We start from the raw sequence: 144,179 nt of genomic DNA on the forward strand, positions 1-144,179 counted from the left end.
TACTTTGAAAAACAGCAATAGGTATAAATAATTTGCTCTTTTTATAAGCAAATATTTCCCTTTAGTTGGAACTTCAGTAGTCTGGTTTGCATCAGGCAGAGGAGGAGTGAAAGCATCTACTTTTCAAATCATGCTTTCATTTTTCTTGCAGTATGTGCTTCAGCTTTCCATCTCATCCAAAAGGCTGTGGATTGAATCCAGGACTAGTTGGGATTAAATAAGCAGCTGGTGGAACTTCAGCCTCTAGAAGCAGGGTGAGAGGGTGGCATGCTTTGAGCTGGGCCACGAAAATGGGAACAGTTCCGCTGTTACACCTGCTGCTGCAGCAGTAGCAGCCCTGTTCTCTCAGGTTGGTGAGTGAAGGGTTGACTCAGCTGCCCTCAACCACCCCTTCCAGCTGAAAGGCATCTCCATAGCTGGCATGGGGCTTCTGTCACTCCTCTCACTGTGCACTGGAACTGTAGAAATGAAAACAAGCAGGCAGTGACCCACACAGCACTCTGCACTTTTTCCGGTCGGTTTGTAAAGCAAAAGGCCCAAAAAAGGCTCATTGCCATGTTTTTCCTTCCCTTCCTGAGTGTGTGTTTATTATGTCTGCAGGTGAGGCAGCGCTGATGCTGCTGTGTGGATCTTTTTTCGGTCTATTCATGCATTTTCTGTTTGGGAGGGTTGCTGTCCTTTGCTTCAGGTTTTCTCCTGATGCCGAGAGGTACAGTCTGAAGTCAGTTTCTTGGAAGAGTTTTGGAGACTCAGCACAAACTGCCCATAAAAAACCAAGCGCTTTTAAGGGGAAGGGACAAGGCAAGATACGTGCATTTTTCACGTCTTGCTGTGTCATAATTCGTAGAATGTGGCTTCCATGGCTTGTAATGCTTTTGGATGTGATTCCAAAGGCTACATAACATATAGTAAATTCTTGTAGCAGTTCGGCCTGTTAATACTATAGTGTTATACTGTATCAGCATGGAAGAGATCGCTATAACACCACAGTACTGAGAAAGGGCAAAGAAGGAATCCCTACCTAACTAGACATAGTCCCTAAAGGAATCTCCCTTTAATGTTAAGAATATCACAGATTTTAACTTTTTTTTTTTTTTCACTGTTATGTATTTATGCATGTGGTTTCCTCAGCAATTTTCGTCTGAAAATGCTTTGTGGGAATACAAGCAGACAAGTGGTCTCACTGGGCCCTGCAGTGTTGCCCAATAGTAGCTGAGGTGAGTCTGGCTCCTGTCAAACCAATAAATGAAATCCAAAATGAATGAGCATGTGACTGAGGGTGAGAGCATTAAAATGCGTAGAAAGAAGAGTAAATGGAATAAAGGGGTATTAAGTACCACTTTTGCACTAGTGAAACAAAAATTTCCATGTACTAACTGGTTCTTTAAACAATTTTCCTCTATACTTAAATGTCAGATTGTCATTGTTTAATTATAGTCTGTAGTGCAGACTGGAGGTGAAAGGAAGACTGATTGTATTTGGACTGAAGAGGAACAGAGGATTGAACAGAGAAATAATAAAGGCAAAAAGTTTATTTAATTTGTGCTTGATCTGGCTTCATTGCAGTCATAATTAAGTCTGCAGTCTGTTCAGAAAATAACTTACCTGAACAGAAAGGTTTAGGGTCAGTTATCTGTTTTGCAGACATTTTTCTGTCTCTGCTTTATTTCTGTTGCATTCAGTGGGACTAAGGTAAATAAATTCTCGGCTGTGATGACTTGTGGAGATTTCTGGCTGTATTTTTATTCCTTATGGAGAATGAAGGAAGAGAATTTCTCCTGTAAGAGGACTGTAAAACTCTTAAATATTATAATGAGGAAGAGCACATAAAAACTTCAAATGTACCCATATTGCTTTCTGGTGACATTGTAGATGTACACACATTAGGTACTAAGCTCTCAGCTTCTCACAATTTCATCAAAATATGGAATCAAATACATTATAAACATGGTAGGTTTGAGAAAAAGAAAGGTGGCAACTTAGTGTCAGACTAACAATACAAACTCCAAAAAAAAAAAGAAGAAAAAAAGGGCTCCAGAAATTGTGAGGTTCATTTTACAACTCGGCACACAGTTGTAAAGGTGCATTACCTGCCTTTGTCAGATGGGAAGCATCAGTTATGATGCACCAGCTACATCAAATGATGAATCATACCTGAAGCATGTTGTTTGATGTATTTCCCATTCCCCTAACACAGATTTATTTGAAATTCTGTTTTAAGATGCATGTTGGGATGTCTTACACTATTTTTTTAACCACATTTCAATGAATATTTGAAACTATAAACACTTAAAATGGAGAAAACCCATGCAAATGCTGACACATGTTTTTTCCCCATGGCAAGGCAGAAGATCTCAAATATACAAGAGAAAAAGAGTGCAAAAAAAGCCTCCCAAACCAGGGAACAAAGTTCACAACACTGTTTCTGAGATCAAGATATCCAGTAAAGCTTGCTGCAGATTTTATCACCTTGTTCTTGTACAGTTCCATTTATTTAAAACTTAATTTTCTAAGAGATGAAGTAGTTACCTAAGTAATTTGTTAAATACACAGTAACTCAAACCACAGAAGTTAAGTCAGATGATCTCTCAGGGATTTCTCTTAAGTACCATTTCCTCTGCTGCATGTCAAAGAAAGAAAATAAACAGGGAAAGCTAAAATTTTAAAGAAACAAAAAAAGCACAAAAGCATTTGAACTGAACTGCCTGTAACATCTGGAATGGTTTTGAAACTAAAATCCCATTTAATCCTATAAAACCCACCTCTGTGGAAGTAATGGGACTTGGTAAGTTTTAGCAAGAAGAAAAAAAATATGAAGAATCTTGCTTTTTATTTTACTTAGAGGACTGTTTCATAAGTGGAAATTGCTGAGGTCAGGCTGGAACAGTCTGACAGCCTGCAACTGGGGCTAAGAGGAAGTGGGGAAAATGTTGGCTGAATATCAAGAAAAGCATGAAGTGCCATTCTGATGTCAATTAGGCTGTGATCAATGACTTGCCATAGCAAAGTATTGCCTCCTGGAAAATGGACACCCTTTTGGTTAGGATGTTTGAAGTCTCAACTCCCACAGTACCAAAGCACGCTCAGTAGAAACCTTAGAATGAGTAGGAATAAGGATTCAGCTGGGAAAATAATGAGTTGTACCAGTTATATATATGTTAAAGTAATGTAGCAGCAACGTGCTCAAAGACACTGAAGGCAGCAGAAGCTGAAAGGGAAGGAGATTCTTACATCTCCACCACAGCTTACAAGAAAATTAGGAGACAAGGAGAGAGAGAGTCCAAAAATGATGCTGTGCTGCACTTGGTTCTGTGGGAGTGTATCTGTCTGTAACACCCCTCTGCAGTTCATGGTCTCTACGGTAGAAAGTCGTCCTGCCAAGTGACATAAAATGAAAATTGTGTGAGGTGCTAGTCTTCTTTTTTTTTGTCTTAATAGTTTATGTATGAACATTGCACGTTTGACTTCTGCCTGTGGGGGGCCAGGGGGTTGACATTGGCAAGATGCCAGGTACCCATGGAAACCACTCTATTTATCCCATTCTCATCTGGACAGGGGAGAGAAAATTTAACTAAAGGCTTGTGTGCTGAAATAAGGGCAGGGAGGGATCACTCACCTGTTACCAGGACAGGCAAAACAGGCTAGATTTGGGGAAACAAGTTGAATTTATTACAAGTAAAATCTAGAGTAAGATAATGAAAAAATAAAAATCTTGAAACACCTTCCCCCCACCCTTCTCTTCCTTAACTTAACTTCTCGACTTAACTTTACCCTTGATTTTCTCTCCCTCCTCCCTCTGAGTGGTTCAGGGTAGCGGGGAATGGGTTCTGTTCATCACACATGGTTTCTGCCCCTCCTTCTTCCTTACAGTCTTCCCTTGCACCAGTGTGGGGTCCTTCCCAGGGGAGGCAATCCTCACTTCTCCAACATGAGTCCTTCCCATAGGCTGCTCCACATGTTGCTCCAGCATGGGTGCCTTCTAGGGGGTACTGTCCTTCAGGAACAGACTGCTCCAACGTGGGTCCCCCGTGGGGTCACAAGTCCTGCCAGGAAACCTGTTCCAACATGGGTTTCCTCTCTTAATGGGACCACAGGTCCTACCAGGAGCCTGCTGCAGCGTGGGCTTCCCACAGAGTCACAGTCTCCTTCAGGTGCATCCACCTTCTCCAGCATGGAGTCCTCCATGGGCTGCAGGGACACAGCTGCCTCACCACGGGCTGCACTGTGGGCTGCAGGAGAATCTCTGCTCCACGACCTTCCTTGCCCTTCCTTCTTCACTAACCCTGATGTCTGCAGGGCTGTTGCTCTCCTGCGTCCTCACTCCTCTCTTCTCTGGCTGTGATTGCTGCTGCACGGAGTTCTTCTCCCTTTCTTAAGTACGTTATCCCAGAGGCAGTGCCAGCATCACTGATGGGCTTGACCATGGCCAGTGACGGGTCTGTCTTGGAGCTGGCTGGCAGTGGCTCTGTTGGACACAGCTGAAGCTTCTGGTATCTTTTCACAGAGGCCACCCCTGCAGCCCCTCCTCTACCAAAACCATGCCATGCAATACCAATACACTGTGCCCCTCGGGAGCTCTGTACAGAGCCAGTTTCCACAGATGTTGTCAAGTACTGGCTGTGCACACCATATTGGCACAGGCTATTTAATCCCAGATGGATTCTGAATGTACTACCCCTGGAAGAATAACAGCTAAGAATCATTTGCAGGGGCTCTGCTGATGCTTCCACCAAGTTAAATGTGAGGAAACTGAATCGCACTTCCATCAGTGGGATTCCATTGTTTTCACTCCACATGTTTCAGGTTCATTTTTCAGGAATGGGAAAGGGTTTCTTGCAAGTATGAAGTTCTGGTTCTGCTTTCCTATGTAATTTTGGTCCCCAGTAAACTCTGACTTGGGTACAATAGTCAGAACAGACTTAGACTGTGTACGGAAAAATGTCTTTTTTCTCTATCTTTTCTGTCCCTTGGCCACTATCTGTCTTAATCTTCTTCCCTCAAGACTTGTTATTTTCTTGCTGTCTGAGAACCAAAATTCTCCTTTTTGTCAATATGCAGGGACCGATGCTAACCATGTACCAAATATCTCAGATTATTCTTTTTGAGTGATTGATGTTTTTTTCCACTCCTACTGAACTCTGAGAAGAGTTAACAGCAGCCTATGCCATGCCAGATATCTATATGTGGAACTTGCAGATCACTGTGGATATCCTGAGTCCATTAAAACCAGAAAGGCAAGTGCTTCTTGTTGCCTTATCTTTACCCATCAATCTCACAACAAGGAAGCAGAAAGGTGCTGTATGGAAACACCATTTTAAAACCCCTGTTTGTGTAGCCCTCACCCACACCATTACTTCTGCAACAGCAGGAGAGGACTTTCAGTAAGGAGTGTCTTACTTAGAGCATGACTTTATGTGAAAATTCCAGCAGTGGCATAGAATTTGAACTGGGCAGCATTTGAGCAAATACATGCTCTCACTTATATAAACAACTCGACTGAATCCACTGCTTGAAAGCTTGCAGAGCTGGCAGTGTGCTTTATAAGGACAGTTTGCCAAGGAAATAAGGAACTTGGGAGCAAATCTTTCCTGCCTTGTGTGCAGAAGCAATATCATGGAATTCATCTCTGCTCATAGACCAAGAAGAATTTGGCATAATCTTCAAAGTGTGCCAAGCTCCTGTTTGCACTGGGTGCCTTTGGATACGTGGTTACCTAAAAGCAATACAGAAATCAGTAGAAAGAATGTGTAACCACTCATTTAATTTCTGAAGCCATTTGAAATCTTTACCCTGGAAAATATTTGTATAGATCTTCGCCATGGTGACTGATTTCTTTTCAAAGAAAATAGCTCTGTGGCTCATGTCTTGTGTGTTTTGTCTCTGCTGACAATGAGGCTGTTACCTAAGAAGTGTACCTAGTGCAGTTAAATATATACATATGTGTGTGTGTGTGTGTGTGTGATGGTAACAGTCCAAAAAGATTTAGTCACAGAACCAGCTGTAGAGAGCATCAAACCTTCAGACCTTCAAACCTGCACTTGCACATGACATTTTGGTGAGGAGTAACAAAATTGCCAAAGAAACTTCATAAAGCTTCACATTACTGAATGCTTGCACAGCTGTGCAGTTGTGGACATGCTGCTGCAAAAAGCCAAATTAGATGGTGCATCAAGTGTTTTCACTTCCTTCATTTTTTATGCTCATCTTCATGCCTTTACATATGGTATATTAGTGCTTTAACAGGTCCTAAGGAGTAATTGGAACGATATGTTTGATTTTTTGAACTGCACGTTGACACAATAAAGTGTTCTAGTTTTCTGTCCATCTGTGTACCTGAACATCCTCAGATAACCTTAGATGAACAGAAGCACATCAAACACAAACACCAACACACAGCTGCTTTATGGCTTTCATCTGTGCTCTTGGCTCCTTTACTGTGTGTAATAATGTGTCCTTTCAGGAAAGAGACAAGCTAGAGATGCAAGTGGAGAATTGATCCTTGGCATTCTAGTCAAAAACCTGACTCCGTATTTTAGAATTGCCTTCTCAGAGCTCCAAATGGCAGACAGTATTCTGGCCTATTTCCAGCTGACCTTAAGGAGCCTAATGAATGGAATCAGGTGAGGGGCAAGCAAGTCAGTCTCTGGGGCCCTGCTTGGGGAGGTGCATGGAATGGGATCAAGGAGAGCTAGCTGTACTCACACTCACCCACAGCTGCTGTTACTGGCCCTTAGGAGTATGTTGTGCAGGACTTGGTAGTGCTGCACTTTTTAGTGTCCTAACCTTCTTGCACAGCGATCCCCAGCCCCCAGACCAGTCACAATTTCAACATCTCAAACAGTGCTACTGCCTTGATAGCCTCTCCCATAATCTAGCAGGCAGGACTGGATCCTCCCAGCATCATCGAGCACCCTGGTCAGTAGGTGACCCCTGGCCCTGTTAGACAGGGGTGTTGGCAGTGACCAGCCCCAGGCATGGCCATTCTCAGTGTCTGAGCACCAACAGAGGGAGGGAGGTACTGGGAAAAGCATGGCAGGTGACAGGGGGTTTGTGGGAGGCAGACATCGACCCGACATGCAGAGCTGGGTAAGACAAAATTGCAGAGGATTTCTGGAAAGATCAAAACGCTTCTCAACAGTGGCCTCCGAAGACCTGGAAATCCACAGAAATTTTGTAATTCCTTTCAGCTTCCTGCTTGGAGTTTCCTCACCAGTTAAGCCAGGTGAGCGGCAGCAAGCTGAGGAACAGCTAGGAAAAGCTGATGTTACTGACCACAGAAACTCTTCCTTATTTTCTCTCCTTTAGCCGAAGAATTTAAAGTGATCCATCAGCTGTACACCCATACAGCCTTCTCTCATCGAAAATCTGTCAGCAGCAGGTATTGCCCATAGCTGGACCATTTCCAAGCCACAGTTCAGATTTGTCCCTTTTGTTGCATTAGGTGTAGATAAGCATTAGTTTTACTGTTTTAAGTTGCAAATGCTGTGTAACTGTGCAGATTATGTTTGCATTTTGATTCCAGTATAAAGGCTGAGGACTCAGTGCAATCCTAGAATCCTGAAGATTTCTTCATTATTCCTTCTTGATAGGACCAGTAGTCCAGAGTATAAACTTCTTTTTTTTTTTTTTTTTTTTTTTAAATTTTCAGGATTTGGAGGCAAACTGTCAAAGGGGTTGAATGTGTGATGTTTGAATGTCAATACCAATAAATTAAGCAAAAGAAAGAAAGTGTGTGTCTGTTACTCTTCATGGTTGTCACAGTAGCAAAACTAGTTAGATTAGGTACTTCAAAGGAGGATTTTTTTATCTTTTATCCAAGTCTCAGCTTGATAGGCCAGGTGTTGAGGGTAGAGCTATAGTTATTAAATGGACAAAGAAAATAGCAAGAACTTGAGAGTAAGGTATCACAAATGATAGTAATTTCATTACTCAGTAATACTTGGCTGGTTTTTTATAGTCTCCAAAAAGATTAGTTTGGTGTTCCAGGCCAAACCTTGCAAAGCCAAGAGCTGCTGTATAAATGAATAGTAATTACAGCTATTTAGAATTTTAAACAGTAGTAAAAGCAAATGGGGGGGGGGGGGGAATGCCTTAAAACACAAGGAAGAGATTATAAATTTGTTTAAGATGTAGTGCAGCAAAGGTAGAAATGGTGCAGGATACAACAAAAACTTGACCTATCTGCTCAGCCTAACACCACAAAGTTTTATTTTATGGCATGTATGTATCTATCATATCATAACAGAGACAAATAAACTGAGATAGAGGTATGGAATAGGAATGGGAACTAAGGAGACATTTTCACAAAGAAAAAAGCTGTAGACAGTCAGAAAGTGACCAAGGGCACCTTCAAGAGGAGAAAACCATGACGTGATGGTAGCAGCCTAGCAGTGTGGAGGGTGAGATGAAGCAGAGGCTGAATTCCTCGGAGGGAGCTGGCTCCCACTTGACTAGGAGGTCAGAACACCAGCCCTGAGCTACACATAATGAAGAGGATTGACAGGGTCAGGTTTACAGCCAAGTTGCACATTTTTAACATCTGCTTTATGCAATAGCAGTGGGGAGCCAAAGGGAAAGAAGTTTTAGTAATCATGGAAGTAGATTGTGGGAATTTATACTGACAGTTTGGTCACCAGAACAGCAGAAAGAGAGCAAGTCTTAAAATTTTCTGTAGGAAAAAAATATTTTGTGTGTTGTTGTTTTCCTCGTATTCTGATTATAGCAATGGGTAGTGTTTAGGATAAAATATCCCTGGCCTAGCTAGGATAGAAATACAGCACTGGTTGTGATATAGGACTGTTTTGAATAGAAAACAGGAAATTAATATCTGATTGAGATCTGTTTCTTATCACCCTTGTCCTACTTTGAAGTTCCTATGTACAAAGCATTATCCCCGCAAGCACAAAATTGTTGTCATAGTAATAACTTCCCACTCTTCCTCCCTTCATGAAATTAGCTGTTGATTCCTTTACATAAACCGTCTGCAAAAAACATCTGAGGTTGAGGCAGGAGTGAGGTACCCGTGTTAGGGTCTGGAGGGTCCATCTGTGTGGTAACACAGAGGCACCAGGGAGTGTAATGAAAGCTGCCCACGCTGCCTGGTTCAGAGCAAAGGAGAGGTCAGATGCCAGTGAGCTGCCAGATGTCTGGCTAAGTGAGGGGATGAATGTTGGCTGTGTGTCCGCAGCGCATTAATGGCCCGTGCACAAGTGGCAGCTGAGGGTAAAAAATAGACACTGTCAGCAGAAAGGACTAGAGGAGGTTACAGTTCCCAAAGGCAGAGAAAGCTAGCCAGGGAGCCACGCAGTGTGACACCACAGTTGCATTTCAGAATAACTACATCTCTCTCTTTTTTCTTCTGCATTGAGCTGTAGGAACAGGAGCACGGTAAAACTGAGCAGCGCCGGGAGCAGGTTTGCATCCGCAGCACACAAGCAGCAGAGTGTGCACTTAGTACAGTGGCTGTACAGAGTAACCAGAGATTGCACTGCTATTCACCTGAGTACCCTGCATAAGGTCGGGATAAAGGGGTGGGGTGAGAGCTGGTCCGTGGGACAAGTGAATAAGAGTGATCAGCAGCTATGGACTTGACCACATGAAAGAGGACACTGGAATAGAATGTACAACACGAACAGCCAAAGAAGCAGAACAGCACCTGCTCACAGCTGGCCACAAGCAGACCTGTGAAAGGGGACTAGGAGAAAGGAAAAGGTGTGGTGGCATTGCAGAGCTTCCTTAGGGGGAAGTTTCTCATCCTTAGTGGAATCAAGAGCTTGGCCCTCCGGGGCACAGGGGTAAGTCTATCTGTTTAAAACCCTTCCCTTCAGCATGCACTCCAGGACCTGCTCATGCACCTGGACAGCCTTCTCTGTGTGGAGACATATCTGCAGAGGCAGTTCTCATTTCTCACCTTTAAACTAATTTGTGCCTGAAGAGGAAGCTGTATAAAATGACATGGGGTTTTTTTTCCTGGTTTGGTGAGAAGAAAACACCTCCCTTTTCCTCTTCACCTGTCCTTCCCATGACATGTCCACAGATCTAAGACCGGGACAAAAGGCCTGGAGGAAAGGCAAGGGTCTGGGAACTGGGGTAATGTTGTGGAGGTCAAGTCCTTTTTTCACATTGTGTATCTGATGTGGATGTAACAATACTGTCAGGGGAGAAAGGTCCTGCTCATACTTCTCATGGGTCTTCAGCCCTTGAGGTCACATCCTTGTTATTCTTGTACAAATAACTATACCTTGTCTTATTCGTCTTGCAATGCCCAGTTTTAGAACCCTGCCCCCTTACATGAGGGGGCTGGTACCTTTGTATGTGATTTGCATGTTTGTGTATGCACTCACCAACACATCTCACGCATAAAATGTCTTGATAACAGCAGTATTGTCATCTTGTCATACATTAGGCTTGATAAGGTTACTTCCAAGTGGTTTTTTGCAGTGAAACAGTAGTATTTTTAGGCCGGAATAGGGAATCTGGGAGCTGAAGAATACATCTGCAGGGACCAAAAACTGTTCCAATTTTTCTGCTTCCTACAGCAGTATTTTTTGTTAGAAATCGCTCATTAAAGTTGATCCAGTGAGATATGGTGCAATGCTGCAATTCCCTGATGAATTACATACAGCATCACTGTGGTACTACAAATTAAATATTTCACATCAAAAATACTTTCTGAGCAATAATCATTTGGCAGACATGCACTATCCATGACAGAGCTGGGGAGAATTTGCTGGTGCCCACAACAGGATAGCAAAGATTATACAAAAAAATTGCTGTAAGTTTATACATCAACTTAATTGTTGTTGTGTGTACTGTTTGATGCTGTATGCTTCTGCAACATAGATAAAAGGAAAAAACACAGCCTGTTTGCCTTCAACTTGTCCTAAAATAAGCTCTGAAAATTATCATTATGTTATTAATAAAATGCTTAGAGTATGGTACATGCTCTGTGTGTTCTTGCATATTTATGTATATGTAATTCTTGGATGTCTTGAGCTATCAGGTGAGACTTAGATCAGAGGCTCTGACACTCTGTAGCTGCCCCTGTGAGTGTGGAGCTCAGCTCAGGGTCTGAACTGTGTCTCTGTGGGTTTCTTGCTCCACAGCACAAGCTAGACCTTACCTGAGCTGTGTAGGGCCAGTGCCCTTGTAGGGGTGCAAGGATAGACCCAAAGGGTTCCTGCTGCTACATGCAGGTTTCTCAGGTAAGTGTGGTGGCTGTGTTTGAAGTTGGCTTAGCAGGTGCTGACACTGTCAGGCTGTGTTTGGTGAAGCTGCCTTTTGACAAACGTGTAACGCTGATGGAAGTTACACGAGGGACGAGTGAAGACAAACCCTGGTGGTTCTGGTGGAGCAGGACATGTTCAAGACACTTTCTTAGCATAGCATCATTGCTGGGTGAAAGCTGCTCTGTGACAGAGTTGCCACTGAGAAGGGTGACTATGCCTTGCTCCCAGGTACATGTTCTCTTTCATATCAAAATTAGGAATTGCTTGACAAGTCAGGTAAGTTTGTTGATCTGGTTGAAAACAATGCCTTTGAGCCAGCAGTTTGCCCAGGTGGCCAAGAAGGCCAATGGATCCTGGCCTGGATCAGGAACAGTGTGGCCAACAGGAGCAGGGAAGTGATTCTTCCCCTGGACTCAGCACTGGTGAGGCCACCCCTGGAGTGCTGTGTCCAGCTCTGGGCCCCTCAGTTCAGGAAGGACATGGAGGGGCTGGAGCAGGTCCAGAGAAGAGCAACAAGGCTGGGGAAGGAACTGGAGCACAAGTGCTGTGAGGAGAGGCTGAGGGAGCTGGGGTTACTCAGCCTGGAGAAGAGGAGGCTCAGGGGAGACCTCCTCACTCTCTGCAACTCCCTGACAGGAGGGGGGAGCCGGGGGGGGTTTGGTCTCTTCTCCCAGGAACCAGAAGTAAGACAAGAGGGCATGTCTTAAACTCTGCCAGGGGAGGTTTAGGTTAGACATTAGAAAAAAATTTTTTACAGAGAGAGTGATCAGCCATTGGAATGGGCTGCCCAGGGAGGGAGTCGATTCTCCATCTCTGGACATGTTTCAGATGAGACTGGATGTGGCATCAGTGCCATGGGCTGGGAACCACAGCGGGGTTGGATCAAGGGTTGGACTTGATGATCTCAGAGGTCTTTTCCAACCCAGCTGATTCTGTGACTCTGTGATTCTTCAAGGAAGAAACACTGGCCTTCAGCAAGACAGAGGGTTGATATGTCCCGCGGCTGAAAGACCCCTACAAACATGTGAACACACGGCAAGCCTGAGCAGCTGGATGTCACAGAGGAGGGCAATTGCTTCTTTTAACAGCAGCATGGCCTAAGGTCAGCTCAGGGTGACACTGAAAACATACCCTCACTCAAGATCAGCACAGTGCTGCTCCTGTCTGTCGGGGGATGACAGAGTGCCTGGAAAAAAACAGCTGCTGACCTGTTTCACGATGAATCTCTGTTTTGGGTTGTAAACGTCATAAGGAGCCACAGACAATTTACACCTCTGTGTTTCCTTGGTGGATGCAATTCTCATAAATTGAATCTCTCTTTTTTGTTTTTGGTTTTGGCTTGGGGTTTTGGGGTTTTCTTTTTTTTTTTGGTTGTGAGGCTTTGGAGAGTTTTTTGTTTGCTTGGTTTGGGGGTTTTGGGGTTTTGTTTGTTTGTTTGTTCCAGTTGCAAGCTGGCTACAAGTCCAATAAGGCATTAGCAGGAAAAGTTAAATCTTCATTTTTGAGGGAAAATAAATGAACATTAGTTCTACCCTCTCCAGCAGCCCTTGCAGCCTACACTTCTATTTAAAATTATCTGAGCATATATTTCATGGCTTTCTAAAACCTGTAGTCAGAATAGTTGTCAGAAATTAACTGATTTGTAATCAGTGTTGCCAGGAAGGCATCCTTGATGCAAAGTAAGTATGTGGGCAGTGTAATGAAATAGGCCTATTAAAGGAAGTAACAACAGCCTCCATATATAGAAGCTGGTGGTAATAAATGCTAATAAAGTACCTCTTCTGGGCACCATTCTCCACTTTCCCCAAACCCTCCATATGTTTCTCAACTCCAGAAAATATTCAAATTGGGAGCCAAATAGTATATATTCCAAAAATTATGTTCATTTTCAAGATACACCAAAAAAAAAAAAAAAAAAGAGCCTGAGAATTTTAATAGATTAAATCCCCGGGGCTTGGAAAGTATTGCCTTTCTCATTCTACAAGTGAAGAAAGAGAGGCAGGGAGGTTAAGTGGTTTATTGAAAGTCTTAGATAAAGTTGGTGGCAGAGCTGAGAGTGTACTTCAGGAAGACTAAATCTCATGACCTTGATCTAACTGACTCTAGCTTTGGAAGGCATCTCATTATCCACAGTTGCTTTTTTTTTTTTTTTTTTGCATAATAGCAATACTGAATTTCAATTACAAGAAAGAAGAGCTATAAAAAGTGGTAAGTTATGAAAATAAGGCTAAAATCACTAATAAAACAGAGGAGGATGTTTACTGCTGAGAAAAGTACAATGTTCAGTAAGCTGGGATCATGAACACTACTAGTTCTGGCTTCTGCAAACAGACTTTGTTAAATTAACAAGTGGCACAAAGGATCCTCTGCTTCATTTCCAGATATGGGCTTAGTTTCCCCAGGGCTGTCTTCCATGCATTCATGTTTAAATCATATAAACCATGACTTCCCAAAAATAAAAAATAGCTTTGTTAAACTTAGACTGTTAATAAACTACATCAGATTACATGAGGCAGGAAAAGTATTTCTTTGCATAATAAAAGTTTCTGGCTAGTAACAAGACATTTTAAGACTTAAAACATGTACAAAATTCTGAGCCTCCTTTTATGTTCACCAGTTCAACTCTGAATAGAATGAACACCGCTTGTTTCCAAACTTAACTTCTTCCTCATGCTGAAGCTTTTAACAGTAATAAAACCCTAAACTCTACATCTGAATTCTTCTATCAGACAGAGAAGTGAAACAACTTAGAGCAGCATCAGCATTTCATATTTTCTTCTCCACGCACGGCAGGACTTCAGTCTACATGCAACTTTGTGAACAGCCTTGCTGAAGGCAAACTTAACTGTTCTCCTGCAAGGGGACAAAGAAGAAGAACACACCTTTTTAGCTTGTGAGGCAAAGTGCCATTCCAGCATTATCCACAGGTCATGTGTTAGGTGAAATTGCAGCTCTGGAAGCAGGCTGCCAGGTCGTGTAGGTAGTGTTTGACTGCTGGGCTACTTGCACTCGCCTTCAGAACAGGCATTTGGTGAATGCAAGCAGCACAGGGTAGAGCACCGTGACAGGCAGTGTCAGACACGAGTAGCTTTGCGTTTTCAGACACGCTAAATGAATGAGACAACTTGTCTGTATGAAGTTTGACATGGATGTGTGAAGGACCAAGGCCTTAGTAACGTATTAGACTCATTGCAATAACATTTTCATGTAAAAAATGAAAAGGAAAGCTAAATTCTGTAGAAGTCTCCTGAGATCCAAACAGGCAAAGTACTATACAGTCTTCCGGATTTTGTTTGCAGGTCTGAATCACAGAGGACTGCTTGCAGTGCATTTTGTCTGTTCACCAAAATGTGTGTTTCAAAAAAGTCAGGGAATTTGTGTTTTATTCCCTTTCCGTGGCTAACAGAGCAGAGGACCCTTTGCATCATCAAAGGATGGGTGTTCATTCAGCTTAGCCCAGTCAAAAGCACAAGCCAAGGAGATTATTCCCATGCTGAAGAGGATGCTGAAGAAGGAGCCCTTCTTCCATGGGTACTTTCATTCATCCCTGTCAGTAGCTCTCTTTCTTTCACTTCTGTGTTGCTGCAGGAGGTCTATAACTGTTCATGATTGTAAACTCACTTCACCACTGACAGCAGAGCCAAGTGACAACTGGAAAAGACGTACAGGAGAAGCAGCAGCTAAGAACACAGCTTTCTATAGCACTTGCTGCCAGCCTGACTGGAAATTATAGAGTTATGCACAACATCTTCTGCAGGAGTTATTTTATCTGGGATAGCAGAAGCATGAAATGAGAAAAAGTCAGCTTGCAGGATTAACAGCCTTGCAGTTATTAGCATATTGTGGCCATATAAAGACAGCAATAGCTGAAATTGCTTCAGTTGTTTTTTCTCCAGATAGCAGCATTGGCAATGACTCAAAAATACAGTAAAAATCGCAGCAGAACCACTGATGCAAAAGGGAATAAAGAAGAACAATGGGGATGTTTTTTGATGAACCACTTGCTCTGCTACAGGCAGTTTTCAGAGGTTAATTTTATGATTAGTTTACACACAGTTATTTGCAAATCTACTCTTGCTAGTACATGCCACTGACTAAGTTTGAAAGGCACTTCTCCATTCTTTATGCCCTCACAGAGTTTATGGTTATTGGAGCCTCATGGAACTGGTTCCTTCTCTCTGTCAAACATGCATGCATGCACGAGTATTTGATCTCAATATTTATTAATTCTCTGTAGAGAATATAAGTACAACAGTCAAACAGTCCTTGTATGGCCAGGGTCTGACAGTCTCATTTTTTGGGACAATATTGAAGTGAAATATTCTGTGCACAGCTGTTCGATTTACATCTTTTTTTGTACATCAGTGAATTCAGGTGGCCTAAGTTAACTTTTAGGGCCCTTCTATATTTTGAGATCTCTGTGTCACAGTAGGTTTATCTGAAACTTAAAGAAGTGTATATGAATGCGATTTTCTTTTTTTGTATTGCCAAAGGAGGACCCAGCTCTACCTGTCTTTTTCAAATCTGAAAATAGAAAATAGATAAATATCCTATCTGCAGAATGGGACTGCAGTGATGTCCTGAGCATGGGCTGGGAAGCCAATGGCCCCGAGTTCTGAGCCAAGCTGGAAGTTGCTTTCAAACTCTGATGACAAAGTTACATATGTAAATCCATACTTCAGCAGTATAATAGAGTACACATTGTGTCAGGGCTGTTTAGGAAAGACAAAAAGCCCAGCACACTCCAGCCAAGTTCTGTCTATTGGTTGCTACAGTCTGCTGTGTGATGTGCTTACTGTAAACCTGGAATAGTTCAGAAAGACAGTTGCTACATGGGTAAGTAGCATGATGCAGCAGCAGCAGCGCAGTAGAGCAAGGCATTCAATTCAGAGGACCCAATGTTTACACTACAGACATTGCAGAGGTCTTGGAAGACAAACGTAGGTGTGAATTAATTGGAAATTCCTGAATCCACAGTACTTGAAAGGAAAAATTATTATAAGGAAAAGAGACAATTAGGGGAAAAAAATCAAAATAAAGCAAAACACCGTGCACACTTGTGCACACACACACACCCCCCACAAAAATCCTACCCAATGAAAAGAAAAAACTTGCCAGAAAATATGTTTGTGGCACAATTTTATTCAATTTTTTTTTTCTTTTTTATTACAGTTCTGCATGAAATGCAAAGGCATTTTTTTCAGCATCAAGTTGGGTTGAAATGAACCATCTTGATAGAAACCTGGGCAGAAAGATCTGCCTTTTTTGGGTAGCCTGGAACTGTCAGGCTGGTACCAAGGTGTGCTGGCTTTGGCTGGGGTAGAGTTCATTTTCTTCGCAGTGTCTGGTATGGGGCTGTGTTTTGGATTTGTGCTGTAGGCCAAGGCCTTTTCTGCCTTACCTACTTGCCCCACTGGTGAGGAATTTGGGAACACATGGGAGGTTGGGAGGAGACACAGCCAGGAGATGTGACCCCAAACTGCCCAAAGGGATATTCCAGACCATATGACATCATGCTCAGTATACAAAGTGGGGGGAAGAAGGAGAGTGATGGTGTTTGTCTTCCCAAGTCACCATCACATGTAATGGGGCCCTGCTCTCCCGGAGATGGCTGAACACCCTCCTGCCCATGGGGAGCAGTGAATTCATTCCTTATTTTGCTTTGCTTGTGTGCACAGCTTTTTCTTTCCCTATTTGACTGCCTTTATCTTAACCCATAAGTTTTCTGTCCCTGTACCCTTCTGATTCTCTTCCCAATTCATTGGTGGGGGAGTGAGCTAGCAGATGAGTGATGCTTAATTTCCTCCTGGGCTTAAACCATGACACAAGGTCACCTAGCTGGCCATTTAACCATTCTCACCTCCTCCTTCACAATTGTTTCTTAGTTTTGCTTTTTCTGTTTTCTTCTTCATCTTGACTGTGAGCTCCTCTGGGCAGGATCTGTTTATCACTCTCTACAACCTGAAAAGGATGTTGTAGCTGGGTAGGGGTCGGTCTCTTCTGCCAGACAACCAGCAACAGGACAAGAGGGCATAGTCTCAAGATGTGCCAGGGGAGGTTTAGGTTAGACATTAGGCAGAATTTCCTAACAGAAAGAGAGGTTAGGCATTGGAATGCACTGCCAGGGGTGTGGTGGAATAACCATCCCTGAAAGTGTTTAAGGAAAGATTGGAAGTGTTACTTAATGCCGTCATCCTGGTATGGTGGTTGGACATAGGTTGGACTCAATGATCTCAGAGGTCTTTTCCAGTCTAATTTATTCTGTGATTCTGTGATTTCTACATATGTGAGAACTTCTTTTTTTGATTTTAAATACGACATAGTGAGGCTTTTGGAAGATGGCCCAAGGTAAACAGTAAACAACAACAAAACTAAAAGTAATCATATTTAATATCCTGAGCTTCCACTATATTTTCAACCTGTTTCTTCTCCCTGTTTTCAAAGCAGTTGACCACCTTGAGAAATGAATACATAACCATTTCCTACTTCTGTAGATTCAGTTTGTTGTACTTATAAAATGTATATGCATGGGTGAACTCCAAATGGACAGAAAAGCCAGAGAAACTGGTTCAGACAAATACATATCAGTAATTACAAAATTTGAACTGAAATTTTACACTTGTGAGTTTTTTGTAACATTAATATGGGACAAATAAAAACTGTCTTCACTGTGGGGTAAGCACACTTTTTGGCACATCCCATCTGATACTTTGAAAGTTCCCCCTTCTCTTTTTGCCCAAGGGACACAACTATTTTCTTATTAAAATTCCTTTAAAACTAAATAGGTTTAATCCAGTTCCCACTGAAGTTAGTGGGAACTGTTAAACTGATTTCGCTAGGAAAAGAAACAGGCCTCTAGGGTATATCCTTGCATTATTATTTATTTTATTTTATTTGGTCAGATTATGTCATCATCAGTACATCTTCATTCTTGAGGAAGTCACGCAGGAGATAGGTAAAGAATTTCACCTCCCAGGCAATTTTTACAGATCTAGAATTGTTTGGGCAAAAAGACTTGGAAGAACACACTCCAAATCTGTCTTGTGACCCAAATGAGTTAGCACATTTTTTCGTTTAAGCACACATATGCCTAGATATTAAACTCAGCTTGCCCCTTCAAACGGGGGCTTATGAAGCGTCCTCAAGTATCCAATCTGTAAACTTTTTCGCTAGAGGCTAAAAAATATTTTGTCAAAAACTTCCAGCATTTCCCGAGTGGTGTGAATCTGTCGGTGTAGCATTACAGGGAGAGCCCTGGCAGCTATGTGGAACAGGTCTGAGCAGCGTTTGTTGCCAGCAGCGTGTCTTTGCCGTTGTTCCCACTTGTTCTCCACATCGCTGAAGTTGCCCTAGCACCGGCAGCATGCAGGTTAAAAAGCACCTTTAAACAAAGGCTTAGTGCTTGAGAGGATTTAAAAAGCTTTTAAACATGATCTCACGTTGCATGGGTGAATTGGACTGATTTTTTTCCAGCAGCGTTTTGGTTTAGGGCCAGATCTGGCTATCAGCACTTGAAGTGCCATAGGGACAGGGCCTCAAAATCAAACTACTCTGTATAACCAGATGCTGACAAAACTCTAAAAGCTGGAGGGGAGTCATGAAGCAGAATACAATTTCCAGCCCTCCACACACAGCTCCCCTGCTTTTGGTGTCCTACACACCCTTGTCTACCCAAAAAAGCCCATAAGCAGCCTGTGTGACACTCTTCCATGTTTTGAGTTCCTTGCTGCCCGGACAGGGCAATGCAATGTCTTAACAAGCAGGATGTCTCAGCTGGTTCTGGTGTAGTCACACTGGTAGGCTTCATGTGGTCTTGGTGCAACAAGTGGTGGTTAACTTGTTTCCAAATGTGCATTTGGACCAACAGGTCTAAAAATACAGAAACTAGAAGGGAAGCAGTCAGATGGTGGACGCAAGGCACTTAAGTACATACTGATTTTTCAAAATTATACATCCTTATATCCTCCAGGGCACAGTCCTGTTTGGGTATTGTTGCCAAGTACAGTTCAGCTGTGGGTTGTTTGTGGAAAAGACCCTTTACAGTTTCAGTGAGGTATTCAGCACAAAAACCCTTGGAATGTTTTCCTAAATATATAAACGGGTAGATAATTTTATATAGTTGTTCCCTACTGCTATCCTCCACATTTTCACTATAGCTCTTTTTTAGAACGTTTTTTGTTTGGTTGGTTTTGTTTACTTACACACACTGTAATCCATCTCTTTGTCATGGATTTTCGAAGTTGAAACCAATTCATCAACAGTTTGTTTGGGCTATTTTTGGGATGTTAGGAAAGTATCAGTTGTGTTACTTAGCAAAGGGTAGCCTGTTAAAACTGCTGAACCTGTTCTGGTGGAATACTTGCTTTGCTTATGAATGTTGCCTACACTAGTGTGCTTTGTTTACAGAACCAACTGTACGGGAACGAATGGCTGAAACCTACTCAGACACAATAAAAGTCCTATTGCTTTTTAATAGGAGATGTCGCTGAAGTTGCTGTAAATTTCAGTGGGGGTTCAATATCTGAGGCACCTCCCAGATCTGGCTCCTGATTTTGAACCTGAATTACACATACTATCAGTTTGAGGTCTAGAGTGTTTTCAAGTTTGTCCACCCAGTCTTATCATGCAGTGCCTGTTTTTTCTTTGCAATTACTCAGAGTCCACCCAGCTCTACTAAGATTGCCAATTAGCAGGATGTGAACGCTTCTATTTGAAGGGGAAAATCAGGTGTGCATTCCTGCAGGCTTTTCCACTTAGTTGTATGAATTAGTGTGGTTGTTTCATTACTTTTCTTCAAGCAGTTCCATAACAAGATGGAGGTAAGGCTTGGGTAGAAGTGGTGAATTCTGACTGGCCCGAGATTTCTCTGAGTGACTGCGAGGGAAGAATGTTTCTCCTCACTGCAATCACCTCCTGCCGTGCTGCCCTTGGTGTCTCACCAAAAAAAAAAAAGAGGAAGTTCCAGGAATATGTGCAATACAACACAGAGCAATAAATGCCCGTTAAAACTACTTTCAGTGCCATTCAAAGTGTTTGTTACCATATTAAAGAGTATCTAAAGTCTTGTCTCACTGAGTGGAGACCTGATGTAAGTGCCAGCTGCAGTAGGAAGGAAGCTTTGGCCATCACGCCCTCGTTGCACCAGCACCAGCCCACTGCACTTCACTTGCTGCTGGCTGCCAGGTGAAACCCCAAAGACACAGCTGCTCCCACTCAGGGTTCATACTTCTGCATTTCTGAAATCCACTTCTTCTAACACTTCTCAGAAAGCTATAATTGATTATGTTTTAGTTTGCAGCTTTCCAAATCTTTATTGGCGATGCCTAGCCATGAGTTTTCAGCTTTCCAATTCGTTCAAATAGGTGAACCTTTCTTTTTTTTTTTTTTAAGCACAATTTCCAAAGCATTAAGTCCCCTTATTTTACAAGTGTATTTGTACATGCTTTTGTCTTTCAATATACTAGGATTGTATTTAATTCAGATTAAATATCCTGATGCTCTGATATGTTATACAGAAATATTGCTGCAGAGAGCTCGGCAGCTCTGAGGAAAGCTTCCCACATTTTGCATGGTTTCCTGAGGAAAGGAACTAAATTAACTATAGACTAGTAAAGGGAAACAAAATGGTTGAATAGATGCTGCCTTCTCAATTTTGTGCCATAAGGGAGAAAAGGCAATCACTCAAGAGAGTGAGGGAATAGAATTTCAAAGAATATTTGGATTGCAGTGCAATTTCCTGGCAGATCTTACTGTCACCATATATTGTTAAAAGCATAAAGCTGGAAAAAAAATCTATTCTGGCTGCCTATGGCAGGTATGATTTTCATCATGTCAGTTGAGTAGTTGGGTAGACCCATTTTCTAGGCCAATTCTCCAAAATATATACATGTGAAAAACAGAGTCTTTTTTACAGCTATTTTCCTGTTATTCTATTTGCTCTCTTTCTCACTTTTGTGGTAGAGCTTCTTGGGGATTTTGTTGTTGTTGTTTTGTTGTTTTTTTGATTTTTGGTTTGGTTTGGCTTTTGTTTTGTTTTTTTTCTTTTTTGTGCCCACATAAGTAAGGCTCCTCTTATTTCAGTTCAAATTGTACATGCTCTACCTGTCTATATGTTTATTATAAAAAGGTAAAGTTCCAGTTTTGTAAGTCCCTACAAGTTTGAGTAAAAGAGTCAGCCCAAGAGATAAGAGAAATACTGTCCAGGAGATGGAAAACAACAGAATGTTTATTAATCTGTGGAGAAATCCCACAGTAGAGACTTTGTGAATGTCTCCACTGCAACAAAAACTTCAGTCATCTGACTTTTTTATGAGACACCAGGGAATCAATCACAGAATAAAAACTTTAAGAAACTAGAATATATGGGTTATAGCATTCATGGAACTTCATACTGTTCTCTTATTGATAGTCCATCTTAGCTCATATTTCAACCTACATGCATACATCTGTCCTTCTCTTCTGTAGTTTTGGCACAGATCGAGATATCTCTGCCCTGTACAAATCTGAGACCAGCCTTCAGAATGGATGCTAACATCCATTTCCATCTCACGAAAACATTCTCCTACACCATTGTCAGTGTTATTTGCTACATCAGTGGACTTGTTCAGTTCAGCAATAAAAGGGCAGGTGTTTGGGTGCTGGCCTGTGCAGACAACCATGCCCTGTTGTGGCAAATTCTCTCTGTCTGGCAGCGCAACTGGACGTGCAGAACGGCACCTTTCCCAAGAATGAATCAGTGAGGCTGATGGCTTGGTGATAAAAAACCTCTGTAACCTCACACACACATTTTCTGGGGTATGAATAGCGTCTGAGTTTAATTTTTGAGGCAACTTCACATATATCCTGCCTCTGGATTGACTGGAGAGTTTTCTGAAATAACCCCGACTCTGCTTGCAGTTAGCGGGATTCCCGTCCTAGGAAAAGCTCAGCGTGTTTTTCCTAGCACATCAGCTAGTTCTGCTGTAAGCCCCACCTCTTTTGACCAGTACTATTGGACACAAAATACACCACCTGTACTCAACACTGTCCGAAATCCCAGCTGCAGGTTCGAAGAGCCGATGTTTCGGGGCAGAGAGTCACTGCTCAGATGCTTGGGGTGGTCGTTTTTTTCTCATGAATACAAACGTTCAGTTCAAACCAAATGTTGTCAGTCTGTGGTGGCCCAGGACTGAAAGCAATTCCAAATTAATCCAGCAGGTTGTCAAGAGATCAAAAGTACCAACAACATATGAGTTGATGCAACTTACTGCCAGTTACATAAACAAGGAAGGCATCTTAATGGAATGGTTGATGGCCCAGCCAAATACTGCTGTAAACAGGTTTTTAGTACTACCTACTCATCAGCTGTATAAGATTCTGAACAGAATGAACACTTGCTTAAAATAAAATAATTAAATTTAATTAGCTACAATAAAGAGCATAGGATTAAAAACAAAACAAAACAAATCAAAGCAAAAGTTACACTGTTTTTCATAAGATGGAGAGGAACATGGAAGCCCCTGGTATAAAAAAAATAAAGACCCAAACCCACACAGTGCTGTGTTAGGAAGCTGCATTTTTTACATGGTGAAAAACTGGTGTCACTGAAGACAATGGCATGTCTTCCACTAAGTCATTCAAGTTTTAAGGTCACTTCCCTGTGTTTAGGAACTAGAGAACATTTAATGGGTATGACAGAATTCACCTTAGAAGCACAAAATACCCCTGACACTGGATACAGCATCCTACTGTACTTTTTAAAAGTCAGAAATAGAGTTATTCTGAAAGTATTAGGAATGCTGGTTTCTTTTAGGTGTTCCTTTTATTCCGGTGTTGGGGCAAAATGGGTTTCAGTGGTTTAAAGCGATGGAGATTATTTTAAAAGAAATGGAGATTTATATTCTTATTGAATGAAGATTTGCCATCCTCAGCTACACTGAGCTGGTTCTACTGCAGGGACTGCAGTTAGAATGTGAGTACATCTGGTTTGCAGTTCAGAAAGGGGCTGCTATGGTTGCTTTCAAAAAAACAATAAGTATGAATCTGTCATGGAAATGGTAATTAAAAAAGAAGAAAACGTAATAAGGAAATTAACTCAAAGATCAAAAACAAGGGAGCCATGTCAGCTTTCAAAGTGCTGCCTGGATGCTAGAAGGGATGGTGGTAAGGGGTTCAGAGGCCTAGTAAGCCACTTACCCACAGGTCCTGTTGACTTAGGAGGACTTTTTCCCAGACAAATAAAAGCTTCCTGGGAAAACACTTGAACCTAGGTAGCAGCACTAATGAGATAAGTCTGTAAAACTCTCCGTGCCACTAGCAAATCACCTAGCAATATTAACAGCAGTGGTAAGGAAAATTAGATGTCACAAAGGATTCCAAATTGTTTCTTCCCATTCCCAGACCATTCTACCTGTTTTTTTGTAGTAGTATGTTGCAAGGCCTGTAAAATGCAAAGCCAGCTTTTTACCGTGCCTAGTGGAATGCCCCCAGTCTCTGGCATAACCAATAAAACTACATTTTCATAAAAAGGAAACCAAAGTAAAGCCCTAGAGCTTCTGAAATAATAATGAATTTTAAAAGTGTGGCATTATTTACTATTTGTATCACAATAGCAAGCAGAGAAGCCAAACAAATTGGGAGTTGCTTAATACTGGGCAATGTGCAAACATAGCACAAACATCACAGAAATATGCAACCTAAACACTCCAGACAGCCAGAGGGTGAGAGAGAAAACACAGATGCATGTTAAACAATTACAAATTTCCAAAGCCAGAATAAAAACTAAGGGAACCTACAGAAAATACATTAGAGACGTAATTATCAGCAGGTTTCCTGCCAGTGTAAAAAATGCTATTGTTTGTGGAGTTTCATTTCTGCCAGAGAAAAAGGGCAATGAATGAAGGTATCATGCAGATATTTCATTGCAGGCTCACTGTGAAGCAACTATATCACTGCAGCTACTTAGCAAAGTTCTTTTCTGATAGAAACAGTACTATTATCTGAGAAAATCCCATTGGATTTTCACTTGGTGAGCTTCTTTTGTTTAAGGATCTTCTTTTTATTATGCAGAAAAGCTCTGAGCTACTTTGCTCAGGTCTTTACATGTTGAGTGAGAACTTACTGAGCCAAGAGGGCACACATTCTTTTCCTCTCCCTCTACACTTTCTTGGTGAGAGGTAAATCCGCTTCACACTACTTGGTGAAGCAGCACCTCTGTGTTTCACGTCTCTGGTTCCAATTCAGGAAAAGACATACTGTACCTACAAGGCCTTCAGGGAGCAGGCATGGTGCATCAGCTTCCACATGGGCAGTTATTGGGCCACATAGAGGGACTTGTATCCAAAATGCACACAGATTCAGAGACTTTGCTGGGACTTCTGGGTGAAACTCCTACTCTTCTGGAAAAAGTAGCAAGTTTTTTCCTTACCCTGTCTTGTTCACAGAGAAGAATCAATTAGAGAAACAGTGGAAGGTGAATATCCCCACCAGCTTCTTCTTTTACCATAAAAGAAGACAAGCAAGAAGTTAGTCCTTCTTCTCTGCCCCCACCACCCCCACTCATTGGGCTGAGCTCCTCTTAAAGCTGGTGGCTGTGGCTGGACTCACCTTCTGCATTGGCCATGGACAGACCCTTACAACTGACTGAACGAGCACAGCATAACACGTTGCCTCTTGTTAGCTGAGCCACAAGAACAGGCTGTATTCCTGGTTCCTTGCCTGTGGCAACTGCGAAACAAAACATGTTTGCCCAGGCTACCATCGTGAATCACACACTCACAGAGTCATTTAGGTTGGAAAAGACCTCCAATATCATTGAGTCCAACCTTTGACTGGTCATCACCTTGTCAACTAGACCATGGCATTAAGTGCCATGCCCAGTTTTTTCCTGGACGCCTCCAGGGACAGTGACTCCACCACCTCCCTGGGCAATACATTCCAAAGTTTAACAGCCCTTTCCATGAAAAGATTCCCCATGAAGGTATGAAGGTACGCAGTTGCCACAGGTAAGTAATGTAGGTATGGTCAGCTAACGCAACTCAGTGAGTAGCAATTACCACTTGTAATTGCTGGTACACACCTTCACTGACTTGTATGTGGCTACAGTAGAAATAGAGGAATCCCATGGAGTTTATGAGTGTTAGACCCACACACTATTATTTAGTCGCAGCTAACACGTTTGTTGTATTGCTCATTCAAAGGAGGGAACAACATAATGTTAAATTTGGAATTACAAGGTAATTTTTCCCTTTTATAATCAATCTTTTTTTGGTTTTGTTTTTTTTGTTTGTTTGTTTGAGGTTTTTTGTGGGGGTTTTTTTGTGGGTTTTGTTTGTTTGGTTTTGTTTGGTTTTGGTTTGTTTTTTTTTTTAGGTTTTTTTTACAGACACCATCAAAGCCAGCAACGATGGATTTTTCTATTTGTTGTGTTTGGTATGCTAACTGGGAAACACTCTGGCCCACATGGTGGGAATAATGTTGTTTACCATCAAAGCTTCATATAAATATTGATTTATTTCTGCCTGATTGGTTTTTTTCATGCTTTGGCCTGAGGCCCTGAGAACAGCAGGAGAGGAAGAGGTTTTTGAAAGAAAAAGTTCTTGCCCAACTTTGGATATGGAAGAAGTAATTAGTGAAAATAGACAGTAATATGGGCAAGACTGTCACTGGGGAAAGAAATCAGAAGAATGGTCAGTATTTAGTCAGAAAGACACAAGAGAGATACTTGGAAAGTGGTAAAAGCACCATGACTGTGCCTTTGAGGAACTAACTGTAATGAAGCAGAACAAAAACTGTTGGTCAGAGCATATTTGTCCAACTCAGCTCAGTCTACTGAAGGCTTGACTGAGTTTATTTGTAAGCATGGCTGGCTCTATACACAGCCTGTTCTCACACACAACATGATTAGTACTTTATTAGTGACAGTGGCAGAATAGGTACCATTGCTGCCAGAAGCAGCCTGGCACATGACTGTCTTCTGACAAATGTTTGGCACATGCTTTCACAACGTAGATGAATCTTTTGACTCTGCTGCTGGACCTGGTTTGAAAAGGTTGTCTTCTCAGAGGTTTATGCTACTGGCTACACAATGTCCCTTTGGGCACACTAGTGTGTGTGGAGACACGTGACAGTGGGGATGCCTGAAATTCTGAAGTTGTACTGGAGCCATCTAACACAGATGACTGTGGGTGCAGGCACTTTGTTCCTTGAGAGGAATTGTTCAAGCCACGTGTTACCACAGTGCTCGATAAAAATCCCACGACCCTAAAGGAGTATAATGGTACTTGTAAAGTGGATAATCCTTCAGGATATCATTACTGTGTTAGGTGCTTTGGCCAAAGATTTCTGTGATGTTTCTCCAATTCGCCTGCTCCTGCATGAAATTTGACCAATAAAAACCAGAAGTTCTTACATCACATATCTTAAATATACAATATTGAATCAACACATTCCCTCGTGTTCGCCTTATTGGTTTGTACGCTTTAAAAACCAAGATGATGTTTCTGCTGACATTTTCTGTGTAAATATGCCTACTCTCAACATTTCAACTCAACTACACATTATTGTTTTGCGCAAGTTCAACAGAACTTCTTGTAGTGTGTCTTCTTCAATATTGATTTGTTCTTTCTCCCAGTAATTTTTCAGGAGTGGAGTCCCGAGAAACAGAGCTTGAGAAAGAAAATGAACCTGTGGTTTAGACTGACTGATCTTCACTCAAATGCTGGTTTAAGTTTCTGGTTTTACCACATCCTATATGTATGACCCGGGGCAAGCTATACTGCCTGTTCATGCTGCAATTTCTCATCTTGAAGGTGGGGATAATAATACTTTCTCTACATCACAGGATTCTTGCGAAGTAAAGTCCATTAACAGTAATGAAAATCTTCAGCAGAGTGGAAATAACCGTTGCAGCTGTTCTTTGCAGGTATGAATAAGGCGAAGTGCCAGGTCCTCCACTTGGATTGCAGCAATCCCGAGCAGTGCAACAGGCCTGGGGAGGAGTGGTTTGAGAGCTGTTCTCAAGCAGGGACTTGAGGAAGGGACTTGGAGGTGCTGCTTGACAGCTGGCTCCATATCAGCCAGCAGTGTGCCCAGGTGGCCAAGAAGGCCAATAGCATCTTGGCCTGTAGCAAAAATAGCTGTAGCCAGAAGGACCAGGGCAGGGACCATCCTCCTGTACTTGGCATTGTTGAGGACACACCCCGAATACTGCATTCATTTCTGGGCCTCTCACTTTAAAAAGGACAATGAGGTGCTAAGACTTGTCTAGCAAAGGGCAACAAGGCTTGATAACCACCTCTTAAGAAGAGCTGACAGAGCTAAGGTTTGTTTAGTCTCAGGAAGAGGAGGCTCAGGGGCACTTAATCGCCCTACAACTACCTGAAAGGAGGCAGTGAGATGGGGGCCAATCTCTTCTACCTTGCCTGCAGTGAGAGGACTAGAAGAAATGTCCTTAAGCTGAGACAGGGGAAATTCACATTAGATATTAGAAAATTTTTTTCACTGTTAGGGTGGTCAAGAATTGGGATGGGTTGCCCAAGAAGGTTATGGAGTCATCACTCCTGATGTGTTTAAGGAGTCTGGTGCTGGATGATATGATTTAGTGGCAAAAGTGGTAGTGCTGAGTTGATGGTTGGACTGGATGATCTTAAAGGTCTCTTTCAACCTCGTTGATTCTGTGATCTAAATAAGGGTGTTCATCATTTAAACATATGGAACAGAAACACCACTGGCAGGGCACTGAGCTGAAACTAATTTTTTAGTGACTGTCTCTGCAAGGTGAGATCAGTGGCAGGGCATGCCTGATGCAGACGCTCCTCACACCGTGTCCTTCTGGAGGCAAATTAGACATAAGCACATCTGGTACCTCAGCAGACACAAAGCCCTCTTATAAAAATGTCCAAAATTGTAAAAAAATAGTCTGGAAAAATAATAAAAACCAAACGTTGTCAGTCAAGAAGCCTATATTGCTAGTTAAGTGTAAATGTCAGTGACGCATACAGGCTGAAAAAAGAGATCAAAATGTTTTTAATTATCTTTTATATGTACAATATCCTTTTCACGCTATTTTATACAAGTTTGTGGATTTAGGTATAGACCAGGAAATTTTCCACTCCACAGCTGGTATCTCCAGTTGCTTTCCCTGTGATATCCAAGTTCGGGTTACTGGCAACTCGTTAGCACTGCCACATTTTCCATTCTAACTCATGCCACTGAACCACAGATGATGTGCAAAACTGGGACAAGTAGTGCACAGGTGAGATGGCAACCTGTCTCTGTGTGGAGAGCCACACCTTGACCGGGTCACTGGGTAGAGCTGTACTTCTCTACCCAGCAAGGAATATCCAAACTTGTGCATTCATCATATTTCATATTTGGGTAATGGTTGCCAGCTTTAGCATTTTTGACCTCCTTTCTATTTTTAAAAGACAATACATGAGCTGGTGGAATAGAGTGGTGACAGCTCTCTTCAAGAGTCGCAGTGGCACCTATTTTGAACCAGTAAACCAGTCACAGGTGTGGAGCACCCACGATGAGCCATCACCTCTCTGTCACCGACTGAAGCGACGGCCGGGGGGGGGACACGGGGATGTAGCACGGGGAAATTTCACTGACGGCCAGAGCGCGTTTGCTGCTGTCAACAGAGGGAGGTCAGAAGCCAGAGACCCGGAGGTCCGGCCACAGCCACACCAGCTTTCGTGACCTGGTGCCCGCTACTCCCCTCCGCCCCGGCACAGTCCGGACGGCCGGCGGGGACCGCTCAGCCCGGGGCGGCGGGATGGGGGCGGGCGGTGGTTTGAGGGCGCGGCGGCGGGGGAGGAGCGGGGCGGGCGGCACGGCGATAGCGCTGACGGGCAGCGGCAGCCGCTCTCAGTCCCCTCCCCTCCCCGGCGCGCCCAGCCCAGCCCAGCCCAGCCGGCGGCGCGGAGCGGAGCGGGCCGGGCTGGGGATTCCCTCCCCGCGCCGCCGAGGTCGCCATCTTCGCCCCCGAGCTCGCCTCGGACGCTGCCGGCCAGGCCCCCCGGGAGCCACCGGGAGCCTGCGCCGCGCCCGCCCGCTGCATGTGACCGCCGGGCGGCAGCGGCCTCCTCTCCTCCTCCGCCGATCTCGGCTGCGTCCTCCTCCGTCCCCGGCGCGGCGGGGAGGGGGCGCGGGGCGCCCGGCAGCGGGACACGGCGGTGCGGGGGCGCGGCGGGCAGACAAAGGAGCGGGCGCCGCCGTGGGCAGCGGTGAGTGGCGGGGCAGGGTGCGGGGACCCCGCGCTCGCCGCCCTCCCCTGTACCTGCCGGCGGGCTGGGCTGCGCCGCGGCCGCTCCCTTCCCCCGGGGGGCCGAGCGGAGGGATGGGGAGGGGGGGATGCGCTGCCGCCGCCGCCTGGGACAGCCCGGTGTTCCCCGGGGCGCCGACCCCGCGGCCGGGAAGCGGCGAGTGCGGGCCGAGCGGGGTGCCCGGGGGCGGCGGGGGCCGGTGCTGGGCGGGGCGTTGCGGGGGAGGCTCCGGCCGCGCTGCTCGGGCAGTGCCGCGGGCGCGGCGGGGGATGCTCGGCGCTCATCGCTCCTGGCGCTCGGGCAAAGAGAGGAGCGAGCGGCAGCACATTTTCTGGTGGGCGATTAAAAAAAAAAAAAAAAAAAAAAAAAAAAGAGAGATGAAGAGGGGTTATTTTTTCGTGATTTTTTTTTTTTTTGTGTGTGTGTGTGTGCTCGGTTTTGGGGTTTTTTTTTTGGGGGGGGGGTGGTGAGGGATTGGTTTGTTTGTTTGCTTTTTTAATGGTCGTGTTTCCCGGCTCTCTCGTCGGAGTGTGCGGCGGTAGGGCAGGTGCTGCTGGGGCGCTGCTGTGGGCAGGTGGACGAGCGGCGGGGCAGCGCGGCCTGGGCTGTGCCGGGGCTGTGCCGGGGCTGTGCCGGGGCTGGGCTCGGGCCGTGCCGGGGCTGTGCCGGGGCCGGGCTCGGGCCGTGCCGGGGCCGTGCCGGGGCTGTGCCGGGGCCGTGCCGGGGCTGTGCCGGGGCTGTGCCCGGCGCAGGGCGTGGTGCCGTGGCGGGGATGCCGCGGCGCCTCCTCCCCTCCCTCTCTCGCACCCCCGTCCCCGAGCCCCGCGGCGCTGCCCGAGCGCTCCCAGGCCGCCCGGGAGGGGAAGGAGGAGCGCTGGGACACAACAGCTATGAATTTCGTGCGCGCCCGGAGAGGTGAATTAGGATTTAACGCGGTGACTTGTCTTCTGGGTTGTAAGCGTGCGGTTTTGAGGCAGTGGCTCCGTGTATGTGGCCGTGTGCTCTTACCGGAATTATAACTCTTTCCCTTCTAGGCCACGAGAACGTGAGGCTCTGTGACTCTGAACTCTGAAGCTGGATATGCATTAAACTGTAAGTCTCCTGATTTTGTTCCTGAACTTGAATTCATGAATGAAAGGAGTAACGATTTCATGTTTGTGAGACAAAAACTGGAAAAGTAATTTAAGTGAAACCCTAAGCAGGCTTTTCCCATTACAAGTATATGTCCCTCCTGGACTGTGATAATTGGTCAAAAATAGAAAAGTAAAGAAAGTCTATAAGACCTGGGGAAGAGGTTGCCTTAAGCTTGAGTTGTCTTAAGCTCTTTCATTAAGTATTGTTTTGGTGATTGGTCTTATTTAATCCTCAAGGGCTGACAGTCACCTTTTAAGGAAACACCTGTAAGTGTAATACTAGTACGTTTCCCTATATTTGACTGAAGTAATTGAGGTTAGATACTACTTTTTCCTCACTCATAAGCAATATTTAGTCAATTATTTTTTTTTAGGTCATTGAAGGTACAGATACATTTCTGAGAGTTGTTTGTTATGATTTTGAAACATAGATAGGTTTTTGAAAGATGTAATAAAATACTAGATTTCTACTATAATAATGTTTTTTGGAAGGCAAATGGGGCTGTTGTAGATGAAACTGCAGAAAGTGATCAAGCAAACGATTACAGCCACTAATGAAATAAGTAGGAGCTCAAATAAGCCAAGAGTTAATTCACTGTATAAATTTAGTATGTACATAAACTGAATTGTGTGTCAATAGATGCATCACTGCTCTGTTAAATCTGGTTTCTCCCATTAGCTTGGGTGAGAAACTAGAACCTGGATATAGTTTCTGTAGATCTAGGTCGAAGTTGTATAGCTTAGAAATTACATCATGCAGTCCAGAAAATATTATATGGCATTTCTGCACTGGGGGAACGAAGAACTCTGAAACTGTTGTTGTGCGTAGCTTGTCCAGAAACGTTACAGCTCTGTCGTGCATTATCTTTTGACTTAAAGGCTGTTTTGCTGAAAAAATAATTGTTGATTTATTTATGCTGTCGTGTAACCAGATGAAATAAATTTGTTGTAAATTTGCTGGTAATTCTGACCTTACAAGGGTGTTGGAAGTTCCACGGTGGCTTGACATGCAGTCTGTGGGAAGCTGTGTGGGCATGTTGGCTGGTCAGGATAGGGAAAAGACAGTTATAAGTGTTTTGAACGTTTCTGCTGTCCAAAAACCAAACTGAGTCGATTTAGAAACGGGAAAGGGAGATGAGAAATTGAGTGTCTTTCTAAATATTTTGCCGTGCCTTTTTTTTGCCTAAATATCAGAGCTTTCATTGCAGTGATAAAACATTAACCCTAGAGTGGTGATCATGTGGTATGGAGGCATTGCAGTAAACAAGAAGTATTAAATGTCTCATTTCATATCTTTCCCCAGCAAGAAGTGTAAATGACACTGTCCTGGGTTTCTGGGAGTAATGGTTTGTGGTGGTGAATTAACGCTAATCAGGAGTTGTTGCTGTAGTTGATTATCCACTGGGGAGGAGTCTGTGTAACACCTGTTAACTTGACCAAGATTTTTAGAGCAAGCTTGCACAAACCCCTAAGATATTTGTGCCAGACCTTCTGACTCCCAGAGGTGGGATGTGAAGGAGTTTCTTTTTTTACCTCTTTAGTTTCTTCTTGCTAGAATTGTAGTGCACTGTTAGAAAAATACTTTTTTTCTGTAGAATTTTTTTCAAACTATTAGGAATATCACTGAGATATTTGCTTTGCTTAATGTGATTTATAGACCAACCTTTAGGCATGGAGCATAACGTGAAATTAAATTAGTCAATAATGTAAAAAAAGCCCCCAGTGTTGAAGTACTCCTTGGAAATAACTCTCTTGCTGATATTTTTTTTTTTGGGTAGTTGTTGTTACTTTCATTTTCAGTGAACTTAGCTTGATGTGGAGTGACAAATTAGGTGTAAACTTAGCATACCATATTGCTAAAAAAAAATCTTATGCCAGTCTGTTTTGCAAACTCTGTCATGCTTCCTGTTAGCTCTGGGCAGAAACCCACACGATCGTTGTCATTTGGATAAAATTCAAATGTAACTAATTTTTACTATTTTTTTTTTGAGTGATACTTTGACTCTTCGAATTAGTTTTCAGTAACTCAGTTGCAGCTCTTGATTAGGCTTGACAGACTGAGCCCAGGTACTAAGTAGCAGTTTATCATATAGTTAATTACTGCAACACATGTTTTCATAGATAGGGTTCTAGCTGATGTTATAGAGTGTTGCCTTGCGTAAACATAGGTCTGAATGGCCGCGTTATCTTTGGTCCCTGCCATACCTCTGGGTGTCTGTTTCCCTTTCTACACCTCTGTGTGCATAGATAGAGAAAATGGATGAAGACTAGTGTGGCCCTTCCTAGGGCCTTGTTGTACCTCTCTGTGTCACATTCATCAAAGCATGTTTGCTGGTAACTGCCCTATGTGTTTAGCATCAGTCTTCTTGTGTCTCCTAGTTTTGATATTGGCCTTTAAAGGGGATAAAGAGTTTGAAAAGAACTTAGGGTGTTGTGAAAGTGTTAGTCACTGTTTTGATGCTTCAAAAGTGACAGAAATGCTTTCTTGTATATGTTGAAGGGCTGTAGAGAAATGGCTGCTGTTTACCCCACAAACATGGCTGAAACATATAAATGCCTGTCTTCCAATGCAATTTTACCAGTTCTTAAAGTATATTTAACAATGTTAACATGAAGGAGGTTTTTTTTAATATCGTAGCTGTCTTACTGTATTACTTTTGCATTAAAAAGTACTGAAGCAAAGTGTACACAATGACTGCACAAATAAATGAATTTTTTTTTTTTAAAGAACAGATTTTTGAATAAACTAGATGGAGATTCATTAGAAAAGCATGGACATGGTGTTCCTTCCTGTAGCCAAGCCTGGGAGGAAAATAAAGGGGAGAGGAGGAGGAGAAATGCTGCTTTGAAAGATGCTGATCCTGAGAGAGGTGGATTGGATTTCTTTTTCTTTAAAAAACTTCAACAGATCTGAAGAGAGGCTTGTGATTATTCACAGTCACTTGAAGGTTTCATGTAATTTTGATGAAACAAGTCTGTCTTACATGATTAGTATCTCTTGTTTTATTGTGTGACTAGCAATGGTGTTAAGAAATAATGACAAATTCAAGGAAGGAGCAACCTGAAGCAAATGGAAGAGGGTAGGGGAGCAATCAAACAGCTGCACTGAACGTGTTGAAGTGAGGGCTTCACATAAAGGGCAGATTGAAGAGGAAGTTCAGCAGCAAGGAAGCTGGCTGTTAGTAACAAACTGAATGTAGGAAAGTTAGGCTGGTGAGTGTCCTACAAGAGAGTCTGTGCTCAGTGAGTTACACAGATGGGTAACTGTGCCTGAGCACTCCTTTGGTCTCTTTCAAGTTCAGTGTTTTCTGGGTGATTGTAAGTGGATGTGTGAGAGGAAACTCCCAGTCCAAGGGTAACTATTGTTCTAAGAGGATCAGTAGTTTCTGTTGACCACCTAAACATCCAAGAGGAAGAGGAGCTCTCTTGCTCATGTACAAGGCACAGTTAAGGGAGTGCAGACCTACTTCAAAGCAGTCTTACATATTCCTTGTCAGTGTCTCATTAACAGAAGGGCTTGGAAAGGAGGTGTAAGGGGGAAGATGTGAGGTGTCAGTGTGATCGTCAGCAGGTTTTGCAGGCTTCTTCTGGAAACATGACTGAATTGTATTAACTTTCTCTTCTGGTTTAGTTAGCTTTTTGTCCAGTCAAATTGGCAGTATTTCTTGTGAGATGTCAGAGGGAGAACTCATACATTCTCTCTGCATGTGCAGTAGGTGCAGGAGTGGTGCATGGGAGAAAGCAAGCTGCTTACAATTGCACTGCCTGAAGAGCTAGGAGCTGCTGTTCAGCTTGCTTCAAAGTTATGGCTAAGCTATATTCAACAAACTACTGAAACGGGTCTCTGTGGGTTGTGTTCAGTGGATGGCTTACTTATCTGGCTGGTGTTGAAAGTAGGGATCGCTTTACAGGCCAGCATCTGGTAATGTCAAAGTTCTGTTGGGTTGCAGTTGCCCTAGCACCTGATCTGATACTGTGGTAATTAGAAAACTGTGAACTCAGTCTTTCACTGAACAGAATTTGAATCCTTTCCCCACCATTTGTAAATTGTAACAGAAGTGTCATGGCCCAGGGTGAGGTTTGTCTGCACTATATAAACCAATGCCTCTGTGCTGGGGGAGAGGTGCTGGAAAAGAAATTGCAATTCATCTTCATAGTAAAGGAGGAAGTTTGAGCTAAACAATAAGGGGCTTGTAAGGCTGGGAGAATGTCACACATGGTGATGACCACTGCAATCCAACAATTTTTGACAGCTTAACAGTTACAGTACTTAGAGTTGCACTTTAGGCAAGCAGGGGTAAAATACTGTAAGTATCTCTGGCCATTAAAGCTAAAACAGAGAACGGTTTGTTTTATCAATGTATAAACAGTACAAGGACAAAACAGTGCATGAACCAAGTAGCTGATTACAGACTTTATCATTGTTTCCTGGATGTTTTGGTATCTTATGCTTTTTTACAAATTGCTGTACAGCTCAACCTGTTTTTTTTTTCTCACTGTACGTGCCTTGAACTTTATCAGTTGCTACACAGAGTTCAGAAATGTTTCCTTAAGAAAACTTTCTTTCCATGAAATAGAAAGTGTTTTGTCATCGAAGCCTTCGCAGTCAAGATCCCAATTGTCCTCATAGAAAAAATAAGTGTGTCTGCCTTTTCAATGAGGTTTGTAATTTTTTACTTTAATTTAGTGCCTTTTCTATCCCAAAGTACTGGCCTATCATGTATGGGCTTGATATACCCTTCCTTTTTGGAAGGAGACTTTCTATCATCTTTCTTGTACTCACCCACTGAATTTGGAGGCCAGCTGTTTAAGTCTTGTGTAAAAATAGGACTCCTCTAAATTGCATCTGGCTTCCTTGTCAAAACCGTTATATTACTAAATACTGAAATATTATATGCAGAAAGTGCCTTGTTACATTTGTTGGTTGCTTTTCTCTTACAGCTCGTTTTCACTAATTCTTGTGCTGACTCTTTTAATTGGCCCCACGTGATGCAGCTATTAGCATCAAACACCAGTTGCCAAAGGAATTCCACCTACTCCTTTAAAGCTTCCCGAGAACTATTTCTCACTTGAGCTCAACCACCTATTTCCCCTTTTAACTCTTCAAGTCAACGGTATCTTGCCCTGACTTTTTGCACTAAAGTTCTTTTCTAATAAGCTGAGTTTTATAAGGTTTGTTCTGCCTTGATATAATTAAAAAAATTGAAATCGATGTAAGAAGATTGTTTTAAGTTAAGAGTAATTCTGTTTATTTGAACTGTGTAAACAGATTTTGAGATACAATAGAAGCTGTTTCCTCCAGCCAAAAATGTGTAAGTGTTTCAGAAGCAGGAGTTTACCCGTTCTGTTTGGTGTTGATCTATCCAAGAAGTCAATGTACAATGGACTGGAAGAAAAGTTCAAAAATATGTGTTTTAAGTAACCTCTAATTTTTAAGTGGAGAGAGGAGGGAGCAGGGAATGGTCACTCCATACATTTTGTTAACATATTTACTGTTTAGTTGGGGCACAAAGAATCAACAATTGTCACCTTTGCTCCCAGTCCTTTGCCCTCTATGTTGTCAGGATATGTACATATTCACAGTAAGATGATCGTTATTTCTTGAGATTTTTTTAATTATTATTATGTATTTCAGTTGAAAACTGTGATAAATTAAAGGAAACTGCAGCAAGGGCAATCCCATTTGGGAGAAACAATAGGCACAGATCTGTTATAGTCCAAAGTCCAAGTGTGCCTTTTAGTTAAATAGTATATAGTATATAAATTAAGAATTCCTTTGAAAAAAATACATTGTTCTGAAAGTGACACTTCTATAGAGAGCTGCTCAAATATTGACTGAGATAATGAATGATTCTAGATTATGCTTTTTACACTGTATATATGCTATTTCTTTTTTCAAATTATTAAACTTCATTCCCTATCTTTCAAGCACAGAAAGCATGATGTGAAAGCTTTGTTGCTTTGTGTCTCCTGGTTGAGGTCATACTTAGATGTTTTTGTCAGTGTTCTTCTGTACAGACAACTTTATCAAAACTGTTTGTGACTCGCTGTCTCTTTAATTGTAACTTAATTTGTGTTTGCTTCTATTCAAAGATGCTGAGGGCATTTCAAATGCCATACTGTTCCAAAATCCCAGGCAGCAAATTTTGCACATCACCATGGTAATGTGTGTGTGCACATGTGGGAGGAAGGCTAAAGTTGGAATCTGCATTTAACAGAGTCTGTTAATATTACATATGCTCAGTGGCACTAGCACTGCTTGTTCTTTGACGTAGATATGCTCTTTGCTTAATTAAAAACAAAGTAATATAATGGGCTTAAAACTCCCCATCGTCCGTTTTTTAATTGTTGGGTTTTTTTCTTTTTTTTTGCGATTCTGAAACAAATCCACTGAAATAATCAGATATGTGGGTAATTATTGAATCGTCTTTCTGTTCGGAAAATGGCACACGATAATCTTGAAATATAGCAAAGAAATTTCAAAAGTTCTTTGTTCCCTCTCTGAGAACTTATGGACAGGCTTAAGTCACTGTTTTCCAACTAGAGCTACCTAGCAAGGACACTTACTACTGATAGCACGTCCTTGTGATTTCTGCCAACTTACTGTGAATGTTTAAGGTTCTCGATTTTTGGGTAAGCCTATCTGGATGCTTTTGTACATGCAATTGTTGCCTCAGTCACAGAATTAGTTCTGAATTGTCATCAATACTAGTTTGTTTCTTTTTTTCAAAGAGGAACTGTTTTGTGTTCTGCAGTGCTGAAACTGGTTCTTAATTGCCCTTATTCAGTCAGCGCTGATGACAGATAAACTTATAAATGCCTATGAATTTATAGGAAGAGTGGATAGGAGTGAAGTTAAATCTGACTTTTGTCTCTTTACTACTGTAGTCTAAGTAAACTGGAGATATAAATATATTGGAGGCTTGGATGAAGAGTGATTTGTTTTTTCCATTACTGTATTGATTGTCTGAAACCTCTAAGTGGGAGAGCTATGAAGGTGGTGAAGGGTGTAGAGTGGAAGCTGTATGAGGAGCAGCTGAGATTTGGTTTGTTCAGTCTGGAGAAGAGGTGAGTGAGGAGAGACCTCATTGCAGTTACAACTTCCTTGTGAGAGGAAGAGGAGGGGCAGACGCTGATCTCTGCTCTGTGGTGACCACTGACAGGACCGAAGGGAATGGCCTGAAGTTGTGTCGGGGGAGGTTTAGGTTGGATATTAGAAAAAGGTTCTTCCCCCAGAGGGTGATTGGGCACTGAGCAGGTTCCCCAGAGCAGTAGCCACAGCATCAAACCTGACAGAGTTCAAGAAATATTTGGATGATACTCTCAGGCACATGGTGTGATTGTGGGGTTGTCTGGTGCAGGGCTAAGGGTTGGACTTGATGTTCCTGGGGGTCCCTTCCAACTCAGGATGTTTTGTGAATCTATGAAATTTTGATGAGTTGCAGTAACTTACTAGTTTAAAAACACTGACCCACTGGCATTGAGAATTACAGAGGCATTGATACGGGTTCAAAATGTCAAGTCATGACTTTCGTGTTAGATGGCCTGAGGGGGTGGGCTTCTTCACGCTCTCGTTGCATAGGTAAACCTAAAACAAAACCACCAAGAAGGATGTGGAGTTAAAATGCTCTTGCTGCATAGGAGTTCAGATGACTCAGAGGAGGCTCATGAGAGCTGCCTGTGCCACCAGCAGAACAGAGTCATTAGCCTGGCGTGACATGAACCGTCAGACTGTCCTGAACTTACACGGCCGTCTGTAGATCTGAGCCATCTGTGTGTGCACTCGCATTACTTGGAGTATTTTGTTTTTACAATGCTATTCGCTTGTTGTACACAATCTGTCATAGTAATAACGCTTATTACCGTGGTGTTCTTCCTCCAGAATGCCAGGCCTCCTCTCGAGAGCGCCAGTGTGGGAAGTGATGACTTTGACAGTCTTTGCCTTAAGAAAACAACTTGTGTTTTTTCAAGGTTGTTTTTGTGAAGGCTGAACACTGTAGGCAGGGGAGTCATTTGTATATCTAGTGACTTGCTTGTGGAGGAGAGAGACGTTTAACGTCCGCTGACAGACTATCGCTCTTCCCAGTTCTTTAAAAGACAAAACTTGAGGGTCAGTAGGACTTCAAACAGTGGTTTGGGTGGGATTTTTTTTGTTCCATTGATTCCCTCGGACTTCTATTTCTGTTGTGTTCAGCATTTGTAGTAGCACACAGGTTGATTGCCACCTGGGTGACATAAAAGAGACAGTTAAGGGATTATTCATACTAGAATTTGAAGGAAAATTTAAGTAAATTACATCCTTTACCTGATACATCAGTGAACCTGCCATGGCAGGTTATCAAAGTCTGTATTGGCAGCTGTGAAAACACAGTAACTGCTTCTGAAAAATATGCTAAATGCACCTTCCTCCCACCAAAACTCCCAATAGTCTTAGACTCCTTCAACTGTTTCCTTACAAAAAAATCGAAAGCCTTTATGGTGATAATCTGAGAAAGAAGCATTAGGGCACAGGTACTTTTCCCTTCATTTTAGAAAGGCTTAGCCTTTCAAACACTGTCATACATACTGAGTGTCTCCATACTAAAAATTTAGTTTGTCTAATTAGAGTGAAATATTAAAACATTTCACTCCTTATGTAGCTGAATTTCTGCGCTTCCAGCCTCTGACCAAGGTATCTTTCAGTCTTCTCCTTAGTGTATTCGTGCAGCATTGTCCATTCATCTGTGGATGAATGTGACATGTGACATGTGTGTCACTGGTGAGCCAAGGAGTTTCACTGGAATAGAGAAGAAATAGGAAAGCCAGATACCACCACAGATAAACATGACTTGGAGGTCAGTCTTCTAGGTGTCTGACACCTACTGGTTTCCAAAAGAATTATTTTATTTTTTCACTTTTTTTGTCCTCAGGGAGATTTCTGGATGCCAACTGAAGTAAATGCGAACATTATAAAGGATTGAAATGTCTTAGCCTTGCTTTCTTCTAAGGATCTCTTGAAAAAAATGCTTGAGGTGGGGAAAAGATGTTCAGAGATAAGTTGAAGCAGGCTGCTCTCCCAAGTCCTCTCCTAGGCTAAGTTGGTGAATAGAGTTTCTTCCTCCTAAATACATATCTAACTGTAAATTCTGTCTCTAATTTGTTCTGTAAAGGACTCTAATTTTCAGATTTATATCCCTCTGATAGGAATAGGAGAAAGTAAAATGAACTTTTATGACTTTTTTTTGTTTCTCAACTTGCCTTTAATGTTATGTGCCTTATGGCTCTTTTGGTGCCAAATATGCACAGCTCTGAACTCACTGACATTTCCTGACTCTGGTACACCAATTCATTTAATAGAGCCATAATGAATGTGAACAGTTATAAGCTTCATAATGAAATAATAAAATGTGCTTTACTGGCTACCTCTAATTTTTTGTATGTATGTGACTTCGCCATTGGCTGGAATAAGAGGATGGTTGTAAATCTCTGTGTATATACTATTTATGTCTATGAGGGTGAACATTACTTAGCAGGTGCAAGACTAGTCCTTGGTATTTTTTCCCTTTCTGTTTTTAATAGCTTGCAAAAGGATGAAAAGGTTAGATGTTATAATGAAGACTGTAAAACCCAATATAAAATTTAGATTATCATTTTCTTATGGATAAACCAGTGAAACTGCTAGAGTTCACTGCTTTTTTTTTCTTTCAATGGAAAAGACTGAATGTTCACAGGCTACTTAACTAGTTGTTCATGTACCTTAAGCTTATGGTCTCTTTAGCTTAGAAAATAGTTTTTCTTATGACACAAATGCATTTTTAAAGCTTACTCTACATGTGTAGCGTTTTCAAGTTCTGTATCAAATTTCAGCTTGTTCTGTGTAATTAGAAAACAACTTAGAAAATGTTGTGATGATTTTCCTCTCTGAATTTGATACTTAGGAATAACAATATTAATTTTCTCAAGTCTGTTAATGCTTATGATGCTTCTGTAGCTGCCCCATTTAAATATACTTTTTTGGCATTTAGGTTCTCTAAAATAATGTGTGTCTCCTCAGCAGAAGCACTGTAGATATGTTTCACCTTTCTAAGGTAACCTGTGTCTCATTTACCGTATTGATTTGTACCTTGTCATCTTCGTTTTCATACACAGGTTTCATAGTGAACTCCTCAAAAAAAAGGCTAATATGACTTTTAAGCTGTGATGGACTAAGACAAATAATAAATCATCTGACCAGATAATATCAGGATGACAATAAAATGACCTGCTAGTGTGGCGACGTTAGTGATTTCTTGTAAGTGGTTAAATCAGTAATTTAATTATTGCTTGGAAGCACAGGCTTGAAAACAAGGCTTCAGACAGGCATAAAGCTTCAAATTCTCATGCAAACACTTAGACAATTGCTAGTTCTAACTGACTTTTTTAATGAAAGAGTGATGTGGGCAGATCTGCAATAAGCTGTCCAGACTTAACAGAAAGTGGGCACGGCTTGATTAGTAGTGTGCCTTGGCAGTACCAGCCATTCTTTCCACTCTGCTGTCATTTAATAGCCTTTCAAGCCAAAAGTCTACCATTTATAGAAATGGTTTTGTTCATTAAATTCTCCATTGGGAATTGGGCTTCATTCACTTGAGACTCCAGATAGCTGTGACATGATAACTTACAACCACTGGTCCACATCACCTCATTTGTGACAGACTTTTGAAAATGTTATGTACAAGGATGGCTTTCATTGTTCTGTCCTTCTGCTCTAACAGCATGGCCCTAGATTTCTAATGCTACAATTTAGGAAAGTCTATAAGTCTATACTTAGTCTAATTTTCTTTAAGGAGAGGGGTGGAGGAAGACATTCGTCTTAGAAGTTGTAAATACAGATACTCTTATTTTTACCCTTACCTCATTTGTTACATGTTGAAATATTTTATACAGAATTGCAGTCTCTACATGTTCAGGATGTTAGGTATGCTATCAGTGTGTTCTTGGTGCTAACATCTCATAATGCTGAACTGTCTCAATTTTCTCTTAGTAAAATTTACTAATATGGTTCTTTCTCCACTTTGCTTTCAGTTGCATTGCATTTGAGTGAGGAGGTCTTTGCTTAACTGCAGTTAAACTGGTTGTTTCTCAAAACTGTATATCAGATATTGTCTGCAGAGTCTTGAACTGGAAGGTAGCTAATTTTCAATGACAATTCAGTTACAAAATTGACACCTGCTCTCAAGGTGCATGTTTGTGTTGCTGGCATGAAGGGGTTTGTTTGCTTTCATATTGAGGTTGTTAAGCAACCAGTGTGGTATCATGTGCTCTAAGCTGGTTGCTCGGTTGTTTTGTCCAAGGAACAACTTATTATGGTATGGTTGTCTTACCAGAGGAGAAAAAAAAAAGTCATCATATCTCTATTTACAGGTATTCTGAATATTTTACATAGTTTATATAACTTATGTGGAGCCCAAGTACCATGCTGTTGAAGTGTTTTTCTTGTGTGCTCTGTTGCTTTGCTCCAACTAGATGTCCCATCTTTGGGATCTGTAGTTCTCCAGCCCTCATCCAGCAACTCTGCACCTTTTATGTAGTCTGCTAAGCTTATTGTTCTGTTAATTAAAGTTTGCTTTTGTCTCCACTTCATTACTCTGAGGTAACTAAGAATAAACAAAGAGTAAAAACCTGTTGTCTCACTCCTTAGCCAAAGGAAGGAGACTGGAATCTCATACTTTCTGCAGAGTCTCCTTGTGTCACTGTCAGGACTGTGCAATAATCAAACATTATTTTCCTGAAGGCAGTTATAGCCAATTCTTAATACTGTTTCTTTTAGTAATCCATCCATGTGACATATTTGTTTTTTGAACACCCAGATTTCTATCCTCATAAAAAAGGTTCTCAGAGCTCTTGACATGTAGTGCTGTGCAGACAAGTTTCCCCCTTTCCTCCCCAACATATTTCTTTTGTTTTAGCATTTTTCTGCATTTGTAGTCTATTTTACTTGCTCTCATCTGCCTTAGCTCTTTGTTTCTGGTCCATAATTTTTCTGACAATCTTTTCTGAAGACTATGTAGGTAAAGATAAAAACCCCTTAATTTTACTTTTTAAATCTGTCTTATGTCAGTCTGAGAGAAAATAGAAGACTCAGTTCCCTAGGTTGTGAACAAGGAAGGGCTGAAATATGACAAGCAAGACCCCAGTAAATGTCAGCAAGCAAATGCCTTGCCATGTAGCATGAAAATTAAAACATCAGGTATCTCAAGTGTAGCAGAGAGGTGGGGCTTTTTGTTTGTGGGTTTGTTTTGCTTCTTTTTAAAAATAAAGTCTACAAAAACACTGCCCTTCCTAACACAGGAAATCCATAAAATCTAATTTGCTGCTGCGTTTACCTTATTTTTGCGTGCACATCTGAAGTGTGAACTGGATTGTTTGGGGTTTCAGCTTTCTGTGCAACTTCTGTCTGTTTTGAAGCCCACTTCTGATATATGAATGGTGTCGTGACAGTTTGTCATTACAGGTGGATGCTCTCTAAACACAGGCTGTTTTCTGATTTATTGTGTTTGTGTTTTGGGTTTTTTTTTTTTTTGGATACAGGTTTAACAGCAGTAAATAATCTGCTACCACTTCAAGTAGCAGTGATTTTTCTTGTCTCTCAGAGCCAACTCTTATGAATGTGTTTCCTTTCTGTTATTGCCTGCAGTACTTGTAATCCATCCTTCCTTTAACTGAGAGCTGCTGAACTTGGTAACAGATGTCGTGGATGATAACTCAATAACAAACTTGTTTGCTAAACCTCACACACATCATGAGATTTAACTGCCAACACATTTTTACTGGGACTTAGTACAAACTAGTTATTCCCTGAACTACCTGGTATTACCAGTAATCTGAAGTCTGATCATTAAGAAAGATTACCTAGCTAATCTTGCAACAACAACAACAACAAAAAAATTGGAATATATATCTGGTTCAGTGCCTTTCCACATGCTCCTGCCAGTATTAAAGTCTGAGCCTAGCAAAGAAAGCAGCCAGAGCTAAGTAGTTACTACTTTTGTACCCTTGCTCCTTATTTACTTTGTATAACTGTCATATGTATGTATATATATATATAAATTATTTATGTTAGTGAAAGTTTCTTCCAACACTGCTGTGAACAAGGTAGCCTCTAATCCTTGAATTCATTCATATATGGAAGTAGCTCTGTCATTCTGACATCTGTGGTGCTCTGCAAAAGAGAACTGTTGGAGAAACTTTTGACTCTTCCCCCTTGGTAGCTGTTTTCTTTCTGGAAACATGAACTTACATTGCTCTTCATTGTGAATAACTTGCATTAGGAGCTGTAATACGTGGTCACTTATGTTGTTTTTTTCTCTTTTCCTTGCTCTCTAGTATTGGGGATCTCTTCACTGAATAACTTGCTGCTTAAAGAAAGAACTAGAGTAACTGAAGTTGGGAAAGTCAGGTAGGTAATACTGTCACTTTATATTTCACATTAAATATTGATGTAAACACAGATGACAGATCTATGAATATTCGTTGTGATATTAAAACCATCAAAGCTTGATATGAATTTTAAGCTTAAGTAGATTGGACCTGGTTTCATGGCACTTTCTGTGAATTCTAAGCAACATTTCAAGTGCTTGGTGAGAAACCCCTGATAAGAAGTCCAGCAGACTTATGATAAGCAAATATACTTTGTGCTCATAATAAAGACAGGTTGATATTCGTATCTAATTGACACTAATTTTGACAGGAGGTCCAGGTATAATTAATTTAACAAATTGTTTTTGTCAGCGTTGTCTTATTGCCCCAACATACTCTGGTATTCATGGTATGTGCAGCCACATACACTCTATCGAATAATTTCCTTCCCCAATGTTCTTACCAAAGTAATTTCTCAATGGATTTGTTAATTACATCCATTTCTATACCTTTGTTTCAAGTAAGCTTCTAAATAGATCTCCGATATGTAACTCTTAGATAAGATGGCAAAATTCTTTTAGTGATCTTTGTGTAATGCCTTTCATGGCTTCAGTAATTTGATTTGTGATGTCATATAATATGCTATTGTTTGTCCTGGTTTGCACTGATTTTAAGGACACATCCAGCTTTCTTTCCTTCACTACTTTCTAATTCCCATCAAGTATGCATGCTTTGGTGTGGTATTAAATAATCTGTATGAATGGTCAGTGTTTCTAATCAGTTGAATTTGGCTCCACCAGCATTCTGAGATAGATCTGTTCCTATTTGACTTCAGTAAGTGATTATGATTGCAGTACATTTATGTGGGGGAAATGGCTGTGAATTACGTGAATACTGATGGAACAGTTAGACCCTGAAACTATTGCTGGTTTCTTATATGAGCTCAGTTCTGCATAGCAACTTTAATATTAGAGGCTTGTGGATTCTGCTTTGATACTGTTTTCTTGTTTTTGTCTAAAAATCCCAAATGCACTGTGAAAAAGGATTCTGTAGGGTGCCAGTACTTTAGGAAATGTGCATAAAAATCTCTTACACATGCTGTTTCCTCAGAAAGAGGTGTAACTTTTGGAACACACTGCACAGTTCTCCACATAGTGTTTTGCAGGCTTTGCTCTCAGCTTCATTTCTCAGGAGCTACATAACAAGTATCTTTCTATTTTACCTTGCTCTTTGTGCTGCACCGTTCAGGCAGTGCATAATTCTCTTTCCCTTCCCCCATGTTTCTTTGACAACTCTGAAGTGTTTTCAGTGCAGCTGAAGATACCAGACATGTTCGGGCTTATCCTTCATGTTGTGCACTTCCTTTCCATTATCACCTGGTCTTTTTAGTTCTGATTTCACAATGACTTGTAAAGTGTTACAGCTAGAGAGGCTGGGGAAGAAAGAGTATGCATATGAATTTGCCCTGGCGAAGTATGCGGCAAGGAAGTGGTTGTATTACCAGCACGTGAAACTGAAGTGTTTCCCAAAGTGGGAGCAGGAGCTGCAGCCTCTGTCACTGGCCCTGCAGTTCCTCCTCTGGCTTGCTCCTCGCTGCTGTGGCTCAGGAGCATCCCCAGATGTTTATATACCCACCCTGTGAAAAAATCATAGAATCATAGAATCGATTGGGTTGGAAAAGACCTCCGAGATCATCGAGTCCAACCCTTGGTCCAAATCCAGTCCATTTACTAGATCATGGCACTCAGTGCCACGTCCAATCTGCGTTTAAAAATCTCCAGGGATGGTGAATCCACCACCTCTCTGGGCAGCCCATTCCAATGCCTGATCACTCTCTCTGTAAAGAATTTTCTCCTGATATCCAACTTAAATTTCCCCTGGCGGAGCTTAAGCCCGTGTCCCCTTGTCCTATTGCTGAGTGCCTGAGAGAAGAGACCAACCCCCACCTGGCTAGAACTTCCCTTCAGGTAGTTATAGACGGTGATGAGGTCACCTCTGAGCCTCCTCTTCTCCAGGCTAAACAACCCCAGCTCCCTCAGCCTCTCCCCATAGGATTTATGCTCCAGTCCCTTCACCAGCCTTGTTGCTCTTCTCTGGACCCGCTCCAGCACCTCAATATCCTTCCTGAACTGAGGGGCCCAGAACTGAACACAATACTCAAGGTGTGGCCTCACCAATGCAGAGTACAGGGGAAGGATCACTTCCCTGCTCCTGCTGGCCACGCTATTTTTGATACAGGACAAGATCCCATTGGCCTTCTTGGCCACCTGGGCACACTGTTGGCTCATGTTGAGCTTCCTGTCAATTAGTACCCCCAGGTCCCTTTCTGCCTGGCTGCTCTTCAGCCACTCTTTGCCCAGCCTGTAGCACTGCATGGGGTTGTTGTGGCCAAAGTGCAGGACCCGGCACTTGGCTTTATTGAACTTCATCCCATTGGAATCAGCCCATCTCTCAAGTCTATCCAGATCCCTCTGCAGAGCCCTCCTGCCTTCCAGCAGGTCGACACTCCCTCCCAATTTAGTGTCATCAGCAAATTTGCTGATGATACACTCAATCCCCTCATCTAAATCATCTATAAAGATGTTAAACAGGACTGGGCCCAACACTGATCCCTGGGGAACACCACTGGTGACCGGCCGCCAGCTGGATGCAGCTCCATTCACCAGCACTCTCTGGGCCCGACCCTCCAGCCAGTTCCTAATCCAGGAGAGGGTATACTTGTCCAAGCCATGGGCTACCAGCTTTTCCAGGAGTATATTATGGGAGACAGTGTCAAAGGCCTTGCTGAAGTCTAGATAGACCACATCCACAGCCTTCCCCTCATCCACCAGGTGGGTCACCTGATCGTAAAAAGAGATCAGGTTGGTCAGACAGGACCTGCCCCTCCTAAACCCATGCTGGCTGGGTCTAATCCCTTGTCCATCCTGAAGGTACTGTGTGATTGCACTCAGGATGATCTGTTCCATAACCCTGCCAGGCACCGAGGTCAGGCTGACAGGCCTATAGTTGCCAGGGTCCTGCTTGCAGCCTTTTTTGTGGATTGGGGTGACATTCGCCAACCTCCAATCATTTGGGACCTTCCCAGAGAGCCAGGACTGTTGGAAGATGATGGAGAGCGGTTTGGCAAGCTCTTCTGCCAGCTCTCTCATCACCCTGGGATGGATCCCGTCTGGTCCCATAGACTTGTTGGGATCCAGCTGGCTCAGTAAGTCACTAACTACATCCTCCTGGAATACAGGAGGGCTATTCAGGTCTCTGTCTCTGTCTATCTGCTCTAGAGGCCAGTTGTCCTGAGGGCCACCTGTCTTACTGCTAAAAACTGAGGCAAAGTAGGTGTTAAGTACCTCAGCCTTCTCCTCATCTTTGTTAACTGTATTTCCCTCAAAGTCCAACAGAGAACTGAGGTTTTCCTTGCCTCTCCTTTTGCTATTAATGTATTTATAAAAGGACTTTTTGTTATCCCTAACTGAATTAGCCAAATTAACTTCAAATTCCACTTTTCTTTCCCTAATTTTTTTCCTGCATGACCTAGCTCTCTTCGTAAATTCTTCATAAGTAACCAGCCCTTTTTTCCACAGTCTGTAAACTTTCTTTTTATCCCTGATTTCTTTTAGAACCTCCCTATTTAACCAAGCCGGCCGTCTTCCCCTCCGGCTGGCCTTTCGGCACACTGGTATAGCCTGTTCCTGTGCGCTCAAAATTGCCTGCTTGAAGCATGTCCATCCCTCCTGGACCCCCCTGCCTTTAAGGGTTGTTTCCCAGGGTATGCCTTGAATTAGTTTTTTGAATAGGCCAAAATCTGCCCTCCGGAAGTCCAGAGTAGAGGTTTTAATGATGGCTCTCCTTACATCCCTGAGGATTGAGAATTCAATTATTTCGTGGTCACTTTGCCCCAGGCGGCCTCCAACCACTACATCATCCACCAGCCCCTCTCTGTTTGTAAACAGTAGGTCTAGTGGGGCCTTACCCCTGGTAGGCTCATTTACCAGTTGATGAAGGAAATTATCCTCTATACACTCCAGGAACCTCCTTGACTGCCTCTTCTCTGCAGTATGAAGCTCCCAGCAGATATCCGGCAGGTTAAAGTCACCCACAAGCACAAGGGCTGGAGATTTTGAGACATCTGCCAGCTGCTTGTAGAATAATTCATCTCCTTCATCATCCTGGTTGGGCGGTCTGTAACAGACACCCACAAGGATGTCAGCCTTGTTGGCCTTCCCCCTGATTCTGGTCCACAGGCACTCAACCTTGTCACTGCTGACCTCAACTTCAACAGAGTCAAGAGACTCTCTAACATATAAAGCCACCCCTCCACCTCTTCTTCCCTGCCTGTCCTTTCTGAAGAGCTTGTAGCCCCCCATAGCAGCACTCCAGTCGTGTGCGTCATCCCACCACGTTTCTGTGACAGCAACTATGTCATAGTTTTGCTGCTGCACTATGGCTTCCAGCTCCTCTTGTTTGTTTCCCATACTGCGTGCATTGGTGTACATGCACTTCAGCTGGGCCATTGATTTTATTCTCAACTCAGGCTCTACACCCTTAGGCTTTTTTCTGGAGAGCCCAGTTGCCGCCCCTTCCCCCTTCAAACCTAGTTTAAAGCCCTCCTAACTAACCCTGCCAACTTACGGGCTACAGTTCTTTTGCCCTTCCCAGATAGATGAAGCCCATCTGGTTTGATGAGACCAGGCAACATGGAGTTTGCCCCATGATCAAAAAACCCAAAATTTTGACGATAGCACCATCCTCTAAGCCACCTATTGGTAAGCTGTGCTTTCCTAAACCTCTCCTCATTTATCTCTTCATTCATCCCAGCTAGCACAGGAACTGAGCCAATTACTACCTGTGCTCCTGTCCCATGAAGTGATCGGGTCAGAGCCTTAAAATCTTTTTTAATTACCCTGGTACTCCTATTATTGATGTCATCACTTCCAACCTGGACAACCAACAGCGGGTAATAGTCTGAGGGTTGAATAAGCTTAGGAAGTGTTTTTGTAATATCCCTCACCCTGGCCCCAGGAAGACAGCAAACTTCCCTGTGGGATGGGTCTGGCCGACATATAGGGCCCTCAGTTCCCCTCAAAATGGAGTCACCAACTACAATAACCCTTCTCTTTTTCCTTTTACCTGTAGTTGTAACAGATCCAGTAGACCGGGTGTAACCAGAAGACCTTGTAGACAGATCTTCCTCCTGACTGTCCTCCATCAGACTTTCTGAAACCAGGGCCATATACCTGTTTTTTAAGGGCACCCTGGCAGGTGAAAGGGGTCGAGAGGGGGTGTTTTTGCCTCTACGAGCAGGCACCTGTTTCCATTCCTCCCCATCCATATTGTCCATTCTGTCTGCCTGATGGCAGGGGGGGCTGGGCTTCACCACCTCCTGCTGGGCTTCTTTAGGAATCGAAAGGGTGTGACTCCACCAGTCAATTTCCCTTTCACTCTCCCTTATACTCCTTAGCCTTTCCACCTCTTCCTTTAGCTCTGCCACCAGACATAGCAAATCATCCACCTGCTCACATCGTATGCAGGTGTTTCTCACGCTGTCCTCTGGTAGCAGTTGTAGGCTCAAACAGTCTATGCAGCCAGAGGCCTGAGTGGCTGCATCCTTTTTAGAGGGTTCTGTCTGTATTGACACCCCTCTACTGGTAATAGGAGCAACAGCTTTCATTTTTTTGGGAGGCATGACTGCCTTGAGCTATGAGAAAAAAGCCGCAGAAATACCTTAGGCTTCTGCCCTGCCTGTTTGCCCTGCCTATGGGAACTGCCGTGCCACGCCCCTGTTTGCCCACTCCTGTGTGGGGTGCGTGAGCGAAGGTCGCTCACGCTCTCTTGGAGGCTCTTATTATGCCTCCCTATCACCTGCTAATGAGCCTGACCCCTCCCACTCACCTTAATCGGTTCCGAGGAGGAGCCAAGCCTGGGCAGCAAATGGCCTAGTAGCTCTCTTGGAGGCTCTTATTATGCCTCCCTATCACCTGCTAATGAGCCTGACCCCTCCCACTCACCTTAATCGGTTCCGAGGAGGAGCCAAGCCTGGGCAGCAAATGGCCTAGTAGCTCTCTTGGAGGCTCTTATTATGCCTCCCTATCACCTGCTAATGAGCCTGACCCCTCCCACTCACCTTAATCGGTTCCGAGGAGGAGCCAAGCCTGGGCAGCAAATGGCCTAGTAGCTCTCTTGGAGGCTCTTATTATGCCTCCCTATCACCTGCTAATGAGCCTGACCCCTCCCACTCACCTTAATCGGTTCCGAGGAGGAGCCAAGCCTGGGCAGCAAATGGCCTAGTAGCTCTCTTGGAGGCTCTTATTATGCCTCCCTATCACCTGCTAATGAGCCTGACCCCTCCCACTCACCTTAATCGGTTCCGAGGAGGAGCCAAGCCTGGGCAGCAAATGGCCTAGTAGCTCTCTTGGAGGCTCTTATTATGCCTCCCTATCACCTGCTAATGAGCCTGACCCCTCCCACTCACCTTAATCGGTTCCGAGGAGGAGCCAAGCCTGGGCAGCAAATGGCCTAGTAGCTCTCTTGGAGGCTCTTATTATGCCTCCCTATCACCTGCTAATGAGCCTGACCCCTCCCACTCACCTTAATCGGTTCCGAGGAGGAGCCAAGCCTGGGCAGCAAATGGCCTAGTAGCTCTCTTGGAGGCTCTTATTATGCCTCCCTATCACCTGCTGTTGCAGAATGAGGATGGGCTGTGCAGGTGGGCAGTCTCTGTCCTTGAGACTCTGTCAGAACAGAGGAGAGAGAAGAAGGAAATAGTAGCCTAATCATGTAATTTTTAAATAGTTAAATAATTTTAAAAACTACCAACCTTGTAAAAATCCACAACCAACCCTCCCCCCATAAAGGTGGATGGAAGGGGGAGAAGGGAAGGCAGGCAGTTGGGGTAGCATGTGTAGGGATGGTAAGGGCAGGTACAAGATGGTGATGTCTCTTTGAAGAAGAAGACTAAGAGGAAAATAGGAGCAATATTTAATACCAGAGGGGAGATGGGGCTGTATTGCAAGCAGCAGAAGGAGACCACAGGCGTGGATGAGGGCTGATGCAGAAGACCAAGTGGGGAAGAGACAGGACCTCTGGAGCACTGGCTCAGTCAGTGGTGATCCCCACTGGAGCTGGAGCAGGCAGGAAGCAAAGAGAACTCCACAGGGCAAAAATATGCGTATTTCATTCTTGTGCCAGAAACAAGTGAAGTGCACTGGGTGTTCCCAACCTGTTGGCTGCCCTTTCTGTACGTGCTCCAGGAGTGTCTGCAGGAAGCTTCAATCACAGGTCAGGAAGTACAGCCTTCCTGACTTGCCTTGCTGGGAGCTATGAAGTTGGTGAGAGTAAAATCTCCATAAACATCTTACATTATGCCCTATTCCAGCCTAAAAAAAAAAAAATTAGTCCTTTTATCCTTAAGTCCTAATAAATTCTCTTCATTTATCTTAAGTTTTTGAGGTTCAAACCGATAGATTGTAAGACAGTGATGCAGGGCAGTGCTCTGCCACTATTTCCTGCTGCCTCTTTACCTAGAACTCTGAAACTTTTCCTTCCTCTGAGCCACTGCAATTGTGTGGTTAGATTTGCATCTTTGTTCACATGCCAATGTTTTTTGTCGCATGACTTTGACCACGTGCTTGGTGGATGTACTTCCAGTCATGTGAAGTAGAAGCATTAAGGCTTGTGGCTCTTCTTCATAGTTAGTATATTCCTCATCTGGTCTTGTGATACTCTGAAACATATACTTTCCAACTGCTTGGAGCAAACCTAGAGAAATATGGGGGAAAAAAAATATAAAAATAGTGTTTTCCTCAACTCTTCCTTTCTAGTATTGCTAATTCACTAAGGTTCTATAATAATGGTGTGGCGAAAAAGATGGAAAAAAATACCTTCTGGAGGTAGTGTCAAAACGGTAATGAATTTTAGATAAATGCTTTTACACCAGGAAATTACTTGAGTTTGTTGAGGAAGCCTTTGTTCCACTCGTGTCTGGCACTAAAAGCTTGTGCAACACTTCTGCAGTGCACTCCTGTAGCCAGAAGAACTACCTAAAATGTTAGTGGATTGTTTGTGGGTTCTGTGCACATCTTGATACCACCGCAGAAAAGCCCCCATATCTTCAAAATCTGAATTATGTGTTTTCTGTTATTTTGCTTTTGTAGTATGTGGTTTTCAAATTCGGTTCATGGTCTGGCTTTTCTGAGCAAGATTTTAATGGATTTTAGTTTCTTGTGTAAGGAAATGTTTAGACTTCATCCACTATGCTATCATCAATTCTGTATGATTCCAATTTTCAATTTAATAATTGGTTCATAAATTTGGAGCCATGCCATAAAGAGAAATTTTATTTCATTTATATAATTGAAATTTAGCTCAGTGCTGTTCACTTTTAAGGGGAGAGGAAGAAAACTCACATAAGGTGTTGGATTTCAACATTTTGTTTCATGAAGGGCCTTTGTTTTTCAGTTTAGCTTGACTTCTACATTTAACTCCAGATTTCTGATCTGTAGAAATTAATTTCTGATCTGTTGCATTAATTCTGTAGAATAACCCTGAAGTAACACTGGTGTAAAACTGTCCTTCTGTTACTACATTTCAGATGCCCCTTTGTGCAAACACTCACATTTCAGTACTGTTGTCTCTTGTACCATGTGTGTTTGTATATTTAGGCTTCTAACTAGCTATAGAATGTACTTTATGATGGTATTTAAGTATCTCTAACAGATTGGGTAGATCTCTTCTATAAGATTTTTTTTTCCCCTTTCTGGAAGCACAGTCATATGCTGTAATCTTCTCCTTAAATTGGCTAATCTTATATACAGTGTGAACTATGGCATCCTGAAAAACCCATATGTGCTTCCTGCTCTCTAACACACACTACCCTTTGCAATCAAATTTTTGTTTTTATGTAGGAAAAAAATGTGCCATTTTCTAGTTAAGGCACAAAGCCTAAGAAGCCTAAGAGTATAATTCTGGCTTCTTCCACCATGAAAAATCACATCTCCACAGAAAATGTCCCAAGTCCCTGTAATAATGCTTGGGACAAAGTGCTGTCTGCAGAGAGAATGCCAAGGACAGTGTCCTTGGACTACTTGAACATTGGCATCCTGTTTCCTGGGAGAGCCCAGGCTGAGTGTTAACAGTCCTTGTCACAAATTGTTTAGCACTTACTGTTTGTCTTGTGTACATCAGATTTGTGGTTACCCCCCAGTGCGTGATGCTTATTCATTCAGGAAAGTTACCAGACGTGTTATGCAGTCAGATTGCTATGGGTATGAAATAATTAAGGAACCCTATTCTGCAGCAAGAAATTACTTGAAATACTTAAAACGTAGTAAGTTAGGTAGCTCAGAGGCAGAGAAGAGCTCCTGTAAAGTCTGAGAGGCTGAATCTTTACAGCAGGCTGAAAGTGTACACAAGTGGAGGAGATCTGTTTCCCTTAACATACCTTAATGTTGTTTTTGAATTCTGGGTTGGACTTCTAACCATGACAGCTGTCCATTTTCTTCAAAGGAAGGAGAAGGATAATATTCTCTCCTATATGAATGATCTAATATCAAGAAGAAAAGAGCAAGCCATGAACAGACTTGTATTAATGGCAGAATTTAAATATCAGGTTCATCTTTGCCACAGAAAATACTCTCACACTCTGTCTTTTGGACCAACAGTTGCTACAGCACACTGAAGGACGTAGAATAGATTATATTCTCTCTTTGTTTCTTAACATTATGTACAATTTACTGAGTACTCCCTTATTAGGAAAAATATTTTTAAACTGTATTCCTTAAAGGAATGACATGTTCCGATAAGCACTTGTTCAGAATTTTGACACATAGTTCCAAAATACTGTCTTGAAAATCTTATTAAGATTAAATTTTGGACATGCAGATTTCAAAGACTTCTTGCTTCCTTTCTGTCATTTCACAGATGCCTAATTTGCATGGTTTCTCATGTCCAGAATTGTTTGGTTGAGCTGCTCTCGTGTCCGGGAGAGACTGATCTGGTTTATTGGCATATGCTTCATTCAAATCATATTAGGCTTACCACATACTCAGTTATGTAATTTTCTTTTTAAAAATATAATCAGTGAACCAATTCCTCTCTGCTCCTGAGTCCTTAAACATGAGCTACAGCATTTTTCAAGAATCTGATTTCTTCTTTTGACTGAGGCAGTCCAAAAGAAGCACATCTTGGCTTTAAGTCTGTCTTTGTATTGAAATGTATATCAGTCTTTAATCCTTCCAGTCTTTCTTCATTCTCAGTTATTAATCCTACCAGGAATGTTTTCTGTTACTGAGCATACTGGGGAGGAAAGGTAAATAGGCCAGTATTTCCATTATTCCTGTTGCATAATGGATCCATGCCTCTTTCTGACTGTGTTATGCATGGCTGACCTTTCGTTTGGGACTAGTTTGTTAGACTTCATTTCAAGTATCTGTCAAGTTACTTTGTCAGTCACAGACTCACAGAACCATAGAATATGCTGAGTTGGAAGGGACCCATAGGGATCAAGTCCAACCCTTAGCCTTGCGCAGGAGCATCCACAAGAGTCACACCATGTGCCTGAGGGTATCATCCAAAGGTTTCTTGAACTCTGTCAGGCTTGGTGCTGTGACCACTGCCCTGGGGAGCCTGTTCAGTGCCCAACCACCCTCTGCCATCCTGTCACATAAGAAAAGCAGCCTTTCGTCTTGCATGCAGCAAGCTCCAGCAGAATCTTCGTGACATCCAGAACAAGTGGTGGGTCAATTTAGCAGAAAAAATTCAATTATGCGCAGATTCGGGTGATCACAGAGGATTCTATGAGGCTTTGAAAACAGTATACGGACCTACACAGCAGGTCCAAAGCCCTCTACTCAGCACAGATGGTCAAATGCTTCTGAATCGATGGTCTGAACACTTTCAGACTCTCTTCAGTACCAACTGTGTAGCCCAAGACTCAGCAATTCAGTCCATCACACAACAACTGGTGAAGAATGAATTGGATATTGCCCCTACTGTGGGAGAAACCCTCAAGGCCATACAGCAGGTGAAAACTGGCAAGGCAGCTGGGATTGATGGAATTCCACCCGAAGTCTGGAAACGTGTGGGGCTTGCACTCCATGCTAAATTTCACGAGTTTGTGGTGTGCTGTTGAGAACTAGGCAAACTACCATCAGACCTTTGTGATGCAGTCATCATCACTTTGTATAAGAAGAAAGGAATTAAATCAGACTGCTCAAATTACCGTGGTATTACTCTGCTCTCCATTGCTGGCAAACTCCTGGCAAGAATACTCTTGAACAGACTAATACCCACTATTGCAGAAGGAATTTTGCCTGAAAGCCAATGTGGTTTCAGAGCCAACAGGAGCACCACAGACATGATATTTGTTCTCAGACAACTGCAAGAGAAGTGCAGGGAACAGAACAAAGGTGTCTATGTAACCTTTGCTGACCTCACCAAGGCTTTAGATCCTGTGAGCAGAAAAGGTCTGTGGCAGATTTTGGAACATTTAGGATGTCCCCCCAAGTTCCTTAAAATGATCATCTCACTCCATGAGGATCAGCACGGCCAAGTCAGACATGGTGATGCTCTTTCTGAGCCCTTTCTAATAACCAGTGGTGTGAAACAAGGCTGCGTTCTCCCACCAACCCTATTCACAATCTTTTCCAGCAGGATGCTCCAAAGGGCCACGGCAGACCTCGATGATCAGGACGGTATCTACATTCGATATTGTACTGATGGAAGCCTTTTCAACCTAAGGCGACTGAAGGCCCACACCAAGACCTTAAACCATCTTGTCCAGGAGCTGCTTTATGCTGATGACACCGCCCTTGTCGCCCACACAGAAGCAGCTCTGCAGCGTTTAACATCCTGCTTTGCAGACACTGCTGAGCATTTTGGGCTGGAAGTCAGCTTAAAGTAGACAGAAGTTCTCTATCAACCTGCATCTCAGGAAGTCCCCCATCATCCCAACATCACCATTGGCCATTCAGAGCTCTAATCAGTCCAGCAGTTTAATTCCCTAGGCAGCCTCATCTCCTCGGATGGTGAGATTGACGGGGAGACAGACAACAGGTTAGCAAAGGCATATAGTGCCTTCGGAAAGCTTCATAAAAGAGTTTGGTGAAATAAACACTTGAAGAAAAGTACAAAAATCAGTGTTTACAGAGCCATAGTGCTGTCTGCTCTCCTATATGGATCTGAATCATGGGTCATCTACCGCCACCACCTGCGACTCCTGGAACGCTTCCATCAACGCTGCCTCCAAACAATCCTAAACATCCCCTGGTCAGATGATGTGACCAACACATCTGTTCTAGAACAAGCAGCAGTCACAAGCATTGAGGCCATGTTGCTGAGAACACAGCTGTGCTGGGCAGGGCACGTCTCAAGGATGAAGGACCAACCACCCCCTCCCTAAGATCTTGTCTGGAGACACTCCATCTATAACGCTGCTGATGCTTTTGAGAATGCAGCAGGATCACCCTTGAGGAGAAAAGACAACATAGAAAGAATCATGTCTTGTTGATACCACCTGAGGAATCTTTCTGCTGTACCTTTTGCAACCAGGCTTTTCTATCTCACATTGGTCTCTTTAGCCACCAGCGTGCTTGTAGCAAGTGTGGGTAGAGTCCTTCCCCAGTCTTTGTTCGCGAAGCCCAGCCGTGATGATGGTGATGAGTTAATGTGAGTGAATTAAAAAAGCAGAATGGTAATGCCAGCATAGATCCCCTTTTAGGAGTGGTTTATTCAAGTTAATGTCGGTATTGTGGGGAAGGTGCTTTTACTGTGGTAAGGAGGAAATGTGAAATACCTTCTCTTAAAGAAGACTGCATGGGTCTTATTTGCTGTAGTATTTATAGGTAGATAGATACAGATATGAAAACATATTAATTGCTTTATGCAGAGGAGGTATTGGAGGCACATAGAAGCATTGTAATTAATTATTGGGGGGTAGGAGTGCCAGAGGAATTGTCTGATTTGTAAAACAGCAAACCACATCTGTAGTTGAATAGCACCTTCATCTCAAAAGGTCTGTCAGGCTTTGAATGAAAACTGCTGAGTGCTTGGCACTTCTGGAAATCTAGCTACCTAACTTTCCATTTGAGTTTTGAGATGCTTTTAACATAAGGGTCCTAATTGGAATGCCACAAGAAGACTGCTGTATTGAATGTTTTCTGTCTTTTAATGGACTGTGACTTAACACATAAATGAAAAGCCACACATTGACATGAATCTCTAGTCCCAGCTGATTTTAAAGTGCAGATCTAGTTTTTATACAGATGTTATTACTTGATTTATCTGTTGTAGAGCAAAAAAACTCATGGAAGATAACTGAAATTTCTTGTTGTTAACAGAGTTGCCTTGGAAGAAAAATATGATTTACTGTCAAAATTTCATTATTTATCTTCAGATAACTCAGTCTAGAGAATGATTTTGTCAACAACTGCTCTCTTATAAATATGATGGTTCCTTTGTTTCTGTACCCTGCTTCTTCTCCTCAATATCTCCTGCAACTATCTTTGCCCCTGGATATTTAGATAGATTTCAGCAAAGCTTCTTAATGTAGTGGGTTATCTGTCGTGCTTTTACTTTCCCTCCTTTAATTTCTTTTATTTGTTTAAAAACAAATCTCCCACCCAATTATTTTATACTGTATGTAGACTTCAGACCTGTTTCATAAGTGTAGTTTCTTTTGCTCTGCTGTGCTCTGCCTTGCTTCTCCCCCTCCTCTCTTTCCCCCAGCATAACACTGGCCTTTCCTGTTACCCCCAATATAACACTAACCTTTCCTGTTACCTTTGTGACTCTTCCTGTTCCTTTCTGCTGCTTGTGTCTCAATATAGCTGTAGTGGTTAATACCACTGTGGTGATGCTTATTAGCTGGACCAAGAATTTGAAGGCTGATGGATAATGTTACATTATGAAGTCCTTTGTGGGGTGGTACAGGAGACAAATTGTAACTAATTCTGTTTTAAAAGCCTTGGAAAAAGCTGATAGCTCTGCAAAAACTGACTGTGATGCCATTTAAGGGCAAGGGACTCAATATGTGTTACAAATCACAGAATGGTTTGGGTTGGAAGGGACCTTTAATGTGGTATTGGAGACTCTTGGATTCTCTTTGTTAACCTCTCTATTGGTTTGCTGTGACCAGTAACTCCTTGTAAATAGGCATCAAATCCCAGGTGTAAAGTTTTGTTGCAGAAAAAATTTTGTTACATATCCCAAAAACAAACATGTGCTTGTTCTAGTCTTTAGAGGTTGGTGTACTTTCATTTCCATATATGTTTAAAGAAGTCACGTACCGTTAACTTACCAGAAGCTTCTACAACAGAGTAGTTACTGCAGCTATTGCTAATCTGGTAGTTGAAGCTGAGCTCAAGTGTAGAAGTGGTTTTTTTGTTTGTTTCACTGCCTTTTTTTTTTTTTCAGCTGAGAATCCTCTAGTAGGAAGACTCACACGTATCCAGAAGTAATAGCTTGTTTTGCAGAAAGTGATGATATTCTGAGGGTGTGTTCAATAGCACAGTTACTAATAACATGCAGTTACAAAAAAACCAAAAGCCCGTCACTTGACAAGTTGAGAGAGGTAACTTCTCAGAAAAGCTTCTGGAAAGCTTTTCACTATTTCTTTGTTTTGCTGTTAGTATTTGTACATTTAGAAAGTACTTCTTTTTGAGATACTGCAGTTTCAATATTACAGTAAAATAGGGTATTCACCAAGAAGTGGAAGACAGTATTTTATTGTTTTCAGAACTTTTTCAAAAATCCCAAACACTTTGTCTCATTCCCCTTCAAAATACCAGTATGAAATTAATGAGTCAAAGTTGATGACCACTGTCTGCTGATTGTTATTACTGGTGTAATACCATCACTGTCTAAATTTTACAGCTGCCTGAGATATCAATATATTATAAAGGAAGTTAAATCAGCATTTGTTTTGAGGGTGGTAGCTTTGTGCACGTCTCACTGAAGCAATTGGAATGCTTGAGATATCTATTTAGCAACATGAAAATATACACACATACTGGTTAATTTCAAATGTTCAAAAATGGATGTTCTAGTAACATAAAAAGCAGATTTACTCTCTTTTGACAAATGTCAGCATTATTCACTACATTGCGTGTCCAAGAACTGCAGTTGTGTCAGCACCACTTTGTGTTATTCTACTGCTCCTCTAACTTTTATCCCTCTTTATTCTTCTAGTTACTTCTGCCTTGCGTGTTGCTTAATGTGAAATAACATGTGTGGGGTTATTGTTGTTGGTGGAGTTTTCTTCCCTTGGACTCTAGCTGATGTATATGTTTAACATGGAAATTCAAATTCTTTCTACTAGTTGTTCTACCATCCCAATTACAGGGCCATACAATAGGAGATGGGAGAGAGGTATGAGATCAAGCTAGATAGCAGAGCAGATGGAATCAAGCATTAAAATATTATTATATGTAAACATGGTAGCTGTACCTTTTCTTGATCTTATTTTGTTCTTACTTTCAGTATTTATGAGATGTTCACATGAAGGAAAACCCACAATTGTAGGTTAAGGCATCACAAATTTTGGACTAGAAGAAAAATTAACTTTTTGTGGCACTGGAAGTATTTCAGTCATGGTTCTTGAATAATACCAGTTGTATTATTCTTCAGGATTAAATGCTTTACACGGAACTGAGACAGTTAACTGTAAATGTGTTGCTTTCGTAAGTTCACAAATTAGAAATTAGGTTTGTTCATCTCTGCTTTTCTTTGTGCCCTTCAGAAATAATCATATGAGGATCAAAGACCTCAACAGAAGTACCAAGGGGAGACATATTAGGGAAGATCTATTTCTTAAAAGTTACCATGAAGTAGACTAGTCTGTCCTTTGTTAACACAGAGTTAAACCAGCATACTTCTGTCTGTGGTCCTTCCAGTGCTAGGTCACCGTTGTCAGATCTTGGGACAGGTAGCAGCCTTTTAATTTCAGGCTGTGTCTGGAAGTCATCACCTCCTGAGTGTTAGGGAGTGCAGCATGCTCTGGTAATCTTATGGGCAGGAAATGCTGCAATTCTTGTTGCCTTCTGTGGACACTTGGCTTCCTCAGAGCTGGCACAGATCCCACTGTCTGCTGCATAAAGAGACAGACCTTCAGGTACAGGGCTGCTGATTTGATGACATTTAGTGAAAAACTAGTTTGACCTTTAGTTAAGGCCTAGAAAAACTGTGATTTCCTTCTCACCTGTTGTTGTGTGATAGTCTGACACCCTAGGTGAGAATGCTTTTGTACCCCATGTAATCTCTGCATGTGCTATTAATGTAAAACTAAAGATCACTTCAGCTTGCTCATCATGCAGTAAATATTCTGTTTCCATTGTAAACGACTTATTTGCACATAGACTCAAAAAACATGTTTTATGAGTTATGTGTTGGTACTCAGGGTTCTAATGAAGAGTTAATATCTTTCTCTTAATAGTTTTATGCTCTTTAGCAGGGAATTTTTTGCCCTGAGGAGGAAGAGTCCAAAATGAAAAACAATTAATTTTGCTTGTTTTCTTTCTTCTGACATTAGAAATGCTAAACAACTTCTTTACAGAAAATTGCTGACAGCATACTGGCAAGCAAGATGGTACCAAAACCAGTCCATGAAACAATTAGTTTTTAAATAGTTTGATTAAAAAAAAAAAAACAAAAAACAAAAACTTTATTTGGCTACGTTTTCTGAGTGGAAACACTGCCCATATCCCTCTCCTTCACAAGTGGCACAATCATGTGAATGCGTTCATAAATGAATCCAGCTGTTAAAGCCAATAAAGATTTTAGCTGAGCCCTGGGAAGGTGGTTCAGTGTGAATGAACAGTGCTTAAGACCACAGCACAGTATGCTGATTCAGTCACTGAGTCCTTTTCTGTTTTCTGTCTTTAATCTGTATGTCCCAGAGAAGGCTAGCACTTTTTAAAGCAGAGTTCTTTCTGGGAGATCGGGCATGTTAGGATATTGTCCTTACTGGTTTTAAAAGTACAGATCTCATCTCGGTAGTTCTTAAAGTGCAGTGAGAGCTTCCCGAGTCGTTTAGTCAAGACTGGATCGTAAGTGAGCAGCTTCTGAGGAGCATCCCTGGAGGGGAGCGGGCTGTGGGGGTGACAGGCAGCTGAGCGGGGGCACCCGTGCCTTCTGCAGCTCTTCACACGAGCAAGGTCACGTCTGGCAGCAGCGCTTGCCTGCCTGCTTTCTGCTGGGGGGAGAGGGGGGAGTGCTCTAATCTGGCGGTGCTGTGCCTGCTCGGAGGAGCAGATAATGAAACCCTTTGTGTCCCCCTCCAGAGACATGTGCTTCAGCAGCAATGGGCCGTGCAGCTGCAGCCCTGGCAACAAGGGCCCGGAGGAAAGAATGAGGGCAGCTTCCCAGCGCAGGATGGCCGGAGGGCTGGGGATGAGCAAATTAAACCGGTGGCATAGTGTTTAGACGAACCTGTGTGCCTGTTATCCTTCCTACGGATGTTTGGGGGTGTTTTTTCCCCTAATTTTGACCCTTAGAGTGAAATCTGTTTATGCAGGTTTTAGTGCGTAGATAAATCAATGGCTACAGACTTGCCAGTGTCTTTGTTGCTTTTAGAGTCTTGATAGTGTGTTCTCTGGAGAATTTGCAGTGTTGGTCTGCTACAATGCACAATTCATTGTCACCAGTTGAGGAGCGTGAAAGAATTCAGTTTGAGCTGATTTTTGTAGCATAGGTGCACGAAATACTTAAGCCACGGTTGGAGAAACTAATTTATTTTTAAAAGTGCATGTGTATGTATGCATATTCATGGCAATATTTGCATTGGTGCTTCTGAGGTGGTTACACTCATTGTGACAGCTGCCTTCTAGAAAAATTAATGTTGAATGTTTCGTTTTTCAGATGCCACAATCTGATCTGTTTGCATGGGAATTTCCACGAATGAGCTGGGGATAAGGCTGCTGTTGATGTGAATTATGATAGGCTCCATTAATTACCTTAGCTGTGGGTAGTGATTCACAAGCCCCAGTTGGGGCTGCATGTCTGGGAGAGAGGGGGCATTTGTTTGAGGGAGAGACAGAATAATGAATATCTTAAGCCAAATGGTCTGTGCCTGAGTGGCAGACAAAGAGGGCTTTGGGGCAGTGGCTGATTATTCTGCGTGAAAGGACCACAGCCATATCTGCCTTTTGTGCTGAACCTCTCATGTGAGCCATCGCCCCCTATTTTTGTGGAGGAAAAGGGGAGATCAAATCCACTTAGGAAGCAGGTGCACCTTGCCAGTGAAGGTGCTGTTTCTGACTCCCTCATGTGCGGCTGGTTAGTGTAGCGAGGAATGGAGATGTGGAAATTTTGTTTATTTTATTTCTGTTTTCTAGTCTTTTGACAAATACAGTAGACATTTTTGAGCAAGTTATGTACAGCCCTTTGTTTGTTCTCTCTTCCCCTTCTGTACCTCCTAGATGCAGTCTCTAATGCCTATGCTACAAGCTGATTGTAAGTCAGGAGCCCAGAGCAAATGGAGCAGCAGATGTGATATGATTCCTGGACGTTCTCTGAATCAGGCCAGAGTGCTGACCTGAGGCAATAACAAGTCAGGACCATGTTCCCTTCCACTGACTGTGCTACACAGGCACTATTGTCCTGCTCAGGAGCTGGGTGAAAAGCTAGTACAACGCCATCTTTAACTTCTCAAGCAAGAGTTAATGAAGCTTGTTTGTAGACTGAATAAGTTACTAATTTCTTGGGGTTTCTTTTTTATTTTCTTTTTTGTTTGTTTGTTTTGACTTTTCCCTCACTTGCTCTGTGTTCAGCTTGAGCAATGAAAGAGGACTGAAGGTGAAAGCTAGGGAGAACATGTTCTTTCACTAGGTGTATTTGTTGACTTGCTGTAATGGCAAAATGAAGGGTCTTGCACTTAAATATGTGGAAACACCTTGAGTCTCAAATTGTAGAATTCTCTGTCTTTTTTGAGGGATAGGAAAAATGAGGGAAATGCTTTGGGGCTGGGAGACAACTTGAGGCTGTACTTAAATGGTAGGTTTAACAATTGTATCTTGTGCTCTTTTCAGAAGTTGCTATTGAAGGCAAAGCTACAGATTTAAAGTTCTTTTGTCCTCTTTAACAGTCTTTTTCCTTTATTTGAGAAGGAGCAACCATAACAGAAAAACATGTTCAAGAGCAATTGCAACTTTTATCTATATGCATACTTCTTACACCTTAATCTTAAGTTTCAGATAAAAATTGTTATCCTAGGCAAAGGAATTGGTGTGTGGTTTTAGGTTTTTTGTTTCCAAACATACACAGAAAATCCTTGTCAGCAGATACAAGGAGAATGTCCCCCACCCCACCCACACACAGAAAAGAAAAAATGAGCAGTTGTGTGACATTGGAGGAGATAGGATCTCGTTCAAAACAGAGAAACTTTGTATGTCAGACTGAATTGTCACCGTGCAGCTGTTTGACAGTTTAGTCAAAGGAGTTGCTGCTTGCCTTTCCTTTGAGTTGATTTTCTCAAGTCGGTTCTACATGCAGATTGGACTGTACGCTGCAGCAAAACCCTAATGACAAATGAAATACTATGGTGTTAGCAAATGTTTAAAAACAAACAATACCAAACAGAATTAAGGCAGAGTGTGAACAAGTGTGAAGGCAGAAAATACCTTTGTTTTTCCCCTCTTGAACAGAGGGGCTTCCACTGAATTTTACAGCTGAAGTTGGTGGTGGTGGTGGAGTTTCACAGCAGTTCTGTAGTGTGCAGAAAGAATGCTCACCACAAAGCTTGTGAATGTCAGTAAGAAGATATTTATCAGTTGTATATACTCCAAATATATTACAATGCCTTCTTCAAAAGTGGTTGCAGACCTTCTTAGGAGTTCAGGGTAGTTGGGGGTAGGGGAAAATGTCTCCTTAGGACAAAAGAAAATAGTACATCTTCTCTTAAAGTCAAAAAATCTGCCATTGTAGTTCTTTTGTGAAAGGCAGTGTGCTAGTTTGGGCTATTGTAGTCTTTCCAAAACTTGTCTAATCCCTGTTTCTTGGTCATTTGCCACAGCAGTTCTTGAGAGAAAATGAAGCTGTTGTACTACTTAGTGGTTTGTATCTCCAAATTACTGCAATGCTGGCATGGGACAAAGTTCCACTGTGTTTAATGAGACTATGCCCGTGTTTTAAAAGGGAAGCATGTGCTGACCATGGCAGTACCAGTAAAGGTAGTGGATTTGTGTGTTAGGAAATTCTAATGGCTTGTCCTGTTTCTCCATAATAACAGTTGGAGCCAGGATGATAATTCTGAATATATATTTACCTTGTGGTCTAAGGAACTAAATATTCACCAAGAGAAATAACTCTCATTAACCAACTTTACCTGTCAGAAGAGCAGAATAAGACACCAGAAGGCGAGAGTAGAGTGGGTGGTGTTGGAAAAGCATTTTTTTTGTTTTCCAAGCTTAAACTTGGAAGCATCTGATGTGAAATCCATCAGGAGCTAAGCCTTGTCATTTACTGTGCATTCTGTGGCTTCTTCAGGTCTTGGAGGAACCTAATAGTCCTTCCTGATATGAAGAGCCTCAATAGCTGCCCCTGCCATTTTCCTCATGGCATTTTCTTTATGGCTTTGTCATGTACCTCACAAAAAAATTGCTGCTTATGCTGCCTGTCTGAAAAACTTCCGTAGTTGATCTTGAGTAAAAGGAACTTTTATTTCCCTGTTTCGAGTGGGCAAATGGTTTTGAGTGATGTGAGAAACACTTGAGTTTTCATGCTTGTGTTTACTGAGAGTCTCACTCCGCGTGGCAGCAGCATTCTTTTCATAGCGAGGCAGCACAAGTATTATACCTCATATTTGTTATTCAGGACCGTTCAAGTTTATCAGCACGAGTGCTCTGTGGCTTGTGATTGTTTTGGCGTGAGAAATACCATGGTCAAAACACTGTTTATTTTATAGGCTTCCACTAGGGGTTCTCTCGAGGTCAGAAGGTTGGAGAGATAAGGGCAGTAATTTTTGCTTGTATTTTCTTTGCCTCCCTCACCTGTTGACAAGCAGGTAACTAACTAAAATACCGTGAGAAAGATTGTGTGGAGATAGTATGCCTCTGATCCATATCACAATTGCTGATACTGTTTTCAAAGGTGTTTTATTATAAATAAGCTCACTTATTCCTTTTCCTCCCTCCCAGACGAATTCTCCAGAGCTAGGTCTTTGTCCCTGAAAGTGTTCACTCAGTGTGGATAAGCAAATATGGACAGATAACATGGCAGCAGAATTGAAGTACCCACAGTTGGAAAAAGAATGTAACTTCATTGCTGTGCCATCTTACAGTGATAAGACTTTATTTCACGCTGATAACATCTGCTATAAGTAGATACTGTTTTGACCAGTACCAAATTCAAGATCTAATGAATCCTTTTTCCTTGCCATATGTGTTCATGGAGAAGTACAGATATTCTTGAGGAGGAAGAGAAAGCAAGAAATAGGTAGGAGCAATGTCTGAAGACTGTGCTGAGCTAGTGTGAAGACCTGGACAACACAGAACAAGAGCAGGAAGTACAGGCTCCTCTTTTAACAAAACTTCTGGAAACATAAGTGTAAAAGGACTCTGTAGCAAGAAGAACCTGTTTCTCTATGAAGGGCAACACCTGTATGGAACATCACTCTATGGAACAGGTGGCGCAGCACGGAAGGGTTGCTCTGCTTGTTCTTTCTATTTTGTTTTCCAACTTTTGGCTCCTATCCCTTCTGTCCCCAGGATGTAACATGCCTGCTTCACAGTGCAGAACTGCAGGAAGAATACAGGCAGCACAAAGAGGAAAAACACTAGAGACTGAGAATTTGGCAGCCTGACACATCTTGAGGGTGATTATTTTGTTTGTTTGAAATACCAGCAGAAAGATGAAAGTTGCACAGAGTTCTATTATCAGTTTCAGCCTTAGCAGCAGCATAACCATGCAGATATCTTGAGGGAAGAGTCAAGGAATATGCTTAGTAGTTTGGGGTTCACTTTTCCCAAATTCCTGATCTCTTGTCACTCTAGTATCTTTATTTCTTTAAGATTTGAGTTGTATTTGATAGACCATTTTACAGAAGCTAAATACATAGACAAGACCCAACAGATATTCATTAATTTAAAAAAAAACCCAAAACATATGGAATACATCCATGGCAAAAACCTTGAGGTAGATTGTGAAGTAGGGAAAATTGCTACAAAGCTTTGATTATTTGTTTATAAAGAAAACAATATATGTCTTTACTTGGAATGTCATACATAATGAAAAAAATAGTAAAAGGCTAGTGATGTATGATCTCCCCCAACATTCACACCTTCCAGATGCTTATTTGTGCTTCTTCCTGTACCTTCCCTTTTGAAAATTGAGGAGGTAGAGCAAATGTTCTTGGAGAAAGCAGAAAACAAAATTAAGGGGAGAGGGAGGGATGAGGAAGTGTTGTGAATTGGAAGGAAATGGAGGGGTGTATTTCTAAGACTTAGCTGGCTTAATCATTAGAATAACTTTCTAAGGGTACTAATAGATATGCATCATTTGTTTTCTTCAAATGGCATTTGAATGCCTGTTTAAAAATGTGATTTGAACGCCTGTTTAAAAATGTGAATCACGAAACAGAGTAGAGATTCACTAAAGATCTTCAATCATGACATCAATGTCTCTTTGTGTAGGGTATTGGGTGGCAGAGTTGTGGAGGCCTTTTCAGATCGGAAGCACATTGGTCTGTTTCTCACTGTTTCTGTTTGTAACCAGAAATTCCAGAGCAGGCCGTCCTTAGTTTATCTAGCATTTGTCTACAGAGTGAACTTTCAGACTCCAGGGAGGTTTTTTCTGCTGCTTAGTTTACAAAAAAAACCCCAAAAAACAACCAACCAAACCATATTTCCCCCCCTCCCCCCCCCCAAAAAAAAAAAGAGAGGAAAATAAAAAGACTGAACATTTGGCTAAACACAGAGCAGTACAAAGTACAACCGTATTAGTGGCCACAAATCAACCAATGACTTAACTATATATTTATTTGTTGTTTTGACTTGTTAAGAATCTACTTTCGACTTAATCCTCCTTGGCAAAGAGCAATCACACAAAGAAATGTGGTTCCAGCAAATATACGCATCAGTAAACAGGATGGTGTTGTTTTCCAGGTAACTTCTGTAGGTCAGCATTAGTAAGTAAGCTTTCTTTTCAAACTGTATTTTGTTTCTTTAGCCTGCTTTTTCTTGTGTAACTTGTCTGACTTGCAAGGCTTTTGACTCTTAGTTGTAATCTCAAGCCGTAAGTATAAAGTCTGTGTCTTGAGAAAAAGATTAGGCATTTAAAAATCCTGTTATGTCACATGAAAATCATTTCAAAATGAAAATACAAATTTCTAGTGACTTACACAGACCCATGTATTGATAAACAATAAGAAATACAATGCTATCTGTTGCAGTTACAGTCACTTGTAGCAAAGACAACAAATCTTCCTTCATATTTTTGAGATATCTTTGCTTGGCATGTACCTGGCAGGTAAACATTGATAAGTATAACAACTGCATATGTGATATATTAATGTTACAGACTCACTGTGTCCATCAGGGTTTTTTTAGAAGGTTGTGCAATGAGGTTTTTTTCAAGGGCTGCTGAGGATACTGCAGGGCCTTTATAAATACACAGGACAAGGTTGACATAAGGGAAATGAAACTACTAAAAGCACATAAAACTTGGTAGGTATCATACTCTTAACTCCCCCCGTGGATACTGTAATTTCTCATGTCTAATAGAGAAGTAGTATCCGTGGATACTGCAGCCACTGGAATATGTTCATAATATGGCTTACTACAGTCAGTCTTTCCCACCTAAGGAAGGACTAAGACTAGTCTTTTCTTAAAATTATGATGTTAGTTGAGAACCAACTGCCAGACATGCAGAAGACTACTTGTTGTATTTGTTCTGAGCAGCAAAGTCGAATACCTGAAAAGACTCCCTTTAAAAATAGTGTTGATTCCATCACAAAATGGTCTGATTATGAATCTTTTCAGTTGTGTTGGTAGAATGCAACAAAAGCAGATACCAAGACAGATTTGTGGTGGTGTTTTCTTTTTTAAAACCATCACAGATGAAAGCAATTCGTGGCAACTGCAAAGTTCTGTGAGCAGAGTTCAGAAAAACTTCTACCGAGGAACATTTTTGTTGCTTTCTGTAAAAAGGTAACATTGCTTACTTTTGTTACATCTGTTCAATAAAAAGGTAAAAGATTAACATACAGAATTCTAAAGTAATAAAAATTTGTTGGCCTGCTGAAAGGGTGAAGGGTTGACCTCTGTCTTTAGCATCTCAGAGCAGTTTCGATGTCCTACCTCTGTGATAAAACATACGTTGAAATCTGTACAACAGTGCAAATGCATGTGCTTAGAACTAAGTTGACTAAGAATGTCCTTGGCTATCTTGAGTTGTAAAATAATACTGTTGTATTACTTCTCACAGATGTAAAGTGGAAGAGGTTCAGGAGACTTTCTCAGAGTCAGAACGGTCATGGCAGAGGCTCCAGAGCCTGTCAGAAATCTCCTGTTTCTCAGTTTGTTTTTAACAGTTAAATTAACTCCTGTTAAATAGTTAGAAATAGAATTCATGATATTTGATTATACTCAAAGATTTTTTTTTATGCATGCATGATGTTTCCTTTCAGTAATTACCACACTTTGCTATGACAATCCTATCTCCAAACTGACTTCACAAATTATATCAAAGAAGTGACTGGGGCCCAAGATGAAGAGTTATGCCTGTGTTAGAATTGTGGGAAATACATTAAGCAAAAAATTGTGGTTTACTTACCTGCATGATACTATTTCTCAAAGTTTTTGCGAAGTCTTTAAATGGTTACTGAATATTTTTTTTTTTGGTAATGTAACTTCTTAACATACATTAAGGTCCTTTTGATTTTTTTTTTTCCCCCAGAATGATGTGCTAAGACTTCCACTATTTGCCTACAGAGACTGTTCTACAATTTAGAAAAAAAAAATTGAAAGTTTTTTTTTTTTATACTAGCTTTCCATTTTTTCTCCTATAGCATTTAAATTGGGTAAATTGTGTTAGAGTAGGAAGGGGACCTGGAGGCTGGGTGTCAGAGTACAGAAGTGCTTGTTTGCAAACCTACCTTCGGAAGTAATTACCCAGTTATATCAACAATGTAATTTTTGTTTTGGGAATAATAATTATTTTTCTAATTAAAGTTGTGTTTTATGATTCCATCTTTCATTTGAAAGCATGGCCATGCAAATAAAAAATTGTTATGTTTGGTAAAAAGCTAGATAACTTGATCTCATGTTTATTCTTTAACTTTGATTTTTCATTTATTGGTGAAAACGCTGCACTGGTCTCTTAATTGCTCTCAGTGATTAAAAATATTGAGTTAACAGGGGACTTTCTAGCCTGTATCAACTAAATGAAAAATGCACATCTCTGTTCGGCTTAGGCACCCATCTTTCTCTTCAGAGCAATGGTATCTTTCTGTGAAATTAAAACAAGCATCATAGAAAGTGTCCGAGTTGGCAACATGCTCTGAGCTTCTATAGATGCTGTGTAGTAGTTACTGACAGAAGAAGTAAGTGTTTGATAAAAGAACTACGCTCATAAATGTATTTGATTGAATGAAACAGATTTATAAGCACAGTGCTATTACAAAACATAAACTTGGAACAAACCCAAGATCTTTTAAATCGAGATATTATTATTATTAATATTATTGTTATTATTGTTGTTACAATAACCTGGGAATAGTTATTTTGGTTTTGATATGATGCAGCTCTGATTTCTTCATGCACCATAGCAATACACTGGAATTTTCAGGAGGAAAAATACTTGTCTGAATAATTTTTAACTAGGTCCTACTGCATGGCCCTGCTTTGCAAACATCACATCTTATAAACTGAGTTAGGTCTAGCCCTTGATGCCCAGCTATCAACTGCACACAGATGCCCATGCAGGGGTCGAGGTACAGAGCATGTGAGGGAGCCTGTGAATTATTTTAAGAACAGACTTTCCAAGGCAGAAGTTGTAGTGTAGGAACACAACTAACTGAAAGCTAATAAGATGTAAGCGGCAAATGCTGTCTGGCTTTGAGCTAAAGAAAGAAATATCCCCATTTGGGGGCAGGTAGGACTGCTATGTGGCTGTTTGGGGGATTTTTTTTTTGGATGGTTAGGATTTTTTGAGAAGGTCTTGTGTTGTTGTGGTAGCTACTTACTAATTCAGAACAGAGCTATCTGGTCAGTCTAAGGAACCAAACCTGATAAGAAGAGCTGGACATCTTGCTAATTTTTGTTTAATGAATTTGGAGCCTAGTTAAGATTGCAGATAGCTCAAGCACAGGGGTTGAATGCATTCACAACATCTGTTTCTGAGCACCATGGTAGCAGGATACAAAGTAGTGTTTTTCAAACTGCACTAAATTGAGAAGCAGATAGCTTTGCTGTGAGTTGAGTTTTAGTGTACATAAAACATCTTCTACCAACAAGAAAGTTAACAGTTAAACCAGGGACTGTGAGGGTAAATTGAGCAAAAAAATTGTCATGTTATTTAAATCTTCTTTATTGCCCTGAATCGAAGCACAGAGCAGATTTAAAACTGTGTGTGTGCTCCTTGCTTTAGAATGGCTTATTTTTTTATGTTACAGTGGCCTCACATTTGTAGCAAAGGTAGCACTGAAAGCTGCAGCACTGAGATTTTTGGTAGGAAAGCTCAGTGTGTACCTTCTCTTTCCTGTCTGCTAGTTGGATTGAGGCTGGAACCTGAAAGTAACTCTCCATATAATTCTTTATGTCTTCTGGTGTACTTACCCCCACCCCTCCTCCAGGCTTGTGCCATTAGGAGCAAAAAATACTGTTCTGATTAATTTTTACCTAGGTTGTGTTGAGTAGCTGAGTCTGGCATGACTCTGCTTTGAAAATGTCATGTTCTGCCTCCAGTGAATAGAATTGCTGTTGTGTGACATGAGCTTAATCTAGAATGTATTAGGAGAAGAATAGGAAGGGTGTTTCTAGTGCAAAATATGTCTAAGAACAAACAAAAAGCATTTTTAAGGAAGAGATCTAGCATCAGATGCATGAGTGCATCAAAGCCAGCTGGCTGAAGCACTTCTGCAGTCGGAATAAATGAGTAAATGTGATGCGGGTGAATCAGACTTTGTTACTGGGGAGAAAAATAAAACCTCAGTAATCTAAGTGTCCGTCTGTTTTCTCCTCCAGCTTTTGAAGAAGTTGTCAGCTATCTGCACTGAGGGTGATTGCAGATGTGCATAGCATTAGTGAGGCTGTACCTGGGGGTTGGAAAGCTGAGTGAGGGTCCCTGGCCCAGGGCTTGCCTCCCGGGGGTCAGGCTGGTCTGCAGGCAGCAACCTGTGTGCCCACTGGCTGCACACACCCACCTTCTTGGACCCTTGGCCAAGAAGCTGCTCTGGATCTTGCCAGTTTACCTGTTCATCTAGTTATCTTCCCTTGCTGTCATATAACCCAAATCTTAGGGAAACCAAATTATTCCATGTCACAGAAAACTTTCAAACTAAGGGCGAAATAGACACAACCAAGAGAATTGGTATCTTGAGGGCGGACAAGAGACCACCTGCCAAATCCAGATGTATCCTTAAAAGTATCTCTGGCTGTGTCCCGAGGAACAAAACCTCAGAAAGTGGCCAGGTGTATTGTCTCAGTCCTCGATTGCTTATTAATAAAATACATAGAAAATACTTCCTTTGCGTCACAAAGAACAGAATTACGATTACATTTTGAAGTAGCTGTTGTTAATATCACTAGAAGTTCATGGTGGAGTTCAAATAGTGTCATCCTGTGGTTATTTGGTTTCAGAGTACACTTTTCACATTGCCTGCTTGCTTCCTTATAGCGAGACACTGATTAAGAATTGAGGCACGTTAAGTTTTGCTTTCATGTTTAGTAGCCCAAGTATTGCAAGTTGATTATGATTTTGTCAGCAGCTTTGAGTTTGGGGAGCTGAAATAAACCTATTAACATTTAAAGGTATGAACAAGCTAGCCTAAAGCTTGTTGGAAAAATAACTTGTAGCCTTGACACACCTTTATTGTAGGTTTTCCCACTCACTGGATACCTAACAGTGCAGGTAAGCCATAGCACCTCTGTATATGTGGGTGTTTCCTGTGGAAGCCAAACCATTTGAGGTTTACAGGGGTTTTACATTGGCCATAAAACTCCAAGTGAGTTTTACTCTGCGACCGAGATGTGTCCCTCAGGGTGTTTTCCAAATAGACATTTTCAGCAGTAATGGCATTGAACTTTTTGTGGGTACACAGGGAACATGATTCAGCATTCTTTGGCAGGAGAGGCAGGTCACTTCTGAGGAGACAATTTAGCTTCTTTTGTGTTCAGGTCTCAGAACAGCACTAACTGTTCCGCTGAGAATACACACTTTGTCAAAATGTTTCTGGAACATTTTGAAACTCCCTTTTTTTGTACGGCACTTTGTTTCTTAACTAGGTCAGTAATATTGGTATCTTCATTGAAATTGCATTTAAGTGTTGGAAATCTGTGCACCACGTATTTTTATTTTAAGATGACTGTATGTACTTAGCTGTTTTTCTGCACATGTAGGAAAGACAGCATAGTGTCTTTTGGTTTTAAAATTGCACATCTCTACCTTATTTAAATTTTAATAACTTATAATTAAACTTTATCAAATAAAGTTTTCTTGTTGTCTAGTGTATAAAATGACGTGTTGCAGGTGAATTAAGAGAAGTCATGGTTATAATGTTAGCTAAAAATGTTTCGTTAGTGATTAAATGAGGATCAAATTATAATTAATCTGATTAAATGATGATCAAATTATAATTAATCAGTGGTTGATTGCAAATTAAATGGTAATCAATTAAGCAGTAATTGAATGGGAACTAAGCAGTGATTTAACCCAGTTTTCAGGAAGGGTGAGAAGGAAGACCCTGATAACTACAGGCCTGTCAGTCTCACTTCAGTATCTGGTGTGGGAGAAACTGGAAAACACCTGAAGGACAACGGAGTCATCAGTCACAGGCAGCATGAGTTCGTGAGGGGAAAGATCTGTTTGACAAACTGGATTTCCTTTTAGAACAAAGTAGCCCACCCCGCTGACCAAGAGAAGCCATTTTGGATTTCAATAAAGCTTTTGTCACTGTCTCACAGGATCCTTCTGGCCAAAATGTCCAGCCCACAGCTGGATAAACACACCATGTGATGGGTGAGCAATTGGCTCACGGGTCGGGCACAGAGGGCAATAGTGACTGGGGTGACATCAGACTGGAGACCTGTCACTAGTGGGGTCCCACAGAGCTCCATCCTCAGCCCTGTGCTCTTTGATCTTTTTATAAGGGGTCTGGATGCAGATATTGAGTCAGTTGCATTACATTAAATAAGTTTACCAATTACACTAAATGAGGAGGAGCTGTGGACTCCCTTGAGCATGGAGGGGCCTTACAGAGAGATTTGGTTAGACTAGAGGGATGGGAAATCACCAGGAGTATGGAGTTTAACAAGAACAAGTGTCAGATTTTGCATCTGGGTCGAGGTATTGCTGCTTGAACATACAAACTGGGGGCCAAGAGTCTGAAAAGCAGCCACTCAGAAAGAGAGTTGGGAAGAGATCTGTCATTTGGGTTGATGGCAAGTCAAACATTATTTAACAGTGTGTCCTGGCAGCCAGGAGGGCCAGCTGTGTCCTGGGGTGCATTAGGAACAGCAACTGACAGCTGGGTGAGGGAGGTGATTGTCCTGCTCTGCTGTGCACTGGTGCAGGCTCTGCTCAAGGGATGTGTGCCATTTTGAGCCCCACTGTTTAAGAAGGATATAAAGCTGTTGCAGAGGGAAGGGTGACCAAAGCAGTGGAAGGTCTCGAGGGCAATACTTCTGAAGAGAGGCCGAGGTCACTGGGTTTGTTCCGCTTGGAGGAGAGAAGGCTGATGAGTAACCCCACCACAGCCAGCTCAGCGTGGCACAGTTTGGTCCTGGTAAAGGCATGGCCAAGATTCTGTAGTCCTTGTGAAGATACAGCCTGGGACAGGTTTGCACAGCGGGGCTGACTTCAGTCAGACCTTCTTGTCGGTGATGCCTGAACCAAAGCGCTCCTCACTCAGAGTATGTGCATCCGTCATGGGCTTGCCAAGCAACAAACTTGATCTGCACTTCCAACCAAAAAAATTAATAAGCAAATATCTGTCACAAAATGAAGGTCAGCAAGGATTTTCGAGACTTTGTTTGCAGTTACATTTTTTTCATGCTCTGATTGTGGGGGTAAACATTTTATCAGTGTACGCAGCAAGAGCTTTCTGTGGTCAAGTACTCATTTCAAAGAGTAAATTAGATACTCAAATTCAGCTGAATATTAAGGATCATTTGCAGTGACTCAGCTTGGGAGAGGGACAAGCAAAGAGCAATAGTTCCTCTTAATTAATGTGCAGTATCTGAATCAAGCTGCAGTTCAAAGGTTATTTCATCTATGATAAACAAATCTGTATAGGTACTGGTGTTAATGCTACTAGTGAGCTATGACTATGTGTGCATGTGTAATGCCTTGGTGCAAGCAACTATGGAGAGAAAAAAATCTGAAGAGTTTCTTCATTTTTCTCCCCTCTCTGAGTTTCATTCTGTTTTGAAAAATGAGTGTTCCTTTCAACAAAAAAGAAAACGTGCTGTTGACTTGGAAAACTTAATTTCATACTGTGACTGCAACTCTAACATATGAACTTCTTCTTTACCAGCTGACCCTAGTTCTCCTTAATAGAGCCTGGTTGTCTGAGGTTTGTAAAGGTAAAAGATTGTTAGCTTTCTGGTTGTTTACATACTTGCATGATAGCCTTGGCCATGGGAATGAAATACTTTATGATTGCTGCAGTTACTAATTACAGGTTGTGTGTGTGTGGCTTCATATGGATATGTGCATGCACATGCAGTCGTGGTGTTTGGTAGGTTTCTTATGTGTAAAAGTGTCTAAGAAGGGTTATCTGTTCTGTGGAAGTCTAAAAGCTCTCTTGTGTGTACTTGTTAGTAGTTGTATTTCAGTTCATTATTTTTTTTGCAATTGTTTAAGTGTTACAGAATCAAGACACTCTTCTATGCTTTATGGCATATTTAAATTATGGTACAGGAACCAAATTTCCTTGTTGCTATGGTTATGTCTAGATTTTCCATTCCCTTAAGTGACTTAAGAAATGTCTAAAGGCAGGGGAAGAGAACCATTTCTTGCTGTATGCTGCTAGACAAAGGTGAAACCTGACCCTCCTGTCCAGGTGTCACTTTGTGCTGCATGGTACACAGTGCTGTGCTGCCAGATCTCAGGCTATTGATGGACGACTAAGAATAAGCCAGGCAATTTATCAGGTTGGTTTTTGGTTGGTTTTTTTTTTTTTTTTTTCTCTCCACGTGGTCTGGTTAGAAAGCACACATAATGCTACAGTAAGCATTTTTACATGTATGCAGATCCCTGACTAGAGCATTCTTTTTGAGACGTGCTTTGTCAGTCTGTCTACTGGTGCAGCTCCCCAAGCTCAAGTTTAGAGCAAAATCCAAACAGGCCTAATTATCACTTACCACCTCTCACCAGTTCTAAAATTTCTGTGGTTTCTGGCTCTGCCATATGCCCCAGTAACATCCTGCTTTTCCTACCTGACTTGGGTGGTATTGCATGTGCTTCTGCTCCATTTTCTGTCCGAAGATGGACTTCCTGTAAGATAAACCAAATGCTTAATATACTGCTCTGAAGTGTCTAGTCAGGAAAAACTGATACCACTCCAGACCAGCTGTAGCCTAATTTAGACTTATGTATGTGTGGTTCTTGTGTGAGTGCTCTTCAAATGAGCAACCAGTAAGGGCAGTAGAAGTTGAAGCCAACTTCTGTCACCTGTATTAAGCTGCAGAGTGGTCATCTAATGTGATTTCTGAAAGTACAGTCCAGTGGACAGTAACAATAGACTGTACTGCTTCCTGGGAACTGATACTCATGAGAAAATGGGCTGCATGAACTAATAGGTCTCTGCCTACAGCTTCTGTGACTACACGCTCTAAAAGACCCGAGTTCCACTTCTTCTCTACATTGATCCAAAGTGTCTTTGAAAATGTAATTTGTCTTAACTTTTAAGTTCCTTTAAGCAATCTCCCATGTGCCTACATGCAGGTGCACGTGCAGAGTTCAAATCATCTAAAGCAGCTAATAATAGAGAAATTATAAAAGGGCTAGAGAATAAATATATATAAATAGTAAGGCTATTAAAAAAGCAGATTAAAAAAGTACACAGTTCTGTCGCACCCCGAACAAAAAGCTGTTGCTGTTTTTGTTGCTTGCAAGCTGTGGAACTGAAAGCTAAAGCAGAGACGTGCTGCTTGAGCTGATGCACTCTTCCTATTTGGAACATTGCATTGCCCTGTGCCAAGAGCAGCTTGAACAGAGATGTTTCATCTGGCTTTCCAAACAGGGGCGTGTGAACCCTTAGATAGTGGTGCTGGGTGACTGAGTGAACATAGTGTCACAAAATGTGATGCTGTTTTTGCTTACTGCAATTGGTCTCATAATTTGAGACCTTGAGTGGGAGGGGACGAAGTGATGTCCAGGTATTAGATAAATTACTTGTTAGTAGAATTGCCTCGTTAAGGTTTAAGGCCTGACATGGCTCCATGATCTCAGACTTGGGGAGAAGTTAATGAAGACTGGGGAGAAGGATGTGCTACTGATAGTAGACAAAAACAATGCAGAATTCATAGGCCACAAGGACTTCTGGCAGAGCTCTAAAGATAAGGAAGAAACTAACAAAGCTAACTCAGCAACTGTGCTGAAATCAGCTCCAGCTGAATAAAAGGTAATTCTGGCAGAGGGAGATTGTGACCACTGACTCATGGCCCACTGACTCAAGAAACCCACTGACTCAAAAGAGGACGACTGAGCATGCAGACTAATTAGCATGAGAAGTGAGAAAATCATTTAAGCAGTAGAAGATATAGTACTAATTAATAAGAGAACTATGTAATTTGTAGCCAGTGAATTCATTGTAGCCAGTGAATCACTTGTAGCCAGTGATTTATTTGTTTGTTAAAATGTATAAATAGTGTAAGGTTTTGATGACTTGGGAGACAGCCTTTTGTGGGTTACCCATCAGCTCCCTACTTTGTGCAAAATGGAACAAAGAAATAGAAACACCTTGCCTCGGGTGTGTAAATTGGTGCTGCACACCAGCCTGCCTTCAGGACAGCAGAAGTGACAGCAATAATTTGCTGAAGTGCCTTAAAATGTCTTCAGATGCAATGTCAGACTTGTGTTGCAAGGCTGTTTTACCATAGATGGTTAAAATCTGCAGTAGTGGTGTGCTATGGTGATTGATTTTTTTTGACATGAAACACTTACTGTACTGGTGAGAGTTTGCCTCTCTGAATTGCTTGCAGTTTTAATGACCTTTTCTCCTCTTGTTCACACTTACTCCTTTCCTCTATCCTGAATCTTTGTTGAAAATTGCTTTGATGTATTTGTTTCCTGTGAAAAAAAGAATATTATAAAGGCTGTGAATAATGCTTTTTATCTATTGTCATATTAAAAAAAGGTAGGAGTCCCTATCTTGTGTGATCTGCATGCAGTTTGTCATGAGCATGACAATTCCCTTCCTTTTAATGCTACTCTGTTTTTAAAATTATGGTCTCTCTGGATGAAAATATTGTGGGTTCCCAATCATTACTTTAGAATAGTAACTGGGTGTTCTTCAGGGAGATTTGAGGTTTGTTTTGGGTTTTTTTCTTTCCATTCTTTATGGAAATGGTACCTTGTTGACAGCCTGCCTTGAACCTTTACTTTGCCCTGGGAATTTTTTCCTCTCTGACTGATATTACCAGTTAGAATTAGCAAGGAGGCTAGCTGAGAAAAGCATTCTTTTGTGTTACCCTCAATAGGGATTGCCACTTAAGAAGAAAATGTTATTGACCAATTAAAACTTCGACTAACGGGAATTTATTTTTTTTTTTTAAATATAATATGGTATCAGTGACCTGATAGGAAAAGCCTAGTATTTCTCCTTACAAACTTACTGTGGTTTCCTTCCTGTATCTTTTGCTGCACTCCCATGTATTAGCCTAGGTGGGTACATTTTTTTGCAGGGAAACTTGTGATGGCTTCCTAAAAATTGAAAACACAAAAGCTGGAGGTGTTCTGGTTCCAGTGAAAGATGAGATTGTTTGTCAAGCCAGACTCCGTTCTATTACCGACAACAACATTTAAAAAAAATAAATCAACCCATCTATCTCTTTATGTATTCCATAATAGTGCCTGTATCCTATTCCCTCATTTTCATCACTCTTTCAAACTTTTAACTCAGAAGAAAAGTACTGTAGTCATTTATGTAGTAGTTAATTTGTGTTGAGCTTGATTTGAAGTACAACCTTGTTTCTGTGTTGAAAATATACTAATGCAAACCATTTCAGTATAAATAGGGACAAAAAATAAGAACTGATTCCAAATGACCAGTAATCCCAAAATAAAACCCTGTAATAAAATCTTATAAATGGCTTTACTCATAATGTGCAGAACTATATTATAAAGACGTGGATAAAATAACCTCTTCACAGAGTCAGGACCAATGTGTTCAGGACTTGAAAACTTACAAGAAAGTCTAACTCAAATGTTGAAGAAGTTTCTTAGATGTCCTTAAACTAAACCCTAAAGCACTTGGCTGGGGGTTGGGACAGAATCGATATGGGAAAATTAAGAGGAAATGAAGAAGGGATTTCAGCCTTATTTGGCCTGTGTTGATGGTGAATGTTGTCCCTCTTTTGTCTGGCAAGAGTTACTTGCAGCTCAGGTTTCTCAGGACCTGAAAGTGCAAAAGATAATTGGTGCATTAATGTGAGTGCCCGAGTCCCCAGAAGTGCCTGTTCTGGTAGCAGTGAAGGGAGGAAGAGTGTTTCTGTAAGTGCAGTGCCCCGGTGAGGAGATAGTTTCTGATACAGAATTCATGCTTGAAGGCAGCTTTCCCCATAGGTTGTGTTTGTTTAAAACCTCTTGCTTCTTGTAAGTTGTTTTATTTAAAAACGTGAGACTGGCAAGGGAATAAACACTTCTCACTTCCTTTGAGAGCTGGAGATCATCCTCCAGTTGCTACAGCTGTAAGTGTACGGAAGTGTGCACCACTGCAACCCCTCTGTTGGTTTGGACACACCTTAATCCTCTTTCCTCCTCACTTCTGGCTGCCACTTGACTTTGTGTAGTCATCATCAAGAGGAAAATGTGTGGCTACAACAGAGGTTTAAAGTGAAAAAAGCATGAAGTCTTAAAAATACGCTCAGAAATGATAGTTTTTCTACTTACAGCTTGCAGGATTGAAACTAATTGTAGCTTTTTAAAACCTTTAGGGCAAAAAAAACCCCAGTGGAGAGCAACCATGTATTTTAGTGAATTAATCTCCAATAAGAAGAATATTAAGAATAACTGTAAATTTCTTTCTGATAAAGTACTTGAAACTAAAATGCTAGTAGGTCTGATTGTGACTGTGCATACATGTGCACATTATCATGTACATGTCATCATGTTGTGTCATGACATGGCATACTTAGTTATGATTTTTTGTTCACAGTTTGGGGTTTTGGGTTTTTGTTTTTCTTTTTTTTTTTTTTACCTTTCCCCCCCCCTCTTCTCCTTAGCAGTAGTCTGAGCTTTGAAGCAAATCTAGCTAAATTCAGACACTAACACCTGCTGTCATTTTTTTTCTCTCTTCCTGTGGTTTTATTTGCTTCAAGTAATTGTCAAAGAGTGTTGTTGCTGCACTTCCTGTTTGAAGCCGCAGTGAACAGTGTGCAGTCAGAGGACATAGAGGGTTCACCCTTAAAAGGAACTATATAGATGCTTTTTAAAAAAAAACAGCAGCTGTTCTTAAGCTATATAATTAATAAGTAGCTTTATTTTAACTGACCCTCCACTGCATACAGCATATTCCTGTATGGATCAGCTAAGGTAAATGCTGCCTAACCTGCTTTTTATCAGTAAACATAAAGAGCTTGGGGGGAAAATTGATTTCTTTGTTTACCTTTCCTGCTCTGTATATTTCCCACAGAGAAGTTAATACTGCTTTAGTAAGAAAAATGGGTGAAACTGTAACAGAATGTGCTCTGCCCCAACTATTCGTTAATGCTGTGTTTGCACTTGCTGCCTTTATGACTGGTACTTTACAGTCAGCCATAGTTTTGGGTTTTGCAGTGAACCAGTCACCGTGGAATAAACCTTAGAGTAATGAAAATTACCTTACTGGTTTTCACTCTAAATATTAAACAATGTATTATTTTTTAGTATCTTAATTTCTCCAAGCTACTTAGAATGTCTGTAAATGGTATGAGACTGAAATAATAAATAAGGTATAAAAGCCTTAAGATGCTGAACAAAGTTGTTCAGCATGATAGTCCTGCGTGTTCTTGCAATGTGAATCACACACTCTAAAATAAATTGCACTCAGAGTTCAGAAGGTTTACGTGGGAAAAGCAAATAGGTGTTTCACCACTCATCACTTGATAAACTTACCAGTTCAGACAGAGTAAGTGCCTTATCTTTTCCACATGAGCTCTACAGTGTTCTGCAGCTCTGAGCACCATAAACTGTGTAAAGAGCAAACACAAAGGGTGGCAGAGCTGTGGTCATGAACTGTGTTCTTCAGCCTCTGATCTTTAAGGTCCCTTCCAGCCCAGACCATTCTGTGGTTCTATGATTCAAATCTTAATCCTATGACAAAGCAGGGAAGTAGCTGTAAAATATCACACGGGTTTTGGGACCTCATAAACTGCAGCCAGGTTTGAGGTGCAGTTCAGGCTTTGGAGGAACACTTTCCCACGAGATTGCTGGTGTGCTGATGCTACGTAATTGCCTGACTAGTAGCTGTAGGTCAGTGTGGTGCTTTTTATTTTCTTTCTTTATAACCAATAATTTGGAAAAGAACAGCAGAATTTTCCTGTTTCAACTTGTTCTTTAAACAGGAAACTAGCAGTGTAAGACAAGTTCCTAATATGTCACCACTGACATCGCAGCGCAGATACGCCTTTTTCTTTTCAGATTAATTGTTTTTCTTTCCTTTTCAGTGCAGCAGATTTATACCTTATATTTTATAATCATTTTGCCACTGTAAAAAAAAAATCATGTTTAACAGGCCAGGGTGGAGTACAAAATTCTGGAGCTCTAACAAATCCTGCTAAGTGTTTGTTTGCCTTTTAAGAGGTGCTTTTAATGTTAGTTTTCTCCAGACTTAGTGATATGTCAACCATGTTTTTTTTAATTAAAAGACAGCAGATTGAAAAAATGTTGTCCAAATGTTGAAATCCTGAAAAAGAATCATGAAACTAAAGGCAAATATAGCACCATACCAGGCAATAGAAGATAAAATATATTTTTAAGAATGAACATGTTATCAGAGACTATTATTCACAATCTCTAGGTTGGCTTTGTTATTCAGCAGCTTTTAATCTAAAGTGAGGAGTCATTCCTGTGCTTCAGAACAACTTGGAGCCTATCTTCTCAGAAGTAAACCAACCACATTTTAAGAAGGCATAAGCTGTACAGTTACTGAACTAGAATTGTCAAACGTTACACGCTAACAGGAGTTAACCGTGTTTGAATTCTGATTTTGTTACATACTGAATGAAATTTAGAAAAGAAATTTGTGTAGCATGCAAATGCCAGTACTGCAGAGAACAACAGAGTATTTTCTTGTCAAGGTTTCCTTTGTTAGTCCAGGTCTTGCTGTTTAAAATTCATCATGTTTTCAGTCGTATAGAGAGCTGATGAAGGTGGTATCAAAGTGGAACTGCTCTGACACAGAATGTGTGTGTATATTTATATATATGTGTGTGTGTGTATGTAGTTTTATGCATCCCATGGAGTCTCCAAACCACTTCATACTGTGAGGAATTGCACTGAAGTAATGATACATAGCTATGCAAATGTTTGTACGAGTGAAGACACAGTCGTATATAGAATTATTAAGGAGTATGGATGTAAAAACTTCAGAGTACTTGTTATCTTGCTTTCTCTTAAAGTCAAGTTTATGATAAATTTCAAGATAAATGAAATCTCACAGGAATTTTTATTGCGCTCCTACTGAAAGAAACTGGAATGGAGAGTTATCAATAAACAGTATTTTAGCAAAGGAATGGTTGGAATCTGGAGCCTCATTTGTTCCACTGGAGGAATTTTAGAGCTTTTAGGAAACAATTTCAAACTCTACGATGTCCTGTTTTGAAATCAGTTGTACGTGAAACATAGGGTAGAAGAGAGTGGAAGGAGAATACATTGTGTAGACCAAGTCCAGCCACTTTGCAAATTTTTCGTGTACATAAATTTTATTTGTTTCCTCAACATTTAGGAAAGCATCCCTTGGATTGACAATTGTGTGACAGGGTTGAGGTTATATGCTATTTAAACCTCACACTGTGAATGGACTGAGTAACTTTTCCATTGAGAAATATGATGTCAAGAGGCACATTTCCCTAAGAAGTTTAAAGGGGTGTGTGGGCAAATTATCACTTTCTGAAATGACATTTGAAAGTTAAAAACCAATCAAAACCAAGATGACTGCCAAAAGATTGGATGCCAGTTCTTACTATCACTTCATCTAACCAAAGCTGGAATGTAGGCCTCATGTGGATTTTATGGTATATGCCATTTTTGGTAGTCACTGCAGAAATAAGCACATGACTTCAGTCTGTGATTCAGGATATTACCAACAAATTGGTGCCGTGGGTGGCTGGCTGGGAGCTTGAGGTTCTGTATATTCTCTCTTTTTGATGTAATGTACTTCTCTTTTCAGGTTCACATAACGCTAGGGACCAAAGAAGCATACATAACATTTCTGTGGTGCTGGAATCAACCTTCTGAAAGAAGACTAAAATAACCTTTTGCCTTCAAGTTGTTTGTCCTGGGACTGACTTGTCTTTGGAGAAAGAGCTCAACAGAAAAAAAAGATTTTCACATTGGAGCCATTATAAATAAACCTGTTTGAAGAATTTGCTATCTGCAGACAGGCTTAGGAAGGTTGAGTCCTGCATTTCATCTGCATTCCCACTTCAGACTGTAAACAATGAGTGAGTTTTGGTTGTGTTTCAACTGCTGTATTGCAGAACAGCCTCAGCCTGTAAGTATGATATTGGCACTGCTTTGTTTTAATATAATTAACTACATTGTTCACATTTTCTGGTGTTCTTATGGCTTTTTAATTTAGTGCTGTTTGGCCAAGCTTGGTGAGAATTAATTAACATCCTGCCTTGCTGGGGACAGAAAAAAGTCTGTTCCAAACTACTGTTGTACTCCTATTTTCCTGTCCTTAAGATCAGATCTATCCTTGAAAAGAGCTTGTATTTGTTTGAATTGAAGAGGAGGAGAAGAGAAGGGTGATGAGGGTGTAAACTGTCATCCTAGAGTAAATAACTTTTTAGTGGAAATCTGTAAATGTCCTGACTTCTATATGGCTGAAGGCCCACCTATGGGTGTGGCTAGATTATGATAGGAGAAGGAATCTGTTAAAAAGTTCAAAGTGAAATTCAGTCCTCCACTGCCTTAATTTAATCAAGGATTTCAGCTTTAATAGTTCTTGTTAATTTTTAGAGTGAATCTTTAAAGAGTGAAGGGATGCACTCGTATTGTAAATACTTTTTCTTTTTAAGTGGAATTTGAAATGGTGGTTGTGTGAAAAACTACATAGTGAACAGTTGGATGAAAGAACATTTCAAAGCACGTGTAAGGAAAACAGAAAAATTCTTGGGAAATGTACTTGGGTTTCATGTACTCTAAGTACCTTTAGAGTATGTTTCTGAGTTCAGTGCTGTTGGGAGAAAGTCTGCCTGCATGAAGGTAAAATTAACCAGAATTTAGAATTGTGAGAAAAATCCTTCTATGGTGGCATTCAAATCAAGTTAATGAATGTACAGAAATGACAGTGATCTTACCATTATGTGAAAAAAAGCCCAGTTACTACTAAAGGATGTGCTGGTATTACAGTGACCAGGAGAATCCCAGAGTGAGTAAACTCACGTTAATATGCTCAGATGTTAATATTTGGCTTTGGGGAAGCCAAGGGATTGAGGGGGGAAAAAAAATATCTCACATTAGGGGTTGTCATTGCACAAAACCTGAATGCCAGACTGGATGGCATGCAAATATTAAAGTATGACCATTACCATTTTGAACTAATAAGTGTAACTTCATCACAATCCTAGTGAAGCAGAGCTGTGGGAGATGAACTGTGAGAGACCAACATGGGAAGCTGAGATCCTCTCCTGTTGCTTGTATACCATGCAATCCTTTAAAATGCTAGCTGCATCCATAGGTAGCCAAAGTTATTTGCCTTGATTTCTGAACATATATTTGAATAAGATATGACAGTTCAAAATGTTTCAGGTAGAAAAACTGAATATTCTCTTTGGTTTTGAGAACCTCAAGGCTCAGTTCCTTACAGAGTCTTGACTCAAGCTTCACAATACGTTTAAGTTACTGCCCAAGAAATGCACATACATTAATATAGCACATGGAGATCTGTGGGTCATGACTCATGGAGCGGGTGGGAAATTTACTTCAAAAGTGGAGAAAAGGGAAGCAACCCATTTTTTTTGTTTCTGCTGATATAGTGGTGTGCATTTGCTTGATAATTAAAACCATCCTTGTGTTTAAGATACAAATAGCACATTGCTGAGCATTGACCTAGTTTCTGAAATCTGCCTTTCAAATGCTATAGGAGACTTGCTTGTTATGAAGTGCCAAAATTCTTAAGGATGCATCTCAGAAAAAAATGGAATGTGTGCACTTTGTGGCATGCTTGACCAAAGGCATTTAATTGTCCTTTCCCCTGTTGTGTTGTGTTGTACAGCCATTGTTCTGCCATACACTGTTGCACTAAGAGGGGTGTTTAATCAGACAGGTGTACCTCTGAGCAAGTACAGGAACGTTTTCTGTCTCTGATGTGTAGCAAAGCAGGTACTGTAAATGTGAGGCAAACTGAAAAATGAGACAAGTGGTGAGGAAGCAGTGTTTCCCCTGTCTCTGCAGGTGCCGTGTAATTGCATGTTTGGGAGACTTACATGCTGAAAAACCTGCTCATTTTTAGCCCAAAATACTGTTACTTATTGCCCTATTGTATCATAAGCTAAGTGAAACATGCAAACTTGCAGAAAAGTTACCTGTCATTCCCCTGCTCTGCACTCAGCCTGTCAGTTGAGTCCAGCTGCTAAGGAGAAATGCCTAATCTGCCCAGTTTCATCCTTTTCCTGTGCCTTCTTTCATTTTAACTCCTGCATCTCAACTTCTTCATGGCCTGCCTAACAGTGTCCCAGCTGAACTTTCGTGGTCAGCCATTGCATGTTTAAGTGTACTTCTTCTGCAGGTGGACTAATATGGTCTTGTAGCAAGACCAGCAACCACCAGCCTCTCAAAATAGACCTTGAAAGCAGGAAGTTAACTTGCTGCTTGTTCTGATCAATGTTCAAAATGTTTCTTCTGTTTTTAAACTTATATTTGTCGTAGAATCATCCATAGGGGTTGGAAGGGACTTCCGAGATCATCAAGTCCAACCCTTGATCCAACCCTGCCGTGGTTCCCAGACTATGGCACTGATGCCACATCCAGTCTTATCTTAAACACCTCCAGGGATGGAGAATCCACCACTTCCCTGGGCAGCCCATTCCAATGTCTGATCACCCTTTCTGTAATGAATTTCTTCCTAATATCCTGAGTCTGAAGTTACCCACAAGGATCATCAAGTCCAACTCTTAGCCCTGCACAGGACAGCCCCAAGAACCACACCATGGTGCCTGAGAGCATTGCCCAAATGCCTCTTGAGTTGTGTCAGGCTTGGTGCTGTGACCCTGGGAAGCCTGTTACAGTGCCCAACCACCCTCTGGGTGAAAAACCTTTTCCTAATATCCAGCCCATGCAGCTGCTGACACAGCTTCGTGCTTTTCCCTCGGTTCCTCTCACTGGTCACCAGAGAAAGGTGGATCAGCACCAGAGAAAGGAGGAAAATCTTGTCTATCATCAGTTGTCTGTCCATCCAGTTCCATGCCTGTTGTATAGGGGCACCTGGGAAGGTGAGGCAGGCTGGGCAGGGACTTGCCTGCCACCACGAACCTGCTTCCATTCTCCCCTGTCTCCTAGGTCGTCTCCTTCTGCTTGGTGGCATTCTCTGAAAGATGAGCTTTTTTCTCATTATCTCTGGCAGTTGCTGATGTCTGAGACACCTTTAATGCCATGGATAGTGACATAAACGTTAAGCCTCTTCACTAGAGGGGGAAAAAATGAAACTTCTGATAGTTTGCATGTTTCTGTGGTATTTGTAGCATCCATTCAGCATCCGTTGAGCATCCAAGGAGTTTCCTCCTCTCTTGAAATCCAGGGTGCAAGAACTGTCTCTACTTTCTTCTGGCAAAATCATAGCATATTGTATTAGAAATTGTCAAGTGCAGCATCTCTGGTTTTTTTCAGCTATAGTGCACTTAAAATGAAAACTGCGTGCATGCATGAGCCCTTTCAGTCAATTTTATAGAAGAACAACAAGAACGTATTAGTTACTGAATTTCACTGCCATTACTTCTCTAATAGCATACCCTAGAGCAGAACATAACAACGTTGCAGTTATATACTAGTGCACTTTGAGGGTCCTTAATTCAAAGACAGTATTCGAGTGTTACCATCATCTTTCAGTGATCTGTATCGCGGCACAGCTTTTTGTCTTCTGTTGGTGCTAAATGGATCCACCCTCCAGCTGTGAAACAAAACACAGATGTCTTAGAAAGCAGTGTTCTGCTCCCTCTCCTAAAATAATACTTTGGTTGCTAAATATTTCGCTTGGTGTATCCGAAACTGCATTACCCATGGTCATGGAAGGCACATGTTTGAAACTGGGTCTCTAAGCTTCTCTGAAATAGGGTGATGAATGAGGAAAACAAGTATTCAAAGAAACAAGGGTAATCAGGGAAGCATGTTCCTGATAGTGTCTTAAGTCTTGCTCTTAAGTAGCCAGAGGTTTTTACCGTGGTAGAATCCAAGCAAAAGCCGATGGAAGGTGTTCTTGTGTGAACTTCTTTTTTTTGGATTGATAACATATTTTACCACAGTGAAGACTTCAGACAACCAGTTGCTTTCACATCTGTTTTCATGATACCAAGGAGGTGTTGTTAATCTCTTAATATCTATGTTCAGGTTTTCTTGGTTGTTTAAGTAGCCTGGATTCAATCACTTATGATCTGACCCAAACCTTTATTTTGAGAAGAGCAGTGCTTTCTGTGATTCCACCAGGTTTCTTACACCTCCCACTGATACCCTTTATAGGTTCTGTAAGCTGATTTTGCATTTCCCAGTGCAAGATCATTCTTCCCATGCTTTCTCCTTGTTATCATCTCATCCACTGCTCGTTTCAGTAAACTGCCAAATCCTCACTACCAGATGCATCTCTTGATAACAGAAATTTAGAAAACCTTTTGTCTTGCAGGTTTTCGGAGGTGTCCCTGCTTTCTTTTGTAGGCTGAGCTTGTCGCCTACAACAGGAATCTGTTATTTTCCTATACTTCTTTTTTCCTATTCTGTCCATTTTTAACTTGCAAAGTTAATTTTTGGTCTGAGAAGCCTTTGGTCACGATCTGGTGCACTCCCACCTGGTTTGGGCCAGAGCTCAGTATATCTGAGCTTTTTTGCTTGGACCTTTCAGTAAAATTGCTGCTCTTCTACAAAAGAATAAAAAATGGTTTCTTCCTTCTCTAGTTAATTAGTTGCTGTTTTGCTGCCTGTCTTTTGTTTAAATGATTTCCATTTTAGTGTTTTGTCAGGAGGCTGTTATGGTTTTGTTGCATGCTATGCCGTAAGTGTTTAAAGTGGTTTGGAAAGTGAAGTTTGCTCAGTGTCTCTCTTGATGTATGAAAGAGGATTGAGAGATAGGTGGGGAGAGATAGAGTGGGGAGGCCCATCTTAAAATAGAGGCCAAAGAAACTCTGCACATACTGCTGTATTTATCAACTGAACTGAATGCTGATTGTTACAGAAGACATAAACGATCTTGACCCTGGTTGCTTAAGGAAATTAACCACTGACAGATATTGTCAGCCCTAGCTTGCTTTCTGGAGGAGTCATAGGTAGAGCTAAGGACATATCTACAACTGCAATTTGTGCTACTCTTAAAAACTTGATCACAGTAAAGATAGTGAAGCATTCAGTATGCCGAAGAACTGCAGAATAAATCACCCTCAGTAGGCACACATAGCAGTTTTGGTCTTTGCTACTGGAGAAGTACTGGTCCAGGCTCCCTCTTCAGTACAGCAGTGCTGTGCAAGTGCAGCTTCACACTTAAAAACTCTAAAACTCAGTCTCTCTTTTTCATTACATTTGATCAGCCCATTGCATGGGCCATTTGATCAGCCCATGAAGGACTCGTGTAAAAAAAGGTGACAACTTTAGAGAGCCATCATATTTCAGAGTTGTCCTACTGAGTTACATATTGAGCTGTCAGTTCAAATATTTCAAATTCCTTCTTTTTCCTATTCAGTGCTCTTTTTAGAAGTAGCTTGAGGGAACACCTTGTCGAAGGGGACAGAGTTAAATAAGCAGCAAAATGCTTGGCCTTTATTTCTCAAACCTGATCTGCTTGTGCAGCTTTCAGCCTGATAGAGCTGGTTTGGGTTTTTCTTTTACCTTTAAATTAGCCTCCACATGTCTTAAAATATCTGCTGTGGTGTTCAAGTATTAAAGTGTCCACAAAAAAAAAAACCAAAAAAGGTAGCATTTTTTATTTATATATAAATACCTGAATGAAAATTAACTGAATATTTTACGATATTTTATTATGGCTGAGAAATTTTTTAGCTCTCCCTTAGCTTTATTGACGCTGTTTACTTAATATAATGCCAGTTGATGACATGGAAAATAGCTCTTTGGGGGAGGCTGGAAAGGAGAATTATGCCAGCTTTCTGTTGATGAGAATGTGTCTTGCCATTATCAACATACTTGAAGAAGGACGTAATAGCTTTTAATATCTGCAGGCTCTACAGAGCCCAGGCTTTCCACTTAAACACGGGGAGGAAGTAGATTGTGCTCTTTCTTGACCTGGATACCAGTGTTAGAGCCCTTGAATTGCTTGGTTCTCTTAAACCTTGAAATCTTTCAGTGAGAAGACATCTTCAAGAGCAAACCCTCCCCCCCCCTCTGGTAAGAGTCACTGACAAAAGGAGGAGCTGCAAGAACTAGTTGATACTGCCTAGAAAAAGTTGATAGGTTTTTTTTGCAGCCATCCTTGGAGACTTATGCTGAAGCATTTCTGAAATTACCAAACCCAGTGCAATTTTTTGCAATTTTTTTTTAAATGGAAGTTGAAGATACAAAGCCCCAGAATTTTTGGCGTGTCTTAGTTCTAATGCTTGGCAATTCAGCTGTTTTTTCTCTGTTCTGCTTTTCGTGTTGTAGCAGGGGAGATGGGCAAGCATGAAGGTTTAGGGGCATTTCTACTTGCCAACAGCTAGAGGCAGAGGTATTTCAGGCATAGTCTGGGAGATGTGCACTTTCACTGACACTACATGGAAGTATGCTTTGTGTTAGTGAGTAGAGAAGTCAGTGACTGCCCTGAAGCTAAGTGTTCAGCCTTTTAGCTTTAACTGTTTTTCATATGAAAGGGTCTATTGAGACTAGAAGCTTCCTCTGCTGCTATCTTACTGTAAAAACACTGCTGTATTTTCATCGTAACTTTTCTGGAATGGATCTCAGATATTCTGTTGGAGGTAAATCCTAAGACTAGCATGCAGGTCACAGAATATGCATTTTTAGATGGCTGTTTTAAAGATCTCTGCCTGTACTTACATTTTCAATTCCCAACATAAGCATTTCACAATGCTGAAAGTTTTCCTTTTTCAGACTGTTCCTCAAACCTTTGGTTCTGCAGTTCCTGTCTTGACACTTGCTTATGCATGAGACATGCATGACAACAAACTTCTCATTTATTTATATTATAGCTATTCTTCAGGTATTCTCAAAGATCCTGAATTTTTAAGGTACACATTAAGCCACAGACTTTAATATGTAATCACTTGCAATGATTTTCTTACCTTCATCTTCAAAGTATCTTATCTGATCACTTTAAAATGCTGACTTCTGTAATTCTGGGCTTATATCCTGCCACAGAGTGAGGAGAATGAAAGAGTGGAGCTTGGGCAGAAAAGCTGAAGTTTGAACTGCACTCTGATGCAGATTCAGGGAAGTGATGAATCTGAACCCATTAGGGTTTTTTTGGTTTTCAAATAATTTTAGAGATTTTTTTTAGCTACTTGGGCGTATCCTCAAGAGATCTGTAGTTTACTGTAGCCAGGGAAAGATAGTATCTCTGTGTTCTCTCCCTTAAATAAATGTGTGACACTGGGTGATTTGTTAACTGTCATGCTCTGAGAGTGTCCTCACATCCAAAGGGGTGAGGCTCGCATGGAATTTTTTTTAATAGTTTTACTACATTATCTCTCTTGCAATTGTAACTTCAGCTCATTCAGACTCAGAAAATAATGTGGGTTTACAATATGCTGTCTTTAGCAGGCACAGAGTCTTCATAATTGTATGTTTCTCTTGCTTGTGATATGACTTTCTCAGTGTGAACATAACAACCCTTTATGTTCTGCTCGATGGTGTATCAAAAAGGACTACCTGGTTGATAATTTGCGTGTTCTGGGATGCTCTCACATCAGAATGTTTTAATTTTGCCATGTCTTTGTCAGGACCACGTTACAGTTTATCTGTTTCTAACCAAGAAAGATGAAGATTGTTTCAAGTTAGTACGTGGCTGTTTTGTCTCCAGATGATGAGAAATTAATTGGGACCAAATTGTGATTTGTCTTCTAAGGTTGCCCAGACCAGCCCTTCTTTGCTGACACTGGGGTGGCTCTTCATGCCTTACAGCTCAGCCAGCTGGAGCTTTCCACCTGTGGAGCAGAGGTGCAGAGCTCATCATCGTCACAGTGCATAGGAAGAAATACTGTTGCTTATCAGAGTCTGCATTCCCCCTAAGTTTACATTCATCTCTCTGAGGGGGATGTGGTGCAGCACAGAGCTTTGTGGTTTCACTTTGTTAAAAGACATTGTGACCTTTGAAAGTATTGTACTTACTTAGGAACACTTCCCGTGAGCGTTGTGTCGTGACCGCTGAGTGCGCTGGAAATTTGTAGTGTTCTCTTTTCTGGATTCAGACTGCTTTAAGCACAGGATCAGGTCTCATCTCTGCTGAAAACCCTCCCAGTTCTGCCACTAATGCCAAGTTCAGGCCTTCTTGCAGTTCAGGCCTGACTCATTCAAAATGTTAACATTGCTATGTCCTTGTTTTACAGCTGGAAGGAGTTATTTGAAGAGCTGTGTGGTGGTCCATCAGTGGCTTCAGAGCCTGGGACCTTAAATGAGGAAAGAGCAGAAAAATTGGGACATGAATCAAATTTTAATGAAATGGATGGAAAGACTTCAACAGGATTTATGAATAGATGTTAATTGGGGATTACACCAGACTGATGGAATTTTAGAGGTGATGTCACAGTCAGGGTTTTCAAAAAGAGAGTTGCATAAACCATGGTTAGCAATCTTTACCTCACCATGTACATTTGCTTAAAACTTGCCTTTTGGGGTGCTTTGTTAGTTTTGTGAAGTTTCAGGAATTAAATTATCTAAAGAAAGCACACTTGGCTACCTTCAACTGGTAACTGAAGTTGTGTATCAAGGGAGTGTATTATTTAGAGAAGGAAATTACTATTATATGACACATCAAGTTCTTCTAAATGTAGGGGGTTTACAAGCTAAAACCTACTTCAGGTAGATTTCTTGCAAGACCACAGTAAAATTTATATAGGGCATGTCCTATTTAGCTCTGTTTGGAACAAATATTACTTTAAATACAGCTTGCTGTACTCCGCTTACTGAAAAGACCATTTAATTCCTAGGCTCTAGGATGGTGGTGAAGTAGTGGATTGCTGTTAAAATGGGGGAATGAATGCTGCTAAGCATATATTCCAAACAAATCTGCTAGGATATGTAAACACACACACACGTGTGTGTGCAGGTATGTGACAATACCGGGTTGCTTGTGTTTGTGGTAGCAGCTTGGCATTGCTAAACCTGTAAAGAGAAGAAGAAATGCCAACACAAGAACAGGCATGCTGATATACAGATCAGCAGGCAGAAGAGCTCACAGAGCCTTTTATTCTCCGTGGAAGAATACCAAATGCATATTTTCCCTTTTTTAACATCAGAACAAAGCTTTGAAAAATGAAATTTCTCTAGGGTTTTTAGTGTAAAGAAAGGTAAGATTTGAGAGAGAAAGAAAAAAAAAGTTACAATGTGTGTACTTCAGAGATTAAAGAAACAACACGAGAGAGAGAGAGAAGTGGGCCTGGTTAATTATTGCTTTTAAAAACTTTTAAAACCTGTAAAAGATTTCTAAACCCATTATGCTGTGTGGATATTTACTTTTCTATAAGCTAACCATGAAGACAGTGTAAATCCGTAAAATGCTATGCAACCAATGTTTGGGAGGGAGAAGAGGTTATTCAAGTGGCCGTGGTAAAGCAGTGTGGACTAAACTGACTGCTGGAAGGCTAGAAATGTAGTTTGTGTGGTCTTGCCCCTAAAGAAGTAAAACACGTGTGCCTCTCAGGTCAGTGAGATTCAGCTGCTCTTTTTAATTCAGGAGTAAAATGCCAACATTTCCATTATTAAAGGAGATTAATGTTCCTACACAGGGAAGATTAAGGAAGAGGAAGTTTACACCTTTTCATACATACACACCTAGATTAAAATCTGGCAAAAACCTGACTGAGCCGTGAAGACAGATGTGTGTTTAGCTGATTTAGTGGTTAAAGAACTGAAGGTTGTGGGGTTTTCTGCAGGCTGCAGCACTTAATGTTTTTTTCCATATAGCAAAGACATTTTCTCTGATTTCTGAAAGTATTTGTTGGAATGTGAGGTTGGATTTTGGTGTTTAGTTGGGTTTTTTTTGGTCTGTTTTGGTTGGAGTTTCTTGTTTATTTTGGGTTCTTTTGACTGTGTTTTGGGAATAATTTTCTGAACTGCAGCAAAAACCAACTGCCAGAGTATTTTTCTTGGTGCTTGCCTGGGATCCTGCTGATTGCCAAGATACTCTTGGATGTTTAGTAGTAGTTTTTATGGGCAAAAAATTTATTCTAACTAGGTTTTAAAATGGATGATGCTACTTCTTGGTTACACGTACATTATTTTTTTTTTACTTTACTTACTTGATGTTCACTGTGAACACCTTTTCTATATCTAACTAGATTATGAAACAAGAGTTCCTGAAGTGATCAATATTCATTGTTATGAATCAATCTGCCATAACATTTTACAAATGTGAGGGCATCTTGATGATCCATTGAAGACAGTAAAATTATTCTCCTTGTGTGCTGCTGGTAACATGATTCATATCAACAAAATTATGTTCTGCAATATCTTTGTCTCTTTCTCACTGTCTGTGAGCTTGACACCAGTGTAAACACTGTTTACTCTGTTTAGTCAGAGAAAACACAAGAGCTTACATCAGTCTGTTCTATCTCTATATACTAGGAAAAGTGACCCAATACCCTACAGTACCTTACATTACATAACAACTTATGTAATTTAGTGTTCAGGAATTAGTCAGCTCACATCATTCTCCAGTGAAAATGAAAGAAAAGATATAAAGGGAATGAGAGTACTTTGTTTTGTTTTGTTGTGCTTGTAATTTTTGTCTAATAAAGGATGCTCTGATACACAACTCAAAAGCCTATTTTACCACATGGTTGTTTGCTGATCACTAAAATGTAAAACAAGTGATTAACTCTTACAAGGACCCACTTTTGAAAATAAGTAAATCTCCCAGTTGCCAGGTCTACAAGCTCCATCTGGGTTCAGAGAGTGAAGCCAAATCTTTTTCCCACACTGGTACAGTAAGTTTTCCATGAACAATCCCTCTGCTTCAGCTCACTGGAATTTAGTAAATAATTTGGTCATGCCCAAGAAGGAATAGAATTCAACTTGGGCTCTTAGCAATGTTGGCTCTGCAGACATTGCTGGGCTGAGTATTGCTGACAATTTACTTGTTATGACCAAACATAGCAGGCACTTTATGTTTTTAATGCCTGAGACAAGAAATGCTGTAGGATGCACTGTCTGTGGTACGGATCGTGCTGTTACTGTTCCCCAGATAGGCAGCCACATCTGAGTTTTACACTGTGGTTTCTGCAAGTTCATGTGGTTTAGTTTGTTAAACAAAAATGAACTGTGACTATACAATCTCTGAACACTGAAGGAGTGGTCTGAAAATGAAGCCTGCAGGGAAACTGTTGGGAAGGGCAGAAACATTTGGGTTTCTCAGGGTTTCTTTCTTAGCCATCACAGAATCGACCAGGTTGGAGAAAACCTCTGAGATCAGCAAGTCCAACCTTTGACCTAACACCACCTTGTCACCCAGACCATGGCACTGAGTGCCACATCCAGTCTCTTCTTAAATACTTTCAGTAGTGGGGACTCCACCACGTCCCTGGGCAGCCCATTGTAATTCCCAATCACTCTCTCTGTAAAGAACTTCTTCCTAATGTCCAACCTAAACCTCCCTTGGCACAGCTTAAGACTTCAATGTAGCTCTGCAGATAGTTTAGGACAAAGAAAGATCAGGAAATAGCCAAAAGCTTCAAGTGGCAGGGTTTCCTAAGAGTACTCTGTTGTCTTCTAGCTGTGCAGCCTTTGTGATCTTTTATCCAGGTGACTTGTAAATTGGTTGTTCTATCCAGTAAGAAAAACCAGCAGCACTTGGGTAAAGTTCCTCAAAATTCTCAAAAATATTTGTAATGTGCTATTTCCAGACGTGTCAAGGGAGAGGTTAAAGAGGTTCTGAGTAGCTCTCTGTAGGGTAACCTTACAGGCACCACTGGTGTTTTACCAGTTCCATGGTAGAGAACTCAGAATACGCCTGAAAAGTGAGACTTTTCCTGTCGGTGCAATTCTTCTTGCCCTGAAGTTATTTTGATGTAGTATACAGCTCTCCAGAGTGTAGAGCTTTGCCTCAATTGAGAAGCAAGTGTCAATGTCTGCTCATGACAGCAGCTGCAGGTGGCTCCTCTAATGCCTCTGTCTATGGATATTGTCAGAACTTCAGGGAAGCCTGGTGAAATAGTGAGCCCAGGTTGAGACACAGAAAACATGCAGGATATCTGAGAAGAAAATTAACTTGTGGCAGATTTTGTACCTTGATCATGGAAGCAAGTGTCTGGGTGGTATAGCCTGAGGACAGCATGGCATAGGGAACTCTTAAATAATCTCATACAACCAACATTTGGCAGTTATCATGCAGTGGTTCAGAACTAAGTTGTTTTTTTTATTGGCATGAGCTACCATAGTCCACCAAAGACCTGTGTGTTAGTAAAGAGTACCTGACACTTGGATTATGAAACACACTAGGGGGTGGTGGTAATATTTTAGCTTGATTGTTGGTGTTTTTCTTTAATTTAGGAGCAACATATATCCTCCTACAACAATTGCTATTCAATTCTGTGTTCACAGCTCTAGTTGTTGGGAAAATGGAGTTGTGTCTTGTCTTTTTAGGTGTCATATGATTCCATTTGCTGAAGAGTAAAAGGAAATATATTTACTATAAAAAATCTACACTTATTATTATGCAGCCGGTTTAGAAATTCCCAGCCTGTAGCTCTTTAGAAAACCTGATTTTGCTCTGCATGTTTATTCCTCTTTCTGCTCCTCATTCTGACCTTAACTGCCAGTGGCTGTAGATCTGTAGCCAAAAGCTGATGTTGGTTGGCTGTATCTTGGTTTTGGTAGAAGCTGACTGCCCTTGTGGAGCTGGGAAGCAGTTGCCCTGAAGATGCCAGTAATGCATGACCCTGGAGGAATCTGAGAGATCTCCATGGTGCTCAGTGTTGCAATGCTAAATCTTCCTGTTTAGCTGACAAAGAAACATGCTCTCCTATTCTTCCTGTCGTAAGAAACTCTGGCATATGGCTTTATTCTGGCAAGACCGGTAGATCTGACACACTAAGAAAGCCACTGTATTTCCCAGGTTTCTACAGTGAATCCAACTTCAGAATTGCCAGCAGTAGGCTGAGGGAATAGTATGAAATGGTATTAAAAAGTATGCAAGTAGAAGACATGGTAAGTCAATAATAGAAAATCTGCTTTTTTCAGGAATAAATTTATCATAGATAACTTTGTGCAGAAAACCTACAAGACAGTGAGGGATAAGTTTGCAACAGAAATGGACTAGTAAGTAGAAAGGTTTCTCTGAAAGGTTCAAGCAGCCAACACTGCCTCTATAAATGAATTTGTGATATGTTTTTGATCATACCCATGACTCTAGCAGTAAAGTATGAGTAGTGAATATATCTGAGACTTTGTCCTGTACAAAATTTCTATGTCTTTATAGTGCAGATAGTGGAACAGTAAGGAGCTGTTGCTGCTACTGCTCCTGAATACTTCTTTTCAACAACACTGGATTTAGAGTAGAAGAATTTGACAAATAAATTAGGAGTATGGAACACTTTCTGACTTGATGAAATTAAAATAGTTAGTGATTGTTTACGCTCAAGACCTGTGGAATTGTGGCATGCCTCAGCAAGAATATTCAAAAGTGCCTGTACATGTTTGGAATTGGTGTTTTCCTTTCGAGGGGACACTGGACAAGGCAGTAAGGATTCCTTTGTTTTGCCAAGGAAAGCAGAACACTCCTTGAAAGGGCTTCCTTTTTATGTTCCTTATAATGAAATAGGTAGGCTTACAGAGCTTGACTAGTTTTCCCTCACAATGGCCTTTCTTTTTATTGTCTGTCTTTTGAACCTGCAGATTTGCAATGGCACATCTTGTTGCTCTTCCTTTGCTGCTGTGCTTCCGTTGGAACTTGTTAATTAGCTCCTGATCAACTTCCCTTCTGACTTTGGGGTTTGTTTGCCACACTTCAGGCATAGGCTTTTGTGTTGCTGCTCGGTGTCAGATACTATTCTGAACATGTCAAAAGCTGAGCAGAGAGCTAGTTTAAGTCTAAGTGCAGCTGTTGATGAGAACATTCCTGAAGAGTTGCTGGTGAACTACTCTTCCAGAGATGCTTCTGTCCATTCTAAGTGTGGGCTTGGCATGTAAGCATCCCTAAGCATCTACTTGGCCATCTGTTGCTGAATTGTTCTGGCTGGTTGTTGTGTTGTCTTGTTGTAATTATATGTGTAGTACCATCATTTCCACGTCCATTAGTGGGATCACCTTTTAGATGTGTGACTTTTTTTCATAGCATGGGAAGAACATGGGAGGCTGTTCCTGCTTCCCTTGCGTAGGTTCTGACTCCTTTTTGCCTTGATGTTTTAGTAGCAAGTGAAGACAGACTGTCAGATTATGATGTATTTTGGGATGCACTTTTCCCAGTGACTTACCTAAAATGAACCAGATGAACAGATTTCCAACACTAACAGTCAGATCTGGGAGCTTTGCACAAGTCTTCGGAGGAGCAAGACGTGGGATGGCACAGAAGGAAATTTGTGATTCCGTGCTTATGAATGCTTCTCCCCTACTGCAGAACAGGGTATCTGAGGCCACGTGACAGCACTCACATGTGCTGAGGAGGTAACTTGGTCAGGATGCCTTTGGAGCAGAAAGGACAACCCAGAGATAATGCTGAGTTTAGTCAGGTGACAAATAACTTCAGCAAGGAAATGCCGGTGGGAAGAGCACCAGAAAGGTCAGCAGTGAGGAGTGTGTCTCATAGACTGACACACAAAACTAATGGGATTTCTTCCCTTAAAAAAGAGAAAACACCTTCATTCAGAGCACACTCATTTTGATAAAACTGCGCTGAGAAGTAAATAGTACAGTACACCTTTAGAAAACCAGGCGAGTATTTAGGTATTTCATTGCATATGTATATAAACAAACAAGAAACTGCTGCTATCTGGGCAAACTGATGCCAGGTTTCTAGGGTGAATACTCACGGAGGTATTTAAAAGCTGACAAATTCACTGTGTGTGTGTGTGTGTGTTTGTTGACTCTTGAGGATATTGCTATTAAATGTTGTGGCTTTGTTTTTGCCTGCGGTGAAAGTACTAGGGATTCCACTCATTTCCTACTGCTGACAAATACCAGTGCCATAACTTGTGAAGATCCACTGTCTCCCACTAAGGGATTACTGTGAGTTGTGTACAGGGTTTTTCTGAAAATCCAAGGTGTGCCCTGATTTATTGTAGTAGTTAAAGGGGAATGGCAGCGTTCAGGCTCGTGAGCACAATTTGGAGCTATTACCTGCAGTGCAGTGGGTGTTTTAACTATCTGGTCCAGAGACAGTGTTAGACTTACTAAGTGATTGGTTTTGTGTGGTGAGTGTGACTGAGGATCCTGTGTCCACAGTGGCTGTTACCTGTTCAGAGGTAATATTTCAGTATATTTTGTGTTCTTTTACTTTTCTGCAGTGGAGTTTGGTATGTGCATATCCTTCTGGTTTAGAAGATTGTACAGAGTGTACACAGAAGTACAGAAGGCTTGTGTGTGATGTACCTTCTGCAACATGTGTGCTTCCACCTAGGTGCAAGTGTGTGCAGACACCTGCATACACAGTACATAACAAACTTGTTTATATTAGTCAGCTAGCTCTAGGAAGTCTTATTAGAGGATTTGCAAGCACGAAAGGTAATTTCTCAACAAAGCAATTTCAATACACGGTGTATTCAAGGACACCCAAAGCTTTTGTTTTGTGTTGTAGCTGGGGAGTAGAGAGACATTGATTTGGCTGAGCAGGAGGGGCCACATGCAATCCTGACACATCCTCTGGAGAGCTACAGCTGTCATCGTGCTAGATGGTCTTTCATCCAGCATTATTTCTTGTGTTCTTGTTGGGAAAGGTCAGTGAGGGGAAGGAAGGGAAGCTCAACGTGACGCAATTCGTGTCGTGTTCTTATCGACGCCTGGGGATTTAATTTTTATCAGAAGCTATCAGAAGTTTCCAGAAAGTTTGTGTTGTGGTGTGTCTTTACACCATCTGTTTAACCGCTGCTTTATGTCGTTATGGTTTTGATTACTGGGGAGAATATACAGGAAAGTCAATTCCAGCCCACTCTGCTTTCTTCATCTGAAGTTAGAGACTTGGAAAGTAATCTGAGTGACAGGACACCTCTGGGTACCATCTAGTGCAATGCACTTGCCCAAGGCAGAACCAGCTAGACTTGGTTTTTGCAGGGCCATGCCCATTTATGTTCTGGGGATCTCAAAGAATGGACTTCTCGGTCCAGTGTTGGACCACCCACATAACTATTTATTGTATTTATTTGTTTAATCAGTATTTTCTATGTCGTAGCTTCAGGTTGTGGATTCTCAGGCTGTCACTGTGCAACTTCAAGTCTGTCTGTCTTCTGTACCCTCCTATTAGATAGTGGAAAACTATTAAGACCACAAGCAGATGTCTCTTCTCTTCTTAAGGGGAAATAAACCCACTATTTCAGTCTCTCTATGCCCTGTACAGCAGAATTCTTGTCCTTTATCTGTGTCACAGGTCTGGTTCACTCCAAAGGAGCAGTGATTAACTTTGTTTCCAGCTGTGTGGGCTGGTAATAAGCACTTGATCCAAGCAACATCTAACCTATTGAAGTTATTCAGGTAGGCAACTGTAAGGAAAGAATTAATACATTAATGTTAAAGTCTGATCTTTGCTGAGATACTACAGCCAATATCACAGAGAAGGAGGCCAACAAAAGCCTAAAAAGGCTGGAGAGGGATAGTAGAAAACCAGTATTATTATCTTAGATGTTTCGAGGTTTTTTTTAATTTATGTTTTATTTTTTAAATTATGTTAGAGACGTTAATCATCGAAAGTAATTAAAATAAAATTATTAGAAAGATAAGTAAGAATTATTTTTGTGGTACAAAATGGCAACCAAGTTGAAAGTTCTAAATGTCATCTTAAAATTGTATTGATGTGTATTTTTAAAAGGAGTACTTAGAAGTTATAACAAGGAGTGAATTCAGATTTACTGTGTTACTTAAAGTTGGTTTAAGCATCTGGAATGGAACAAATTCCCTTTGATGCGTGAGCTAAACACATTTCTTAAAAGACCAATTGTGTTTCAGAGTCATTTGACCTCATCTGGCAATTTTTTCCTGTTTATTTAGAAAACATAGGCTACAATTGCTAGTTTTGTCATATGATGACTAACATCATCATAATACAACAGAATATTGTGTAAACAAATCAGAAAGCTTATACTTCAAAAGATTCAAAATGGTGCTGAATTTTGTAAAAGCAGAGGAGCTGTTTGAGATAATACGCAATCCAGTTTGATGTATTAGTTTATGAAACAGATTAATTTGATGTGAAGTTGAACATAAGATCAGTCTGGAAGATTTGATAAAGTCAGCTTTGCTGCCGTGTTAGCTTCTTTTTCCTTTTACCTTTGTTTTTTTTTTCTCTATATGAATGGAACTGCTAATTGTTTTGCCAAGGAGTTCAGAAAGCAATCGGATTTTGCAATTCTTTTTACTTCCACTCCAGTCAGCCAGTTCATTCCAAGTGATTTTGCCACAAAAGCTAAATCCAGCGACCATTTGATAATCAGTTTATTAGATGCTAGTTGTAACAGCTTACATTATTTAAAAGCTTAGATCTTTTCAGTCCTGGATCTCCATTTCCTAACTCCTTTAGCTAGAGAAGTCACGAGACATCCTGAATTTTTGGAAACTTGATGAAAGCTCAGTGTGCTGGACGCCTGCTACTTGTCACTGTTGCTTAAGAGCTGGCATGAAAACCTGTACTGGTTTCCTCCTGCTTCTGTTCTGAGGAAGCCTTAGTTTGTAAGATCCTTAATCAGACAAGAGTCTCCAGGCAATCTGCTCGAAACTGCCCGTGTAGGAGACTGAGAAAATGTGATGTTAAGGGCAGCAGCTTTGGTGTTTTGCAGCTGATGAAGATCACAGCCCTGGTCAGAACATCATTATACCGGGCTTAGATACCACATCTTACTGCTTTAGAACAAATCTGTCACTGAAATGTGGCTGTTTGGAGGGAGTGAGTGGCCAGCATTTCAATTTGCCTTGCATATTATCTCAGCCGTGCTTCTCTCTGTGCAGTAGACCTTCTGACATGAAGCATTTGAAACTTACAGGTCTAGTCCTTCATCTCTGCTTATTCAGAGAGGATGTGGGCTCCTGCGGTTCAAATGGTCGTTGTCACTTTGTGGTTCAAAAAATGGAATTAAATGTTCGAAACTTTAAGCATATGCTAGTGCTTTCTGGAATTTTAACAATACTCTGTATGGTGCCTCTTCAGTTTCGTCAGCTTCTCTACAAACTGCAAGCACTATAGAAAAGTTGGAATTTGCAGTGTAAGTTCACAGATTCTAAAAAGCTGAAAAAAAAATTGAAAATACAGTATTCGGGGAAACGTTTAGGGAGGGTGCAGCCTTTTCTTCTTCAAAAATATCACACTGGCTTTATGCTGATATTACACATCCAGCCATTGGTTTCACAGTGTTAGCTTGCTACCTGATGGTCTAGTTGCTCGAGATGGGAGTGCATTAGCATTCCTGATTTATACACATACATGTTTTTTTCTTTTTAACATGAACCTGTAGGTTCCTAATTAGGGAGGAAAGTGTGGAGAAATGCATCTTAAATGCACAATGCACAAAAGTAAATACAAGGGACACCATTGCACCTACAGCCCCCTCATGGAGGGTTTGGTGAAAGACCCTACAGCCTTTTTGGGCAATTTTGATGGGTCACTACTGGGCACCCAGACACGTCACTCAGACCACAGCTTGCTGTGAGAGACAAACAGCCATCCTGCACATGAGACTATTTTGGAAGCAGAACAGCATGTGTGTGGGAGGACAGAAATCCACCCTTTACAGGGTGATGTGATACTTCCTATTCTGAGCAAGTCCCTAGCCCTTCCTTTGTGTTAGTCTGTGGAGGATCAGCTGGGTGCCACAGCACAGGGACTCTTGCTGCTGGTATTCTTGCAGAGCAGATATAAAAAGTAAGAAAGATCACAGAAGGAAAATAAAGCAAAGGGTGTTTTCTCTCTTTCAGTTTCTCCTCTAACCATCCAAATCCCCCGTCTTGAAATGATTGACTATCTTGACTTTGATTAAATCCTTTCCTTAGATTTCTGTCTTAGCGGGGTTTTTTTCTGTCTTTGGCTTTCACTGCTTTTGAAGTTTCAGCTGAGTTCTTGAAAACAAAGCTAGCAAACAGCTCCTTTTCAACAGAGAGTAGTATCACTGAAACATTTAGTAGATCACTTTGTCCTCAGGGAAGAGTTATGAAACACCTATCTCGATTGGTGACAAAGAACCTGGAGAGTAAATCTGCACATTAAAAGAGTTTGCTTTTCCATTGGGTAATGCTGAAATTAACACTAGAATAAAAAACGGCAGAAATTCTCAAAAAAAAAGGTTGCTGTTTGAGGTTTTTTTCTGAAAAGTCAAACACAATAGGTGTGAGCCTCCATATAAATCTGGTAGTTCCTATTTAATTTTAAAAAATCCCTATCATATCCATATTATCTCTGTCTTTCATACCCATATAGTATGAAAACAAAATATGGTGAAAACAAATGTATCATGCAGATACAGTGGAAAACCAGGAGTATATTCCTTGTTTGCATATTCCCTGTCTACCCTAAGAATGGCAGTTGTGGTGGCTTTACTGGGATTTATTTTCTTTTAGGAGGGCTTGGGATTTGAATTGTTTTAGTATGGAAAGATGTAAAAGTGCTAGATCTCCTAGTGTAACAAAGGATTAGATGATGTTGTTAAATATTTTATTATGTTCGAATTACTATATTGTTACTTAAAAGTCGAGCTTGTGGAGAAGTACCAGAGAGTGAATTTCTTCTTATTGTATTTGATGCCATTGTAACATCTGAGATAGCAGTGACTGGGCAGACTGAACAATTGACCCTTATGTTGTGGAGATAAGTTTAAAAGCTGCGTAACTTTCTAGTGCTTACGAGTGCACAGTCACCTTTCTGCTTTTAAAAGAGGAAACTTTTTGGAGGCAGTAAATGTTAAGTGATCGTCCTCTGACCACAGAAACTCATTCTGCAAAGCAGCTCTTTATAGAGTCCAGATTGAGCATTCAGTTCTCTGTTCCCAGTGGGGAGTTAGCAAGTTAATTTAAGCCTCTTGAATGAGGCTTCAGAGAGAAATTAAATGTTCCTTAGTTATCTTTTGCCAACAGAGATAAGCCTGTTTTATGACAGTATTCTTTCAAGAAAAGGGGAAAACTATTTTTTGACTTAGCTAGGTTACTGAGTCTGCAAGCCAGCAGTAAGCATTGCTGATTCCTTGAAGGCCATCCTAGCAGGTGATGCTCCTGCCATAACCCACTCTAATGTGGAATATTAAGAATATCTTGCTCTACACAGTCTCCACTCCTTTTAGATTTTTTTTTTTCTTTTCGATAGTCTGAAATTAGAGAAAAGACTGATACAAGGCTGCAAAATTAATCTTGGGAAGCTGATGCTTTTACTCTGCATCAGTTGAGGTCCCAAAGCATGGTACATAATGTTGTTTTTTCTTGTGTATGTATCAAGCCAAAATAATATGTCATGAAAAATAATAGAAAGTGTCATGCAGAATAAGGAGAAATGATGACAAATTTGGGCCAAAGTTCCTCTTATACAGATAATTAGAATGAGAGACAAGACAAACTTGGTCAAAATAAGGAAGGTGCATCACTTGCTGTTTTATATCTGGATCACTTCATGTTGACTTGGATCTGGTTGGAAGCACTTTGAACAAAATTAGACTAAATAGCACATATCAGCATGCTATTTCCTTTCTAATATATTGTACTATGCCCTTACAGTTTTTGGAACACAGATAAATATGACAGGACTGAAAAAAATGCCTTGAAATGTATTCTATACTGATGTAATTTATGTAATACTTAAATATGTTGTGTAGAATGTATTTTTACTGCATACAAACCGGGACGAAACTGTACCTATAAAATGTCATTAAAAATTACACATAAAGTTTGGATAACTGCTACAAAGTTGGCAGCAGGAAAGTTATCCTTTCCTTGCGGTGTGTTGATGATATTAATAAGTAACAGTTAAAGTTCTGCTCCACAGAAGCACAGCTGTGTCTGTGTTAGTTTTAGAGAGGAGTGATTAAAACAGAGATTTGCTACTTGCGACTTAAATACCAAATTTTGTCATTCTAAATGTGAGGTGCAAAGATCCAGCCTGCCACTGGTGTGTGTTGCTCACGTGGATGCTGAGGGCAGCAGGTGTTCTGTTGCCTGGTTTCTTGCAGTTTAGTGAGATCCTAAGATATAAAAACCCGGGACAACATGCAGCTGGATAAAGAGCATTGCTGGGGGGGGGGGGGGGGGAAAGAGTTGTCAGGTTTTCTTGTTTGCAAAGCAGAGATAAATTAAATGGGTAGGTGATAGGAGAAAAATGCCATATGTGTGAATTTTAATAAGGAAGTATTGTTTTCAGAAGCTCTGTGTTCTCAATGTGGTAATAACTTATCATCCCCTCTGAATTTCTTGAGTTTCCCCCATGGATCTCTTTATGCTTAGAGTGCATATTCTTCGTCTGCACTTGCAATACCACTTTCATGTGAGGGCTGACTGGGGCTGAGATGGAGCCTTCTGCAGGTAAAATGCACTCAGGCTTTTGTGTTGCAGGATCCCTTGCAGTGCCGTGTGTCGCTTACACTCGGGTTTGTAACACGTTTCTACCAGCTATTTTATAAAAAGTCTGGTGTAGATTTAGCAGAACGTGCTCTTCTGCCAGCTAAACAGATTTCTTTGCTTTTGACTCCCAATGCATGTGGGTTGGCACTTGACTTTGGAGTACCCTTGTGTGATATTCTGTTTGGCTTGATTTGCAACTTCAAGTTTTAACATCTTCCAGAAAAGTAATTATCAGCCTCCTAGGATCTAAGTGACATCACTTAAATAGTTTTTTGATGTGTTTGAGACTGTGATTTTACTCTGCATGTCTTGTCTTTTTCTTTTTGTTTCTGAGAGGGCCTCTCATGAAGAGCAGAGAGAGATGCATAGCTGTGCAAAGGGGAAAAAATTCCAAAACTTGTGTTGTTCGTATGTGTATATATACAGGCAGAGAACTTGTGTAGTTCAGAACTGTTGCCATCACTTGTGAAGTGGCTTGAGCTAGAGAAGCACAGCCCCACCACTGGGCAAAATTTGGAGATAGTGACAAAAGATCACTTCTTCCCTGAAAGCCAAAAGTAGAGGGGAATAAAAATTAAAAAATTAAATTTTACATACCTCTGGACCCACCAGTGACAATTGTTTGTTTAAAGAAACAAATTACAGTTTTGAATTTTTTGCCATAAGTAGTCCTTTGAACTAGGAAAAACAGTGTTTCAGTAAAATGGTTGTGTCTTTGCTGAAGGGCAGGATCAATACATGGTATAATTATATTTACTTTTTAGGCAAAGGCTTAAAATGGTTTATAGTTTCAAGACACTTATGGGGTTAAAATAAATTGTGTGATGCAACTGTTGGTGGCTTTCTGAATTCTGATCTGGCACTTTGAAGGAAGTGGTGGGTGCAAAGCATCACTTGCAGGTTAAAAATAGAAATGATCAATTTTTACTTCATTTCTGTGGGAACCTAAATCTGATCCTGTTTCATTGCATTTAGTATATATTCAAAGCACAGCTCCTCAGATTGCTTCCATTCCTTTCAGACATTTAACACACAAACCTGCACCTCTTCTTCTGTTTAAAGATTTGTTCTACTTTTCATGGTGTAAATATTACCTGGTGCGTGCTTTGCAATCCAGGTTCTGCAGTTCTTTGTCAAGGGAACAAACTGAGTAAAGTCATTAAATGATAATAGTTGATATACGACTTCCAGGATCCTTTTACTGGTCTTTTCATCTTGTCTTTGTTGTGCTCCTTGCCCCCTTTGTAAAGGGGTAAATGCCTTGAGACAAGGCAAAGAGGAAAAAAAAAATTCATATACTTCAATATAAATTTTAAACCTTTTTGCCCATTGATGCCAAATGGTTCAGTAACTTGATCCAAACTGACAAGAAAGATAACAGATAAGTTAGCTAACCATAATATGAACTTCCTTCTATTTCCCCCCTGCTAAGAAAAAAAATCCACGAGGAACACAGATACAGGACACATGGTCTCACTGCAGTCAGACTGACAGAGCTGAGGCATACATTTGTTCTGTCAGAAATGTATTGAAAACAAACCTCTAGATGATACAAATATTCAGGAGGGTGTGTGTATGTTAAAGTTCCTTGCACTAGCATCACAAGCATTAGTTTTTTTTATAGATTACCTTCATGGTGAGATCTCATTATTTACTCATTACTGAGTTAGTGGCTAATTATTTATGGTATGATACCAAGTGGAGTTTAGGACGTGGGTGAAGGTTAGCAGGATTAAATTTTGCTAGGCTCTGTCAGTATTTTATTTTTCATTTTAACACAGAGTATTTTATAAGTCTTCCCCTCCTGAAAGTCGCCCAGACTGTCTCAGCTGGTCAGCCACAGCTGCTGGTGGCTCTGCAGAAGACAGTGACCAGTTCCCAAGAACAGTATTTTTAACTCCCAGAACACAACCTAAATCAGTCCTCCACCACAACAAATCAATCACACAGGCAGATTCGTGACTTATGGAGAGACACAAACGATAAACAGAGGGCAATGAGCATAATTGTACATTTAATTTCTTCCTAAGTAGGAGATGAACTGCTTCTCAGCCTCTTTCAAATTAAATTTACTACAGAATCCATCTTGTGTGTTAATTCTTACTGTTAATAGAACAGTGGTATTGCATGTATTCCTGCAGGTACAGGAACTCAGAAAATACAACTTCACAACAAAATCCTGGCAAAACTTATGTTTATGGTGTCCTCTGTAAAAGCTCTGTAACCTTTCTGGGTACGTTCCCATGCTGCTTTCCTCTGTGTTACATTCCTCACAAAGGGATGACTTTTTACAGTGTTTCCCATGTCCCTTTAAGCACCCTGATTGGTCAGTTTGGTTTTGGCTGAGACTGGGTCTCTAGAAATGGCACACCCTGGTAGGAGAGCAGAACACTTGGTGTTGGGGAACCATGACGTGCATTACATGTCTTTTGTCATCTGCTCCAGACTGGCTCACCTGGTTCACTGGGCTCAATGTCTGTTAGCAATGGGAGGGCATCAGTTAATCTTCTAGTTCGGCTTCATCCAAAAAAAAAGTCTAATTTGTACACCCCAAGATCAGTATGAAATTCAAATTGAATTGTGGCAAGTGGGGACTGGTAAAGTTGTTTCAAAAGCATTCTCATGATCCAAGCTAAAACTGGGTGCTCAAAAAGGATAAAAAAACCCCAAAACAAACCCCAAACTACTTTTTATTTGCTTTCAGAGTGAACTACTTTGTGATTTTAATACAGCAGAGCACTTAAATACTGTTCCATTGCTTCATGGGGCTCGCATCAGTGGGCACATGCTGGGGTGTAACAGACTGATGGCCTCTGATAAGGAACTCACTTGAAATAAGAAACATGGTTTTATGACAGTGCAGTTTAACTAGTGGTTACTGGTTGACTAGCTGATGATTAGTGGAGAATCATTTACAGTGATTCACAAGATCCAGCACTCTGAGCCTGTTACTGGTATGCCAGTGACCTTAACAAGAAGGAGGAAAATAAGTCAAGTTGCCCAAAGAAAGAGTTTGATTGTTTGCAAAACGCAAAAACAAGAAAAAGAAATTGAAAATCCTTGGGTTTGTCTGCATTTTCTCTGTATCAAGACCCTGCATTTCAAAACTTTACTAAAATGAAGAAATCATGGATGTATTGTTTAGATATATAAATTTCACTGTTAATTTTTTGAAAAGGAGAGGGGCAGCTACCACAGACCTGAAACTATTTCAAGTGTTTCTGTTGCAGCTCTCTAGATCTTCTTTCTGTGTCAGTGGCACAGCATATGACAGTAGTAGATTGTGTAAATACAGCAGTGTGAGCTCCAAACAGTCTCATACCTGGTAGAGATGCTCCTGAACATGTCAGATGAGCAGTCATTGCAATTAGCTATTTCTGTGGGAGAATTTTACGTGTTCCTCCTCATCCCAGCTTATATATATGATGCAATAAGGTGCTGAAACCTACTGAAATCTGGTTTTGTAATAGGGAAAAGGTGCAGGACAGGACTAAATGTGTTTTGTACTTGCTGGCTAAACCCCATGATGTATTTTCATAACTGTGGGCTCTGATTCATAAAGATTTAATCTGTAGCTATGTTTCAATAGCAGCTAGCCCACTCATGAGACATGTACCTTCGAGTCTTGTGTCTGTGTGGTCTTACAGTCTCATTGCAGATTAGAAATGGAGATCTGTAAAAATGAGACCGAATGGACTTTAAGATGATGGGAAGATTTTACCTGAGCTCAAGTAGCTTCTTAGATGTTACACTCTTATTTTGTACAACACGCCTAAAACTTGAGATATTGATACTGTGCTTCATGGATATTTTATTTTTTCCAAGCACAGGCATTTTTCAGGTTATGGGCACGTGGTGATTACACACTGCATGGATTGCTCTGTGTCAACTCCCTGGCTCTGGCCTAAGAAAGGAGGATAGGGTTTTCTTGTCTTGTTCCTTTAGATGCAATGCTTAGCTGGAGGCAGGTAACCAAAGCAGGTTTAATTAGAGGAAGCCTTTGCTGCCTCTAATTTTTTTATATGCTTGTTATTATGTTAATAAAAAACAAAGCTGTGACTCGGCGAAATCAGAAGCAGAGGTTAAGCAATTCTTGCCTTCTGTTTTACGGTACAGGAGTCTGAAGAGTCCCTTGATCTGACATTTTGCCCTACTACCCCAGTGTACCCCTTCAGGTCACACTCTAGAATGCAGACTGAAAGTTGTCTTGTGTATAGGGGTTTCAGAGTTCAGTGAAGATATGCAACTAACCCTTATCAAAATCAAGGAACTATTCTGAACATCACTATGAAGTATATTACAAATAGTAGCATAAGTGCCCATGGCATGCAAATCAGAAATTCTGTAAGTTAGTGGTTTCATGGGCTATTCTAATGCTCTTTGTTCTTTGATTCTTGTTTTGAATGACTAAACCTCAAATTCCATCTGTCCTACCATGACTTAGATACAAATATAGGCAGAAGTTATTGCATGAAACATCACAAATACTGGTTAATAAACTGCAGAATTTAGTAAGGTTATTTACAAATGTTTTGTTGGCCTAAATGTTAGGAGTGCTATCAGTGCTTGTCTAACATCTGCTTTACATCCTCCAAATAAAAACGAAGGACAGTGTTACAGCAGTGTAATTGGTTAACGTCAGAATTTGGTCCCTGCTTTCTGACTCTATGGAAGTATGTTACAGTATATGCAATATCCTATAGAGGGTTAACTTCTGCATTTATGACACACACTGGTTTTGCCTTTGCAATGAATCTCAGCTGGATACTTTCCTTACCTTCCTTTCAGAAAAGGCGACGACGGATTGATCGGAGCATGATTGGGGAGCCAACAAACTTCGTCCACACAGCTCATGTAGGATCAGGAGATCTATTCAGTGGGATGAATTCAGTAAGTGGGAGCACATGAACATAATTTGATATTAAGCAGAACATAGGAGCAGTATATGTATATTGTTGCTGAAGCAATGAGTCTTTCCACTATAACGTGTGTGAAACAACCTGCTAGCGTTTTAATTCCAAGTCCCAAACAGTTGCATTCAAGAATATGGAATATAATTTTTTTAATTCCTGTATTTATTGACAGTGCATTTTAGATGCTGTATAAATTGTGCAGAATACTCTCTAAATTAAAAATTTATTCTGACATCATGCGTGAACCAAAATAGAGGTGCATTTGAAAATATGCTAGAGTATTATATGGGAAACTTTGTGTCTTACAACTGACCACATTTACTGCCTTAAATGCTTTAAGCTGTTTTAAATATAGTTCATGTAAAACTGTAGCTTACATTTGTTTGTAGTGCAAACACATTTTTTGTGTGTGTGTGTTCTTGTTGAGGTTTTTCTATATTCTGTAGCCTTCTTTGCAGTGTGAATTATTTCCAGAGGAAGCAATGTCACAGGTGAGGTTTTGTGGCTTCCTGTAGGTGATAGGAACAAGAAATATTTTCTTCTCTCTGAAAGTGAAAATCAGAGGCTAAGATGATGATTATGGAAATAGAGTTATCTTGCACGGCTTCAAATTTCTGTTCAATGTCAATCTGTTTTTAAGGTCAAATATATATAGAAAAGGGTTGTATGTAGATAATGGTGACAAACACGTCTTGACTTTAATAATCCTTTTTAAAGGAAAACATGGTTGGAGATGAAAAATACTTGTTGACAAAAGAGAAGAAAAATCTCTGTCAGAAGTATCAGAATAGAGAGCAGAGCTGTAAAGAGAAGGGTGTTATTGCAGGCAAGTGAGGTCATTTGTAGTTTCAACTAGTTTAAATTGATCTTACTGAGATTGGACAAAAACTTTTGTAACTCAGCATGTAATGGGGAAGGGCAAAGCTAGAAAATTTGACATAACAAACAATACACTACGTTTTCCCTGAAACAACATAGTGGACTGAAAGTGATTTGTGCTAAACATCTGTGAGCAAGTTAAATGCCAAACAGCTTCAACTTGATAGAATTTAGGTACAGCTAATTACTTATTTGTTCCAATGTATTACATTAACATTTAAAGCATTTCAAATTGAAATAATAAAGTGATAATAAACTGAGCAGTTTTCTTTTTTTTTTTTTCTTAAGCATGGCTTTTGCTTTTAAAATATTTATTATCTTTCCTGGGGGAACCTTCTTCACTCTCACAGCTGAGCTGCCTCGTGAGGTTTGTGGCACTTGCCCGAAGCTTTGTTTTTTCACCTCACACTTTCCCCCTGCTTGCCCTCACCTTTGCCTGGCATTTCAATTTATCTCCAGATAGTACGTAATTATTGTTGTTTCTCTGCATAGACTTTTTCATTTTGAATGCTCATAACTTGCTCTTTCTCTCACTTTTTTTTCTGTTTGGATAACGTGGTGCATCAGTGGACAGAGGGATTTTTCTGATCCCAGATAGAAAGTATCTGTATGAAAAAATTAGCGGGTTTTTTTCCCCCTCTCTTGCTCCAGAAACTCAAATCTCTACTTTTTCACACTGCCTATTTTCTGCCTCTGCTGTGGTGGTCTCCATGTTCATTCTTTGCAGTGTAATTTCCAAGACTGCAATGTTAACCTCCACATATTTTTTCTGCTGCATAGTTTTCACTTGTAGCGTGGAGATTATGCTCCTTCAGGAATCTCTCTTCTAAATACCCTAGGAAAATACCTGCAATTTAATTACAATTTCCCATATAAATTCACTTCTTCATCCACTTTCTGTCTGCTCTGTGGCTTTTTTCATCAGCATTATTCTTCATTACATATCCTTATGATTTTGCGTGAGTAGTTTTCTGACTGCTGAGTTATTTGGCTGTTTTGTTTGCTCTCTCTGTAGAGTGCCTCATTCCTTTGTCAAAGGTACACTTAAACAGCAGCAGCCCCCTGTGCACTGGTTCTTTTTCATTCCCATCCCTTTCTTCCCTGTTTTAGTTTCATACTCCGTGGTGAAATCTCCTGCTTTCTTCTTCTGCTTCATGTTCTTCAGTCTAGTCTTTGATTTAATGTATTTTTGTGTAGTTTTCAATTGTTTTCTTCCTCAAGGTCCATCTGTGCTATTTCCTATTTCTAAAAGGGTGGGAAAGAAAAGGAAAGAAGGAAATTAATGAGACACATAAGCAGCACAACAGTTTGTATGATCTTTAATTGGTGATCTTTCCCTTCCAAATCCTTATCCCATCTAAATTAAACATAAGAGAAAAGAGCCTTGCTGTTGTGTATCATCAAAGAAAGGCAATGACATATTTGGGAAAGAATAAAAAATTAGTTTGATTTCAGCTCAAATTGCCTCAAAAGGAGGGTTCTTGAGGAAGAATACCATCCTATATGCCTGCTTCTGCAGTTAGACCTGCTTTTTGTTCAGAGTTTTTAACACTGTATGTCTCCTACAAAGATTTTCATATACAAAATAGCCACAGAAGTGCTAATGCAGTCAAATTTAATTTCTTGCATTCTCTGCTTCAAGTGCAACAACCTCTGCATTTTAGACCGATAGTTCCTTACCCACTAACACAAGCATTTATGTGTGTGACTCAGGAACCAGGGAAATTATTCTAACCTTTGGAAGAAGTACTCATAAAAATTTACGCTTTAGCCTTGCAATTTGTGTTGATTTGCTGCTCTCAGAAATTTTAAAGTCCTCTAGGCAAGTTGTCAGGCTGAAAGGTGATGTGGCCTGGAGGCTTTCCTAGTTCTTTTTCACTGGAGGCAGGGTTCATTGAGATGAAATTAACAAACGTCCTGAAGTCACTCTTTTGAATGCATTTACATGTACATTAACCATTTTCTGAGGAAAAAAAGAGAAACTATTAAAGTCAAACTCCTTTGTTTCAATGGGCAACAGAAGATGCTTGGTGAAGAAGAAGAGCAGCTTGGTGAAATGTGAAAGTTATTAAACACATCCCCATCCATGAGTGTGACTGCAGTTCTCCACACTTCCTTACGGAATTTGTGGTCTCTGATGTCAGATGCACTAGAGTGTTGGCTCTGAGTATTGGCTTTTCCCTGAAGAAAATTGGGATGGTAATATTGCTTTGCTGCAGATGTATCGCTTATTTTAGCAAAAGGCCAAGGTGGAAGATGGTTTTGCATTGCACTGCTTAAATACGTAAAAACACAACCTTTTGCGTAGCATTGCAGTATGCCATGCTGTTGAAGATAAAGATCAAAAAAAACAGGCTCTTTCATCACACAGGTTTGAAAAACTGTGTGGAAGAGAGTTCTGCAGATTCATTTTTATGTGTGCTTGTGTTTTGCTGTGCTGTGGGAAAAAAAAAAAAAAAGATGTACTTCTTTTGTCTTTGTAGACAGGGAAAATATTGTGCAAGCTACTTGGAAATATTCCTCCTGTGCTGTTTTAATACAGCTTTCCAGTGATGATTTTATGTCTCTGCTAAGGAGCATACATGAAATAATTGCAAGTGGTGCCCTGCAGGCGTGGCCTTGCATGAATGCTGTTTTCTGCTCATTGTGTGGTTGTTATGTGTGCTCTGGGGTGCAGACAGAAAAAGGCCAAACCTTTAAGGTTCTAGTTGTCTTCCTGCAGGCACTTGGACATGATTATTTTGTCTCATGCAACACAAGCAGGAAAGAATTATGGATTCCCTTTTTTTTTTTTTTTTTTTTGTTGATAGAGGCAGTGCAAGTCATAGTGGGATATGCATGTCCTGGGGTCATGAAGGGCATGTCTTTATGTATTTGTTTGCACCCGGCAAAAATACTCTCAAATAAGCTATTTTCAGGGAAGTTCAGATTGACTATGATTTGAATAATAAATGCCCTTCCATTTAAAGGATCAGTAGCAATCAATGAAAGCATTGTGTGCTGTTACATAAATAGATAAATCAAAAACATTCCACAAACAAAAAGGTCCTTTTTGATTTAGAAAGTCCTGTTTTATCCCTATTTCAATAGTCTGAAATTAGCTGTACAGTGCAGATACTATCCAGATATTTGAAAGTTGTCTGTTATATTTTTAACATAATGGTGTTAACTTCTCTGGTTTATCATACTTGCCAAAGAACATTTTCCATATAACAAGATGAATTATAGTTTGCGAGGTGGAGTCAATGCCAGTAAGATATTTGAATTTTTTTATATTTATTTTTTTGATTCATCAAGTGGGTCAGTGAAAGCCTGAATCAGCCACTTTTCTTTGGGAGAGAGGAAAAACTTCTGCCTCAGCACCAGTCCTTCCATCTCTCCTGCTGAGCTATGTGCAGATGTTAGAATTCCAGCGAGCCTTTGCTGCACATACCTTCATGCAAAAGTAATGTAGCTGTACTGTTAAAGGAGCACTTGAAAACTAAACCTACAAGAAGAAACAAAACTGGAAGCAAGAAGATGCCACAGCTCACTGTCTTTCTTCTTTCCTCTGTTCCCCTTTTCCATTCTGTCTCCAGGTCAGCTCAATTCAGAACCAAATGCAATCCAAGGGAGGCTATGGAGGTGGCATGTCTGCAAATGTTCAAATGCAGCTCGTAGATACGAAGGCAGGATAACCTTGGGGATACTTTTCCAGTAAGTATTGCACTGTGTTTTTTAGGCACTGATAGAGTAGGTAGGAAGAACAATCATGCGACTCCATAATTAGCTGCCTATAAAAAGCTGTGTCTTTATGATGACCAATTTTAAAATCCATTTCTGAGTAAAAAACTTGACAGTGTGTAAATGTGCTAATTTCTTTACACAATGAACAAGAGATTGTTCTGACTGTATCAGTCTGTCCCTTAAGCCTGTTTTAACCAAAAATGATATTGTAGACTAATCTTTGCAAGTGAAGTTAGTTGTAAAACAAATCATCTCAGAAGTATGCTAGTATATGATTAGGGATTTTGCAATGGTTCCATAAAATGTTAATGTTAAAGTGTGGTGTTAAACCAATGAACAGCAGCGTTACAGTTGGAAAATTGTTACTCAGAATGCTCAAAACTCGGTTTAATAACGTGTTTTCTGTCTTTCAGGTTTATGTGAATTCCTGTGTCTTCTTTCCTGTGTCCTCTCTTTTGCCTTGGTGACTGCTTTCTGTGCTCATGACAAGAGAAGTGATGGCTCATTGTTCACCCTTTGTGATTAGTCCAGTGAAAAGTTGCTGTTTTGCTCTGATGATGCCATTTATCAGATTGGTCCAACTGTGCCTTTCAGTGGCATGCACGCATTGGCCTCTACCAGTATCATGGATGTAGAGCTGTTTAGGATTGGTTTTCACTTTTTTGTTTGTTTTAAGGCAAATTAAAGCACCAACCTTAGCTTTCCTCGTTCCTCACAGATACTAATGCACAACACCGTGTTGCTTTATAGTGTTTTAATCTTTTTTTCCCTCCACTCGAGTAATTTAGAGTTTCCATTAATGTCTTCAATCACCTGATGTTCACGCCCATTTTTGAAAGGTCTGGGACCTTGCAAGCACAAGTAATTATTTCGTACAAAATCAGCAGAGTAGATGACCGCATGCTTTGTGAGGTTGCTTTGTGTGGTGGCCTGCTTGGTGCTAAAAGAGAAAAAAAAAAAAAATTGCTTACTGCAGATGTGAAAAATTTTGCTGTGGCACCAAGTCATGCCTGTTTCTGAAAAAGGACTTGTAACTTAGCTGCTTCAGAGTTATGTCTTTATTTTAGTTTTCACACAACTGGCCTTGAAATAATAAAGAGAGAACTTGCATTCATGAGGCATTTGTTGTAAATGTTCGGTATATTTATTTTGAAAGAGCTGACCTTGAGACTGTAAACCAGTGTAGTACCGTATCTAAGTGTTGTGGGATTGCTTTAGTCTATTTAAAAAGAAGAGCAACATGTTTGGCTGCTTCTTTTTCTTTCTACAGTTCTTCTTAATTTTAAGCTGTACGGTCATTTCCAGTAGCAGCATGTCAGACTGCCTGCAATATTAGCTGAAAAGTTTAGTAGACCTTTCTAAGTAGTTGGCAGTTTCTGTGTACTGAATATTTAGGGGCCATGGAAGTTGCTAAGAGCAACATACTAATCTGGCAGAACAGGTGCCAATGAAAACAACACACAGGGTGACTTTTTATTAAGTCAGTAAATTGCCTTTTGCTCAGGTTCCGAAGCATGTTTCTTTTATATGTTGTGAAACTGCATTTTAATACTGCACTGTTTTCAGATTATCTCTGTAAATGGTCCCTTTTTTTGCTCCTTGTTGGTGGTTTGAGAGGCATCAAAGATTTGAGTCCTGGTTACATGAAATTTTTATGTGAAAAAAAACCCCAAAACATCCCATCAAATAAGGCATTACTGAGCTCAATCAGATCCATTTTTATATGCAAACATGCATGTAGATTGTTGTCATAAATGATTTTTTTATTCTATTTCCATCATTTCCCTGATTTCACGTTGCAACAGCTGTCTGGTTGATTTAAACATTTCTGAACCTACCTAATCTCCTCTCTCTGTTCATAAACAACACGTAAAATACGTGGGCCATGGAGGTAGTTTGCCTTCCCTAAGTTGTATTTCAGTGGTAGATGTCACTTATCTGGTTGAATAGTTCAAATTAGGTTGGATAGTGTTCACTGATAAAGGTACTGATTCCTGATGACAGAAGATCGAGATGTTCAGTTGTCTGGCTGCATAAACACATGGCAGTGCAGTGATATATTTTTTTTTTAGGGGTTAATATTTCCAATGCCACTTTATCAATGACTCTTAATTATACTACAAAATTATTACAAAATTATTTGATCTTTGTTACTGGTAATAGCAGCTTAAATTTGCTTGCCAAACCTATCTTGCACTTGCCAAAATGTTTTCAGCTCAAAAGCCAGGAAAAAGAATTGACATATTTTTATAACAGACATACTTTTTTTGTACATTGTGTTCATTCTTGAATAAAGTCAGTTCAGTGTTGGCTTGTAGATATTAAAAGGAAAGTATTGACTTTGATTCAATAAATGTTTTCTTTCAGTTGGTGGACTACCTTTTTTCTTTTACATAAAGTACATTTCCTTTAGAAAAACACTTGCATCTTACAGATAAATTAATGTTAAAGATTCTCTGAAGAGTAGGGTATTATTGTCAATAATTTCCAGGCTTGAGTCTTTTTCATGTCACTTGACCATTTTACTGCCAAGTGGATTAAGCCATAATTTTATCAGCAGTATTGTTGGATTGATTTAGCATGTATCCCGAGGAAGGAAAAGTTTCTTAAAAAATACATTGGAAATCTTTCCTTTTGACTGGAACTCATGTGTGTGTCACTTTCCTGATTGTGATGCAGATTACTGTGGTGATCAGTAGAAGACTTCATTGTCACCATAATATGCTCATCTGCATTAAAAATACCTACAAGGCACAATATTGTCTACTCTGTATTTGGCTCAGTTAATTTTTATATTTGACACTCTCAAAGTCAATTCCTTAAGCGATAATTTACTGCATGAAATTTCATGCTAAATTGTTTTAAAAACTGATAATGAATTCTTCAGCTCATGCCAAGTTCATTAAATTGCCAGTTGAAATAAAAAGCCTAAATGGGAAGCAGGTTCCTAAAGGGAAATAGAGATAAAGGCATGAGATATCAATCATCTAGAGAGTTCTTTTCTTTAGCTGTTGAGGCTATAGAACCTTAGGACTGTCTACAAAGATGTGTCTGAACTGGGTACTAACCTACAGTAAATGTTGGGAGTTTATGGCCAAATTGGTTAGTTCTGACCTGAATCAGTTTCTTAATGCTTGTCCAGAGTAAGCATGGGAGCGAGTGTCATAGGATCAGAAATAATCTGTTATGGGGAAGGTTGGTAGCTCAGCCTAGCTGTGGAAAAGCATCAAGCTTTTTGAATTAAAAAAAAAAAAAAAAAAAAAAGCACACCACCAAAAAAAAACAATCCACAGAACATTCCACCTAGTGACAAAGTTTAGCTCCCCCTGTGGCTGTGCATATGTCCACTGGAAGGAGTTCTTCTGCATTTTGGAATCTCTCTTTCTAATGTATTTGGCTCACTAGCTTTGTCCAGGTTATTCTGTTTGGCTGGGGGGCACAGAGCATGCTGAACGTGTTGCCAGAAAGTCAACCACATCATCACCAAGAGTCAGCCAACCTCAGGCAGCATGATTCATTTCTGCCATCACTGGTAATTCTGTCTATCACCACTACACAAGACATAATTTTCTGCCTTCACACAAGCCAGTAGAAATTATGAGATCAGACTTCAAGTAGGTTTCTCATTAAGCCCAGAAAACTGAGAGTACTGGTTTAGTTGGCAATAATTTGCTGAATACCAAGCTTGCTTTCTTAAATATGCTGCAGATTGGTATAAACACATTAATGAATGACTGAGCTGTCATACAAAAGGTGGATTAATTTGTAGGTATTTAGGCATTTATGTGAGGTTTTTATGACATGCATTGTCTGTAGAAAAGTTTATGTTTGGGCTTTTTTTCGAGAAATTTGATTATCTATTTTTAGATATAAGATAGTAGCAGAGCCCATTAGCAGAAAATAAAAGTAGGGCATTACATTCGGTTTATCAGTTCTCTCAAGTGAAGTGGACGTCACTTTTGGACTTGGCCTGCTATAGAAGACACTTCTGGTGTGCCATGGCACACACACACAGCAGGGCTGGAGATCTGGTAAACACTGAAATTAGCCTTCTGGGATTTTCCAACAGGCTGGGAAGGTGTTGGTGTATGAAAGGGTCATGGTAAGCTTTATTAGTCCCACAGTGACTTTGACAGTGGGAACTATTTCAGCATTAAACAGGGAACCAACCCACTATGGATACTATGTCACTTTTCCTCGAAATGCTGAGCAGTAAGAAAGCTCCATTTATTGGTGTCAGCACTCCAGGAGTGCTAGTCTTCTGCCAGTGTTCTGCAAGGCAATTGTTTCCCAGGAATGCTCTTTGTTTTGCCCATGCTATGCCTTCAGTGCCAGGAAGGGGCTGTTGGCTTTTGATTTGCTGTTGTTATTTTTTTTTAATCTCTCACCGTTACATCAGCCTTTGTAGGTTACAGTTGATTTGAAATAAACATATATCACATTTGTGCATTTTCTGGTGGGAAGCTCAGATGAATGACTTCTGTTGACAGAGAAATTGTTAGAGAAGCCCTCATGCACCACACAGGAGCTTGGGTTAATCTTTTGCACCTGCTGTCACTCACCACATCCCTCATCAAATGCGTGAGGTCGTCTGTTGTTGTGCAAGGCCAGCTCTTAAAACATCGCTGTGGGGAGGAAAATGAGTGTTACCTGAATTTTGAAGTCCTCAGCTTTCTTGAAATGTGGCAACTCCGGGGAAATACTTATTCTGAAATAGGGAAGTGGCTGTTCTGAAATAGTTTTCCTTAGGAAGTCATCTTTGCAGAATCAATAAAACATTCGAAGAACCATACTCCTTGGAGAAGGGTACCCTGTCCAGGTGGTTAATGCTAATGTACATTTTGGCACTCCACAGCTTTTTCCACCTGTCACAATTTCACATACTTGAGCAGTAACAACCATCTCTTGTATGGTGTATGCATTAAGGAGCAGAGATAATGCATTGATATGGGTGCACTGTGCAGTGTTTTGATCCCTGTTCATGAAGGAGAAAAACATTCCCAAAGATGAACATAAGGAATAAACAATCACATTCCAGCAAGCAGCACTGGGTTTGAAACGATGGAGAACTGTGGGGAAGGCAGATACTAATGGTGGGTGAGTGAAAAGAAATGAGAATAAGTGGGGGAGAAGGATAAACTTTGATAGATGACCTAGCACTGTACTGAGGCCAATTCCCCGTGGCATTATTTCAAGAAGGAGCTATTGGCAACAACCACAAAACCAGAGCCCAGTGCAGCAAGGCTTGTTCATTTGTCACTGTTATAGGTAGTAGGTTCCAAGTCAACTACTCCTTCTGTAATTTGCAACAGATACTTGGTTTCCAGCTGGCACAATCAGGATCTGGCATAACGGGTGATAGGAGCAGCCCAGGGGAACAGGGCTGCACGGTGAACAGACCTAGGAAATTAGGCTCTTTTTGACAATTTTCAAAGTCTGTGTTAAATGCAAACTTAGTTTTCTTAATGCGAACATACACAAGATGGTGCAGTGGATGCCCGTGCAGCTCCACATCTCTAAAAAAAACATTCAGGCATCTGTTTCCAAACTCATTTGCTGGAGCTGGACAACATCAGGATGATATTTGGACCTACTGCTCTATGTCCAAATCCTAGTACTTTTATTGGTTAGAACCACCCACTTCTATCTGTTTATATCTGTCTGCAATTGCACAGATGCTGTTTTCCTCAGAGACTACTAAAATGCACCAAACCCAGTCCATGGAAAGGAACTAATTGCCATGCCATGATTTGGTTGAGCTATATCAAGAAGACTGCTTACAAAAACAATTATAAATAGGATTTTCAGCCTCTTAAAACACAGTTGCATAGTCACTCAGTCATTTGCATCACGTTCCTGGGCAGCACTGCTGCCTTCCTAAGTGCAAGTTTGCATAGTACTGCCCTGAGTTAAGAAAACCCTTTTTGAAACAGATTTTCTAAGTAAGGACTCTTGGTTAACTCTGTGCAAAGAAAGTCAGGTCCTCCTCCTCCTCCCTGCCCTCCTATAACAGGGTTATGCCAGCACAGTCAGCTAATGGAAGGGCATTAGCTGACTGTGTAGCTAATGTAGCTAGAGCTAAACTGTAGCTGTTTATTATCAATACAATAATCAGTGCTGTCACTGCTTGGAAAACTCTGATCAAGTATGTGCAGCTGCTCATTTGGATAGCTTTCTCACCGAGGAAAGCTATCCACACCCATGATGAAAAATCCTCCATGGGACTGACATGCCTGTTAAATTTAAGCTTCTCTGTAAGTAAGAAATTTCCACAGTCCTGTCCAACAAACCATGCCACAGGGCCCATAACCTCCCCTCGCCCTGCCTCGTTATTTGCAATATTGATGTTCACATTACGACATGTTTAAAAAGCTGTAATAAATAGTTAGCTAATTAGAAAGTGGGCACTGCCCTCCCTGGATGGGCAATTGCTTCAGATAGCTCATTGTCCCATGATAAAGCCAGTTTCACAGCACACTGGACTGTTTCCCAGTTGAGAAACCTACAGTCAAACCCTCTGACCATAAATGAACATGCAAATCAGAGTGGCCTTTTCTAATCAGGCCAAGAGGATCCAGAATCAGAGGGCTGCAAAGAGTTTAGAGGATTTTACAGAACTAAGAATACATTTCTGTGGTTCAGGGTTTCATTACTTTGCTTTTTCCTTTGCACAACCTTTTGCCCAGATTTCTGGTCCAACACATTACCTGCATCTTTATTCCTTTGCTGTGTACTGCTTAAGGTTTTGGGTTCCTGAGAACTATTTCTAAAGAATTTATATGCCACTGTTGTTTCTCATTTCACATCTGAGGTAAGTCTTAATTCTCCCATCACAAATGGCATCATAGCCCCATTTACATGGATTATCAGGAATATGCAGCAGGAACTAATGAATTTAAGTGAGACTTGAAATAACAAACATAGGAAAGCTACCCCTACACATCTGCAATGCTCCTGAAGTAGCGTCAGTACTGTTTTGGTGTTTGCTTGGGGGTTAACCCCCCCTGAAGGGTTACAGCAGTGCCACACTGCTTTTGTAGCATTGCATCAAATGACTGGCATCCCATGCCTAATCCTCACCTCAGCCAGTAACATTCATTGAAAAGTCACTTCTTAGCTTTCTAGTGAGGTGCACAAGCACGCAGGGCATAATAAGAGCTTTGAAAAACTCGTTTATTTTTTTATTGATAAGAATATCAAATTAGCTATTTTACCCATAAACTAATTGCCTTATCCCTTGCCCGTGTTCTGTAGTTAGAATGATAAGACTGCTTCAGAAGCAGCAGGGTGACGAGAGTTCTCTACTGCTTCGAGCAATTACCGCTACATAAGAAAAAATAGATCTTCTGAGGAAAGTAAAAAGGGTCATAGCATTCTTGTCAAAAAGCCTCATTTGTTTTAATGAAAAGATTTACTTGAACAAGGGCTGCAGGAACTAAGCCAGAATAGAAAAACTTGTCTTATCAGAGGTCACTGCAACTTACTTTTACTTTGTTCATTTATGTCAGTAAGAGCACTTAGGGTCATCTGGGTGAAGAGAGAGAACCTTTCACTCCTGTTAGAGCTTTTAGTGATGTCTGTCACAAATGTTCACACAGGAACAAAATCTATCCTCTGCCAAGCTTCTGTAGAGTGACAGTCCTGCTACTGACATCTTGACGTGATGGAAGAAACACCAAAACACAAGAGGTAAGACTTAGGAACTTGCAGAGATAGATGGGGTAATTCCTTTTCCTCTAATACCTATAAGCAACACCTCCAAGGAGAGATGGAAGAAGAGTGGAAGGGTAGCTGTCACAATTCTGCCTGCTGTAAATGAGAGCTCTGTCTACAAGGGCTGCTCATCTGGCATTTTGCTCCCACACAGTGTCATGGTGTATCACCAGCTCTTTGCAAGAGCTCTCTGACTGTGCAGCCTTGCATGGTTTCAACAAATATATCTGTGTGCCTGCATGTGATCATCAGAGAGGTGGTGTAAGGCACTAAGACATCCCCTTAGTCAGCCCCAATGACACTACATTGATATAATACCATCTTAAGCCCTTATCTCCAAGAAGAGAGATGTCAAAAACATACCACCTATTTTCCTTACAGACAGAATGAATAATTGAGGAATGCTATTGTGAACATGGCACCATGTCCTCGTCAGAGCTAAATGCTTCAGGTCTTGCCACTCAGCTCCTGTGGTTAAATGCAAGGTCAATATTGATTCTGATTGTTTGTGGTCCTTTAATCAGCAAGTGGGTTTGATGTTTGCATTCGTGGATTATGGGAAGCAACAGAAAAATCTCAGCCTGCCTGGAGGTAAAAGTGCACTAAAAGGTGTGTGCTGCAGGGTCAGCAGTTTGCTAAAAAGCCAGACCCACAGTGTGGCTGCCCAGCTGCTTTGAGACTGAGCACAGAGCTCAATGTAATATCCCACAAATATAAGCCAGCTTTGGCAGCAGTTACTGGGAGTAAGAAAAGGAAAATTCAGCAGCTACTGCACTTCCAGGCTCCACTAACTTTGTTTGCTCAGGTAAAACTGCCTAGATGAAGGAAAATGGGAAAAGTCTTTGGAGTGGTCCCATTGCTGGTCCCTGAAGGAAGGAACAGTTTTGGGGCAGACACCTGATCCTGGACTGATGAAAACATGGCATTGTGCAAAGTCTCAGCTGACAGATGACTGTCAGCATCAGGAAGATGGTATGGTAGGCTAAGTGACATGAGTTTCTTGTAGCTCATGGAAAACTGGAAACTGTCTTAGAACTCTGCATCTTCCCCTCCTTCAGCAGGAGCAAGGAGATGTGTTTGGTGCAGAAGTGACTATAGTGAATGACACAGTGATGCCACCTAATGAACTGAAATACTTAGTCTGTTGCAGGAGCCTTTGTGCAACACTGATTTCATCATCAGCTTGTCTCTTGTCTTGCCATGTAGTCTGAGGAATCATAATGCTCAAAACCCACTACATAGTCCAGCTCCACTCCCGTAGTCCTCAACCCTTGTGCCAGTTTGCCAGCTGTGGTGGGTTGACCATGGCTGCATGCCAGGGGCCCACCAAAGCTGCCCTATCCATCCCCTGCTCAGCCGGGGAGGTGAAAGAAAATATAGCAAAAGGCTCATGGGTCTAGAGAGGGTCAGGGAAGGATCACTCAGCAATTACCATCAAGGGCAAAACAGGCTCGACTTGGAGAAATTAATTTATTACCAATCAAATCAGAGTAGGATAATGAGAAATAAAACCTGAATATTAAAACACCTTCCCCCACCCCTCCCTTTTTTCTCGGTCATGACTCCCAAATTCTCTACCTCCTGCCCTGCAGCACCATAGGGGGAATGGGGTTAGTTCATCACACATTGTCTCTATTGCTCCTTCCTCCTCAGGGGAAGGACTCCTCACACTCTTCCTCTGCTCCAGCGTGGGGTCCCTCCCACAATAGACAGCCCTCCATGACCTTCTCCAACACCAGTCCTTCTCGTGGGCTGCAGTTCTTCGTAAGCTGCTCCAGCGTGGGTCCCTTCCACAGGGTGTAGTCCTTCAGTAGCAGACTTCTCCATTTTGGATCCGCCATGGGGCCACAGGACCTGAGAAGGCTCTGCTTCTGCATGGGCTTTCCAAGAAGTCACAGCATTTTTCAGGCCAATTTACCTCCTCTAGCATGGGGTCCCCCACCAGCTGCACTGGATGCCTGCTCCACTGTAGACCTCCACGGGCTGCACAGGGACAGCCTGCCTCATCATAGCCTTCACCAGGGGCAGCAGGGGAATCCCTGCTCTGGTGCCTGTGGCATCTCCTCCCCCTCCTTCTTCATTGACCTTGGTGTCTGCAGGGCCCTTTTGCCTACAGATTTTCACTTCTTTCTCCCAGTTGCTGTTGCACAGAGGGGTTTTTTACCCTGTGTTAAATACATTATCACAGAGTTGCTACCACTGTTTCTGATGGGCTCAGCTTTGGCCAGCAGCGGGTCCATCTGAGAGCCAACTGCAAGTGGCTCTGTCTGACAGGGGGGAAGCTTCTGGCATCATCACACAGAGGCCATCCCTGCAGTCCTCTCAGGTATCAAAACCTTTCTGCATAAACTGATGCACTCCTGGTATTATTGGAGCTGGTGTTACTCCTGGTATTACTGGAGAGCTTATTTGAAAAATGTGGTGGATAGACATTATCCTCCTTTAGACAAGGTGAACTGGTGAGTGCTAATCTTCATGTTCTTCAAAACACTGCACAGAACAGGTGCTGTAACGTGTCTGCTGCCCACATTCATACCAACACCTGACCTATATCTGAGAGTATACTGATGAGTACAACTAGTGCAGAAGCATATAAGGGTTCAGAGGTCCCCTGGCATACTGCAAGTGGTGATGTGAGTCACTGTGTAAGTCTCTGTGGTGTGCTACTGCCCTTGGTCCTCTACATTTGTCTCTGGATGAACTAGTGAGAAGCACACTGATGTAGTTAGTGACAGGTTTCTCATTCCAAGAGAAAAATAGAAACATGTGAATCTAGAGAAAAATAACAAAACCCTGTATGCTTTTTTCCTCCCCCTTAACTTTGCTTTCTTGGCACTGCAGAACCACTGCAGAACACTCTGCAGCTTCAGGGAGACTTATCTTGCGTGACAAACTTAGGCCAACCCTGTTTCTCACTGAGCATTTGGCTGTGAGTCTTTAAACGGTCTGAAGTCCTGAAAAATTGTGTAAACGAAGAAAAACTGCAGCGTAACATTGCTTATCCACTAGATCCCAAACACTTGATGGACTGCTACAAATCAGCTTACAGTGGTTGGCTCAGCTGAGCTGAGTGAGCCCAAGATTCCTGCCGTGCTCCCATCTGCGCCGTGAGCCCCTCTTCCTCTGGGCTATGCAGTCAGATTTTAGCACCTGCTATTATTAGCTCCGTGATGACACCCATGGAGCCCTCAGGTCAAAGAAGATGCAAAAAAAGGCAGCAGAAAACACATACCTCCTAAAGGGCAGAACAGAGTTGCTTGTTTGACACAGTGACATATGTGCCATATTACTGTCTGCTGTAATCTTTCACTTCAGCTGGAACTGAAAATCCTGACTGGCAGTGCCCAGGGCTGTACACTGGCAACCCCACCTCCTCTTGCACTGTGCCTTCTCACTTCTGGCTGTGGGCCTTGTTCCTGAGCATTTTAGCACCAGTTCCAGACAGGCCCCATGACCTACCCATTTCCCACTAGACGCAGAGAGAAGAAGCATTTTACTGCCCTGAGATAATTACCAACTCAGAAACACAAAAGCTTCTCTGCATGTCCCTTAAGATTGTCCCAAATCTCTGAGGACTAAGTCAAAAGAAGTAACTAGAGACTGTGCTTTTTCCTCCTTCCCCTACAGCAAGACAGTTACAAGTTCCAAAAATACGTGCACAATGAGGAAAAAAGCTACAAGTTTTCTGCAGCATTTGGCCCCCAGAAATAAGCACTAGTTAGCATAAAAATATGGATGAGGCAGAAGAAAATGCATAACTCAGACTATGGTACTATCCTTTTCCAACAAGTCTGGCTATATTCTGGATCTCCTTCTCTTGTCTCCTCTTAGACCTTGCAAGCAGCTGACCTGGCAAGCACAGTTGAAAACTATTGCTGGTTTTGGACATCTTCCATCTCTGTTACTTCTCTGTAAATAAATTCACAGAGGTGTTGTATGCAACCACTTTTATTCTGGCAAGGTGGAATAAAGGTAATTCTGAACCAGATAGGAAATATACTGGTTTTGAAATATGCTGTACAAAAAGAGTGTACACAGAACAAAACAGTACATGCATAAGCATGCCTGGTTCTCAGGTCATGCTTCAGCCTGGTACTGGTATTCGAAACCTTCATTTTCTCTAACTGCTTGTGAGAGAGATTACACTAGATATTATTAAGTAGTAAGACAGCATTACTGGTCTTTCAGCCTTAGCTCAGGTCTTCCTGCAGTGCTTTGTTCTCACATCCCACTCCAAATTTCTTGTCCCAAAGCTGATCCTAGCAGTGTAGGACATGTAGGACCAAGGTGGCATGAACAGTGCAAAGTTTAAGGAGTGAGCACCATACGGAGCACATCACATCCACAATAACCCCAGGGGCCTCATGCTGCTCCGACACTGCCATTCCCCTTGGGAAGGCTCCAATTCCACTCGGGAGTGGCAGAGTGAATGAGTGTTTCCCACTCTGGGTCCCTACATGTGCTTTGCCTTGAAATACTTCTCCATGAGGACAAGCTGGTTTCTAGAACCACGTGTAAAAGTTCCCTACCAGCACCAGGAAAAGAAAGCCCCCCACCCCTCAGCCCTGTCAATATACACTTTGTACAACAGCAAAGCTCACACTTAGGCTTCTCCAAACTGTCACCTGGGATGAGAAACCAGCTCTGCAGACACATGAAATATTTTGAGAGCAGATGTGAAAGCTGCCTAGCAATTTACAGGGAAATCATTTTTTCCATTCTTGATGAAGCCACTTACATTGAGGATATTCTGGTCAGCTACAAAGGGAATAGCTGTCCTGTGCTTTGTGCAGCTCTGCTCTCGTGGCTGTTTCCTGCACACCGAGAGTGGTGGCACTGCCACTGCTGGGTGCAATTGCTCCATCAACCTACACACTGCCCAATTTCCCCTCCCTTCACTCCATGTGCCTGTACACTTTGCACTGTTAGAAGGTGCCAGGAACTTTTATCACACAGATAAGGCCTCTGCAGTAATGACAAAATAAAGGTAGCACTCTATAAAGTAAGAAGCAGAGCAAGGTACGCTGCAGATATGGGACGTGAAAAATATCACACATGCATTAAATCTACCTATAAAACCTGTTTTCTTTTGCCAGTCTGTAGCACAGCAAACTTCAAGATATCTGTGCAGCTACTGGCTTCTCCCCCAACCCTGTACTTGCTTCCACACTCCTCCTACACTGGTAAAACCACTCCAAACTTCCTCTTGAGCTGCATCACACAAAACGTGACTGAAGCTTGAAAAAATGCACCAGAACAGGGGCATTTTTAAAGCTTTGCTTGGTCTGAATGGGAACCCTGAGAGTGGGTCAGGAGCATCAGAAGGAGCCACTTTCTCAGTCCCTGCTCCTTCCCCTTCAGGTTCCTCTGTGATTCTGTTCCCTCTCCTGCCTGACCCCATGGCCAAAGCTCTGGCTAGTCTGCTACTGCCACCACCTTATGCTGTTTATGCCTTGTCTCCCTGCTTTGAGAGTTCCCTTATCTTTTTCTCCATGTGCTGTTCATGACAATTTTCCTTTCCCCCTCTTAGGCACTATTTTAGCGTTGTGTTGCTGCAGAACCTCGTGGTGTGTGTCCCTTTTTCCTGTTCCTCTTGCATGACCACAAAAGGGTAGTGCAAAGCACATATTCTCTTTTCTCAACTTTTGAAATAGAAAAAAAAAATAAATCAGGGGGAGAGGGGCAGAAGATTAGTGATTATGAACAACAAATCTGGAACTACAATGGTAGGTACACTGTCCTGTAAGTGTGGTAAGCTACCAGCAACTATATCCTCGAGGGTTCAAAAATAAGATTCTCTAGAAGAAATGTCCCATTACTCTTGCTCATATAATGCAGGTTTTTCATTGTAGCAATGAAGTACTTGGCAAAAGCTGCTCTGCAGAGACACGGAAGAGAAATATTTCAACTACTAGTACACTTTGATCTCTGGTGAAACATGTGCTGACCTCTGATGTTAGACTTATTTCCATAGCTTATTACCTCCTTTGGGTAAGCTCTTCTTGGGTCCCATCTGCTGGAAGTGAGCTTCTTCAGGCTGGTAGGTATTTACCCATAAATGAGTATTTACCCATATTAAATCTACGAGTTTTCCTTGAGTGCTTGAGAAATGTTTAGACACTTGAGGAAAGATGCAAGGAAGATGAAGTTTAAATGTTAAGAGTTCCCAAGCCCATGCCAGGGCACAGTGACTGACAAAACAGGAGCACTGTAGATAGTACTTTTGCACTTGAACTTCAAGTATTTCTGCAGAGTATGATGATTTCCTCAACCACTGCTGACCTATTCTGCAGGCAGTAGTGATGGGAACGTGCCTGTTACAAAACAAACTGCTAAGTATACAGTCAATTCCTTTCCTGTGTTTTCTTTGTGTGGTTTCTGTTCTTCAGGTAGGAGTTTTACTAGGGATGAGGAAACAGCACTCTAGCAGCATATCTCGTAAGAACAAGTAAATAAAGCACAGAGCAGTGAGCTCACAGGACAGCTGTGAAGTCAGCTGTGAGGCTGAGGGTTGTGTGTGGAGCCTGATGGCAGCTAAGAGAAAATAGGGACCTAATGCAGCTACCAACAACAAAAACTTCCAATGTTCACCATACAAACAGACATATGTGGACTCAAACAAAAGGTAATAACCATGGACAGTATTCTAACAATTTTTTGTTCTTCTTGCCATCAAGGATAGTCAGGCTTCTCCAATTCCTTTTCTGTAGTTCATATTATATGGATGAACTGTTTTAAAACAGTTTTGTCAATATGAGCCAGGATTGAACAGTTTGTGGAAAGTCATCACCCAGTAGCTGATGAGACATCTGAGGCACCATGTGCCTGTATTTGGTTTTTCTCCATTTGGGCTTTCTGTCTTTCATGAGATACTCACCCTCTATATCCAAACTGCAGATTAAAATGAATATGTCTATATACAATACACACATGCAAGCAAGCAATTACTACCAACAGGAACTTGGCTGCTGCAGTTTTGGACAATGTGATGGAGCACCCATTCATTTATTTTCCACGCAGCAAATGCAGCAAGAAAGAGCTGTGTGAGATCCACATGCACTCCGAGGTGGTTATCTGTAAATGCTCCCATGAACCACTGAATACTAATTACAGATACTTCTAAAAGTGTTGCACACCTTTTGTGATGTTTTTGGGCAGACTGGCAAGAATATGCTGGCAGAAAAGTCTTTAATAATATCAAAAAAGAAGCCAGAAGGGCAGAAAAATAAGTGCCTCCCAAGAATGCGTGCAGTTTTGGTTTCATTGGCTTTTTCCTTTCCTTTATTGCTCTTGTTTTTCACTTACACTTTCAATACCAGCCTACATACCTGTGCTAACAAATATCTATAAAGATCATTATCAGTCTTGCTAAATTAAGAAAAGCACTGCCATGTGCCAGAAAAACACTGTAATTTTGGCTTTAAAATGAGAGTGGATTGAGAAGAGATAGTTATTTTGAAGTGAAACTTAAGAGGCTGTTTCTTGGTGACAGTTTTGGGGACTGTGGAGGAAGAAGTGAAGGGCAAAGGCAGAGAGGAATGGAGTCAGATCAGGTCACTCTAATCTTTTCTGGTTTCCCACTCTTCACTTAAAAGCAAACCCAAAATACAAGAGCTTAGTGTCACAAGCTAATAATGGTGTTTGTACACTTCTGAAGTCTCTGCTCAAGTATAAATCTTCCTTAACTGCTCAAGCCAATTAAACTTTCAAACAATTACCAGGCTGCAATCCTGACTTCCAAGCACGAGCAGTGCAGGCATTCCCTTAAGGACAGACAATGTCATAAGGGACAGAGAAGTGTATTAGCAGCAATCTTCAGACTGCATCTGCAAAGTCATGCTTGTTAAATAATTAATATACTCAGAAGTTCAAGGGAGAACAAGTGCTTTAGGATATCTACAAAATCACTCATGTAGTACCCTGAACTATTTTTTGCATTACAATTATGCCTAGAGGCTCCAGCTCAGACTGAGGACCTCATTTTCAATAGGCTCTGAGTAATCAGAACAGTCACTGTAAGCTCTCCAGAGAAATCGGAACCAACAAAACAAGAGATAAATGTTACTTTCAGGAGTCAGACCAAAAATACAAAGAATTCTTTCTCGCCAAAAAGAAATTTAGTACCTTCAGGTTGTGGAATAATCTCCTGTGAAAGAGGCAACTGAGAAGTATTTCTGCAGAAATAGTTTGTGATTTGCTTTCATCAGTCCTTAAAACATGTCACATTTACAGGCTTTAGCTCACCTTTCCATTCTATCACAGAATATAACTGATGCCCACACTGAACAAGAATTGCTGGATAAATAAGTTTTACATCACCACAGTTTTTCTCTAGGTGATAGGTATGCCAGTCCAAGCTTTGAATTGGCATTAATATTCTCTTATTTTCCATAAGCCACCTCACAGTAATGAAACAAATACAAGCCAGAGGGCTTAGTACACTGTAGGTGGCATCTGATGTAATTTAAAAGCTAGTTTAAAGGAAAACCACAATGGTTGCTCTGTCATACCTCCTAGAAATAGCTCTTGGGAACCTTTCCCAGTGAAAAAATATTTCTTAGAAGAACACTACTGAAAAGGAGGAATTAGATGAAGGAACCTCCATTCCAATATTAAAATAGCCTGACTTCTTCAGAAGTGTATCATCAGCTCATATCTGACAGACCTGAAGTACAAAAGATGCATCATGCGTTCCTTCTGCTCAGAACATCCTTATGTTTTATTTCCTTATGTTGCTACACAAGGGTGTTAGGATAACCTCATGGCAAACCAATGAAATCTACTTTTTCTTCTTCCCTGCCCCCCTTACTACATCTAGAGATCCAGTGTGTCACCTTTCTCTTTGTCAGAGGCACCAAAGGACTTCTGTCCTTCCCAACCCCTTTGCTAAAAGAAAAAGTGATTTTTTTTCCCAGCTCAGAAATGGTACAAGTTGAAGTTTTTGCTAGAATGTGTCATTTCATGATCCAAGTCCTAAGGCTGAAAAAAAACCTCAACAAACAGTCATATGTAGCTTTTAGTGAAGCAGTGGAGTACATGTACAAAGGTAGAAAGGTAGAAAACACTCACTTTATTAAGGGTTTTATTTATTTTGTACCTTAAGTGATCCATTTTGTTGACTGGCAGGTTTGTCTCGGGCTGGAGCAAGCCTGGGTAACGCTGAACCTCTCAGTCAGCAAAAAAGAGGCTACTGCAAACAAGAGATTTAATTACTCCCATGTATGCAAAGAGATAGTTTCCATGCATGCAAAAAATGCTGGATGAAAGTACGTGGGGTGGGTTGCTGAAACACGAGCTTCTCCATATTTTCAGATGTACGCCTGACAACACACAAATGCACGCAGAAAAGCACACATTTCAGCTTTGTCAGGGAAATTTTTAGCAACTTAGCAAGGGAGAAGAGGTCATGAAGGCCATCACAGTTTTTTTCCAAAGCGTGGTATTAGGTAATTCACGAAGTGTTGCATATTCAGTACGCCAGTTTTCTTTCAAATCTGTAAGACTAAAAAGATGAAACAAGACAAAAAACTCCTTCTCTAATTTTATTAGACAAAAACTAAGAAACTATTTAAAAATTTGCATTCTACCAACATCAAGAAAGCTACTATAAGTCTTGAGATGTATTAAATTACTGGATTTACCGCATTATTAGCAAAAAATGATCCTGTGGCATTTGGCGAAGAAAGAAACCCTGAGAAATCAGCTGTCTGAGTGTCTAGTTCCTGTGTTGCAGTAGAATATTGAAAAGGATATGGATCAAAGAACCCAAGCAACGATGAAGTTATTTGTCTTGATGGACAAAGATATCAACATTCTGGGCTAAAACCATGCACATAGGTGGTGGAATACTGACATTGTCTCACTGAAATGTCTTGTCTTTATCGTGAATCCATGCAGCACTGTTAAAAATTGAGCATTTGTTTTTAGCATGAAAGATAAAAATGGGGAAATTAAACATTCTTTACCCCAACAGCAGTTCACTCTTGTCACCTTGCATTTATTGTCTTACAAGAAATAAGAGATGGTTTTTGACAATAAATTTTTTTAGTTCCTCTGAGCAGAAATTTCTGACCATGGTGGCAGCAGATCCTTTTTCTCTCCATACACAGAACTTTTCAGAGGAAATTTTTCACAATGGAATTAACTCTGTTTTCCCTTTCACTAACCAGATATGACACAACACCTAAGAATTAGCAGAAGCTGCTGATTTAATGAAACATGAAGGAGGGGACAGGAAACAGGTTTACTTCCAAACAGCTCAGAGCTACAGAGCAAGCTCATCAGGTAGCAAGAATTACCTCTACTGCCATGGTCAGTTATTAAAAAATAAGGTACATCACAGCAATGAACATGCACTGGAAACATTTTCCCACATGGCCATTGCTCTGAAGCACAGAAATTCTACAGACAGGTAATTGGCTAAGGCTTTAAAAGAAGTGTAAATGCAGATTTTAAAAAGCATCTGACTTAAAGGGTCAGTTTGTCTTTGCATGGACCACAAGAATTTCTTCCTCCCTTGCTCTTCTCAATTAAAGAATCTGGCCTAGCACGAGGCAGGAAGCTTGGAAAAAAAGAGGAGAGCTTTGCATCTCAACGTGAATTAATTTAGTTCCCAAACAATTTATGGTGTCTGCCTCATGGTGTTAAAGACAACCAAAGTTAATAACCCATAAAGAATGAGGAGGATAAATTTAAAGAAAAAGGCTTAAAGTTTCAGAAAAGACCATCCTAGAAGCATCCTTGTAAAAGCAATTAAAATACAATTCTTTAATGGAAGAGAGACAAATTTTGGAGGCATTACAGTGTTGTGTGGTCCGTAACAAGAGCACAAAACATGGACTGGGTATTAGTCACACTGTCCTTTTTTGCCTAAAGCCACCACCAAGGGACTGCCTGTGCCATCATTACACCCGCCTTTCCAAAGGCAAACACATTTCAATCATTCCACTGAAGACTGAGCAGCCAGCAGGGCCACAGGAAGGCTCTTGTCAGTGAACAGCTGGAGAAGATGTGCCAGAAGCAATGGATAAGGTGCTGCAGGAGCTACAGGAGCAGAAGGAGCCTGTTGGTTTGCATGGGTAAACAGCAGCAGCAGGAAAGCAACAGAGTAAGGTGCCTGTCCAAGTAAACCCACCTCCCTCTCATTCTGTCTTCATGGTTTCTGAGCAACTCCGTAACTCAAATACCCTGTCCTAAATCATTCTGAGGAAGTAAACCTTCCAGAGCTGCAGCTTGCTGGCCTCAGGCAGCACAGTGATAAAACTACAAAAAGCATTGTTACACTGTTTAGAATTATACAATTGCAAGCCCCCGGGAGGCTTTGCTTTAGAAGTTTCCTTTTGGCAGCAAATCTCAAAATACTAAATAGTAACAGTGCTCTGCTGACACAGGAATTGAAACAATTTGGGGATGCTTCTCCAAGGCCTTTCACTTACTGACCTCAACATGCTTGTGTCTTACAAACACAAACCTGTGAGACACCATTCTAGTTTTCCTGGATCGTCAAACCAGTCACAAATTTCCAATTAACCTGCTGACCTAGCACTTGTAGATAGGTTTGAATTGCTGATCAGATAAAGGCTTTGTCTCAGACAGCAAAGATCACATACAGTGCTACACTGCACTCATTCCTTGAGCAGATAAATCAAAGCTCTGGGCAGCACTGTAAGTTAGGAAGGCCTGTTATCTAGCTTTTGTGTCTTAAACTGCACATCCTGGATAATTTTTGTGGTACTGCCACATGGCAAGATCTCTTCCTGCAAACAAATGTGGAGCAAGCACTATTCTATCCTAAAGATTTAGCCACCAGGAATAGGAACTGACACTATACAGGCTTAGCATGGCAATGGTTTCCTCAGCAGGTATAAAATCCTCCCGCCTCCTGACTCACCAGTAGCCTTTTTTTTTTTTTATTATTTGATAGTTAGATGTTCCCAGGTGATGCAGAAATGGGGTGCTTTCTCATGAGTATTTGCACAGAACTTTGCATTTTCATCACCTATACAATGTGAAGCAGGAATTAAAAAGGGCAATACATCTGCTTGATATATATGCAAAGTCAGGGTTTGCTTGTGCTTATCCTCAATTATATATAAGCACAATATAGTATGCCCTGCAATGCAGGCCAAATAACAAGTCCCAAGAAAAGGGCATCTCTGTGTAAGACTACCTTAGCTTTGTCATGACACAGAAACTTTCCAGATACACAGGTTATAGGAATCTGAGTTGGAATCTGTAACAATGTTTTGCTGTATTGACCAGAGTTCAAGGTCTCAGGAGTAAAGCCAACTTGCTCAAGAAGATTAAAAGTCATCCCAGCATTACAGGGCAGGACTTCAGACACTTTTAAAAATCAAGTTGCTTATTTTTTATTGTTAAGCATACAATGACGTGATTTTTTTCACTGGGTTTCAGGGTTTTTTTGGTCTATATTTTCAGGTCAGTGCAGATTTATACACTGATGATGGGGGATTTAACACAGAAATCATGAAGATGATGCTCAAAACCACACAACTTCTGAGTTCAGTATAAAAGGAAGCAGTTTAACACCTAAGAAGGCACTTGTGAACAGGGCTGGGAAGGTTACCAAGGTATTCTGCAGAGTAGTTGACTGGAGACACAAATTGCTATGGACTGCTGAGTTAGTTTATCCCTGAGCCAGATGATTGAGTTTACACGCTGTATGGACAGACATTGTCTAACTCTGCTTGCAGCAAGCTCAGCTGCAGGCACAGAAACACCTCCTGTTCCCCACAATCTCCACTGTCCCCTGTCTTGCTGCTGGCTGTGGTGACAGGGGCACTTCCCAGCAAAGCTGATGGCAGCAGTTCCTGCCTCCCTGTCCTCTGGCCTCTTCCCCTGTCGCGTTCCCTCCCGGCTTTGGTAGTTGTGGGGTTTGTGAGACTGCTTCTAAAACCACAATTAACAAAAGCAAGGAACTGAGTAAGGTTAAAAACACTCTTAAATAAGCAAATGAGAAACAGCAGCTTCGCTCTGGGGCCAGGTATCCGTGGATCCACCACTTCTACAGTGAAGATGGTACATTCTTTATAGTCCTACCAGTGCTTCCAGCCTGTCATGTATAAACTGCTGACCACCTTAGCTTATATTATGAACTGAGAAGAACAGGGTGCAGATATGTGGTTGCACTGCCTGTTCCTGCAGTGCTGGGGGCAATAACCGTGGTGAAGGTTTGAGGCAGGAAGGGAAATCAACCACTATAGCTCAAGTTCTTCATGGTGGTGAGTCAGCACTCTGGGGCTTCAAGTAGCAGCCTGCATCTGGTTCAATTTCTTGCGTATTTATCTTTCCTTTTCAGAAATAATAGCGTGAAAACGAAATTTCAAATTCTGGAGTGCAGTTCCATTGCAAGGGCGTGTATGGAAAGCCAAGGAGACTTGCTCAGTAAATTGGTTAGGAGTCTGAGATTGGTTGTTTCTGCAAGTGTTTTTTTTCCCTATCACTTCAGAATAAATCCAGCTTGGCGCTAGGCAGCTTTCACCAGACTTTTTTTTTCCCTTTAGAAAATGAGATCAAATTTATCCTGAGCCACTCAATTGTGGTGATTTCTGTACCAGTTTCTATACATTCAGTATTAATCAAGTAATTATTCTTCCTGACTCTCATGACTAATCAGGAATGTCTGTTTTTCTCATGATTAGTCTTACACTACAGATTTCAGTCACACATTTCTGAGACATCTGAAGTTCCTATCACTGCCCACCATAGGTAGGTCAGGAGAATCCCCTTACAGAAGTACCATTACATTGGTCTCTTGTTTCTGCAGGAGATGAGCACCGGAGACAGAAAAAAAATAAGAAAAAAAGAAAGCTTTTTTTTTCCACTTGTTACTGTAAAGAACAAAACTTTGTATTAAGCAACACAAGAGTTTTTGTTAAGTAGCACATATGCTCTTGTGTTGCTTTTAGTATATTAAAGCATTCCTTCTTTAATTTTTTTTTTTTTTTTTTTGTGTGAAGATCTGGTAACTACTTTTAGCACACGTAAAATACCTAAAGAAGAAGGGAAAAAAAATCCCAAATAATTCATCTTACTTTTATCTAGAATTTAGAACTAATATAACTTACAAAACCTGACTTAATTTTTATAGTAAAACAAGTGGCACCACTAATGTATTTAAGGCTTCAGACCTTACTCTTGGGAGTGCAGCTTAAAAACAAGCATTTCCTAATGAAATAACATCAGCTAATTATTTTCTGCAGTCATATAATTAAAAAGAAAGGCATTCACCAGCTAATTCTGATATACTTATGACATCAAGCTGGTTTTACTTCTGTAAAACTCAATCTGCTTTGACAGTGTCTCCAGATTTCCCTCTGCTGGGATCATGGCAACATTGCTCACCAGAAATAAAACTGCAGTCTGCTCACTGTAGTTTTGTGGGGAACACCTCAAGTTTTTAGGTGTAGGAGAACAGTATGGCTTTCACTGTGCACGGGCAGAAAGCTGCAAACAATCAGACTGATTAGGTAAGATAAGAGCTTAGAGGCAGCCATCACTCGCTTTAGTCTTCCATAATGTGCCTGGCTGTTTAGAATGTAAGAGCAGATGTAGCAGATGAGGTGCTGAGAGAGACATCTCAGTGCTGCTACTTCTTTGGGAATTTTAGCTTTAAATTTTCATGCAGGTGTAGCATTGGCTGCTGCCCAGTAAAACATTAAACCCTCGCTGTCATGACCATAGCATCCAGTCTTCCCTGTTTCCTGACCTCCTGTGAGTAAACACTTGCTCTGAAGGCCCCTTATTCATTCTCATTCATGCCAGCAGAACTGGCATCAGCAGTTCTGGCTTTCATTTCTGTTAAAGCAATTCACCACTAGTACAAGAAGGTAACATTATACATAAGAGACTGATTGATCTGTAAAAAACCAAATTAACAGGCTAGGTCCTGTTCTGCTCCCTGGAGTTAAAGAGAGCAGGGTGAAAAGACACAGTGTTCATCCCTGCAATTTTCCTTCAGCTTGCTGTGTTGGAGAACAGGCTAGTTGGTGAATTCAGCCCAGTGAGTTCTCCAAACTTTTTTGGCTCAGCATGATTGTTGAGGGTCTCACATTCAAGAATATAACTCTGTGTGGGGGAAGGAACAGCTAATAGAGTTCACGAAGGCTAGTTTGACAGCTCCCAGTGAGAAAAACTGTAAAAATTCTTTATGCTGTCACAAGAGATCAAGATAGCTGTGCTTTGGACAAGTTGGGAAGCTGCTACGTTAAATATTAAATTAGGACCTCTCCATGTGTTTTTCAGGTTATATAGTATTTTGCTTCCATTTATTTCACAGTCTATTTCAGATATGCTTTTTTTCCCCCTACTCTTTCATTTTCTACAGAAAAACATGCAGATCATTGACATTACTCTTATTCCAAAGAGGTCAACATTTTCAGCTCAACCTTGCATGCCCATCAGCTGGAAGGTTCCTCTACAGCTCTAGATCCCAGAGAACACTGTGGTCCTGCTCTGCTGAATGCAGACTGCATCTCCATGCAGACTGCATGGAGACTATTTCAGTATTCACGCTCATGGACAGTATTAAGTTTGTACAACTAGACAGCAATTTGGTTCAGATACCACCACACTACATAACATTTCTTTAGATATTTACTGCTATAATATTGCTCTGTTCCTGCAGTTACTCTCAGACAAATCACAGAGCTCACTTCATCACAGTGTGGTATGTTTGGCTCCAGGATATGGATCTGCTCATTCTTCCCCATACTGCAGCCTGTTCCAGAACTACACTACTACAAATAATGCACGTAGAAAACATTCCTTTCAGCTAACACTCATCTCCCACATTACCCCTCCTACCCCTTCTTTAAGGATGTGTGAATTTTATAGGCTTAGATTAGCTTTTGGATTGTCTAGGAATCTAATTGGTCTGAACTGTTTAGGAGAGTTCATCTTTCCCAGGACTAGGAGAGTGAAAATTAAACCAGAACTAGTTTGAACAAGACTCCCACCACTGACTCACTGTGGTATCCTGCTCAGCTGGAGGGAATGAACTTAACTTTCTCTGTATCAGCCCTGATAATGCTGTGCTTTGTATTTGCAGCTAGAAAGGTGACAACACACCAGTGTTTTGGCCGCAGGCCTCCCACAGCACCAAGGCTACCCTTCACTCAAGGTTGTCCTTCAACCACAACATCTGACACAAACTGACAAAGGGATAATCCATAACCTGTGACATCTGCTCAGCAATTAAAGCTAAGAGAAAGGGGTGAGAGGCATTGGTTTTAAGGTGTTTGTTTTCTGGACCAACTGCAATGTGTACTGAGTCTATACTTGACTGGACATAGCCTGTTGGTGAGATGAAGAGAAAAAATATTTTGTTCTCCTTTGTTTCCATGCACAGTCCTTGCTTTGTTAAACTGCATTTATCTTGATCCACAAGGTTTTTTTCATCTTATTTCCTCCCCCTACGCATTTATCCCGCTGAGGAGGGGGAGTGGTGGAGCAGCTTCATGGGTTGGTTGTAAGGCCTAAACTCATTCAAGGGACTCTGAAGCTCTGTGGTCCATCACACTAAGTAGACATGCTTTGACAAGAATGGAAATGTTCTACATTTTTTACATTGTGTAACCTATACAGTGTGAAAAACAAAATCCCTGGTCTCATTCCCACCCACGTTGCTTAAAGACATAAGGTGCACCCCTTTCAGAATGCACGTACAAAGAACCACCTCATCATGTGAGACTGCCTAATTTCAAAACTATTGCTTCTGTGAACTTGTAGCAACAAATCACTCCTTGTAAGGAATCTTTCTTCTCCTGATGTGTTGGGGTCTGGCTGAGCTGGAGTTCCTTTCCCCTTAACAGCCCTCACAGTGCTGTGCTTTGCATTGGTAGCTAGAAGGGTGTTGACAACACACCGGGTGTTTTGGCTACTGCTGAGCAGGGCTGACACAGCATCAGCACTATCTCTCAGCATTCCTCCCTCTCCACCATCAAGGGCAAGATCCTGGGAAGGGACACAAGTAGGCCAATCAACCCAAACTAACCAAGTAGATATTCCACACCATATGACATCAGCTCAGATTTAAAAGCTGAGGAGGAGGAAGAGGGGGGCTTTCGTTATTTACAATGTTTGCCTTCTGAGCAGTCACTACCTGTGCTGAAGCCCTGCACCTCAGGAAGTGGCTGGACATTGCTTACTTGTGGGAAAGGGAGAACGAACCTTGTTATTCTCCTCTTTGTTTGTGCACCCACAAACTTTTGCTTTTTCTTTAGCAAACTGCCTTATCTCAACCTACAAGCCATTTTCCACCTTATTCTCTCTCCTCTGTTTGGCTGGGAAGGGGGAGTGATAAAGCAGCTTAGTGGGCACCTGGTGTCCAGCCAAGGTCAACCCACCACACCTGATCAGACTGAGGAAGGTGCAAAGAGCCAGTTTTTCCCATTCAATGCTAACAGATTTCCTCCTGTAATACAACATCACCATGTGTGATCCCGAGAACTGCATCTAAAATAAGAACACTTAGCCAGAACTATAAAAATCTAGCATTATGTTGTAATATTTTCTTTTTCTGATTCGTTATCTGAAAAAAACAAAGGCAGTTTAATTCTCTGGCATCAGAAAGAAGTTTATTATATTTATTTAAAAAGTGAAACACGTTTTCTAAATCACCAGTGCTTCACACAGATTCTAATACATCAGGATTGCCTGCTATCTGATGGAAAATGAGTATCTTGAGAGAGAAGTGAAGGGGGCTGGGATTTGAGTTTTCTGGGTTGGTTTTTTGGGTTTGGGTTTTGGTTTTTTTCTTTTTTTTTTTTTTTTTTGCATATGTATCTGAAATATACAATTTTTCCTGCCTGAAGGGCATTCATAAGATTCACCAGAAGGTTGACACTCCCCATCACATGCAGCAGTATGTAGAAATTTGGTAGTGCTGCACAGGAGGTCTTTGAAGCTTTCAGACTGATACTTCTTATGAGCAACAAAGTTGTTTCCTGAGCAACAATGGGAATGGCATGGAGCACAGGCAGAGGAGAACAGCATTCTAAACAGGGATTCTCTTGCCAGAGACAGACTGAGGAAAAAGGCATTTCTTACCTACTGGTTTCACTATTTAGTTACTTTGAAGTGGTTTTAGTTCAAGGCCTTCTTATTTACTCTTTACCTTTTCTATCCCTTAAGCTTCCTTCTCTGCTAAGTTCAGTGTGAAAGCACTAAAGAATCCAAAATATTGGAGTGGTTTCCAAACTGGGCAATACCAGTTTTCAGAGACTTAGTGTCATGTAAAGGAAAGGTGAAGGAGACAAGTACAGTACTTACTAAAAATACATATATTCACAGAATATTCTGAGTTGGGAGGAACCCAAAAGGGTCATCAAAGTCCAGCTCCTAGCCCTGCACAGGGCAGCTCCAAGACTCACACCATGTGCCTGAGAGCATTAGGTTCTGCATTGAATTTACTAGATAGCTTAATACACTGTTTCTTTGAAAAGAAGACACACAGTCTTATTTTTAACATTGCCACAACTTCTCGAGACAGTGTCCTGGTTCCAGCCAGGACAGGCTTAATTTTTGCTGTGGTCAGGAGGGGGGGGGTTTATGATCCAGAGGTTATTCTGTATCACCTCACCTGGCTGCCGGTGGCAGGTGAAAGCGAGTCTCTTCCCCGAGGAGCAGGAGTTCCATTCTGGTTAAGAAATTGTGGAGGAGGGAGAGGAAACAGTGGAGGAGGGAGTTGTCTGGTATTGTCTATTATCAGGGCTTTTTTCCATGTGAACAGTTTATTTTCTTGTACCCTCTGTCTTTAGTGTTGTTGCTCTTACTGTTCTTTTTCTTGTCTCATTGCTGTTTACAGTAAATTCTTGTCTCAAACAGCGGTCTCTGCCTTTTGTTCCTCCAATCCTCCTCTTCATCCCACTGCAGCTAGGAGCGGGAGGGGGAAGCAGGGGAGTGAGAGAAAGTGATGTGTGGTTTTGGAGAGTCTCCATGGGGGGCAGTGAACTGGGGAGTACCACTCCTAAAACCTAAACCACAACAGATAGACAGATGCCTGGAAAATCTGTGTGAACATGTGTCTTGAGATCTTTTTCACAGGGAAAGGAAGCAATACACAAACTTAAGGATTAATAATTTTCATCTGGCCCAATGAAGTTCTTAAGTAAAATCTTCTTTTAGAAGAAGTAATTAGTATATTTTGTGATGAATTCTGTTTTTGCCCTGCATCAATCAGCATCATCGAGGTGCTGTAACTGTTGCAAAAGACGTGTTCTGCTTCTTACCTCCTTTATATATTTGTAATAGGCAACTAAGGGAACTATTCTCCTTGGACAAGAATTATCCTGTTTCCTCTTTCCACTTTTCACAAATACTACAGTAAAAAGAATTACAAGGCAGGCCGGATTCCAATCCATTAAAACATGTTCTATCTGGAATGGCTACATTGCAGCTGACACAATCTTTCTGGGTTCGCAGACTTATCACCAAGATCAGCAGCTAACTGTTGGCCTAGAGTTTTTGAGAAGATGAAGCCTGAGGTCACTGGAGTCAGGTTTGGACACTGGCAACTAAAGTACCTGGTGTTTTGCTGAACAGAAACATCTTGGGAGACTGACAAAACCAACCAACCAAAAAACCAGGGAGAAATCTGGGGAAGATAAATAGTTGCATGAGTCCTCTTTCCTTCTGCCTCCCAGTGTAATTTCTGGGCAATTTGTGTCACTTTCTATACCTAAGTTACAATTCAGGAAATTACTGCACCATTAAAATGCTGAGGCATCTTTGCTGACACAAGGCTATAACATAATAGTGGACACAATTTAGGAATTACTTGATGCAGCATTTTAAACCAGCCTTTCATGTGGTTTGGCTAGAATAAATAAGGGATAGAGAGGCGGCCTTGTTCCTCGCAGTATCTTATGTGGATTGTGCATTAAAAAGTACTCACAATACTATGCATTGCCTGGTGGGAAAGAACATGTGTGGTTTAGCTAATACTCCTGACTTCATTCTGTGTAGGAAAAGAGCTTGACTCATCAGTACAAGCTGAACACAGGATGTGAGATGGTTATGTTTGTTTTACTAGTTACTGCCACTACAGACTTATTAGTAAAGAAGTTTCTCACAGTTGCTACCAAAACTGACAGTGTTCTGATGGAGTATTTTGTCAGCTCCATGTAGCAATTGCTTGCGAAAACTGAGAGAGGTAACAGACTTATGGACAGTTTTAAATCTTAGTCTCAGAGGGACAAAGGTTAGTTAAATACTGCTGCAAGACAAAATGCAACTTCAGCCAAGTATCCTTTCAAAGCCAGCAGGGGAGGGAAGGCTGCCAAAAAAACCACATGTGTTTGGAACCCCAGCAAGAAGAAGGACCTTCAGGTTAGCAGTGCAGTAAAATCATACCTTTGATAGTTTCTCAAGGGAGTAGGCCAGAGGAGGCAAGGATGATCATATATTGCTTTTTCTGTAATAGCTGACAAACTATTAAAAAGTAGGATAACAACTAAAACTCTACTCAGTTCTTAGTTTCTCTGGAACACATCAGGACTCTAGCATGTCTCCAAGTTTACTCTGTCCTCCATAGCCCAATTTAACTCTAAAACCTGATTCTGGACAACACATTTCTAAAAACAAATTAAAAGGACAAACAAACAAAAGAAAGAAAAGAACAAACAAACAAAACAACAACAACAACAAACTACTCACCACCCCCATCAAAACAACACAAAAATTCCCAACCAAACCAACCGAAAAAGCCCCCAGAACCTGGAAACAGGAACCATAATCTAGGGCTTCTCACAATCAGAATTAGACAACAGCTGTGAACCTTCTTTTGCTTTCTTTTGGCAGTAGAACTATTTTGCCCCTTAGTGGCAGCACCAGACAAGATGGAAGAAGAATACTCTGAATGTAGTTTGTCCTGGTTATTTTGATCTTCCAGGATCTACACAAATGGATTTGTTGCTGAATCTCTTAGTTCTTGATGACAGCTTTCACCAGGATCCCACTGGAGGAAGAGCAAGCAGCACCAGCAACCCACAGCAACTTCACTACTTTTGTGTTGGCAAAATGCTCTTCCCCACAGATGGCTGCAATTTACATCCTGTTTTGGAGTATATTTCAGGGTGTACTGCTGTGCTGTGCTTCTTGCCTTTGCTGTCCACGCTCATCAGAGAAGGTAAACAACACTAGGAAGAATTTTTTTGGACAATTTTAAAGTTCAAGGTTGTGGGGGGGAGGCAGTGGGACTGATGTGAGGGTCAACCTCACTGTCACCAAGGTAGAAGCACCCCTGCTCTCAGCTGGGTTGACCCTGCACTTTGCCACAAACCCTCAATGCCACAGACCCAATAACCTTGGAGCAGGCACATCAAGCCAGGCTTCCCAGTTAATTTCAACACACTAGGTGAGTCACTGGGACTGGTGTGTTTCTTGAATGCATGTTTTAAAGTGCTTTATTGTGAAAGCATCCAAGTGAGGTCACCTTTTCACCTGCACAGCATTCAGGTGAAGATGGTTCTGGATTTTAGTGCTAATTATGTATGTCATATTTCAAATGCAATAAAGGGCTAAAGCATACAGCCATGGATTCTCCAAAACAGCAAAGCTCTTCAGATCTCTGGTTCGGGTGAGCTCAACAGTAAAGGAATACGGATTTCTCTCCTCTTTCCCAGGCTTTTGGAAATGAATCATGATCATGAATCATTCATACTGCATAAGGGCAAACCATTTCATTAGTAAAGGACATTAATACCCATAAGGACCTTTTTTTTTTTTTTTTTAACATTTATTTCAGGGCCTAAGCAGAAGTTTACAATGACTTTTACAAAACTACCTGTGTAGGGACTTGCCCTTCCTCCAAGGTCTCTTCTGGAAGAAGTGAACTAGCCCAGACAAAGAAGAGTAGGCTCTCTCTGTGACATTAACAGAGGTGTCTAGAAGAAGAAGAAGGAAAAAAAATAGTCTTTCAACTTGTGTTCAAGCCATAAGTGAACAGCAATAGGCAGAAGGTTTTTTATTTCATGTAATCAGTCATTTACTACACTTCCAAAAATCTAATGCATTTCTTCAAAAGCACAATTGCACAGTACTATTAAATATTGTATATCATTAACAAGTGATAAGAAGAACAAAAAAATTATATGGTTATGTAAATTAAACTGCAGTTGTCTGAAAGGAAGTTCACAGTGCTTTTTAAATATCTTATTGCTTTAAAAATAACTCTTCCATTATCTTCAAAGGAAAAAGACCATGACATCTGAGAAGCTCATTCAGAAAGTACGATATATATAACTTCAATACTATGCAATTTTTTATAAGTATAAGGTACAGACCAGAACAATGGCCTAGATTTTATCTTCAGAAAAAAATGTGCACAATTTCAAGCTCACATAA

At 41.1% G+C, this 144,179-nt stretch overlaps 1 protein-coding gene across 6 annotated transcripts; it reads left to right on the forward strand.

Moving 5' to 3' along the window:
- The first annotated feature begins 29,115 nt into the window (after nt 1–29,115).
- On the forward strand, nt 29,116–116,467 carry CDC42SE2 (CDC42 small effector 2). 6 transcript variants are annotated; one of them, XM_064641537.1, is made up of 7 exons: nt 29,116–29,434; nt 30,508–30,565; nt 43,951–44,023; nt 82,715–83,038; nt 109,372–109,473; nt 113,954–114,071; nt 114,515–116,467. In XM_064641537.1, exons 4-6 carry the CDS (start codon nt 82,985–82,987, stop codon nt 114,050–114,052), a joined length of 255 nt encoding a protein of 84 aa, XP_064497607.1. In that variant the 5' UTR covers nt 29,116–29,434; nt 30,508–30,565; nt 43,951–44,023; nt 82,715–82,984; the 3' UTR covers nt 114,053–114,071; nt 114,515–116,467. The 6 variants fall into 6 exon arrangements, with proteins under 6 accessions (XP_064497607.1, XP_064497610.1, XP_064497608.1 ...); XM_064641538.1 differs by lacking the exon at nt 29,116–29,434 and adding an exon at nt 29,700–29,807; XM_064641539.1 differs by lacking the exon at nt 29,116–29,434 and adding an exon at nt 30,301–30,388.
- Nucleotides 116,468–144,179: the final 27,712 nt, after the last annotated feature.

This window comes from Pseudopipra pipra, chromosome Z (genome assembly GCF_036250125.1).
Source record: "Pseudopipra pipra isolate bDixPip1 chromosome Z, bDixPip1.hap1, whole genome shotgun sequence".
Lineage (NCBI taxonomy): Eukaryota > Metazoa > Chordata > Aves > Passeriformes > Pipridae > Pseudopipra > Pseudopipra pipra.

Excerpts from the sequence above, each read along its gene's own strand:
- CDC42SE2 (XM_064641537.1), top strand. The coding sequence starts at position 82,985 with ATGAGTGAGTTTTGGTTGTGTTTCAACTGCTGTATTGCAGAACAGCCT. Across the intron at positions 83,039-109,371 it reads TTGCAGAACAGCCTCAGCCT|AAAAGGCGACGACGGATTGA; the intron begins GTAAGTATGATA and ends CCTTCCTTTCAG. Across the intron at positions 109,474-113,953 it reads TATTCAGTGGGATGAATTCA|GTCAGCTCAATTCAGAACCA; the intron begins GTAAGTGGGAGC and ends TTCTGTCTCCAG.